The 144179-nt window shown below is 45.1% G+C and overlaps 1 protein-coding gene across 1 annotated transcript; it reads right to left on the reverse strand.

Moving 5' to 3' along the window:
• Positions 1 to 47288: 47288 nt before the first annotated feature.
• Positions 47289 to 47840, reverse strand: LOC136524197 (uncharacterized). Its single transcript, XM_066517653.1, has 2 exons — positions 47786 to 47840; positions 47289 to 47677 (listed from the first exon to the last, which is right to left on the reverse strand). Exons 1-2 carry the CDS (start codon positions 47838 to 47840, stop codon positions 47289 to 47291), a joined length of 444 nt encoding a protein of 147 aa, XP_066373750.1.
• Between the last annotated feature and the right edge of the window lie 96339 nt (positions 47841 to 144179).

Genomic DNA, 144179 nt, shown 5'->3' on the forward strand with positions numbered 1-144179 from the left:
CGTCCTCCTCCCTGTCTGCTCGTCGCTCACCCCACCTTCTCCACCTAGTCATCCGGTTCGGCTTTGATGCTTGCCCCCACCTCCTTCACCGAGTCATCCGCCTCGGCGCCGATGTCCCTGCGGCATGGCAAAACCCGTGCGCAACCCGTTGACCAACCCGACCCAGCGATTCCTTGAACCTGCTTTAAAACCGTCGGAAACCAACCCAGCCCGGCCCGTATACTACACCTGCGGTTTGGTTTACAAATTAACCAAAAACCGGGAAACCCGGACCATGAACAGGGTTAGTTAGTACGTCATGACAAATGATTTACTCAACACAAGCTCTGAAGCCTGAAGTCAGTTGAGCATGCATCCTCTTGCTAGAATCAATCATTAAGAGCTTTGAAGGCTTTGCAATATTGGCCCTATTCGGCTTACCCCATATTCGGCTTGTTCGGCTTCTTTTTTCAGCTGGAATAGTGTTTTTCTCTCACAACAATTCAGCTGGAACATTATTTTTCAGCCAGTTTCAACCAAGTTTTAGACCAGCGAACGGGGCCATTAGCATTTCGCCTGTACATTACTAAACGTACATGAGAAATACATTTATAATTTATAATGTCATTGTTGAGTGGTTTGATCAGTTTGGTTTGGTGGTGGTTCTGAGTTATGACACATATTTCACATTATTTATTGCACAAACAAATAAAATGACTTTTGTAATATGTACCCGTTGTAACGTCTTTCCACATGTTGATTTCAAAAAAAAGTACACATGTTCGGAGCCGAAGACTATGGCTCACTTGTCGGCAACCTGTCCCAACAATGCTCCAAGAGCCTGCTGGATTCAAACGTGTGATTCAAACGACCGGACCTTCCCCTGTTGCGACTGTCGCCTGCGTTTCGGCCACCGCACTACCTCTCTCATGCTCGCCGCCGTCGGGCGGCGATGGAAACCCTAATAGTGGACCGCGTCCACAACAACCTCCGCCTCTTCATGCACCACAATGCCATATTCCTCTACGAGCGCCTCTGCGCGCAATTCCCCTCTGAGGTAGCTCCTTGTCTCCCTGCTCCTCAACGAGGCTAGTGCGGCTTGATTCGGTGTGATTGCGTGTGGGAGTAGTTCGTTTGGGGGTCGGATGGGGCGTGGAGCGGTGATTTGAGTGTGGGGTCTCACCTATGCGGTTCAGTTCAATTTAATGGCCTTTTGTGATTTTATTGAAGTGGCTAAGGCTGCATTTGGAGCTATAGTGGTGAGGATTTGGGTCTGTGGCTTGTGGTGGCTTGAATTGGAACGGCTCCCTCTAGCTGTTGTAGGGAACTGGAGTATCTTGCGCGATTCATCTAGGGTTCATAGTGAATTTGACTGGAGAGGGTGATTTTCCGCCTAAATTTGAGGCAATTTCGCAGGTAGAGACTCTATTGATGCTAGTGCCTAATGTGCTAATGGTTACAGTGACATGCCTGTGGGTTCTTTTCCTTATCAAAATCTTGGTATGACAAGGCCATGTTTCTTTCGCTGAAATTTGGCTTATGCTAATGCTTATGCTGATTTGTTGTGACAGAAAAACACTATTCGTTCGTTGAAAAGTACTACTGAAGTAGTTTAAAGTATTCAGTTGCTTGACTTCTGTGTTCTTACAGGACATGCTCACCCCTTTTTCTTAACCTTATTATAAGTTGAGAGTGTAGGTTTTAATTTTTATTTGGGTTCTCGATGTGGTTCATCGGTCTTCATGTGGGATGAAGATCAACACAACTTGAATGTGCGGTGTTGGCTTTTAACTTTTATTTGGGTTCTCGATGTGGTTCATGGGCCTTCATGTGGGATGAAGATCAACGGAATTTGAATACGCGGTGTTTAGTGCTTCATGTGTATGTGTTCAATTTCTTAGCACCCGCTATCTTACTTAGTAACCAGAATCTTGTGCCTGCTTTACTATTATAAAGACTTCGTTTTCAATTAGTAACCCTTGCTCTAGAGAAATCTTATTTTAGTTTTTTACTTTAATCCCATTTGCAACATGGCAGTGTGCACTAAATGTTCTTGCTCTACTTCCTGTGCACAGACCAATGTGCAATTGCTAGCGACCTGCTACCTCCACAACAACCAGCCATATGCTGCATACCACATTTTGAAAGGTAATAGCATCTGCTCACCATGTAACAACTCAGCACAGACTATCTTACATATTACTATATTAAAGTAGCTTGGATGATTTATGGATTTTGTTTCTGATGTGACATGATGGGAGGAAGATGCCCTAGTCCCGTTACTTGTTTGCTACATCATGCTTTCGAATGAACCTCTTGCGTGAAGCATAAGAAACTCTATGTCCAGTTAATCAGTCTGTTCGTTTGTTGGTTTCAGCCAGCCCAAACCAGCCAGCCAACAGTATTTTTCTCTCACAATAAACCAGTACCAGCCAGTCCAAATCAGCTTAGAAACCAACCAGCGAACCAGCCGAATGAACCAAACATGGAGGTATACATCATATTTTAAAAGGATTTGTTTATGTAAATATCTCATCCATTGGCCTTGATGCTGTTACAAGTTGGTGTGTGAAAACTTGAGTGATTCTGTTTTTGTGTAGAAGGTAGTGCGGTGGTATTATAGCAGTGAGGTATTTTTTGTTCAGTAATAAACTATATTAACAGCACATTATTCACATGGGACCGGGCAGCGGTACATTAGTTTGAAAATAAAATATTGATAACAATAGTTAGTTTCCTTAGCTGGGGTTGTTTCCCATATTAACCCATGCCGTAGATGGAAAGTTTCGAAGTTTATAGAATATCATAGGGATGACTCAACTCCACTCCTAAGAAACAATCTGGCTGGTTTGAAACTTGGCTGAAACTGGCTGAAAACACTGTTCTGGCTAAATTGTTGTGAGAGAAAAACACTGTTTTAACTGAAAAAACAAGTCGAACAAGTCGAATATGGGGTAAGCCAAACAAGGCCAATCTTGTTGCCCACAATACATGTAGATAAGATACTACACCCAACTAGCAATAATATTAACTACTCTTGTCGACAATATCCACCTATGGTGGTTCCACAGAGTTCAGCACGAACTATTGATAGCTACTTTAATGCCATGCAAACATCACTTGCTGATACATAACCCTTTAGTACTGTCGCTACAATATTGGTAAAGGCCAAAGCCGTATGCATGTCCGTTGTTTTATCTTTCCTCAACAATAATGCTAGGCCTGGTTGATTTATCTTTCCTGCTGTGTTGTTCGTACCAATTTTGGCAAAGGCCAAAGCCGCATGCCTGTCCGTTCCCCATGGTTGTTGGAAATTCTAGATTTTTTATGTTATACCAGAGAGGCATTAGTATTACAAGATACATGCTTTGCACTCCATGGACTTGCTTGAAAGTTTCTGTAAGACATAATCTGCTGCTGATCTCTCTCTTTGTTTGCTGGACAGTAGATTTGGCAATAGGTCATTTTCTGTTGTCCTAGTTGCTGTAGCAGTAGGGCAATAGCCACCATTGGTACATTAGTTGGTAGTTAATACATAAGCCATGTCTTGGTAGTGAGCTGAGATAGGAATTATACTGCTAGTACTAGGAGTAGTTAGGGCTGTACTCAGCCATGCTCATGTGTACCTTATATTTGGTACATGAGCTGTATATACTCTACCACTATGCAATGAAAAAGGCAGTTCAGTTGCCACAACCAAAGGCAGAGCCTTGGCCAACGCTGGAGCTTCTGCAATGTGTGTGCTGTGCTCACCCCTTCTTCTACCTCTAACCATAGTGAGTGAGTGTGTGTGCTGATAAGCAAGTTGCTTACCAGTGCAGGGAGGCGAGGGACCAACAAATGGTATCGGAGCCGTATAAGTTTGCCTACGTCACTGGACTAATCGTCGGGATGGTACCAACTATGGCGAGTGGGCGGTGATCATGAAGGTCAAGCTTAGAGCCCGACGGCTCTAGAACACTATTGACAAGGACACTAACAACGAAGAAGACGACATGTCAGCATTAGAGGCAATCATCACTGCTGTGCCGACGGAATACAGGGAGTCGTTGGGGGCGATGAAGACTGCTAAGGATGTGTGGGAGGCCATTGCGGCGATGCGCGTCGGTTCCGACTGTGCAAAGAAGGCTACGGCCCAGCTGTTGAAGCAGGAGTACGCCAACCTCAAGTTCCACGACGATGAATCGGTGGAGGACTTCTGATGAGGACATCACTCCTTCGGATGTACCTGCTGATCCTCCAACCATCATGTAAGGTCCAATGACTCGGGTCGAATGCGTCAGCTCAATTTAGAGGTGAGCTCGTTCTTAAGCGATTCTTTTTATACTTTTGAGAATAGACTACTATCTAATGATGTTATCTTGCTTAGGAACATTGGAGAGGGTCATGAGGGACTTAGAGGAAGAGGTGGAGGTGTTGATGACCAGCAAGCTCGTTCAACAGAAACCGGAGGCCCAGTCCAACATGATTTCGAGTCTGCCTCGGCCTCTAGGACCAGTCTGCCTTAAACTGGTCACCCATGACACATCCAGACTCCGTTTTCGACGATCCACATATGGTTGGAAAGCTAATGTGATAAGGAAGCCAATCCAAGTGGTCTCACATCAAAAGTCCTTCAAAATCAACGGGAATCATCGAAAAAAGTCAGCGTCCAGAATCTACCAGGGTGCTGTGACACCGTCTTTTGGTCCGATGGACCGTGTATCGTGTTTGGGCCTATTAGGGGGCACGTCCAGGGGTCTTGCACGACCCCTAGAGTCTTCATAAATAGCCGCCACCCCTCCATTAGGGTTTGGGTTTTGCTTAGATTAATCTGTCAAGAATAGTTTCGTCGTTTATTGGTTTGTGAGTCCCTAACTTCATGATATTAATTATTCATCTGCAATTTAGTTGCTTTCTTTCTTGTTCTTGCTTGTGTTCTTCGTTGCATAGACAAGGATTAGCCTTCTTGGTGAGGTCAACTATATATGTGTCTCGGTTGATAACTAGAGGAGTTGTGGTGCTAAGATTGAAGGGTTCGATCTGAAGCCAGATCGGTGTGTCAATCTCCGCCACAATAATAGTTATCTATACCTGACAGAAGATCAGGATCTCCGTTCCCATTAAGTGGTAATAAGAGCTAAGGTATACCATCAGGTTCACATTTATGCCCTAGTTTTGAGTGTTTCGCATTCGTCCCATAGTCCAGTGTCATATTTTTTCCTGTCCTAGAACCTTCCGCGTTATAGTCTTTGCATATTTCAGTTTCAGAGTCTGTCGTATTGAGTTTGTGTCTTGGTCAAGGTCTTGTTGCTGGTTAGGTCATGCTAGAGTCTAGTTCATGTATTTTCCCCATCGTTTCCATCAAATCCTTGCTGCCGTGACCAATTTTGCGCGCATTGTTCCCATTTTGTCCTCTAATTTGGAGTCCGTTCTTAAAACTGGTCTAGCTTTCGCATACGAACTCGGATTTCGATGTTCCATATATCAAAATCGATCAGAATTTTTTTTGGATCCGTCCATCCCTGCTTATTCAGGGTCAGAAAATTTTAATTTGGTCAAAAACTGGTCACAAGATCCTCTTTTCGTGGTCAGAAGCTTTTTGTCAATTTTGAGCACGTCTTCTGAAATTTCCACAGGCCACACCTTTCACTTGTTTAAGCTCATATTTTCTGTGGTTACTTCTTTTGTGCTCCTAAGTGAATAAAAAATATCAAAAAAATAAAAAAGTTGAAATTTCTCAAAAAACAACGACATAAAAAAATAGAAAAAAGAGGAGCAAAAGAGGAACAATATCTAGAGGAGCACATAGAGAAGGCCAAAGTGAGTTATGTTAGCGTGTGCTGTCTGGTTCCTTATTTGTGTTGCTCTTGCTATCTGCCATACTTGTTTTTCACACCCTATCACCTTGCTATCCACCATACTTGTTTGTCACACACTTGTCACTTGGAACATTTTAGACCAGCAACGATAACAAGTACTTTGGACTATAATTTAGCATTACTTTCTGTTACTGACTTGTGTGCCAAATATATGTATTATTCTTTGTGTGCTTTCCAAGCTCCACAAACTCTTCAGATCAGTACAGAAAAAGGGCCTTGCAATCTCGATACCACTACCTCACAGGCATCACGAACCAGTCGCCAGTTGTACCACCCACTGCTTGCTTTGGTAAGAATATTGTAAGAGCTTGGTAAGACGCTTCCACTTGCTGTGAAAAGTGACACCACTGCAACTACGTAGTCATTTGGTAGGGATAACTTTCACCGTTTGTTCCTGTTTTTGTGTTTACAATGGCAAGAGGTGATCAGACTAGAGATAACAATCCTAAGGATTTCAACGAGTGTGTCAGCCAAGAGCAACTGCAAGCTGCTGTAGATAATGCCCAAAAAAGGATGAATGAGGCCATCGGAAGGCCGTCACTAACGCACTTATTGAACTCAACATTGGCAACAACATGGAGAGATTGGACAAACGAATTTCCACGCTAACTGATAAGGTTATTAAGTTGGAAACCTTGGTGGCGGTCAACAACGATGTCTCCAGCAGCAACACCGATGGTCTCTTGACAGAAGACATGGTGCATGATGCCACATGAAACATAGATCGAGCAGCCTTCTAACAAGCAAGATTACGACGACATCTTCGCTGCAACACGATAGGTATGGGTGGTGCCCACCACCATCAAGGTAATAATCATCATGTGCCTGATGATCCTTATGCTAAGATTAAGTTCACAATACCATCTTTTTTGGGTCATTATGATGCTGAGGGATATCTTGATTAGGAGATGACGGTAGAACAAAAGTTTAGTGCCCACCTTATGCCTGAGAATCATAGAGTTCGACAAGCTACTAGTGAGTTTAAGGACTTTACCATTATTTGGTGGAACGGGCTAGCTGCACAGGATGCTTTACCTGGTACGTGGGAAGAACTTAAAATAGCTATGTGTGATCGTTTTGTTCCTCCTTCTTATCATAGAGACTTACGTAAGAAATTGATGCATTTAGAACAAGTAGAGAAATCTGTATAGGATTACTATGGTGAGCTCCAAAAGGGATTGATGCGATGTAGTATTGTGGAGGGAAACAAAGATTCCATTTGTCGTTTTTATTCGGGTTTGAGGCGCGAGATTCAAGATATTGTTGATTATAAAGAATTTAACACTGTCAATCAGTTGTTTCAGTTTGCTATGCTTGCAGAAAAGGAATTATAGGGGCATGAACAGTAGAGCAAGAGCAAGGTCAACACCACATACACGCCATGCTCGGCACCATCTTTAGGGTTGACCAAGCCAACCACTTTTCGAGCACCTCCACCAGCGAGCAAGCGACCAGTAGCCTCTAGAGTTACCGCTACACCTAAGGCACCTCCCGCACGACCTTCAGATTCAGGTAAAAATTCTTTGCAGGTGCCTACCAAGAGTGCCTCGTTCATTGCATTGACGGGACACACTTCTGGCATTCAGTGCCACCGCTGCCATGGAATTGGCCATGTGGAGAAGGACTGCCCAAGTCAGCGGACATACATTGCTATAGAAGATGGCTACATCAGCACCTCTGACATTAAAGATGAAGAAGACGAAGACACAAATGAAGAGGGCGACGAAGTCCTTGGTGGCAAGGACACGATAGCCTATAGGAGCATCATTGTATAATGGGTGCTCAGCTCACAAGTCCAGCAACCTAAGAAGCTACAACGCCATAACTTATTCTAGATTTTCTTCGTCATCAGCAACCGTCGAGCACATGTCATTATTGATAGAGGTAGCTACAATAATTTGGTGAGTTCGGATTTGGTCAAGAAGCTTGGCTTGACCACATGCCCGCACCCACATCCATACCATATTCAGTGGCTAAATGATTCTAGAAAAGCAAAGGTAACACAAACTTGTAGAGTTTCATTTTCCATTGGTTCTTATGTTGATTCTGTTGATTCTGTTGATTGTGATGTGGTACCTATGCAAGCCTATTCACTCTTATTGGGTCATCCTTGGGAACATGATAATGATGCTACACACCATGGTAGAAGTAATAAATACACCTTTGTGCATAAAGGAAAGAAAATTACTTTGGTACCTTTGACTCCTGCTCAAATTGTACAAGCTGATAGAGAACGCGCTGCTAGTTTGAATGATGTTCAATCTGAAAATCAGCAAGTTGCTAATTCTATTCTCCCACCTAAAAAGGATAAGTCTACATCTATTTCTAAGGTTGAGGAGATTAAATTGAAGGGTGGTGTTATGCTTGCAACAAAATGTGACTTTGCTGAAATTTCTGATGATGATATTTGCTATGCTTTGGTATGCAGACGAGCTATGTTTTTGCTTGATGATATTGTTAGCTCGGCGCCTCCTGCTGTCACTAACCTTTTGCAGGAGTATGAGGACATTTTTCTAGCTAAGATACCCCCAGGGCTGCCACCTATGAGAGGGATAGAGCATCAAATCAACTTGATTTCGGGAGCAACCCTGCCCAACCGTGCTACCTATTGAACCAATCCTGAGGAGACTAAGGAAATTCAGTGGCAAGTCCAAGACCTTTTGGACCACGGGTATGTATGTGAAAGCCTTAGTCCTTGTGCTATTCCTATACTTTTGGTTCCTAAGAAAGATGGAACTTGGCGTACGTGTGTTGATTGTAGAGCCATCAATAATATTACTATTCGGTATCGTCATCCTATTCCTAGGCTAGATGACATGCTTGATGAGTTGTGTGGTTCTATAGTTTTCACCAAGATTGACTTGCGAAGTGGCTACCATCAAATTAGAATGAAACTTGGAGATAAATGGAAAACTGCGTTTAAAACCAAATTCGGGTTGTATGAATGGTTAGTAATGCCTTTTGGTTTGACAAATACACCTAGCACTTTCATGCATTTAATGAATGAGGTTTTAAGAGCTTTCATTGGTCGTTTTGTGGTAGTTTACTTTGATGATATATTAATTTACAGCAAGTCTTTTGTTGAACATATGGATCACTTACGTGTTGTTTTTAATGCTTTACGTGATGCACGTTTATTTGGTAACCTTGAGAAGTGCATCTTTTGCATGGATCAAGTTTCTTTTCTTGGCTATGTTGTAACTCCACAGGGAATTGAGGTGGATGAGATGAAAATTGAAGTCATAAAGAGCTGACCGGTTCCCTAAACCGTCACACAGGTGGGGAGTTTTCTTGGTCTTGTAGGATTCTACCATCGCTTTGTCAAAGATTTCAGCACCATTGCTGCCCCATTGCATGAGTTAACGATGAAAGGTGTGTAGTTCCATTGGGGAAAGGCACAAGAGGAGTCCTTTGACACTTTGAAGGACAAGCTCATATATGCACCATTGTTACAACTTCCAAACTTTGGTAAGACTTTTGAGCTAGAATGTGATGCTAGTGGAGTTGGCATTGGGGGTGTTTTGATGCAAGATGGTAAACCCATTGCTTACTTTAGTGAAAATTTGCATGGTCCTATTCTGAATTATTCCACGCATGATAAGGAATTGTATGCACTTGTCCGTTCTTTAGAGACGTGGCGTCATTATTTGTGGCCTAAAGAATTTGGTATTTATTCTGATCATGAATCACTTAAGTATCTTCGCTTTCAACATAATCTGAATCGTAGGCATGCTAAATGGGTTGAATTTATTGAATCTTTTCCTTATATTATCAAACATAAGAAATGGAAGGATTATGTGATTGCTGATGCTTTTTCTAGATGATATACATTGTTGTCCCAACTTGATTGTCGGATTTTTGGGCTTGAATCAATAAAAGAACAATATGCGCTTGATCCTAATTTTAAGGACGTGTTGCTAAATTGTAGAGAGGGACGTACATGGAATAAGTTTATGATCAATGATGGGTTTTTGTTTAGAGCTAACCATCTATGTATTACAATTGGCTCCATTCGTCTTTTGTTGTTGCAGGAGGCATATGGAGGCGGATTGATGGGACATTTTAGAGCCAAGAAGATAGAGGAGGTGCTGTCCACACATTTCTTTTGGCCTAGGATGAGGCGAGATGTAGAACGGTACGTGGCTCGGTGCACCATATGTTAAAAAGCTAAGTCACAGTTGAACCCACATGGTTTGTATATGCCTCTATCTGTTCCTTCTACTCCTTCGGTGATATATCTATGGATTTTGTGTTGGGTTTGCCAAGGACTAAGAGGGGGGAGGGATAGTATTTTTGTGGTGGTTGATTGTTTTTTTAAGATGTCACATTTTATTTCTTGTCATAAGAGCGACGATGCTGTTCATATTGCTGACCTTTTCTTTTAAGAAATCGTTCGCTTGCATGGTATGTCTTCTACTATTGTTTTAGATCGCGATGCAAAATTCTTGAGTCATTTTTGGCGCACTTTGTGGAATAAATTGGGGGACCAAGCTGTTATTTTCTACAACATGTCATCCCCAAACTAATGGCCAAACTGAGGTAGTGAATTGAATATTGTCCACCATGTTGAGAGCAATTTTGAAGTGCAATTTGAAGATATGGAAAGAATGTTTACCGCATGTGGAGTTTGCATATAACAAGGCGGAACATTCCACTACCAAGGTAAGTCCTTTTCAGGTAGTGTGTGGTTTTAACCCTCGTGCTCCTATTGATCTTTTGCCTTTACCTACCACTGAAAGAACATATAGTGATGCTAGAGAGCGTGCTGATTTCATTCGTAAGTTGCATGAAACAACTAAAGCAAATATTGAAAGAATGAATGAAAAGTATAGAATTGCTGGTAGTAAAGGTAGAAAAGAAATTAAACTTGAACCGGGTGATTTGGTTTGGTTACATTTGAGAAAAGATAGATTTCCTGAGCTGCATAAGTCTAAATTAATGCCAAGAGCAGCTGGTCCTTATAATATAATTGAGAAAATAAATGATAATGCCTACAAATTTGAGTTGCCACCCGAGTTCGGGGTTAGTCCTACCTTTAACATTACAGATTTGAAGCCTTATTTGGGAGAAGAAGATGAGCTGGAGTCAAGGACAACTTAGTTTCAAGAGGGGGAGGATGATGAGGACATCACTCCTTTGGATATACCCACTGATCCTCCAACCGTCATGCAAGGTCCAACGACCCGGGCTCGAATGCGTCAACTCAATTTAGAGGTGAGCTCGTTCTTAAGCGACCCTCTTCATACTTTTAAGAATAGACTACTACCTAATCATGTTATCTTGCTTAGGAAGATTGGAGAGGGCCGTGAGGGACTTAGAGGAAGAAGTGGAGGCATTGATGACCAGCAAGGACGTTCAACAGAAACCGGAGGCCCAGTCCAACTTGATTTCGAGTCTGCCTCGGCCTCTAGGACTAGTCTGCCTTAAACTGGTCACCCAAGATGCATCCTAACTCCATTTTTGACAATCTATATATGGTTGGAAAGCTAATTTGATAAGGAAGTGAATCCAAGTGGTCTCACATCAAAAGCCCTTTAGAATCAACAGGAATCGTTGAAAGAATTCAGCATCCAGAATCTACCACGGTGCTGCGACACCGTCTTTTGGTCCGATGGACCGTGTGTCGTGTTTGGGCGCATTAGGGGTGCATCCAGGGGTCTTGCATGACCCTAGAGTCTTCATAAATAGCCACCACCCCTCCATTAGAGTTTGGGTTTTGCTTAGATTAATCTGTCAAGAACAGTTTCGCCGTGCATCGGTTTGTGAGACCCCAACTTCGTGATATTAATCATTCATCTACAATTTGGTTGCTTTCTTTTTTGTTCTTGCTTATGTTCTTCATTGTGCAGGCAAGGATTATCCTTCTTGGCGAGGTCAACTGGATATGTGTCTCGGTTGACAACCAGATGAGTTGTGGTGCTAAGATTGCAGGGTTCGATCTTTCGATCTGAAGCCAGATCGGTGTGTCATTCTCCGCCACAACGATAGTTACCTGTACCTGATGGAAGATCAGGATCCCCATTCCCATTAACTTCTCTCTCCACCTATAGTCGCTCATCAGCAAGCTATGGAGCCATGACATTATCATCAATGAAGAATAAGCGGTCTCCAAGTACCTCCAGATCCCTCTCTCCATAGAGACGATGCTGGACCTATCCACCCTCACCATTGAGGATGTGACCGGCCGTCTGAGGGTGATGGACGAGTGCATGCAGTAGCTAGCAGACCACAACAACGATGAACAACGGTAAGCTACTGTTGACAGAGGAGTGGGCTATCCAAATGAAGGAAAAGAAGTCCAGAAAAGCCTCCTCCAGCCGCGGTGGCGATGGCAAGCGCCGTGACAAGGCTTCTTCAGAGAAGAAGAAGAAGATCAACCCTAATGCCTACTAGTGCTGTGGGAAGACAGGCCATTAGGTAAAGGAGTACCCAAACTGCAAGCAGAAGAAGAAAGCCGAGGCTCACTTGGCGCAAGCTGATGATGATGATGAGGCCACTCTCTTGATGGCGACATTCTGTGCACTGCATGACGTTGAGGCCAAGGAGAAGGGAGAGGTGATGGCGGTATAGGAGCATGGGAAGGCTCTGAAGGCTGTCAACCTTGATGAGCCATGCACCCAAGTCCACCTTAGATGTGTGGGCGGCAAGCAAGAGTAGCGGTGGTATCTAGACTATGGCGCCAGCAACCACATGACGGGTTCCAAGGCAGCCTTCTCTGAGCTCGATGGCAACATGACCAGGACAGTGAGGTTTGGTGACGGCTCAAGGGTGGCGATCCAAGGGCACGACACCATCATTTTTTGGTGCTAGAACATTGAGTACCATGCGCTGATGGACGTCTTCTACATCCCCTAGCTATGCTCGAGCATCATTAGCATCGGGCAGCTAGATGAGCATGACAGTGAGGTGCTAATCAAGGATGGCATCCTCAGGATTAGGGACCAGGAGCAGCGCCTTCTCACTAAGGTGAAGAGATCTTGGAACCAACTATACCTGCTCGACTTGAAGGTGGAGTAGCCCATTTGTTTGGCTACATGGTGCATGGAGGAGCCATGGCTATGGCATGCCCAATATGGCCATCTCAGCTTTGAGGCTATTGGTTGGCTGGAGAAGATGGTGACTAGGCTGCCTCATATTGAGCACGCCGATGAGCTATGTGATAGCTGCTTGGCTAGGAAGCAAAGGAGGTTGCCATTCTCGAAGACGACGAAGTATCACGCGGTGGAGGCCCTCGAGCTAATCCATGGTGATCTGTGTGGACCGATCACGCCAGCGATGCATGGAGGCCACAAGTACTTCATCTTGCTAGTGGATGACTATAGCCAATTCATGTGGCTGCAGCTTCTGACCAGCAAGAATGAGGCGATGGAGGCGGTCAAGAAGTTCAAGGCGTGCGGTAAGGCAGAAAGCTGCAAGAAGCTACGCGTGCTGCGGACTAATCATAGCGGTGAATTCACCTCTGTAGAGTTTGCAGCGTACTACACAGATCAAGGTGTGGTGCGACACTGCACTGCGTCGTACATGCCACAATAGAATGGCATGGTGGAGTAGCGGAACTAGATGGTGGTTGGGATGGCAAGGTCAATGATGAAAGTCAAGAAGATATCAATGGAGTTCTGGGGCGAGGCGGTGACCACAATGGTGTTCATCCTCAACCGCGTGCCCACTAAGGCCCTCAAGGGTATGACACCGTTTGAGGCTTGGCATGGACGCAAGCCGAATGTATCGTTCCTCAGGACATTTGGCTGCGTTGGCCATGTGAAGAACACCAATCCTCACCTCGGTGAGTTGGAGGACAGGAGCACACCCATGGTGCTCCTAGGCTACAAGGAAGGGCACAAGGCCTATCAGCTTTATGATCCCAAGAGAGGCAAGGTGGTGATCTCTAGGGATGTGGTGTTCGATGAGATGGTGGCTTGGGACTTGGAAGACTCATGTTTGGGGGAAGCTGTTGGTGTCAGCGGCATATTTGCCATCGAGCACTTGGTGATCCAAGGAGGTGGAGATGCTATTGCTGGAGAGTAGGCTACTGGTGCTAGAGAATAGGCTTCTAGTGCTAGAGAGCAGGCTGTGGATGGGCCAGCAGTAGTGGCGGCTGAGGAGAAGCAGCCAAGTCTGTCCATGGTGGGTGTGGGCGAGCAGTCTCCACCAGCAACAGCGCACTCACCTCCACCACAGTCCCATGCGATGGTAGGATAGGGGACACCTCCACTGGAGTTCACCTCTCCACCTACCAACATCAACGAGTATGTGGACGCCTTCCACGATGGTGAGGAGGTCCGGTTCAGGTGGGTGGATGTCGCACCCAATTTTGCAAAGCAAAACCAAGTACTCATATATGTGCGTCCAGGATGTCCAAACACACACATATATCACAAATTGCAATAGTATCAAAGTAAAGTACTTATTACATCGCATATCTCATCATAAAGTTAAATATAATGTTTGCTCGAAGGCAATATTATTACAAACACAGCGGAATAACTAGCCCAACTGCCACAGGGACTCCAACTGGTGAACGTCTCCCTAGTAGTCCTGGACATCCTCCGGAAACTCTTCATATCCATTATCTGTTACCCATCCGGGATTTTCATTGGATGTAAAGCAAGTGTAAGCTCACCATGCTTAGCAAGTATAACAAAGGGATCTATGAGGCTCAAATAGGCTTGATACTGTTTGACTGCGGTTCGCAATTTTAGTTGATCAATTTTTAGCAACATGAATTACTACTTTAATGAACAGTCCTAATTCCCCAAGTGGTATTAAAGTATCATCAAGCTTTATCTCAATTCCCAACCATCCATCATCCACAGTAACCACTAATCTCAAAGGATCCAGACCGCTCGTATCCATGAGCACGACTGTTATAACAGGTTAATTATTTCTGTAGAAATTGTACATCTTTATCCACCGAGCCGTGATTCCCAATGCCGGGGTTCGCGAGACCCACTACACCTCTTCCCAGGAAGTGTGGTAGAGTTTCACTATAAAACCCTTAGCTAGTTGCACTAACAGATCATAGCTACAAAGGAATGGCACACGTGGGCATCGCAGCACGGTGCACACCCTAACAGAAAAAGGAAAGATACCCTCTTACCCCTTACTGGAGCTACAGACGAGCTAGTACAAACTAGATAATAGGTTAAAGTCAGAGCCATTTGACACTCGGGGTTGTACGGTCCCTCCTGGGTTGCCGCTTTAGGATTAAGTCCTTATGGAGAGGCACTAGAGTACTCAACCCCGTACTCCAGCCCCCTATCTGTTGCTAAAAAGTTCCATTTTATCACATTGCATATAGTCTTTAAATATGTTTAACAATTACTTCATGTTAAGCGCTGCAGCATCTATCCAAAATGCCTACCCAATAAACCCAGTTATCAAGGATATGTGGTACAAAGAATCATCTAGGTAAAGTCCTTAAAGGCAATTCAAATTAAACTCATGCATGAATGTAAGTGGTAGTAGTTCATAGGTAACAAGGGGCCTTTGGTACACTTGCCTTCCTCAAAGTTGTCCTAGGAGTACTGCTGATCCTGCTAGGGGTCCTCAGTCACCTCGAATGGCTCACCCTCTAATCGTGATCCAATCATCAATCAAGCATCATTCCAATCATTACATGCATACAAGATAGAACTCTATTAGAACAGTACACCAAACAGGGAATACATATGTTGAAAAGCTTATAGATCTGTTCTACGCATTTCTACGAACACATGAGCGAAAGAATCACTCAAATCGGACTTAAAACGTGAAAGTTATGCATGAAATAAGATGTAATGGCAATTCTATAAATAAACTAACCTATTTTTGAATTAAAATAATTAAAAATCTGAATTTAAATGAAATTTGGACTGGGCGTACTATTTCTGGAAATGTCAGGGTTCTAAACGAATAAAAACAGGTCTAAATAAAAATTAATTTAAACTGGACTGGACCACGGGTTGATTACTGGAAAAAGCGGGGGCTTTTCTGCAAAACGCGCTCGGTTGACTGGGGTTTGACCCGACGATTGACCAAGGCTGCTGACTCATCGAGACGTGGTAGCTGTTCACTAGGCGCGGTGCACCACGCGGGCGTGGGCGCGCTGACGTGGCACGGTGCGCCGGGTCCACGAGTCTACAGTGGACCGGCCACTTAAAACCAACCGGTATCTAATCCAGGCCATCCACGCTAGATCCAACGGCGCAGGGGTGAAGGCCGGGTGGTGGCTCACCGGGAAGAAGGAGAGGTCGGCGGCGCCATGGCCGGTGCGACTGGACCTTGGGCTACGGCTTCCTCGGGCGCCAAAGCAAGGTCTGAGGGCACGGGAAGACGAAGGGGCTCACCGTGAGTTGTCTGGAGGGGAACGCGACGTCCGGGAAGGCTCCGAGGCTGGTCATCGACGGCGGCCATGAACTGGAGAGAGAAGAGGTGCGCGGGTGAGGATGTAGCCGGGCAAAACAACGCCAAAACGTGAATCGGGGAGTACCTACGGGCGCGGGGAAGTCCGGCGGTGCTTCGGGTGGCCTTGGCGTCGGCGTTCGCGCTCGGGAGGGGGGGTTTCACCGGTGGCGGTGGCTCAGGGTAGCGGGCAAGGATGGAGAAGGGCAGAGGGGAGGCTCGGCCTTTATAGGTGGGCGGCTACGGCATGAAAGGAAGGGAAGTAGGGCGGGTTCGGCACCTTCCAAACAGGCGCCGGTGGCTTTCCATTGGTGCCGCGCCATTGACGGGTAGAGAAGGGAAGGGGAGCGCCGGGGAAGGAAGGTGGACAACGCAGCTGACGAGTCGGTCTAGACGCGCAGCAAGAGAATGGCGCGTGTGACATAGGCCGAGCAGGCCGCAGCAGCGCGCCGTCGCGCAGAGCGGGCCGCAACGAAGCAGCAGCTGGGCCGCCGAGTTGGTGCGCGCGCACGGGTGGCAAGCTGGGCTGCGCGGGGTGTGGGCCAGTGCGTCAGCGCGGGGCAGCCGCCGGGTGGGCCGTGCCAGGCAGGGCAGGCCGAGAAAGGGGGAGGGAGAAGAAGGACGGGCTGGCTGGGTTGGGCCAGAAGGTGACTTTCTCTTTTTTTTTCAAAACAAATGTTTATCCAATTCTATTTTCTCCATTTTAATTTTTAAGCCAAATTCAAATAAGTTTTGAATGCAAATTTCAAATCATCTAGCCCTACACTCAAACAAAACCCATATGATTCGGCATGAATGCAACAAACAAGTTTCTAAACTTATAGTTTATTTTATTTATACAATATTTATTATTTGGCCTATGTTAGAAATACTTAGAAAATGTATAAATAGGGCAAGAATTTAATTGCTAATTGCAGTAGAATTTTGGGTGTTATAAACCTACCCCCCTTAGGATGAATCTCGTCCTCGAGATTCGGATGGTTCAAAGAGATTGGGATAGTCAGTTCTCAGATCTTCCTCTCTTTCCCACGTTGCCTCATCCACTGAGTGTCTGTTCCACTGAACCTTGCACATTCTTATTATTTTGCTCCTTGTGATTCTCTCCGCTGTTTCTAGGATTCTTACTGGATATTCTTTGTATGATAGATCCCCTTGGATATCCAGTTCTTCCAAAGGTTGTTGTTCCTCAGGTACTCTCAAACATTTCTTAAGTTGTGACACATGGAAAACATCATGAACACCTGAGAGCTGCTCCGGTAACTCTAACTGGTAAGCAACTTCTCCTTTCCTGTTGATGATCTTGAATGGTCCCACATACCTGGGTGACAACTTTCCCTTGGTATGGAATCTCTTTACTCCTTTCATAGGTGAAACTTTGAGATAGACAAAATCACCAATTTCAAATGCCAAATCTCTTCTTCTTGTGTCCACATAGCTTTTCTGTTGGGACTGTGCAACCTTTAGATTTTGCCTTATTGTTTGCACTTGTTTTTCTGCCAGTTGCAAAACATCTGGTCCAAAGACTTGGCTTTCCCCCGTTTGATTCCAAAACAATGGTGTTCTGCACTTCCCGCCATACAATGCCTCAAACGGTGCCATCTTAAGACTCTTTTGGTAGTTATTATTATAGGAGAATTTGGCATAAGGTAAACTCTTATCCCAACTTGTCCCGTACTGTAGAGCACAAGCTCTTAGCATATCCTCTAAGATCTGATTTGTTCTCTCGGTCTGTCCATCTGTTTGAGGATGGTAAGCTGAGCTAAAGTTCAACTTCGTATCCATTGACTCATGCAATTTCTGCCAAAAATGTGATGTGAACTGTGTACCCCTATCCGAAACAATCTTCTTTGGTACACTATGTAAACATACAATCCTTTCCATATATAACTCTGCTAACTTTGCACTCAAATAAGTTACCTTGACCAGAATGAAATGGGCCACTTTTGTCAGTCGATCAACAATCACCCAGATAGAGTCAAATCCTCTCTGTGTACGGGGTAATCCAACTATAAAGTCCATTCCAACTTCTTCCCATTTCCACTCGGGTATCTTCATAGGCTGTAGTAAACCCGCTGGACTCTGATGTTTTGCTTTCACTCTTTGGCACGTATCACATATAGCCACATGTTCAGCTACATCTCTCTTTAGTCCATACCACTAGTACCTCTCTTTAAGATCAAGATACATCTTAGTACTTCCTGGGTGTATGGAATAGGCTGAGTCATGAGCTTCCCTCAAGATAGACTCCCTAATAGATTTTACTTCTGGCACACAAATCCTTTTACCAAACCATACTATCCCTTGATCATCCATATGGAACCCTGGAGCTTTACTAATCACTATACGCTCTGCAATATCCTTGATCCTCTCATCACCTAGCTGTCCTTTACGAATCTCTTGTTCCAGAGTGGATTCCACCTATAACTCCATGGTGTTGGCCACAATACCCAAATTCAAGTATTTGAACTCCTCACACAACTCTTCAGGTAGTTGAGTTGTATAGGCCATGTTCACATAACTCCTTCTACTCAAGTCATCTGCTACAATGTTAGCCTTCCCCGGGTGGTAGTGGATATCCAAATCATAATCCTTGATTAACTCGAGCCATCTACGCTGCCTCAGATTTAGATCTGACTGCGTGAATATATACTTTAGACTCTTATGGTCCGTATAAATCTCACACTTATGACTAATCAGGTAGTGCCTCCATATCTTAAGAGCATGCACCACAGCTGCCAACTCCAGATCATGAGTCGGATAATTTAGCTCATGTTTTCTCAGCTGTCTAGATGCGTAGGCAACAACTCTGCCTTCTTGCATAAGAACACCTCCTAGACCTTGCTGTGAGGCATCACAATAGATAGAGAAACTTTTGGTGAGATCAGGTAAGATGAGCACTGGAGCAGAAGTCAGTCTCTTCTTCAACTCCTCAAAACTGTCCTGGCATTGTTTAGTGCATACAAATTTGGCATTCTTCTCTAACAATGCAGTCATGGGCTTGGCTAACTTAGAGAATCCCTCGATGAATCTCCTATAATACCCAGCCATACCCAGGAAACTCCGAATCTCACTAACATCCTTAGGTGGCTTCCAACTCAACACATCTCTAACCTTCTTAGGATCTACTGCTACTCCTCCATTAGAGATTATGTGACCAAGGAAAGATACTTCTTTTAGCCAGAACTTACATTTGCTGAACTTGGCATAAAGTTGATGTTCTCTAAGCTTTTGCAACACCAATCTCAAATGTCCTTCATGTTCTTCTTCATTCTTAGAATACACTAGTATGTCATCAATGAACACGATGACAAACTTATCAAGGTACTCCATGAATACTTTGTTCATCAGATACATGAAGTAGGTAGGTGCATTTATCAAACCAAAAGACATGACTGTGAACTCATATAGTCCATAGCGGGTCACAAAGGCGGTCTTGGGGATGTCAATATGCCTTATCCTCAACTGATGGTATCTAGATCGAAGATCAATCTTGGAAAACACACAAGCCCCTTTCAATTGGTCAAATAGGTCATCAATTCTAGGTAATGGGTACTTGTTCTTAATTGTGATCTCATTAAGTGACCTGTAGTCTATACACATCCTTTATGTACCATCCTTCTTTTCTACAAACAGTACTGGTGCACCCCATGGTGATGAACTAGGTTGAACATAACCCTTATCTAACAATTCCCTTAGTTGTTTCTTAAGTTCTGCTAATTCATTCACTCCCATTCTATAGGGTCTCTTAGCTATGGGTGCAGTTCCAGGTAAAAGTTCAATTATAAACTCGATGTCTCGGTCAGGTGGCATACCCAACAATTCCTCAGGGAAGACATCCAGGTACTCATTTGCTATCCTTATATCTTCTAAGGTTGTGCCCTCCAACTGATTAACCCGATAGATTTCTATAGCTGACTGAGTTGCCACATACACCACTTCTTCTCCAGTTGAAGTGATAAGATTCACAGAACTATTACCACAGTTAATAACTGCTTTCTGCAACCTTAGCCAATCCATACCCAAGATGACATTGATACTGGTGGAATTTATGACTACAAGATTTTCTTGAAATTCTACCCCCCTTATGCTGAGACTAGCAGCTAAGCATATCCACTCTGCTTTCATTACCGCACCAGGTGAGCTTACTAACATGTGTTTCTTCATAACACTTACTGGAATACCATGCTTCTTTATGAATGTATATGTTATGAAGGAATGCGAAGCACCAGAATCAAAAAGTATTGTAGCTGAGTTTGAGTTGACCGGAAACGTACCGATCACCACATCTAGTGCCTCCTGAGCTGTTTCAGCAGTAACATGGTTCACCTTTCCCCGAACGTAGTTCTGCTGTGAGTTAATCTTCTTGGGGCATCTATTGGAGTAATGTCCCGGCTCTCCACAATTGAAGCACTTGTTGTCGTTAACTGCATTTGGCGCTTTTGGTGCGCCATTCCTCTGCGGAGCATTGGGGGCATTATTCCTCACTGGTACATTGTTGGGTTGCTGCTAGCGCTGAGCTGGTGCCTTGTACTGCTGTTGCTGCTGTGCACGCTGCTGCTGCTGGTTGCGGTTGGGACCTATCTGACCTTGATAGCGCTGCTGAGGTTGAGTTTGTTGAGGGTTGGTACGGAAGCGAGAGTTGCTCCCAGATTGCTGTCCTTGAAATTTTCTCTCCTTGTCCTCCATCTGGCGGCGCTTGTTCTCAATCACTAAAGCTTTGTCCACCAGCTGCTGGAAGTTAGCAAAGGTATGGGACAACAGCTGGTACTAGAGACCATCATTCAAGCCCTCCATAAACAGCTCCTACCTCTTTTCATCCTCGTCTACCTCAGTAGGTGCATACCGCGACAATGGTATAAACTTGTCACGATATTCAGCAACAGTCATGCTCCCCTGCTTGAGAGCCAAGAACTCCTTCTTCTTTAGCTTCATCAGTCCTGTAGGCACGTGGTGAGTGCGAAAGGCACTGCAGAACTCATCCCAAGTGATGGGATTAGCTTTGGTGCGGCCGAAGCAGAATGAGTCCCACCAATCCTATGCAGCTCTCTGCAACTGTCTAGAAGCATATAAAACTTTCTTCCTATCATCACATTGGGCAATCTCCAGTTGCCTCTCAATGGCACGTAGCCAATCATCAGCTTGGAGTGGATCGGCAGAGTGCTTGAATACAGGTGGGTGTCCTTTCAGAAACTCTCCCCTCTTATCCCTGACATGAGGGGGTGCATTCCCATTCCCTTGCCCCATGTTCTGCATGTTCTGGGCCATCTGCTGAAGCAACTGGGTCTGCATCATCATCAGCTGCTCCATGGAGACTAGGGGTGGTGGTGGTAGTTCCTCGCCTCCCTGGTTGTTCCTCCTGGTGTTCACCATCTGTAGAGGCATCATATAAGTCTCACATGTCCAAGTATATAACTCTTACAAGATACTGGTGTAACAAGAGTAGGTGTAGACAAGAGATATATGTAGGGTATGCAAGAAGATATTTGTTCTGAACTTTTCCAGCGAGTTGGATAACAGCAGTGCTGTAAAACAAGCATATCTCACTCTCTGTTTATCATATGATTTCGTAGCATACCTTTCTGGAAATCTTATGAAATTCTCTACAACTTTCGTTTAGAACACTTTTTCAGATTCCAAAGTTTACTTAGTCAAATACAGATGATAAGAAGTACTGTTCCGGAATCCTGACAGCACAGAAACCTCAACTTACAACAGCTGTATCTCACAATTTATAATAGCTATTGAGGTGATTCCAGAGCCAGAAGAAAGATGTTGAAGTCTACTTATCTCCATAAAAATTTCATGACCTTTGAGTATCTATATTACGAGATATGTACTGATAAAGACAGACTATTCCGAAAGATGCAGAATGGACAGCATGATAAAACGAAACCCAACTATTTATTCATAATATCCTTAAACCTTAACCTTAACTAAATGACCGTGGACATGTCCACAAGTCATCACAATCATATCAAAGATCCAAATCAAACATTATTCATAATGATAAACATCCAACCATGCAACTAACACTTGTCCAACCATTAAAAGAAAGAAACTAAATACTCTCTCGCGTAGCTACGCGTGCTTATTACATATTTTTAAGACTCTCCTATGGGTACGGGTCGATGGCGGTGCTGGTGCTGGGGTCTCCAGACTCTCCTCTGGTTCTCGGGGGTGACTGAGCGGGTACTCTTGAATCTTCCACATCTGGACCTCCTAGCTGCTGCTTCAGTGTAGCGTTCTCACGAGCCAGCTGCATGTAGGCCCTCCCCATGACATCGAGCTCATCCAGGGCCTGATCCAAGTTAGTGTGGGTCTCGGCCAAGCACAACAGGGTAGGCCTCAGCCTTAGGTTCGCCTCTCCGAGTGGTGCAGCGATGTTGCACGTAGACTGTCCACTCCGACGGCGGGGAAGATAGCGGTCATCCTCCTAGGCGATGTTGTCGAAGTGACGGTCGCGGTTGACCATCAACGCCTGTCGAGCTGCATCCCTAATGACAGCCACATGTGTGAGCCGTGCAGTGGTGCGTGGTGGATGTAGCATACCCGAGTCCCCTCTCGGATGTACACTTCTGTCTCCCAGAAGCCGGTGTAGTCGGGGTGGGTCCAATGCTCCGTCCTGTACTGAACAGTGCCTCCGGGGTGGTAGCGATGCACAAGTGCGAGAAGCCTAGGGTGGTAGTAGCCATCACCCTCCAAGTCATAGTGGATCTCCGTAGTCCATCCCTGAGCCAACGGTGCATTATGATCATCATCATTGTCATCATCCCCATCGTCTCCACCGTCTCCATCGTCTCCACCATCTCCATCATCTCCACCATCTCCACCATCTCCACCATTACCATCATCACCTCCATCGGCATCAGAATCATCAGAACCATCTCCGTCATCAGGGTCACCAGCTCCCTCCTGGCCACCTTGTTCCTGTACTTCCTCGGGATCTTCCTTAGACTCCTCTATCTCAATGGGTCCCTCAAATATGGGTCCCTCCTCTGTTTCTTCATCCATCGGATCCTCCAACAAGTCCTCCAGAGGTTCCCCCATGGGCACCTCCATAGGTGGTTCCTCCTCTTGGTTCCTTAGAGCCTCCACAAGGTGTGCCGGGACACGCTTGCCCAAAGTGAACCTGGTCCTCCTAGTGGGCATCAGGATGGTCCTCTTGCGCGGGGTCTGCTTGGTACGAGCCATCTATAAGAATGAAAAGGTTGAGTATTAGAACAAAATAATTTTGGCAACAGATAAAGAACAGAATATAAGCAAAAATTTTATAGCAAAGTAAAAGTAGTAAAATAAAGATAATGAAATCCTAAAAATGTCCATTTCTTTCTAGGTTGTTCGTCCTATAGTCAGTTATAGCTCCGATACCAATTTGTCGCACCCAATTTTGCAAAGCAAAACCAAGTACTCATATATGTGCGCCCAGGATGTCCAAACACACACATATATCACAAATTGCAATAGTATCAAAGTAAAGTACTTATTACATCGCATATCTTATCATAAAGTTAAATACAATGTTTGCTCGAAGGCAATATTATTACAAACACAGCGGAATAACTAGCCCAACTGCCATAGGGACTCCAACTGGTGAAAGTCTCCCTAGTAGTCCTGGACATCCTCCGGAAACTCTTCATATCCATTATCTGTTACCCATCCAGGATTTTCATTGGATGTAAAGCAAGTGTAAGCTCACCATGCTTAGCAAGTATAACAAAGGGATCTATGAGGCTCAAATAGGCTTGATACTGTTTGACTACGGTTTGCAATTTTAGTTGATCAATTTTTAGCAACCTGAATTACTACTTTAATGAACAGTCCCAATTCCCCAAGTGGTATTAAAGTATCATCAAGCTTTATCTCAATTCCCAACCATCCATCATCCACAGTAACCACTAATCTCGAAGGATCTAGACCGCTCATATCCGTGAGCATGGCTGTTATAACAGGTTAATTATTTCTGCAGAAATTGTACATCTTTACCCACCGAGCCATGATTCCCAATGTTGGGGTTTGCGAGACCCACTACACCTCTTCCTAGGAAGTGTGGCAGAGTTTCACTATGAAACCCTTAGCTAGTTGCACTAACAGATCGTAGCTATAAAGGAATGGCACACGTGGGCATTGCAGCACGGTGTACACCCTAACAGAAAAAGGAAAGATACCCTCTTACCCCTTACTGGAGCTACAGACGAGCTAGTACAAACTAGATAATAGGTTAAAGTCAGAGCCATTTGACACTCGAGATTGTACGGTCCCTCCTGGGTTGCCGCTTCAGGATTAAGTCCATATGGAGAGGCACTAGAGTACTCAACCCCGTACTCCAGCCCCCTATCTGTTGCTAAAAAGTTCCATTTTATCACATTGCATATAGTCTTTAAATATGTTTAACAATTACTTCATGTTAAGCGCTGCAGCATCTATCCAAAATGCCTACCCAATAAACCCAGGTATCAAGGATATGTGGTACAAAGAATCATCTAGGTAAAGTCCTTAAAGGCAATTCAAATTAAACTCATGCATGAATGTAAGTCGTAGTAGTTCATAGGTAACAAGGGGCCTTTGGTACACTTACCTTCCTCAAAGTCATCCTAGGAGTACTGCTAATCCTGCTGGGGGTCCTCAGTCACCTCAAATGGCTCACCCTCTAATCGTGATCCAATCATCAATCAAGCATCATTCCAATCATTACATGCATACAAGATAGAACTTTATTTGAACAGTACACCAAACAGTGAATACATATGTTGAAAAGCTTATAGATCTGTTCTACGCATTTCTACGAACACATGAGCGAAAGAATCACTCAAATCGGACTTAAAACGTGAAAGTTATGCATGAAATAAGATGTAATGGCAATTCTGTAAATAAACTAACCTATTTTCGAATTAAAATAATTAAAAATCAGAATTTAAATGAAATTTGGACCGGGCGTACTATTTCTGGAAATGTTAGGGTTCTAAATGAATAAAAATAGGTCTAAATAAAAATTAATTTGAACTGGACTGGACCGCGGGTTGATTACTGGAAAAAGCGGGGGCTTTTCTGCAAAACATGGTCGGTTGACTAGGGTTTGACCCAACGATTGACCGGGGCTGCTGACTCATCGAGACGTGGTGGCTGTTCACTGGGCGCAGTGCACCACACGGGCGTGGGCACGCTGACGCGGCACGGTGCGCCGGGTCCACGAGTCTACGGTGGACCGGCCACTTAAAACCAACCGGTATCTAATTTAGGCCATCCACTCTAGATCCAACGGCACAGGGGTGAAGACCGGGTGGTGGCTCGCTGGGGAAGAAGGAGAGGCCGGCGGCGCCATGGCCGGTGCGACTGGACCTTGGGCTATGGCTTCCCCGGGCGCCAAAGCAAGGTCTGAGGGTACGGGAAGACGGAGGGGCTCACCGTGAGTCGTCTGGAGGGGAACGCGGCATCCAGGAAGGCTCCGAGGCTGGTCGTCGACGGCGGCCGCGAACTGGAGAGAGAAGAGGCGTGCGGGTGAGGATGTAGCCGGGCAAAACAACGCCAAAACGCGAATCGGGGAGTACCTACGGGCGCGGGGAAGTTTGGCGATGCTTCGGGTGGCCTTAGCGTCGGCGTTCACGCTCAGGAGGGGGGGTTTTCACCGGTGGCGGTGGCTCACGGTAGCGGGCAAGGATGGAGAAGGGGAGAGGGGAGGCTCGACCTTTATAGGTGGGCGGCTGCGGCATGAAAGGAAGGGAAGCAGGGTGGGTTTGGCACCTTCCAAATGGGCGCCAGTGGCTTTCCATCGGTGCCGCGCCATTGACGGGCAGAGAAGGGAAGGGGAGCACCGGGGAAGGAAGGTGGACGACGCGGCTGGCGAGTGGGTCCAGATGCGCAGCGAGAGAACAGCGCGTGCGGCGTAGGCTGAGCAGGCCGCAACAGCGCGCCGTCACGCAGAGCGGGCCGTAGCGAAGCAGCATCTAGGCCACCGAGTTGGTGCGCGCGCACGGGTGGCAAGCTGGGCCATGCGGGGTGCGGGCCAGTGCGTCAGCGCAGGGCAACCACCGGGTGGGCTGCGCCAGGCAGGGCAGGCCGGGAAAAGGGGAGGGAGAAGAAGGTCAGGCTAGCTGGGTTGGGCCAGAAGGTGACTTTCTCTTTTTTTTCAAATCAAATGTTTATCCAATTCTATTTTCTCCATTTTCATTTTAAGCCAAATTCAAATAAGTTTTGAATGCAAATTTCAAATCGTCTAGCCCTACACTCAAACAAAACCCATATGATTCGGCATGAATGCAACAAACAAGTTTCTAAACTTATAGTTTATTTTATTTATACAATATTTATTATTTGGCCTATGTTAGAAATACCTAGAAAATGTATAAATAGGGCAAGAATTTAATTGCTAATTGCAGTAGAATTTTGGGTGTTACAGTGGACAACATCATCATTGAAGGAGGAGGTCCTAGGTTGGCTTGTCATTTTCTCAATGACCCAGAGCTGCTCCTTGTTAGTGTAGAGGAGCCACCGATGTTTGCAGTGGCTGAACGCAACACCAATTGGCACCGAGCGATGTTGGAAGAGATGAAGGCCATCGAGGACAACCAAACCTGGGAGTTGGTTGAGCCAATGGCGGGCTGTAGACCAATTGGGCTAAAGTGGGTCTACAAGGTGAAGCAAGATGAGCGCAACGCCATTGTTAAGTACAAGGCTCGGCTTGTTGCCCGTGGCTTCATGCAGTGTGAGGGCATCGACTTTGAGGAAGTCTTTGCTCTAGTAGCACGAATGGAGTTCATTTGCTTGCTATTGGCCATGGAAGTAGTGAAGGATTGGCGCGTCCACCACCTTGATGTCAAGTTTGCGTTCCTCGACGGTGAGCTCGCAGAGATGGTCTTCGTCAAGCAAGCTCCGGGCTTCACCATCAAGGGCACTAAGCACAAGGTGCTCAAGCTGCGCAAGGCGCTCTACGGGCTTCGATAGGCCCCTCGAGCATGGAACGCTAAGCTTGACATCATGTTGGGTGAGCTTGGGTTCACTCGTCGTGCCATAGAACACGTGCTGTACACGTGGTGATGGAGGAAGGAGGAGCTCGTCATCGGCGTGTATGCAGATGACTTGATCATCACTAGAGCATAGGCGGGGGACATTAACGGTTTCAACCATGAGATGGCGGCTATTTCAAGATGAGTGATCTCAACATGCTCTCCTACTACCTTGGCATTGAGGTGAGGTAGGGGAAGGAGAACATCTCCCTAGGCTAGCGTGCCTATGTGGAGAAGATGTTAGAGCATAGCGGCATGGCGGAGTGCAAGCCATACACGACTCCGATGGAGGAGCGGCTGAAGCTGAGCAAGCACAGCACCACTACGAAGGTGGATGCGATGTGCTACTGGAGCATCGTCGGTGAGCTACGCTACCTCACTCATACCTGGTCGGACATTGCGTTTGCGGTTGGGTATGCTAGCTATTTCATGGAGGACCCGCATGAAGACCACTGGATGACAATGAAGAGGTTGTTGGGATACATCAAGGGGTTGCTCCATCAAGCGATCATCTTCCCCATGAGTGGCGACAAGGGTGGGTTGTGGCTTACGGTCTTTAGTGAGGCACCCCAAGGCAAAGTAAGGTGAGCCAGAGCTCACTGTCTTCAGTGATGCAGACATGATGGGCGACATTGATGGTCGATGGAGCACCTCAGGTGTGCTCATCTTCCTTGGAGCAGCCCCCATTGCTTGGCAATCACTGAAGCAAATGATTGTGGTGCTATCGACATGTGAGGTGAAGTATGTTGCAACGGCCATGGCAGTGTGCTAGGCTGTCTAGTTGTGCCGGCTGTTGGGTGAGCTAACTAGCGAGGAAGCTCACCCTCTAGCTCTGATGGTGGATAATTAGCCTACCATCACCCTCACCAAGAATCTTGTCCTCCACGACTAGAGCAAGCATAGAGACATCAAGTTCCACTTTCTCTAGGACTTCATCGATAGAGGGTAGATCGTCATCAATTTTGTCAAGATCGGCAGACAGCTCGCTGACATCCTCACCAAGTCACTCGAGCGCCTATGGTTCATGGAGCTAAGGAAGATGATTGGCATGGATAAGGTCAAGGCTTTGGGTTAGCAGCAGGATTAGGGGAAGAATTGTAAGACATAATCTACTGCTGATCTCTCTCTCTTTCTTTGCTGCACAACAGATTTGGCATAGGTCATTCTCTGCTATCCTAGTTGTTGTAGTAGTAGGGCAATAGGCCACCACTGGTACATTAGTTGGTAGCTAATACATCAGCCATGTCTTGGTAGTGGGCTGAGGTAGGAATTGTACTTCTACTACTAGGAGTAGTTGGGGCTATACTCAGCCATGCTCATGTGTACCTTATAGTTGGTACATGAGATGTATATACACTACCACTATGCAATGACAAAAGGCAGTTCGGTTGCCACAAACAAAGGCAGAGTCTTGGTCAACGCTAAAGCTTCTGCATTGTGTGTGTTCTATGCTCACCCCTTCTTCTACCTCTAGCCATAATGAGTGAGTGTGTGTGCCAGTAAGCAAGATGCTTACCTGTACAGGGAGGCGAGGGACCAACAATTTTTTGGTTTTTTCTTTCCATTTTTCTCTCCTAGGGCATGACATTCAGCTGAGGTTGCTCATTGATTCGATAGGGGTGAAGTAGTTAGGGAGAAAATAAAATCAATCACATGTTTGTTTGCTTTAATTCCTGTAAGGGTTAGCTTGTCTCTAATATTAGTTTCATCCTTCTGTAGGTTCCAAGTGGAGCAACAGGACACTACCTCCTTAGAGTGATTTACATGTTTATTATTCATGGTAACTGAATCCATGTTGCTGCATATTATATGTTTTTTAGAGTTTATATATTTATCTCAACCGCATGTAGGTGCACAGGCAGAATTTCAGCTAGCTGAATAATTTATGTAGCAGAACCAACCAATTTATAAGAGCACAAGTACAATGGTAGCCCATAAACGGTTGCTCTGTCATACTTGAGCCCATATAAACCCAGTAGTCCGTCGAGTACCATGAAAGGTCCTGACTAACCATCAACATACAACCAAGATCGTACATGATTCAACATATATGTCACACATTACATAAAGTTCACAAATACAGTTCATCCATCAGAGTACGAATTTAGGTTATTACAAACCAAGTTCAAGTAAAATAGTAGTGGAAGCAAATTAAAGTTTGAAACTAACATCTGCCATCATAGTTCAAATACAGTGCCAGCTTATGATCACACCCACAAAAGCATATGGGAAGGATTAATAAGAGATGCCTGCCCAGGGCTCACTCCTCGTCCACGGCGGGACAGAAGCAGTTCTTGAAATAGCCATGATACACTATACCATCTGCAACAATGAGAAATAAAACCCTGAGTATGAGAAGGTACTTAGCTAGACTTACCCATCATAAACCAAAAATAAAGTGACTCCAAGGATTATGCAAGGCTGTATAAGTGGAGCTAGCTTGACACATTTTGCATAAAAATCTTACCAATTCAAGTATATAGTTGTAATTCGGTCATCAAGTTAATTATAGTTATTCATCTTTAGATTAGCAACTAACCTGTGTCAAACATGAGGTATATCATTTAGTAGCGTACCATAGTAACCATAGCGGGTGTAGTAACTCAATGTTCATCATAACCATCATTTCATAACCTAGTTACAATGATGTTGGGACTAGCCAAGTTTCTCACTGTCCGGGAGAGACGGCGATTCGAATCGATTTCAACAAGCTAGGAATTTATTCCTAACACAAACCCAGGCAGACTAGATCAACAGTCACCTTAGGTTAGCTTTGGAACAACTTAGGTCCACATTTCGTGGGTTCATCTAGCGCCACACAATCAGGGATGACTAGTTGCCTAGACGTTCAGGCTCAACCTGCCCTTAGGCTCACGTCTAGCCCCCACACATCCTTACTTCCGTCTAGAGTGTGCACTTTTATAGAATAGGGCCCAACCTGAGTTGAGCTACTCGGCTTCACGATCAGAACAAGTTATCTAGCCAGCTAAGTGAGAGGCATGCGTTCAATCTTGTTAGAAACACCAACAACGGTATGGTCCTTAATCAGCGTAGATGGAATCACATGAGTCAATCTACACATAGACTCTACCTAGCCTCCATTTACATTACCCCATGGTTCTTTTCCATGATAGCAAATATAGCCAACCATGCTTGGGATTCACCTATATCTCACAGGTGATAGGAAATCACTCGACTTCTGCCAGTCTAAGCATATATTCGATACTGGACCTACATAGGACTAAAGGTATATGTAATTGGACAATGTAGTTCTATGCATCAAGTGTTTCTAATAAACTCTTATAACCTAATGCATCAAACATAAAGGATTCAAGTGATATTTTGTAAAACAAGGGATGCTTAAAATGCTCTGGGGCTTGCCTTTGAGGAAAGAGGTTGGCCGATGATCTAGGCACTTAGGGAGGTCCTCGAGACTTTGATACTCTTCTCCTAGAGATACGGCCTAAGGCGTCTCCTGCTAATCCTTCTCTTCTTCTTTGTTGAACTCTAGAAGAGTTATCCCTTCAGACGATCCTATATGTATGAGCATGAAATAAGATATCATGAATGCATATATGCTTATAGGTATAATATGATATGATGTGATGAATGCATCCTCATAAGTGCTTTCAACATAATTGCATTAAGGTGATAACAAGTTGCATCTTATTTTACTGAGTAGGTGCATATCTCTTCTCTAGTAACTTAAACAAACACTTATATAAATCATTTTCTGGACTACAAGATAGCAGCCATGTCTTTTAATCATAACTATAGTTATACACATCAAAATAATATGGTTATGGACATTCTGGAAAACTTAGGAAATTTCTTACAACTTTATTTTAATCATCTTAATGTTATTTAGTAGTTATCTAAGTCAATCAATTCAATCATTCAGATCTATCAAGAGAGCAAGTATTTCTAAACCAAGACTTCTAACAGCCATAATTCTTAAACATAAGGCCTATGACAATGAAAATTCAACACAAGGTATATCAGTAAGTTATCTACAACTTTGTTATTAACCATCTTTGTAGAAAAGATCATTATCATCATGAAATCATCACCACAACAGAAACTTTACATGCAGCCAACCTAGTTGAATTATAAGGCAGTAATTAACTAGTTGCATACAACCAATTACTTCTAAGCCTAACTAATAATATCAATATATCATATACATCACAAGCACCACAGAAAACATCATGGTTAAACATAACTAATTTATTTATATTTATTTAATAATTTCTTTAGATAATAAGGTGATTTCCCATGCTTAATAAAATTTGAGGAAATTACATTAGACTACAAATAACCTTAATAGTCCACTGTACAAATTTCATGCCATATGGATAAGTGTAGCCACCTCTACAAAAATGACAAGTTATATAGGCTTATTTTAGCAAAAATAGTTTAGCACAAAGAAAAGTGCCAAATAACGGATTTAATATTTTTCTTACTTTCCTCCTATCATAAGAATGTTGTGTAAAAATTTGTATGCTCATATGTTATATATTTTTACCCTAATTAATTTCACTAGAAACTAGCAATTAATTAAGATTAAATAGGAAGACCATATTTGAAGTATGCTTATTATAGGTTTAATATTTTTCCTAGTTAGAGCATGTCAACATAAGACCAACAAAATTAGAATCATAATTTTATCGCCTTCCTAGCTCAAGTTATGCATTTTACAATATATAAACTACTTTAAAAGCACTTCTCTTACTCAATTTAATTCTCCAAGAAAAATACCCTAAACAGTAGATTTCATATTTTTATCAAATAGTACACTTCAATATGAAACCAACAAAATTTGGTTCACCCCATTTGGACACTCCTAGCTCTAGATATGAATTTTTGAAGTTTGCATTCAAACCTATGAAAATAAATCCAGAAAACAATTCAAAAACTGACTGACAGCTGGGGCCCACAAGTCAACGTGACCCACATGTCAGCGACACAGAATAGAGGCATGGCTTGACTAGCAAAGAGCTCATTTACGATGAGGTCACCGTCGACGAGGTCAGCACCAACATGTTCCCCATCCTATTCCGCACCTACATATACCCTTGGTTTGCTCGAAGGATCACCAGAGCTAGCTCGCTAGTGAGGATGGCGGCTCACGGTGGTACTCTGGACATCCCCAGCAATGGCATGGCTAGGCGAGCGCGTGTATGGCATCTACGAACCCTAGCAGAGCTCTATGGTGCGGATCGAGCCATAGTGAAGCGACGGTGAGCTCCGACCACGTGCATGGCGGCATAGCAGCACACAGAGCACAGCGGTGGTGTCACCGTTCTAATGAGACGGTGGCCAAAGGTAGGTCTCCATCATCGGGGAAGGTGCAACACCTCTAGATGACATGGTGATAGGTACCAGAGCGAGCTAAGGGCAGCCGGTGAAGTGAGTGGCGACGAGCACGTGCTAGCAGCCATGGTAGATGTGCACGGCGGCGTCACGCGTTCTCGTGTGATGGTGGGGTTAGCGGTTAAACAACGATGATGTGTGCATCTATGGCTGAAGGCGATGATGGAACTAGGGAGAAGGAGGTAGGAGGAGCAGTGGAGAAGGTTGGCCACGATGAGCTCAGAGCTCGGCGGCACTCTGTGGCCATGGAGGCGATGGCGACGCGTAATGCGGCCCTACCCTTGCTCGAATGGTGGTGCTAGCAGGTCGGCAAGGTGGAGGAGGTGGTGGTAGAGCTATGTGCATGAGCCATTGCATAATGGCATAGTGGCGGTGGTGTGCAAGCTCAACGGCGGTGCGGCGGCGATGGCGATGGCGCTCAGTTCCGCCTGGGCGCGGCGAAGGCGAGGAAGAGGCAGAGCGAAGTGAGTGAGAGCGAGTGAGGAGGGGGGAGGGGCGTGTTGCTACTATTTTGATGCTTGTGTTGGCCTAACACATGGGCCCTATGCTGGTGGGTGGCTTCCATGCAGCGGTCGTAGCCTGTGGCCTGTCAGCCACGACGCGCGTGGCGTCGATTCAGTGCCAGTGATTCCGACTGACAGTGTGTCTTAGTGATTCTATAACTCCTAATCCATGACGAATTAGCAAAAACTTCCTTAATAACAATTGTAGAGATATATGAGATCTCCAACTTTGCTTTAGGAACCATCATCTAATTCTCATTGGTTTACAAACTACATTACTCCAAAGTGACGTACATTAAAACTAAAAATGGTTTCAACACTTAGAAAATTTCTTGTCACAAAAGAACATATTGTTGATACTTGTGAGCTCTATTTGACCATGTTAGACACTGAATTAGCTCATGACCCTTAGATAAAGTATGTTACCCATGACAAGAACTACATGTTTTATTTAGGTCACATAGTCATGCAAACAATCTAAGCTACTGTTCAACTTTGGTCAAACTAGTATCATGAAAATGACATTTCAAATGAAACCAACACTTAGAAGCAAAATTGGCCCATGTCATGAATACAAACATTGTTCCATTTACCATCCTAGATATGTCTAAGGTGTTTTCATGATCTCACAACCATTTCATACATTGGTCACATATGATTACACTACAAGGATTCACCTCTAATGCCACGCCATAATATTGCAACACCACTAATTTGGTTGCCATAGGTGGATCGTATTGCAACATGTCTATAAAATGGTTGCAATATATGCCTATAATGCAATGGACTAAATGTATTGCAATATGTGTGGTTTGTCGTTGCAACAGGCATGTGCTACTGCAACCATTTTAGAATTGTGTTGCAATTAGTTGGCATTATTGCCATGACACTTTTGAGTTGCAATTACTTGGTGTTATTGCAACTATATTGGATTTGGTTGCTTTTGCTTGTAACTATTGCCATGGTTGTTATGGGATGCAATAATGTTCCATGGTGTTGCAATTGCTAGGGTGATTATTGCAACAAGAATTCTGAATGGATGCAATAGCATGTTCCTATTGCCATGGTTTTCTAGGGTTATAATAATCTTTTGTGGCGTTGCAATTGTTAAGTACTTATTACAACTACAAACCTAAATGGATGCAATATCATGTTAATATTGCCATGATTTTTTTGTGTTGCTATAGACTACCCCTGATGCAATGGCCTAAAAGTATTGCAATATACCAAAAATGGTTGTAATAGACAAAATGCTCCACGCATTAGACTACGCCTGATGCAATGGCCTAAATGTGTTGTAATATACAAAAAAATAGTTGCAATAGATAAAATGCTCCATGTATTTTTGAATAATATACCAAAAAATGGGGGTGAGGAGGATTCAAACCCACGACCTGCCACTAAAGATGAGCATGTCTTACCACCACATCATGGTTGTGTTTGTGATTTTTTTCTGGCATGTTTCCTTATACATGTTTGGTCCAATCATTTGAAATTCAAAACCAAAAAAATATGGGCTTGGCTGCACGCTTGGGCCTAGTCCGAGCAGGCCTGCTGGTGCCAGCTGCAAGCTGGAGCCCATCTACCAAGGGAATTGTTGTGAAAAGGGCAAAAAAAGATGCTGGCCAAGGGAATTGAACCGAAGACCTTGCACTAAAGCCAAGCGCACTGTACCACCACACCACTTCATTGTTTATGACTTACTTCGGCATACATTGTTCTTAACATGTCAGTGAGAGAATAGAGAAATTAAATCAGAAAAAAAATTATTCCTTAGTTGAGACTTGAACCCAAGACCTCGACAAGGAATCAAGGAAGTCTAACCACTAGGCTACAAGTGTTTGTGCCAAGTTGGGGGAATTTTCCTCCAAGTACTAATTCCGTCCAGTTAGATGAACTGATTTGGAATGAAGAACACATGAATAGTTGGTATTTCTATTCTTAATAATTGGTATTTCTGAAACTTTTTTAACAAGCAATAGCCTACGTATATGTTGTTGTGTAGGAGTTTCAAAAAAATTGGACCTCATTGATATTTTCTATCTTTTAAATAAATTTCTACGTGCTTACCAAAAGTAATTCCAAATTGAACCGTGCATACCTCCAATAGGAGTAAAATTTTTTACAAAGAACATATTTATAGTCATACATTTCACTCTATCCCATATCCTAGAGTTGTTAGGGAAAAACATTTGTTTGCTAGGAATAATTCATCCTTCTATTCGTAAATTAAGATCAAATAATTGTAATAATTCTAAATTTTGTTAGAAAATTCTACAATTTTGCATGGTAACATGTTTTTGTTATATAATCATCATATAAAAAACTCAAATGATTTTAACAAGGTGGCAATAGACATTGTTCATAAATTGATACATCTCTCACTTAGTTATAAGTGATTAATATGAAAGATGTACCCAATTATGAACAATATATACTACCATTTTGTCGGATGGAGAAATTACCAATACAAGAGTTGTAGATCATGTTGGGTTGTACAACTTTGTTGTTGATGACTTTTTCATTTGAAATCATTAACTGTCCCAAAAATATGTTTGAAGCTCTCATATTTTGAAATTCAAATTTTGAATTATTCAAACAAAGTCGGATAAAGAAATGGCCAAAATAAAAGTTGTAGATCTTTATGATTTCTACAACTTTGTTGTTGATAACATTTTCATTTGAAATCATTTACTATCCCAAAATTATATTCGAATTCTTATATAATGTCTCCATATCTTCAACGCATGAACAACTGCTATGAGCTCTAAATCATAGGATAATTGACTTCATGCTTTCTCAACTGTCGAGAAGCATAGGCAATAACTCGACCTTCTTGCATGAGCACACACCCCAAACGTATACCCAATGCATCACAGAACACATCGAAAGGCTTTTCAATGTCGGGTTGTGCTAAAACAGGAGCTATAGTTAACAAGGTCCTTAGGGTATGAAAAGCAGCTTCACACACTAGCGTCCAACTAAACTTTTCATTCTTCTAGAGTAGTCTAGTCATGGGCTTAGCTATCTTGGAGAAATTTGGAATGAAACGATGATAGTAGCCTGCTAACCCTAAAAAACTCCAAACTTCATGAACCAAAGTCGGGGCTTTCTAATCCGTGACTTCCTGTACTTTTGATGGGTCTACAGAAATTCCATCTTTAGATAAGATGTGACCCAAGAATAGTACTTTGCTCAACCAAAATTCACACTTACTGAATTTGGCATATAACTTATGCTCCCTCAATCTGGACAAAACAACTCTCAGATGCTCTGCATGGTCTGCCTCATTCTCTGAGTAAATCAAGATATCATCGATAAACATAACCACAAACTTGTCAAGCTCGGATATGAATACCAAATTCATCAAGTACATGAAGTATGCACGAGCATTCGTCAGTCCAAAAGACATGACCAAATACTCGTACAAGCCATATCTAGTGGAGAAAGCTATTTTAGGTATATCCTCTGGCCTGATCTTAATATGATGATAGCCTATCCTCAAGTCAATCTTAGAGAATACCTTAGCTTTTACTAACTGATCGAATAAGATATCGATACGTGGCAAATGATACTTATTCTTAATGGTCACAGCATTAAGCGGCCTATAATCCACACACATCCTCAGGGATTTATCCTTCTTCTTTATAAATAAAAGCTAGACATCCCCATGGAGATAAACTAGGTTGAATGAGACCTTTGTCCAACAGTTCTTGTAACTAAATTTTAAGTTTAGCTAACTCATTTGGTGGCATCCTATAGGGTCTTCTTGAGATAGGTGTCGTACTTGGTACTAACTTAATCTTAAATTCCATATCACTATGAGATGGTAAACATGGCAACTCATTTGGAAATACATCAGGAAACTCACAAACCATTGGAATATCACAAAGGGTAGTGGCTTGGATAGCACAAGACAAGTTTTGGAGATCAAAACTTTAGGGAAGTGGTACTAGAAAAGCATTACCTCCCTTTGGTTCTCTCAACATAATTGTCCTAGTGCTAGTGTCAATGAGAACCCCATGATCGCTCATCCATTTCATGCCTAAGATCATATCTATGGCTAATTCAGGCAATACTATCAGATCCATCGTGTACTCCCTCTCTTGTATAGAGATGAGCACATTCCTGACTATCTAATTTGTAGAGATAGGAGCCCTAGCCAAACTTATACTATAACCACCCTTGTTTACCTCAATTATTTTCTGATCATTCTTAGATGCAAATGCTTGGATCATAAATGAATGAGAAGCTCCAGAATCAAATAAAATAATGGTGGAATGTTTATTAATAAGAAACATACTGGCGGTGACAACTTCTCCTGCAGGAACTTCTTCAATAGCTATGTAATGCACGTATCCAGGATGTGCTTTAGGATTTGCCTATTTCTGATTACCCTAGTTTTGATTGCCATTCTTCTTGGGATGGGGCACTCCTTGGCCCAATGACCCAACTAATTATAGTTAAAGCATGGTTGATTGCCCCTTGGTCCTACTGAGCTTCCTTGCCCTCCATTTCCATTAGGTAGGGCAATGGTGAATGCCCTATAGAATGTCTTCTAGGGGCAATTGGCTTGAGCTTTTGGCGGAGGAGGCCTAAACTTAGATGTTGGTGGATGAAACTGTGGCCTAGCCACCACTAAGATCTAGACTAGGAAGATCCTAAGGCGCTTGCCTCAGCTACTCTTTTACGGTCCTTCGCTGCTACATGCAAATTGTTCTGGTTCTCCTGGGTCAAGGCATCACTAATGAACTCATTGTATATAGTATACCTTGAGTTGGCCATAGTCTTCATTAGCTTAGTGCTAAGGCCTCTCTTGAAGCTATCAATCTTCTTTTCCTCGTATCGATGAACCCTGGGGCATAATAGGACAAATTATTGAAGGCATGCATGTACTCGGTAAGGGTCTTGGTCCCTTATGTGAGTCACATGAACTCGGCTGCTTTCATACGCATTAGCCCTGGGGGAATGTGATGTCCCCTAAAGGCTAATTTGAATTGCTCCCATGTGACCTATGAGTTGGTAGGTAGAGAGGATAGGAAATGGGTCCACCATATCCTAGCCAGTCCCTGTAGTTGATGGGACACATATTCTGCCTTTTGATGCTTAGTAACCCTCAATAGATGGAACTTTTGCTTGATTGTGTTAAGCCATTCATCTGCCTGGAGCGGTTCTTCGACCACCTTGAAGATAGGAGGCTTGGTGTCATGGAAATCCTTGAAAGCGCTATATTGATTTGGGTCAGGCCCTTGATGTTGCTGATGGGCATGAGCAGTGTTCTGCGCATTATATCCTCCATTGTTCTCTAACTACCCAAGAACTGTGCAAAGAATTTATTCATAGACGGTGACGGCGGTGGTTCTAAGTCACCATCATTGCCACCTTGGCTGGTGCCTGCTCTAGTGCGAGTGCGAGTCATCTGCAAAGTTGCAATAATAAGTGATTATTGGATGATGTCAAGAAATTGCAGATGAATTGTATAATCATGCCAAACTAAAATTACTAGAGAGAATCTTAAATTCATATAATAAAACAGAGGCATAATAATTCATTCTCGCAACATGACATCACCAATTTGATCATTTATCGTGCTCGCAGCGCATTAACATGCATGTCATAATCCACCAGTAAAAGAAAGCTAGAATTTCATTAAAGTTCAACTCATAGTGAAACAACATACAAAGTGCCAATATTACACGAAAGTCAAATCACGAATACCAAACTTCAAGCTACAAGTCCATTACATGAATAATAGGGATACATCTAGCGCTTTACTAGCCACTAGGTGATTCTAATCTTCTATGTGCTCGCCGTCAAGGTTGGAGATAGCATCGTCCTCATCCTCTAGCTCCACTTCTTCTTCCCAACCATCATCTTCCACTAACATCTCTGGATCTTCCTTTTCCTCATCAAGGATCAGGTGTAGTTGGTTGTTTAGAAAATGCACCTCATGCTGAAGATCAACTACCATGTTCTGGGTCTGTGCAAGCTACTGGCATAAGTCCCTCTTGACATGGTCCTGCTATACACTCAAGGCTTGGGTCCTGTCTCATTCTACTTCTGCCATAGCTGCATGGTTGTTTGCTAGGATCTGCTGGCACATAGCTATGAGCGCCTCAGCACGGGTGGCCTCCAGCTGCTCCCACAGTCCTACTAACACTGCCTGATCATTTGCTCTTGCCTCTTGGGCGGCATCTCTTTGCTGATCAACTTGCTCCATTTGGGTGTGGAGATTTCCTAATGCTACATAAGCTTGATCAGTTTCCCATCGAGCCTCACTTGCTGCCTTTTTATGATTGCACACACGCTTTTTAGCTTACTCTGTGTAGTTTTGACTCTCATGAGCTTATCCATGCAAGTGGTATAGGACTCCTACCAGAAGTCCTTGGTGTCCTAACGAGTATAGAATATCTTCATCACTACAAATATTGCACTCATAGTGGGATTAGAATTGTTTGTCTGCTCATCCCCGTCTTGGATCAACGCATTGCTGTTGCGCTATGCCCATACTATTATGGATGGATCCACCCGAGGAAAAGTACCAGTGGCATTGCCGGTAAGCTCATCCCCATGCTGCTCACAAATCTGACTCAGCACCTCAAAAGCCACTACTTGGGTAGCTTCCCAAGGAGTTCTTCCTTCAGATTCTGCCCTCCATTCCTGCTAGAAGGGTGCTTGGTTATGAGCTGGTATGGTCAGCTGTACTTCATACCATGGTTATCCCTCTAGGTATACTTCATTCCAGTAATAGAGGGGTGGTTTGTACTACCCCGCATAATGCAAGACTCTCCAAAGTAGGGCAGGGGTATCAAACATCAACAAGAAATTCTCACTTCCAGCCGGTGCTGCCATCTGTACCAACAACATGGTGCAACTCTCATGAGACAATGTCATAATGGATAAGAGTTACATACCTGAGTAAGAGATTTATAAGGGGAGAAACAATGCAAGTATGTAATAATAATTTATCATGATGCATGTACGTTTCATACATCCTCACAAACTTAGGAAAAATTAAAACTTCTAATGGCATACACGGTGGCATACATACATTCTCTCATATATAACATAGTTAGCCGGGCTATACATTTCACTGTTAGTGTACCTGCATAAGAATTTCATTTTAGCCCAACCCCATAATTATATATGCAGAATGTAAATCTGGGCTCTAGGTTGCAAGCTAAATACTTCCCTATATATATACTTCCGTATCAAAGCTATCCGAGAGTAAATACGTCCTATATATACATATAAATATGCATAAACAGTCGTATCAAAGCCAACCCAACATTAAATACTTCCGTATATATATGAGGCATATATACACTTCAATATCAAAGCTAACTCTCCCCATAGACCGCACGCTCACATCTTGTGGTCATGCCACTATGATGATGAGTGACATTTTACTTTGGGCATAGAGGCATTTGATCCTTACATTACCACTCAAGTGAATGGCATCCATACAATAGCACGCCGTATGGACAACGAAAATAACCCCATCAAGTTAGTACTTAATTAGCCACCTGAAGTCCTTAACTGGGCATAGAGAAAAGTGATTACTGACACAATTTAGATTCAAATTCTAGGTTTTAAACACCTATATATATGGCTATAAGTGGCTACAAACTGGTTTTAGAAAATAAAAACCTTTATTTTAAATACACATATGGCAATTAATGTTGAATCTTGCTTTAATGCCAGCTGTAGCAGAACCGACCAATTTATAAGAGCATAAGTACAATGGCAGCCCACAAGCGATCGCTCTATCATACTTGAGCCCATATAAACCCGGTAGTCTGTCGAGTACCATGAAGGGTCTTGATTAACCATCAACATACAACCAAGATCGTACATGATTCAACATATATGCCATACGTTACATAAAGTTCATAAATATAGTTCATCCATCAGAGTATGAATTTAGGTTATTACAAACCAAGTTCAAGTAAAATAGTAGTGAAAACAAATTAAAGTTTGAAACTAACATCTGCCATCATAGTTCAAATATAGTGCCAACTTATGATCACACCCACAAAAGCATATGAGAAGGATTAATAAGAGATGCTTGCCTAGGGCTCACTCCTCGTCCACGGCGAGACAGAAGAAGTTCTTGCAATAGCCATGATACACTATACCATCTGCAACAATGGGAAATAAAACCCTGAGTATGAGAAGGTACTCAGCTAGACTTACCCATCATAAACCAAAAATAAAGTTACTCCAAGGATTATGCAAGGCTATATAAGTGGAGCTAGCTTGACACATTTTGCATAAAAAGCTTACCAATTCAAGTATATAGTCATAATTTGGTCATCAAGTTAATTATAGCTATTTATCTTTAGATTAGCAACTAACCTGTGCCAAACATGAGGTATATCATTTAGTAGCATACTATAGTAACCATAGCGGGTGTAGTAATTCAATGTTCATCATAACCATCATTTCATAACATAGTTACTATGATGTTAGGACTAGCCAAGTTTCTCACTGTTTGGGAGAGACGAACATCCAAATCGATTTCAACCAGCTAGGAATTTATTCTTAACATAAACCCAGGCAGACCAGATCAACGATCACATTAGGTCACCTTTGGTACAACTTAGGTTGACATTTTGCGGGTTTGCCCAGCACCGCATAATTAGGGATGACTAGTTGCTAGGATATTCAGGCTCAGCCTACCCTTGGGCTCACATCTGGCTCCCCGCACATTTACCATCTAGAGTGCACACTTTTACAGAACGAGGCCCGACCTAAGTTGAGCTACTCGGCTTCGTGGTCGGAATGAGTTATCTAGACAGCTAAGTGAGAGGCATGCGTTCAATCTTATTAGAAGCGCCAACAATGGTACGGTTCTTAATCGGCACAAATAAAATCACATGAGTCAACCTACACATAGACTCCACCCGACCTCCATTTATATTACCCCATGGTTCTTTTTCACGCTAGCAAATATAGCCAACCATGCTTTGGTATTCAACTATATCTCATAGGTGATAGGAAATATTGGATCCTAGACCTACATAGGGCTAAAGGTATATGTAACTAGACAAGGTAGTTCTATGCATCAAGTGTTTCCAATCAACTCTTATAACCTAATGCATCAAACATAAAGGACTCAAATGATATTTTATAAAACATGGGAGGCCTAAAATGCTTCGAGGCTTGCCTTTGAGAAAAGAGGTTGGCCGATGATCCGAGCACTTAGGGAGGTCCTTGATAGTTTGCTCCTCTTCTCCTAGAGCTATGGCCTAATGGAGTCTCCTACTAATCCTCCTCTTCTTGTCCGTTGAACTCTAGAAGAGTTATCCCTTCGGACGATCTTATATGCATGAGCATGGAATAAGATATCACGAATGCATATATGCTGATAGGTATAATATGATATGATATGATGAATGCATCCTCATATGTTCTTTGAACAATATTGCATTAAGGTGATAACAAGTTGCATCTTATTTTGAGTAGGTGCATATCTCTTCTCTAGTAACTTAAACAAACACTTATGTAAATTATTTTCTGGACTATAAGACAACAACCACTTGTTTTGATCATAACTAGAGTTATACACATCAAAATAATATGGTTCTAGACATTCTGGAAATCTTAGGAAATTGTCTACAACTTTATTTTAATCATCTTAATGTGATTTCACAATTATTTAAGTCAAACAATTCAATCATTCAGATCTATCTAGAGAGCAAGAATTTCTAATAGTAGATTTCTATCAGCCATAATTCTTAATCCATAAGGCCTATGACTATAAAAAATTAACACAAGGTATATCAGTAAGTTATCTATAACTTTGTTATTAACCATCTTTATAGAAAAGATCATTATCATCATGAAATCATTACCACAATAGAAACTATACATGAAGCCAACCTTGTTGAATTATAAGGCAATAATTAACTAGTTGCATACAACCAATTATTTCTAAGCCTCACTAATAACATCAACAGATCATATACATCACAAGCACCGCAGAAAACACTATGGTTAAACATAACTAATTTATTTATATTTATTTATTAATTTCCTTAGATAATAAGGTGATTTAAAGGATAAATATTTCTCATACTTAATAAATTTTGAGAAAATTACAGTAGTCTAAAAATGACCATAGTAGTCCACTGTATAAATTTCATGCCATTTGGATAAGTGTAGATACCTCTACAAAGATGATAAGTTATATAGGCTTATCTTAGCAAAAATAGTTTAGCATAGTGAAAAGTGCCAAATAACAAATTTAATATTTTTCTTACATTCCTCCTAGCATAATAATTCTGTGTAAAAAATTTTATGCTCATATGTTATATGTTTTTACCCCAATTAATTTCACTAGAAACTAGCAATTAATTAGGATTAAATAGGAAGATCATATTTCAAGTATAATTATTGTAGGTTTAATATTTTTCCTAGTTAGACCATGTCAACACAAGACCAGAAAAATTAGAATCACAATTTTATCACCTTTCTACCTCAAGTTATGCATTTTTCAAAATATAAAATACTTTAAAAGCACTTATCTTGCTCAATTTAATTCTCCTAGAAAAATACCATAAAAAATAGATTTCATATTTTTATCAAATAGTACACTTCAATATGAAACCAACAAAATTTGGTTCACCCCATTTGAACACTCCTAGCTCTAGATATGAATTTTTGAAGTTTGCATTCAAATTTGTGAAAATAAATTCAGAAAACAATTCAAAAACCGACTTACAGCTAGAGCCCGCGAGTCAATGGGACCCACATGTCAGCAACATAGAACAGAGGCATGGCTTGACCGACGAAGAGCTTGTCGACGGCAAGGTCGACACCAGCATGTTCCCCATCCTATTCCGCACCTACAGATACCCTTGGTTTGCTTGGAGGATCACCGAAACTAGCTCGCTGGCGAGCATGGCAGCTCGACGGTGGCGCACGGTGGTGCTCCGGCCATCCCTAGCAGTGACATGGCTAGGCGAGCGCATCTACAACATCTATGAACCTTAGCGGAGCTCTACGGTGCGGATCGAGCCACGGTGAAGCGGCAATGAGCTCCAGTCACATGCATGGCGGCACGACGGCGCACAAAGCATGGCGATGGTGTCACCATTTCGAGGAGATGGCGGCCGAAGGTAGGTCTCCATCATTGAGGAAGGTGCTACACCTCTAGGTGACATGGTGATGGGTACCAAAGCAGGCTAAGGGCGGCGATGAAGTCAGCAGCGGCGAGCGCGTGCTAGCAGCCATGGCGGACGCTCACAGCGACGTCACACGTTCCCGCGTGACGGCGGCGGTAGCAGTTAAACAATGATGATGTGTGCATCTATGGCCTAAGGCGATGACACAACTAGGGAGAAGGAGGTAGGAGGAGTAGTGGAGAAGGTGGGCCATGGTGAGCTCGGAGCTCGGCGGCGCTCCATGGCCATGGCGGCGACGACAACGCTTAATGCGGCCCTACCCTTGCTCGAATGGTGGTGCTAGTGCATCGGCAAGGTAGAGGAGGTGGTGGCAGAGCTATGTGCATGAGCTATTGCACAATGGCACGGGGGCGGTGGCGTGCGAGCTCAGCGGCGATGGCGACGATGCTCAGTTCCGCCTGGGCGCGGCGAATGCGAGGAAGAGGCAGAGCGAAGCGAGTGAGAGCGAGTGAGGAGGGGGGGGGGGCGTGTTGCTGCTGTTTTGATGCCCGCGTTGGCCTAACGCGTGGGCCCGATGTCGGTGGGTGGCCTCCATGCGGCGGCCGTGGCCTGTGGCCGGTCGACCACGACACGTGCGTGCGGCGCCGATTCGGTGTCGGTGAATCCGACTGATAGCATGTCTTAGTTATTCTATAAATCCTAATATATGGTGAATTACCAAAAACTTCCTTAATAACAATTGTAGAGCTACGTGAGATCTCCAACTTTGCTTTAGCAACCATCATCTAATTCTTACTAGTTTACAAACTACATTACTCCAAAGTGAGGTACTTTGAAATTAAAAATGGTTTCAACACAGAAAATTTCTTGTCACAAAACAACATTTTGTTTATAATTGTGAGCTCTATTTAACCATGTTAGACACTGAATTAGCTCATGACCCTTGAATAAAGTTTGTTACCGATGACAAGAACTACAACTTTTATTTAGGTTACACAGCCATGTAAACATTCTAAGCTACTGTTCAACTTTGGTCAAACACTAGTATCATGAAAATGGTATTTCAGATGAAACCAACACTTAGAAGCAAAATTGGCCCATGTCATGAATACAAACATTGTTCCATTTACCATCCTAAATGTGTCTAAGGTGTTTTCATGACCTCACAACCATTTCATACATTGATCACATATGATTACAAGCATAAGCATATATATAAAATCAACATTTCATGTGATAATGTATAAGAATGAGATGAAATTTCATATGCAGGTGCCAATTGCAAAGCTTAACACTAGGGTGTTACAATTTACACAAGCATTGTCTCTAGATCCTCTTTTATGGTCGGCATATGAGGAATTGTGTATATAGGTTGGTTCATTTTACACCCATATCTGAAGTTCTGTGGTAGGTCTATACTGATTGTGATATATTAGTAGTTGCATGAAGTATTGCCTCATATCTTAACTTTTGAAAGGTTTAGAAATAGAAATGAAATGATGATTTTGTAGGATGTGCATCATGGATTTGAATATGTCCTTCATGGACTTTTCTCATAGATTGCTGTCTTCTATGTTAACATGTATAAATATGTTTGTTCCTGTAAAATCAGAACACTTGAGGATCACTGCAGTAATTCTCTATCCAGATGGATTTCAATTATCATCAATTAGCTTGGTGTTCATTGTTACTAGCTCATTCCTGGTGTGCAGTATTTTCCATTTGCCTTTCTGTAGAAGTTACACTATGGTTCGTTAATCCTTTGGTTTCTTGCTTGCAAGGACTCATCCTCACTTAAATTTTGATGCCATAAACATACATTAAAAACGTGTCTTCATCTTGTAGGTGTTGTTGAAGATACTGATGAGTGTTTTATTGAATCAACTGCTCTACGTCTCCAGCAGGAACACACATCCATGTCGACTCTGGTGAAGTCAAACTCTGCCAATGAAAATCGAGTTCTGCCATCCAGTGTCTCTGCGAGTCTTGGGGATATTAGTCCTAAGCAAATCAAACAGCTTCATGCGAACAACATAGCAGAAGTACCTGGCTATCCTCATGTAAGAGCAATTGCATTGCATGTGCAGAACAGTGCAACCTCTAACGTAGCACACTTTGACGCCCCATCACCAACTGCAGCACAGGTCAGTATAACCTTTTTGATTCTTGACTTAAGTTCTGCCAATGTGCACCTAATAGGGGACTAAAATGTAATCAACAGTTGGTACAACCTTGTTAAAAAGGCAGTACTATCTTGGTGTCTCTTATGTTACCAATTATTTGATGCTGAATCAGATGGCTCATTTTAGACCTTCAAGAACTTTCCAGACTCCAGAATTTTCTTGTTTCATCTATCCTGATCCATCTACCTTTCCGAAAAAAAACATTTTTCCTTGCAATGAAGTAGAAGGGTGGGTCTGGCATGCAGTGGTCAAGTCTCTCCACCTGTTCTGGATGTCCTGGGTCCCAATGAGCCTCCTTGCAAACTACTCCCTCTGTCAAAAGAAAATGCAATTCTAGCTCTAAATTTGGACACACGTCGTGTCCAGGTTCAAAGCTAGAATTGCATTTTTTTCTAGACGGAGGGGCAAAGTAATGGCTGCCTAGAATTCCCTTCCCCTATGGCTCAAAAAAAAAAGAATTCCCTTCGCTAGACCCACCTTATGTGGGAGCTTTCAGCACCGAGTGTTGGAGCTAGGGTTGTTGTGTAGAGGGTAGGAGTGCGACGTCGGAGGGTGAGGCTTGATACCCCGGCAGCGAGGCTGCGACGTTGTTTTCGGCGTCGGGGAGATATAAACGAGAGTGATCTAGGGCACCAAAGAGCGAGAGAGACTTAACTCAATCTCTGGCTAAACTTCATTAAGCACAAGTGTTCAATACTTGTACACCAATCCTAACAAACCTCAGCTAACATTAAGGGAAAATAATCAAAGGGACTCACACTCCTAAACCATTGGATCCTGATAACTAACACGCATGCGCTGAAGAGCGTCCAGGTGCATCGAGCTGCGCGCCATGCCACGGCTCTTCTTGCGGCATTGGTAGAAGTTCCCCACCATAACATCACTCCCCCTCAACAAACAGCTCGTCCTTGAGCTGGAAGGAGGGGAAGCGAGTCTTGAACTCGTCAACGGGCTCCCAGCTCGCTTCGGCGTCGTTCATGTCCTCCCACTGAATAAGCACGTGCCAAATGCCGCGGCACAACTGGGCGTGCAGTGCACGCACGGGACGATGGAGTAGGCGCCTGTGGTGGAGCGGCACAAGAACCGGTGTCGCAGCTGGCGGAGTCTCACAGAATGGCTTCAGGATGCCAACATGGAACACGTCGTGGATGCGGGCACCGTTCGGTAGACGTAGACGATAGGTGACCGGGCCGATGCGCTCCACCACCTGGAACGGACCAGCGAAGCATGGACCGAGCTTGCCACGTGGCCCCGGCACCAAGGACTGAGCTGGGCGATGGAGAATACGAAGCCACACCTAGTCGTTGACGGCGAACTCCAATTGTAGATGATGAACGTCATAGTTCTTCTTAGCGTACTCCTAGGCCTGCAGCAGACAATCGCACACGTCTGCAAGGAACGAGTCACGCTCGCGCACAAGTGCATCAACCATGTCCGTGCATGCTGACCATGCAGTATAAGGCAGAAGGACGGGCGGTGACTGGCCATAAACTGCCTCGAATGGCGTAGTCTAGAGCGCAAAATGATAGGAAGTGTTGTAGCAATATTCAGCCCAAGGGAGCCAATCTAGCCACACGCGCGGCTGGTCACCGGTGATGCACCATAGATACATGGCAATGGTCTTGTTCACCACCTTGGAATGACCGTCTGTTTGTGGGTGAAACAGGTGCTCATCCGTAGCTTGACATCAGCGAGGTTGAAGATATCTAGCTAGACATTCCCCGTGAACATGAGGTTGTGGTCGCTGACAATCGAGGTGGGGAAGCCATGGAGCTTGATGATGCCGTCGAAGAAGGCCTTGGCGACCGATGCGGTGGTGTAAGGGTGGCTTAGGGCGATGAAATGCACGTGCTTGGAGAATCAATCAACCACCGTCAAGATGACGCTCTTGTCATGGATGCGCGGTAGCCCTTTGATGAAATCAAGCACGTACGACCAGACCTAGGAGGGCACGTTGAGGTGTTGGAGCAGGCCAGGCAGTTAGAGGCTCTCTGTCTTGTTGCGCTGATAAGTGAGGTAGTTGCTGACAAACTCGCACACAAGCTGACAATCATGCTCGATGAAGAAGTCTTGGCGAAGGCGCTACAAGGTCTTCTGCATGCCCTCATGGCCCACTGAGTGCGCCAACTAGAGGACCACCGGTAGGGTGGTGGACACAGCTATTGACGAAGACCTCACAGCCATGCTCATCCAATTGGCCGATGCTGACGATGCTCGAGCGATGCTAAGGGATGTAGTAGACGTTCATTAGCGCGTGGTGCTCCCCATTCTGGCATCGGAAGATGACAGTGCCATGGCCATGGATCTCCACCTTCAAGCCATTGCCAACTTCACGGAGCCTGTCATGCCACCATCTAACTCTGAGAATGCCTCCCTAGAATTGGTCATGTGTTTACTGGCACCGAAGTCTAGGTACCACCTCTGCTCCATGCCGCCGCCCAAGCGTCCGAGGTGGACTTGGGCATGCAACTTGTCGAGGAGGATGCTATACTTCCTTTGCTTGGTAGTCGTCAGCTCCTTCCTCAATACCGGTTGCTCCTTGACATTGTTCAGTGCATAGAACTCCGCCTACACAAGGTGTGCCTCCTCCTCCTCCTTCTTGGGATTCTTACAATCCCGAGTGCAATGCCTATCTTCTCATAGTGTTGGCAAGTATCCTTGTTGATCGGACATGATGCATCATCATCATCCTTCTTCTGGGGGGCCCGTCTTCATGTGATCTTCCTTCACCTTCAAGCGCTCTATCACGTCCTCGAGTGAGAGCATGGCCAGGTCAATTAACGTCTCGATTCAGAGTGTGATCTACACGTACATGGCGGGCATGACTCGCAAGTACATGACAACTGCCTCCTTGTCAGTGATGGTGATGTCGACGTTGCTAGCTAACTAATGAGAACTTGTAGCCAGAGCGTGAAGTCCTCCACTGCCTCCCTATCACAGAATGTTAGCACCTTGTATTCCCGCCTCAGCTGCTGCACCTTCACCTTCTTCATTCAATTAGAGCTGATGCACATGGCCTTGAGGGCATCCCAGGAGGCCTTGGTAGAGTCCTTGGTCCCCAGCGACTCCACGTACTTGTGAGGCACGACAGAGAGGATTGCCTCCATCATCGAGCAATCTTCTTCCTCATCCATAGCGCCCTCCTCGATGGCCTGCCATAGCTTCCTTGTGCTCTGAGCTTGACCTTCATCAGCACTACCCACTCGCTGTAGTTGGTGCGGGTGAGGACTAGCTAGTTGGCCTTGCCAACTTCCCACACTATCCTCTGCATGACGATCTCCTAGCACGCAGGCGAATGCAACCACTGTGGCAGAGTCCTAGCTTCACCACCCTATGCTGTCGCCATCTCATCATCTTGCCCTGCCGCTAGTGATCACCGGACTCTGATACCACTTCTTGACCCCTGGACTCACTGCATGGATGAGCAATTAGCTCACCAGCACACACACACTCACACTCATGGTTAGAGGTAGAAGAAGAGGTGAGAACAGAGCACTACACAACACACACGCATGAAAGTGCAGCAACTAAACTGCCATTTTCATTGCATTGTCCTAGCTATACATAGAACTAGTACCTCTACTAGCTACACTAGTACACCAACTACATGCACTACTAATACATGGCTGAGATCAGCCTCAACTACTAAGTATGGCTAATGTATGCCACTACTATCTAGTGTACTAGCTTGTACAAGGAGGTGATGTCCTATTGCAATACCTCAACAGGAGTCAGTAGAGCTGACCAAGTGCCAACTCTGCAGCAGCAACAAAGGAGAGAATGGGGCTAGCAGTAGATTATCTAACATACAGTAGTCTAAACCAAAACTCTCTAGCAAAAATATAGGATAGTAGCAAATGGCCAATGGTTTCTTTGTCTTGGTCACAATTGGGACTGATAGATAAGCCTAGTGCTAAAGCGTGGTTCATCGGCTACTGCAACAGCGACCTCATCGACGATGTGGACACTAGCAAGAGCACAACCAGGATGATGTTTTTCCTCGGTGATTGCTTGGTCAGTTGGCAGTCCCTCTAGCAGAAGGTGGTGGCTCTCTCAAGCTATGAAGTGGAGTACATCGCCACCATCACTACATCAACTTAGGCGCTATGGCTATCAAGGATGTTGGTAGAGCTCCTTGGTAGGAAGGTGGATGTGGTTGAGCTGAAGGTGGACATCAAGTCTGCTCTAGCTCTGGCCAAGCACCCTGTCTTCCACAAAAGTAGCAAGCACATTCGCATCAAGTATCACTTCATTAGGGATTGCTTGGAGGATGGGAGCATTAAGGCCAACCACATTGCCACTACTGATTAGCTGGCTAACATTCTCACCAAGTCGCCAGGGAAGTCCAAGTTCTAGGAGATGAGGGAGAGGATTGGGCTATAGCAGATCACCTCTAGTGCTCAGCACAGGGCTTAGGGGGAGAATTGATAGATAAGCCTAGTGCTAAAGCACTTGTATCTTACTTTTCCTACACTTTTACTTTCCTTGGCTTCCAAGCCTAGTGTTAGGAATATACTCAGCATCCACTTTAGTGGTTAGAATATGTTGTAGCAAGTGGGAGTCCCCTTTGCTTATAAAGGGCAAGCAGGAGTCCCCTTTGCTTATAAAGGGCAAGTGGGAGTCTCCTTTGCTTATAAAGCCATTGCATTTCCTTTCAATCCAAGTGGCCAAGGGCTAAGTTGCCCTCTGGTAGTTCCCAATCTAAATCTAAGATCTATTTGGGCCAACAATTGGTATCAGAGCCTTTGGGTTCTTGGGTGAGCGAGCATCATGTCCATCAAGAGCCAGATCACGAGAGCACGTGCCGCCACCGGTGCGGTGACTAACCTCGACAGTGACACAGCAGGAGCCAGAGCCAGAGACAGTGCAGCACACCTTGCTACCATAGAGGCAGCAGCTATGGCGCTGGCCGTGGTGGCTGCCACTACAGCGCTACAAGCCGAGATGGAGCAGGAGCCAGAGCCTATTGGAGGATCGCGTAGCCTAGATAGGCACCGCCACCAGATGCCATCAGCAGAGCGGTGTCATGGTCACCATGGGCGTTCCTCAGTGCTGCACATGGTCTATCATGACTTTAGAGAGGGAACACCATGGCCGATGCTTACCAAGTCAAACTACCATGAGTAGAGCCTACTGATGAAGGTCAAACTGTAGGCCCAACGGCTGTGGGAGGCGGTACACATCAGCGGTGTCAACTGTGATGATGATCGCCGAGCACTGGAGGCCCTATGTGCCACCATCTCCACTGAGCTCGACGCCTCCCTCTCCAACAAGGCCACGGTGAAGCTAGCGTGGGAATTGATCACCGCATTGTGCGTTAGCGGAGATCACGTGCATCGAGCGATGTTGCAGCGCCTCCAAGGGGAGTGGGAAGGCCTCACCTTTTAGCCAGGTGAGCAAGTCAAGGACTTTGCCCTTTGCCTGACCAACCTGATGGAGCAGATGGCGTGTAATGGTGACACTGACATCACAAAGGAGCATGCGGTGAAGAAATTCCTCCGGTGCATGCCAAAGAAGTACGCGTAGATCATCATATCGATTGAGACGCTCCTTGACTTCAAGCAGTTCATTGTCGAGGATGTGATCGAGAGGCTCAAGGCGGTGCAGGACCAGGAAGAGGGGGCTCATGCCAAGCCGGGCACCGCCAGAGGCAAGCTGTTGTACACGATGGAGCAGTGGTGTGCCTTCGAGAAGGTGGAACAATCTAGACCATCTAGCTCCTCCAAGGGGCATCGCCAGTGATCATACAACTGCAAGAATAAGGAGGAAAAGGAGCCCCGGGGCTAGGCAGGCACTGATGGTGGCACCGCCGATGAGCGCAAGGCGACCCGGGATGACACCTACAACAACTTCGGTAGGTCTGGTCACTGGGTCAAGGACTGCCGCCTTCCTCCACACCGTAGTTGGGTAGGCTCATGTTGCACAAGCAGGGGAGGAGGATGCTGCTCTGTTCCTGGTGCATGGGTGCATCGAGCCACAGCGAGAACCAGGGGAGGGGGTGAAAGGTCCAAGCTTTCCACTTTCCATATCGGCTGGCTCTACACACCTCCATCTCAATGAATCGCATGCCCATGCCTTCCTCAGCAAAGGCGCTGATGATGACAAGATCAACGACTGGTACCTTGACACCGGTGCCATGCACCACGTCAGGTAGCTGGATGAGAATGGCCCATAGGTGGAGATCAAGGATGGCGTGTTGCGCATCTAGCATAGAAGCCATCGCTTTCTCATCAAGGCGGACCGAGGAAGCAACTGCCTTTATGTACTTCGTGTGCAGGTGGCGCACCCCCTTTGCCTTACCATGCGTTGAGATGATGAGGCATGGCATTGGCACGAGCACTTTGGGCATCTTCACTTTGAGGCCTTGAAGCAGCTTGGCAAGGAGGAGATGGTCCATGGCATGCCCTGCATCGACCACGTTGAACAACTCTATGACACCTGTGTGGTGACCAAGCTAAAGTGTCAGCCCTTCTCGCATCAAGCCTCCTACCACACCACCGAGCAGCTCAACTTGTGCATGGCGACCTTTGCGGTCTAGTGTCACTAGCCACTCCTAGAGGGTGACGCTACTTCCTACTGCTCGTCGACGACACCACCCGCTACATGTGAGCCGTGCTGCTCAATTCCAAGGTGGTAGCTACAGATGCCATCAAGCGCCATTAGGTAGCCGTGGAGGAGTGCAGTCGCAAGCTCTGGGTGCTCTGCATGGACAATGGTGGTGAGTTCACGGCGACTGAGTTCACGGCGTACTGTGCTGACAAGGGGATTTAGCGCCACTACTCTGCACCCTACTCATTGCAACAGAACAACATGGTCGAGCACCGCAATCAGATGGTGGTGGCAGCAGCACGCGCTCTCCTCAAGCAGCGTGTCATGCCGGCGATCTACTGGGGTGAAGTCATAATGACCACCGTACACCTACTCAACCGCTTGTTGACCAGTGTAATCAATGGCAAGATGCCATATGAGGCCTGGCATGGGTGTAAGCCGGCGGGTAGCTACCTATGCGTCTTTGGCTGCCTTGCCTTCATCAAGGAGCTGAACCACATCGGCAAGCTTGATGATCATAGCTCGCCTAGGGTCTTCATTGGCTATGTAGAGGGGGCTAAGGCCTACCGCATGCTTGACTCGGTGACACGGCATGTGCGTGTGGCACATGATGTCGTGTTCGATAAGGGACATAGATGGGCATGGGACAAGGCAGTGGACGATGAGTCGGCGGCCATGCTCCGTGACTTCACCATCGAGTATGCTTGGGCGGGAGGTGCTGAGGGAGCACAAGGTGCATCCTCATCGATGACTGGGTCTTCATCACCAGCGCCGACCTCTTCACTAGCTCTACCGCGGTCTCTAGCACCAAATCTCGGGGAGCTCGTTAGCCCATTGGCGGTGGTTGGTAGTCCATCAGTGGTAGTTGGGAGCTCATTGGTAGTAGTGTTGACCTCTCCATCACCGCATCCAAACTCTCTGGTGCACCAGCCAACATCCTCGGCATCTTCTACCTCGCCCGCCGCGACACCAGCGCATGCAGGGAAGCCAGAGGTCGAGTATGTGACGCCACCAAAGGATGATGAAGACCGCCTAGACGCCGACTATGACGATGAGCCCCTCTGGTTCAGTGGTGAACATCCCCAGAAAGCAGTCTCCACTAGGCTAGTTCGAGCGTCTCTTCACCTAGCTACATCTAACGCACGATGGTGAGCTGACCACTTATGCTGAAGCACAGGGTGATCCGGCATGGTGGGCAGTGATGGAGCAGGAGATCAACTCTGTCGAGCAGAATCGCACCTAGGAGCTGGTGCCACTACCGTACTCCCACTGCCCCATCACCCTAAAGTGGGTGTTCAAGCTCAAAAAGGATGAGCTAGGCACGGTGATCAAGCACAAGGTGCGGCAGATAGCACGCAACTTCGTCTAGCAAGAGGAGATCGACTATAACGACGCGTTTGCCCCCGTGGTGTGCATGGAGTTAGTCCGTGTCATCCTCGCGCTGGTGGTACAAGAGGGGTGGCAAGTCCACCACATGGACATGAAGTCCGCTTTCCTCAATAGCTATCTCAAGGAGAAGGTCTATGTGTGCCAACCACCTAGCTATGCCATCGCCGAAGAAGAGGGGAAGGTGTACCGCCTGCGCAAGGCTCTCTATGGCCTGCATCAGGCACTATGCATCTAGAATGCAAAGCTCGACACTATGCTCAAGAAAATGGGTTTCAAGCAGAGCGCGTACGAGGTGGCGATGTACTGGCGGGGCAGTGGACGCAACATTCTACTGGTCGGTGTCTATGTCGACGACCTCATCATCACTAGCATTGAAGAGCAGAAGGTGGAGGTGTTCAAGGCGCAGATGAAGAAGTCATTCAACATGAGCGACCTTAGCCTCCTCTGTTTCGACCTCGGCATCGAAGTGCGCTAGGACGCTAGTGGGATCGCTCTCCACCAAACCCACTACATCAAGCACATCCTCGAGCTCGGTGGCATGATAGACTGCAATCCGGCCTACACCTCGTTGGAGGAGAAGCTCAAGCTGAGTTGAGAGAGCATGGTGGAGGAGGTCGATCCAACCTAATATCGGTAGCTGATCAGGAGCTTATGTTACCAGGTCCATACCCGGCTGGACATCACGTTCGCCATCAGGTACATGAGCCGGTTCATGGAGCGGCTGATGATGGAGCATCAGCAGGCCACCAAGCAAATCCTGCGCTACGTTGCGAGCACCCTCGACTATGGTCTTCACTACGGAAGGGCCCCCGACACGACACGGTTCATCGGCTACTGCAACAGCGACCTCGTCGGCGATGTGGACACCAACAAGAGCATAACTAGGACAATGTTTTTCCTCGGTGATTGCTTGGTTAGCTAGCAGTCCCTCAAGCAGAAGGTGGTGGCTCTCTCAAGCTATGAAGCATAGTACATCGCCACCACCACTACAGCAACTCAGGCGCTATGACTGTCAAGGATGCTAGTAGAGCTCCTTGGCAGAAAAGTGGATGTCATTGAGCTAAAGGTGGATAGTAAGTCTACTCTAGCTCTGGCCAAGAACCTTGTCTTCCATGAAAGAAGCAAGCACATTCATATCAAGTATCACTTCATCAGGGATTGCTTGGAGGATGGAAGCATCCAGCTCGCTGACATTCTCACTAAGTCGCTGGGGAAGTCCAAGTTCTAGGATATGAGGGAGAGGATTGGGCTATAGCAGATCACCTCTAGGGCTCCGCACAAGGCTTAGGGGGAGAATTAATAGATAAGCCTAGTGTTAAAGCACTTGTATCTTACTTTCATTGCACTTTTACTTTCCTTGGCTTCGAAGCCTAGTGTTAGGAATATGCTCAGCATCCACTTTAGTGGCTAGAATATGTTGTAGCAAGTAGGAGTCCCCTTTGCCTATAAAGGGTAAGGGAGTGTCATTGTAAAAACTAAGCCATTGCATTTTCTTTCAATCTAAGCGGCCAAGGGCCAAGCTACCCTCTAGTAGTTTCTAAATCTGAATCTGTGATCTATTTGGACCAATAGAGACATCTTTCTGGATGAGACAGTCCTGTCTTAGCAAGACGATCAGCTGTCCAGCACCTGTCATGTGCTACCAGCCACATGAAAAACTTGCATTTACATGGAGCCCAATGTAACACCCTAGGTGTTTGTCACTAGTTAAGCAATGGGTTTAAGCTCAACCTTGACATATTAAGTGGTGATGGAGATGTTAGGTCAAACATATGAAAATGAGCCACCACTTAAACTTGGACCATGCACCATTGCTTACATGTTGCCTTTTCTAAAAAGTATGCTTGAGTAATGCTGGATGTACTTGTTTCATGTGTCTCGCATCAATATCCATCTATATTGATCCATGGAAAAGTTTCATGAAGTTTGGAATCAAAAAGTCACATGAAATGATAAGTCATATCTTTGCATGAATTGCTTTATCAAGTGGATGGAAACCTATGAAGTCAACCAAACCTTGGTACCTTGCTCAAACAACTCTACTTGCACTCATGAACAAAAGTTATGAAGGGTTCATGTTGAGCAGGTGGCCAGAAAATGCTCCAATAGATCAAAAAGGGTGATTTAAGCTTTATAGTGATGCTACTTTGACTTGGTTTGAACTGCAGCTTAGAGTGTTTGCATGGTAGTGGAACCTAAATAAAAGTTGGAGTCCATGTTATGTACAACAAACTTTATGTTTGGACCAAGAGCTAGATCAGCTTGTAAGCAAGTCAAACCGAGGCTCAAACTTTGAATCAGCAGCTGTTTTCAACACTTGAAATTTTTCTGTCTGGGAACGGGAATTTCAGTTTCAGGTTAGCTTATTTGGTGCTCTGTATATCCCAAACTAGGCCAAACCAGTTCATGAACTTTTAATAGAAGTTGTAGTACTCCCTTAGATCTACAACTTGTATTATTGAGGTTTTTGAAGGGTTCATGTTGAGCAGGTGGCCAGAAAATGCTCCAATAGATCACAAAGGGTGATTTAAGCTTTATAGTGATGCTACTTTGACTTGGTTTGAACTGCAGCTTAGAGTGTTTGCATGATAGTGGAACCTAAATAAAAGTTGGAGTCCATGTTATGTACAACAAACTTTATGTTTGGACCAAGAGCTAGATCAGCTTGTAAGCAAGTCAAACCGAGGCTCAAACTTTGAATCAGCAGCTGTTTTCAGCACTTGAAATTTTTCTGTCTAGGAACAGGAATTTTAGTTTTATGTTAGCTTATTTGGTGCTCTGTATATCCCAAACCAGGATGAACCAGTTCATGAACTTTTAATAGAAGTTGTAGTACTCCCTTAGATCTACAACTTGTATTACTAAGGTTTTTGCTTAAACTGCTTGGATTATGGAGTATAAGGGGGCAAAGAATGCAGTTTCAGTCAATCGGTAACTGAACTGCAGAATTTGGTTTTGAGGTACCTTCCTTTGAAGATCCATATCTCTGAATCTAGACTGAGTTAGCTCTTGATCCTTAAAGCAATGTTGTTCAACTCAGAAGGATATACAACTTTGACTCTTGCGCCGTGATCATAGGACCACCAGATCGATAGTTAGAAGATGCGAAATTAGGAGCTTCGGTCATATTTTCGCGGTGGTATTTCTAAATCAGCCGAAGCAGCAACAGCAATGTGCGATCGCATAGGGTATCGACGCCGCGTGGCTCCCTCGGCTCGCTTCGCTCGACACCTCACTCACTGCATGCATGCCAACTCGCACTCGCTCGTGTTTTGGAGGCCGAGCCCGAGCCCTTGCTCCCTGCGTTCTCCATTCTCCCCCTCCCTCTCGTTCTATCTCTGTCTCTCACCTGCCATGTCTGCCGTGGCTGAGCCGCTTCCACCGAATGCATCGTCGCTGCTCCCTACTCTAAGCCTTCTCTGCTCCTATGGAACGCGTCACTGCTTTCCTCTGTTCGTGTCGTGCCACCTTAGCCTTTGCCTGGCTGCCTCCACTACCATGGCTGCTATCCTAGAGCAGCATCCAAGTTTTGGTAATCTCAGGGTTGTCGTCTACAATTAAGTTCTCTCTTAGGAACCTGAGCCTATACACGTGGTTGCTAGCCTTGAACGTTGTGCTACGAAGAGTTTATCTATGCCTTTGCTTGACCTTAGGTCCAAGCTTAGTTCCCTTGAATGCTTGTATGTTTCGTGGTTGTCGCGCTCCTGTGTGGGAGGACCCTGCTCAAAAATCCTTGTTGGACCTTATTGCTCTTTCTCCTATGGATGAGCTAGTGCAACGCTAATCGCTATCTGCCCTGGCTTTGGAACCTTTTCCGCGCAGATCATGTTATTGCTTTATCAACTGAATCCCTAGTTAGTGCATTGGCTCTGACCCTCGAATCTCATTTATTTTCCTCCAACCCGTTCAAGTCCCTGGATATTTATCAGTCTTGATCTCATGTTGCTGCTCGACAAGATCAAATCTCATGTTAATCTTTATCTGGTAATCACTTTGGTGGACACGAGGCGTTTATGGAAATTAAGCAAGAGTCTCCTGCTTAGTTGCCTTCGACAATTAGGCTATGTTCTTTTGCGCTGTGTTTTGATCTTCTGATCGCCTCCTTGTTGATTCCTAACCTTGTGACTATCCTTGTTTGCTATCCCTCTTTTGCACAATGCTTGTTCTTACAACTAATTGGTGCCACTAGAAGTTTCACTTTGGTTGTATGTTCAATAATGGTGCCACGATTAGCGATCTACTGTGCTGCGATGGAACCTAGGGCCTCCTTGTGGGTGGCCGACGCATGGTTGTGCTGCTGTGTGCGCGCTGGTATCGAGGTTTCTAGTCATGATCCATTGCCAAACTGCACCGATGTGTTATTTTCACGTGAGCTCATCCTTGGTTATCTCTCTATATCTTATCAAAGATCCATATATCAGACCAAAAGTAGTAGAGCTTCCTTTTGAAGTCACAAAAAGGATATCCTTTGAAGAACTAGTCACTGACATAAACAATAATAGACTGCAAGAGGTGGTAAACAAGCAACTCTACCTAACTGTCCCTGTAATGACGTCGATCGTCTGATGAGCAACTTATGGCATCCATGTTGGATCAGAAAGGTATCCAACACTTAATGTTGGATAAGTTATCAATCTAATGATAATGGATGGCGATATCATGTGGTGTAATAGGTCACCGGGTGCTCATGAACCTCCCATTCAATTCTTGATCTATAGGTGCACAATGGTCATACAGTTGAAATCAACCATCTCTAGTGTGACTCATTAGCTACAGACTTCGATGGCGACCGTCTGTTTGTGCCTCGATTGCAATAATTGTTGTGGTCAAGAGTAAGAAATTGGAACTTTGAGTGTTGAGAGACAACTGATTAGTTATTAGTTGGAAGCTTAACCTCTAGCTAGGTGACAATTTTTTGCTAATTACAAAGGTAGATCTCACAGAACAATGTTAGACGAAGAAATAGCAAAGCCAGTCAGCGATGCCAGTACTGCTTTCTTCTCCAAGCCCTGCGTTGTCAAGTCAATTCCATCTTGGACAATCACATGGGTGGTGCAAGATAATGTATTGGCTAAGTAAAGAGATAGAGAAAGCACGTCCCTAGTCTCGGTTAGTATCGTTATGTATATGGGGTTGCCAAAGGATTTGTTCAAGACTCTATTGAATGAAGCACAGCCAGGTAATCAGAGATGTTTCCTTATCATGTAGCACTGCCCCTTCATGAGAGTATGCATTGTGCCCTATAAAAATAGCCCACCAGTCCAATGCTTGTGCATCGTCAAGTTGGTGTCTAGATCAACGGCGGAAATTGTTACCTAAGTAACATGTTAGGAAGACTATAGCCTCCATCCTCAGCTCGAGAAAGGCTGCTGCTACTATGAGAAAGATTGGAGAGTGCAAAACACACACCTCAATGTGTGAAGCAAAGAAAATGAAGAACCAGAAATCGGTCCAGCTTTTGCAACACTAAAATGTTATCTTCAAGCCGGCGATTAGTGACTCAAACGTGGTTGGAATGGCCTCAAACTTTGGTGACCTCATTCCTCACTTAGGACAGGTTGGTACCTCAAGTTTGTTTGAGTAAAACATCAGATTTGAGAGATATCTTGTTGGCTCGGTTTGCTGCCATTTTAGAACAGAGCAGTTTGGTAGATGAATTGTTTGAATGGTCAAACGGTGTCCAGTTGAGTTGAATTTTGGTGAGTAGTTAGAAGACCCATGGATCTACATGCCCACCAAAATTTGTGCATATTGGAGCAGTAGTGTGTGAGATATGAATAGAAAATAAAAAGGGTACATAATCTGCAATTTCGCTGTGACTACGATCATCCTTTGCATTAGACGGTTGTGTTGTAATTCATGCCAAGAAATTACAACTTGTAGGTGTATTGCTGTTAGACAACCCTCCATACCCTTGAGAAGATTAATTGCACCCCTATGTGCCTTGCTTTTGCCCTCTTAGATCAGCAATGCGTGAGTAGTCAAGGTGTTCTAGAAGTCAAATTGTGCCCTTGCAATTCGAAAGTAATTGGAAAGGTGTCAAACCATAGATTTTTGGATTTTGTTTTTTGAGATATTGATTGGCCGAAGAATGGAAGCCTCAACGTCAAATATAGTTTAAGAAAGCTGGTTTTGCTATGATGCAAGTAAACCCAACTTGCTGTGCAACTGCACCACGAAGGTAAATTGTACTTAACCTGCTTGGTAGTGAACTAGCCCCTAGTTTTGTGATTACTTGCAACTTGTGTTGCCCTCCAAGCCTCGCTAACATCCTTCTACATCAATGGTTCTCCAATACTGACATGCCTAAGGTGTCTTCCATGTGTTTTACCCAAGGGGTTGCCTCAGATACAACTTAGATAACTGTTGCCGTTTGGATACGAGAATTCCCTTAAATAATGGTCATTGAAAACGCTGAGTCAATAGAGTCAGCTATCACATTCACCGCTCACTTAACTGACTCAGGTAATATAGTATTGTTATTAGAGAAAGAGCACTGCACACATGGAACATTATGTAGCTTTCCATCAGTTGACATATGAGTGAGTGCACCGCTACAACCAGTTTGGATATTGGTTAACTAGCTTCTCATGCCCTCAAAGGATGTTTACCCCGTCTATGATCACATCCTTTACGAGAAGTTGTGCTCAAGCCACTTTAGTAGAGAACTGCTTTTCAGACCTTAGGAGCCAATATAATACCGTTGTAAGGAATATCCGTCAACCGACTACAATCTAGTGCAATGCCCATAAGTTCTGTGCTTTATCCACTAGGGAAGTAGATGTTACAAGTATTTAGTCTATGCTTGTATCACTCTTCGTACATCAAGGATGAAGTATGTAGAACAGTGCTATCTTGGATTCCTTCCAATGTAATAATGCTTTATGGACGCCAACGAAGGAAATTCTTCAGACAACAGCTTACGACGAAGAGCAAGTATCAGAAAGTGTCATGACCAAATTAGCCTCTCTGATACTTCGAAGTTAAGTAGCCTAATGCTATCACTAATGTTGGAAACTGGATGACAAGTTTCTCTTCCCTTAAAAGTCTTTCGCACTGAATCTCAGGACGCGATTCCTTTAAGGGGGGAGGGCTATAACACCCCAGGTGTTTGTCACCAGTTAAGCAATGGGTTTAAGCTCAACCTTGACATGTTAAGTGGTGATGGAGATGTTAGGTCAAACATATGAAAATGAGCCACCACTTAAACTTGGACCATGCACCATTGCTTACATGTTGCCTTTTCTAAAAAGTATGCTTGAGTAATGCTGGATGTACTTGTTTCATGTGTCTCGCATCAATATCCATCTATATTGATCCATGGAAAAGTTTCATGAAGTTTGGAATCAAAAAGTCACATGAAATGATAAGTCATATCTTTGCATGAATTGCTTTATCAAGTGGATGGAAACCTATGAAGTCAACCAAACCTTGGTACCTTGCTCAAACAACTCTACTTGCACTCATGAACAAAAGTTATGAAGGGTTCATGTTGAGCAGGTGGCCAGAAAATGCTCCAATAGATCAAAAAGGGTGATTTAAGCTTTATAGTGATGCTACTTTGACTTGGTTTGAACTACAGCTTAGAGTGTTTGCATGGTAGTGGAACCTAAATAAAAGTTGGAGTCCATGTTATGTACAACAAACTTTATGTTTGGACCAAGAGCTAGATCAGCTTGTAAGTAAGTCAAACCGAGGCTCAAACTTTGAATCAGCAGCTGTTTTCAGCACTTGAAATTTTTCTGTCTGGGAACGGGAATTTCAGTTTCAGGTTAGCTTATTTGGTGCTCTGTATATCCCAAACCAGGACGAACCAGTTCATGAACTTTTAATAGAAGTTGTAGTACTCCCTTAGATCTACAACTTGTATTACTGAGGTTTTTGCTTAAACTGCTTGGATTATGGAGTATAAGGGGGCGAAGAATGCAGTTTCAGTCAACCGGTAACTGAACTGCAGAATTTGGTTTTGAGGTACCTTCCTTTGAAGATCCATATCTCCGAATCTAGACTGAGTTAGCTCTTGATCCTTAAAGCAATGTTGTTCAACTCAGAAGGATATACAACTTTGACTCTTGCGCCGTGATCACAGGACCACCAGATCGGTAGTTAGAAGATGCAAAATTAGGAGCTTCGGTCGTATTTTCGTGGTGGTATTTCTAAATCAGCCGAAGCAGCAGTAGCAATGTCCGATTGCATAGGGTATCGACGCCGCGTGGCTCCCTCGGCTCGCTTCGCTCGACACCTCGCTCGCTGCATGCGCGCCAACTCGCACTCGCTCGTGTTTTGGAGGCTGAGCCCGAGCCCTTGCTCCCTGCGTTCTCCATTCTCCCCCTCCCTCTCATTCTATCTCTATCTCTCGCCCGCCATGTCCGCCGCGGCTGAGCCGCTTCCACCGAATGCATCGTCGCTGCTCCCTACTCTAAGCCTTCTCCACTCCTATGGAACGCGTCGCCGCTTTCCTCCGTTCGCGCCGCGCCACCTTAGCCTTTGCCCGGTTGCCTCCACTACCATGGCTGCTGGCACCGGCAAGGTGGCCATGACTGCCGCTGGCACGCATGGCCAGGAAGGCTGCGGGTTGCCGCTGCCTGGGTGGAGCCAGGCGCAGGTGCGTCTGTCGTCGCCCCCGCGCGCCTCTCCGTTCATCGAGTCGCCGCTGGCAAGCCTCTGGCCGGCCGGTCCCGACATCCTCCCTGCCTGTTCTGTTTTTGGAAAGAGACGAAGGATTTTGCGCAACAATTAGGAGAAAGGGAGGGTCCTATCTGCAATGTTATAGACTCATATGAATAGTGCTCCTTGGACCTATTTGTGTTAAATCGGCTGAAAGTTTGGAAAATCATAATAAATCATAGGAAATTCGTAAAATAGCAAATGAGGACTTTTTGGAATCCTTGTGAAATTGTCTATGCAGTAGATCTATAATATTACATGTTTTAGTTTAAAGTTTTAGCTGTGAAAATAGATTTATGCATCTAGGTTTTCAATTCTAGTTGTATTTGTCTTTTTCATAACTGCAGTTGTAGGGCTCCAAATGAAGTGAAATTTTTGTGGCATGCTACTCATATGATGTTTGATGTGTGGTAAAAATTTCATGGTCATTGGTTGCTGCATGAGTGAGTTATTGGTTTATCTCGCTCTCACATGATTTCTTGCAATAGCAAATTGTCTTTTTCGTAGAGGCAGCTATACTTATGCAAATGGTATGAAATTTGTACAGTAGACTATTGAGAGGATATGTGAGCTACTGTAATTTTTGTAGAATTTATTGTGCAATTTTGGTATATGTTCATAAATACACCTTGATGTCTAAATAAATTAAGAAATGCTTTAAGAAAATTTATTTAGAGGTGAGCACCATGCTTTTTGATGTTCTTTAGTCATGTGTGAAATGTTGGTAAAGTTGGTTTTGCCCAACTATGAATTTGCAACATAAGTTAATAATTATTTTGTTGCCGATGTGGCTTATGGACAGATCTGGAAACTTAGCAAAGTTCTTCATGACAATGTGCTTTGTTGTGAAACTTGTTTATACAAAAGTTGTAGATAATTTATGTATCTAGCTGCTGTTAAAATTTGGTATCATTTGGCTGAGTAGTGTTGTAGTTACAACTGTTTAAAGTTAGAATACAGGATTTGTTGCTCTCTGTTTTGTATGAACCAGTTTCTGTAAAGTTATAATTTCGACCTACTTAACTTAGGAATCATGCTGTGATGGTTATAGATGAAATGTAGATAATTTCATAAGCTTTCCAAAATATCTTCTTGCAAGTCATTTGGATTTGTGTAACTCCAGTTATAGCTAAATCTTGTAGCTGCTGTTTGCATGTCCAGAAATTGGCAGATTCCAATTATAGTGTTTGCTTCTATATTGTTAAGTGTGACTTATGCCTTGAATGATGACTGAGTTAGAGCACCTGAGATCTTGGGAAACTTATGTCATGCTTGGTGTTGTCGTCTTCTTTGCCATCTTAGCATGATAGATTGTGTGATGTTTAAGTTAAGCATCGCAAAGTACTTAAGTGTGTTAGTGTAAACTATGCTTGTCTTGCTTGCTATTTTGTGATGCATCTCATGGTACTATTCTTCATATTCATGCACTTGCATCTTGCATCTCATCTAGGTGCGCTAGAGGAACCACGTGAAGGACGTGATGTTGAAGCCGAACCCGAAGACGGTGTATGGTGGACCTATCCCGAAGGTGGAAGGACTGGACAAGTGCTAGGACGGGAGATGCTCACTTAGCGAGTGTCGTCTAACTAACACTGACTCAGTGTGGGATCCCAGGCAAGCCCCAGAGCATATTAAGCCTCCTAATTTCTGAAATGCAATTAAAGTATTATTGTTACATATATATTGTTGCATTAAGTTTAGGTGTTGGATGCAAACGCTTGCTGCATTGGTTATCCAATCCTTGTCTAGATATTGATACCCTGAATGCTATGTAGCTCAGGCTCGTGTAGTGCTTAGCCTTGCCTAAACGCGGTAGAAGTCAGGTGATTTCCTGTCACCTGCGAGATATAGGGATATACATATGGTACGGTTGGCTATATTTGCTATCGTGGAAAAGAACCTGTCTTAATTTGAAATAAAGACTGGGCGGAGGCTTGTCGGTTTGTAGTGACTCCGTCTGTGTCGCTTAAGGACTAAATCTTGGAGCCTTTCCTATTCATGTTGAACGCATGCCTCTCTCTTAGTTGGCCGTGTCCGAAGACCGACCACGAAGCCGAGTAGCTCACCTCAGGCCGTGAGTCGATAAGTATAAAGTACGCCTCGAAAGGGAGCCGTAGGCGTGAGTCCAAGGGCAGGTGATTTAAAAGTCCTGATCATCCTGGCAGAAGGGTAATCCCTGAGAGCGCTGGTGCTGATCGAACCTGCGAATTTGGTTCCTGAGTTGTACCAAAGGTGACCCACGGCTACCCTTGCAAAGTATGCTAGGGTGAGAGTTAGGAATACCCCCTCAGCTGAGTTGTAATTCGATTCGAGTCGCCGTCTCTCCCGGTTAGTGAGAACTTGACGGGCTTATCTCCAAAGTAGATACACTAAATAACATAATGGTTCAGGAATGATGATATGATGATGACAGCCTTATTATACCTGCTATGGTTAATATTAATTGCTCATAATAAGTGAGTGCTCTAGTACAAGTGCAAATCTAGTGGACAGGTAAATGATGATAAACTTGATGCGAAGTTTAAATTGGTCACTATATTCATAAGCTCTTTTATGCAACTGTGTCCAGCTAGCCCACCTTATAAGCCTTGCATGACCCTTGGTGTCATTTATTCTAGTTTTGACGGGTAAGTCTAGCTGAGTACCTTCTCATACTCAGGGTTTATCCCACCATGTTGCAGGTGAAGTTCTCGGCCTGTGAAGATGGTGGCTAACCGCCGGTGGCTCGGTGATTCTATAGTTATTTCTCATCTATATGCTTTTGTCGGATGATGTCACTTATGCTAGCAATGTATTTGGAACATATATTAATGTAATCTTTTGAAAGCTATGTTGTTTTCACTAATCGATTTTGAAACCCAAATTTGTACTTTTAATTGTGAACCCATTTGTAATATTATTTCCGCTGCAACCCTGTGTATGTGATGTGTATTTGCTTAATCACACGATCTTGGTTGTGATGTTGATTTACCGAGGTCTTTCGGGACACTCGGCGGACTACCGGGTTTATATGAGTGAAAGTATGTGTATGTCAACGTGTTAGCGGGGACAGCCGTACTTGATCTTGTATAAATTGGGCGGTTCTGTTACACCCAAGATTTCCATATTCTTTCCCAAGGCTGAAAAATGACAGTGCCCTGAAGGAGGCCAGTATAAGCTGATTGCGCTGAATACAGAGAATACAGACCATTCGAGGAGAGTCTCAAAATATGGGAATCCTCAACTACAGGTTGCAAGCATACTTCTCTGAATATATCCCAAAGGCCAAGGAACTCAGAAATGACACCCACGGTGATAGCCCCTTGGATATCAGAGACCCAAGCATTACTAGTGAGGGCTTCAAAAACTGTCCTCCTGTTAGCTTTCCTTTTAGATACCAAGGCAAAAACTTGGGGTGCAAGATCAGCAACCCTCTGTCCATGAATCCAGCGATCTGTCCAAAACAAGGTTTTGTGACCATCCCCAACCTCAGATACAACAACTATGGAGGAAAAGGCCTAGACACACATGGATGGACTTGAACATGAAAGTTTGTCCATGGACGAATAGGATTCGTTTTTTTTTCAGCCATAGCCACCTTGCTCGAAGCGTCCATCCAAGGATCTGAAGGTTAGAGATGCCAAAGCCACTGAGCTCACGAGGAAGACACACTTTGGTCCAGGCTACAAGGCAGTGACCTCCCTTCGCATCCTTTCTTCCTCTCCACAAGAATCCTCTTCTGATCCTGTCAATAGCCTTAAAACTTTTAGCATGCTGCATTGCTAATAAGTAATAACCAAGCATGAAACTGCCTAAAAAAATGTATTGTTAATCTATGGTTCTGTTATAGGGATTTCTCCTTATACTGATTTAGAAATCATATGCAGCTTGCATAATACTACTAGAACATTACCTGCTATGTCTTCAACCGAAATCATGTATTTATATTCTCAGTTTTTTTGGATAATATATAAGCTGCAGGATTGGTTATCAATTCCCTTTGATTTGGCATGATACTTTGTATGTTTGTTACAGAAAAAATGATTGTGTTTTAAAATAATGGATTAAGTCCACTTTTGGCCCCTCAACTATAGGATTCGTCTAATTTTAACCCTCAACTATAAAACCGTCTAGTGATGATACCCCAACTGTCAAAACCGTTCACTTTTAATAACTAGGCACGTGCAGGGCTGTTTTATCCTACGTGGAGCGGTTTTGACCATTCCCCACTGACATTGACCGCTACGCAGGCCCTCTTTCCTCCCGTTCCTTCACGTGTGAAGGAGGCAACTGAGGACGCAGTGCGGGAGCAGGGCGGCGGCGCGAGCAGGCTGCGGCGGCGTCGCACGAGCAGCACAACAACGCGACGCTCGAGCAGGCTGCCGAGGTGCGTGAGCCGGCGGCAGCAACGGCTCGCGAGCAGGGCGGTGGCGCTCGAGCAAGTTGCGGCGGCGTTGCCCGAGCAACACGGCAGCGCGCAAGCAAGTTACGGCGGCCACCTCCTCCCTGCGCCCCAGCCGAGCTCGCCACGACAGAGCAGCCGTCTGGTCTCTGCCGCTACGACTGCGCCCACCGTGGATAGAGCAGCCGCATGCGCCGCGGCAATAATGCCACCCGCGCTGAGCCTCCTCTATGCGGCTTTGCTGCCCCTGCACCTCTCCCTCACCCTCCGGTCACTTCAGCCGCCGCAACAGTAGAAATTGGGGGTTGAGGTCCACCGAACGGTAGAGTCTAATAAAATACCACTAATAGACTCGCCGAGACTTGATATAGCTCGTGTTCACCTCGCTTGAACCTCTACCGCAGCCGTTCGGCCAGTGATGCGGCCGTGTCCGCCGTGGAGCGCCGCCGACCTCACTGCCCGCATGTGGCCAACCATTAACCAACACCCTCCGCCTCAACCATAGGCACTGCTACCACCAGAGTAAGACGTGGATGTTCCCACTCAATCTCTACCACTCCCTCACTGTCTAGGCTTGTCGGAACAGTCGCGCCGCTGTAGCAGTTCGGTGTCAGCGTGGTCAGAGCGCTAGAGTTCGTCGTTTAACTTCTAATCGCCGCCCAGGGTTTCGCTTTGGTCCATATATGCTCATAGAGTCGTTAGCTTGGCCGGCGCATCGCTATTTTGCCCGGCGTAACCGCGCCGTGCCAGTGGGCGCTGCACCGGCGAGCGCTGGGGCCCAGGGGTCTTCTCAGCTCCTCCTTGCCGCGATCATGGCCACCAGGCTGCCAGCACGCGTGGTCAGCAGGCCACGCCCTACCTCTGGCCGAGCCGCGGCCGGCCCCGGGACCGCGCGGGCCCGGCGCTGCTCACTGACAGGCCTCCTCCACCGCCATGGTTGTGCGTGCACGTGTAACAGCGGCTTGGCCGCGCCACTTGGCTGCCCATGTCGGCGCTCTCCTCCTTCTCAAAATCTGTGGTGGCCTTCAAGCCTGAGGCTGGCTGCCCCCGCCCGCAACCAGATCTTCCTAGCTGAGGCGCCTGCGTCCTGCAGCCCTGTGCGGCTTCGTTGGGAAGGGAGGTGACGAGTGGGCCCCATATGTCACTGAGATGGAGGTTGGCATCCTACGTGGTGGTCAACACCAATGTGACGTGGTCAAACCCGCTCCACTTAGGACAAAATAGCCCTGCTCGTGCTCAGGTGCTAAAAGTGAACGGTTTTGACAGTTAGGATATCGTCAGACGATTTTGTAGTTGAGGGTTAAAATTAGACGAACCCTATAGTTAAAGGGCTAAAAGTGAACTTAATCTTAAAATAAATAATGTGACTGCCAAATTCATCTGTTTTCTCATTCTATATCATTTCTCATTCTTTAAAATACTACCGTGTCATTATTAGGATGAATACCGAAGCAAGTTTTTTTTCAGCATTAAATCCTATTTTGGCAACCCTGGCATTTAGGCCACTAAATGTATCCATTACCCTGTGAGCAGATCATCTCGGAGCATTGCTGTACCATAAACCATCCAGTTTTGTAGATTTAGTTTTAGCCTGTAATCAGAGGGCATGCACAGAAGCTGCTGTAGTTTAGGACTCTGTACAGGTTGCGTGTTGACAAAATGACGCTTGTGCCATTGTACAATGTCGGATTAACAAAAGAAATCGTTGTCAAATAACGGAAATTATCAGAGGATGACGATCCTGCTGATTCAATCAGATTGTGTGTCGCATTCAATTCAATCCAACCTTTTAAAGGTGTCACATTTAAAGGTTAAAAGCATTACGCGCGAGTAAATCGATTCTGAGATCAAGGGCGGAAGGAAAGAGGATGCTTCCGTGAGTCGATCAGCCACTCACACTGTAAGTGGCGTGGAGGGGTGATAAAGCTAGGCCTGGTGTGCAAGCAAAGTGTAACCTTCCGTCTTCTTGCTAGTAGCCTGTATGCATTGCTGCATGTCCTGGCTCCACAACGGCCACGTGGTGAGCTGGCACAGGGTCAGGTCGCTGAGACAGCGTGCTGGAAATCATATATTTGACAGAACCTGCATGGTGCAATAATTAGTGGGAGCAATAACGATCCCGACAACGACGTCGGCTTGGCCTCTTTTGTGCTGGTATATGACGCCCGTCCCAGCCAGACCGTGTTTTTTCCTCTCTTTTTTTTGTGCGAAATTCTCTCTCTCTCTCTTCTTTTTTGCAAAATTTATTGCGTATGCTCATATGTAAGCATATATCCATTTTTTTTATACAAGATCTTGGTTTAGGCTGCTGGGTATTGATTGGTCACAAGAAGTGTCTTCTTATCGATGGGCATATGTCGACGAATTTAGGCTGGTTTCATTGGCCAGGTCATTGCAGGTGTCAGATATCTTTTAGTTGTCCCCGCAGCGGCCCAAACGGGTAGCGGCAGATACAAGCTGTGGCATCGGACGGCTCAAAGAAAGAGGCAACCTGGCCAAAGGAGGGAATGAATTTTGGTGTACAAAAACAAAGACAATGGTAGACGGTAGATTCCATGCTGGCTGTAATTCCCCCACCTCCTCCATGAGCATATAAATTGCCCGTCCTGCACAGGCCACCTTCAACATGCATAGCGACCTCAACCTTGCACACATACCGTGAGTTTGTGTGGGGTTAAGATGGTGACGTTAGTGAGGAAGAGAACCCCATGGCTCTCCCTCTTCGTTGTCGGCATGCTGCTCCTACAACAGCACAGTGCTTTGGGATGTTGGGGCGGAGGTGGAGGCGGAGGCGGCAGCAATGGTGGAGGGGGAGGAGGAGGGGGAGGGTTTTTGGGAGGATGGTTTTGGAGAGGAGGTGGTGGCGCTGGAGGAGGCGGAGAGGATGGTGATGGAGGCGGAGACAACGGCCAAAGAGTGTTGCCCTAATAAATCAATATGTGTTGTTATCATGATGTCTTGTTGTGCTTGTTAGTTGCGTCATCATGTCGTGTATGAATAATAGTTGTACTCAGCCATTTGGCTGCATGAAGCAATAAGCTACTGCTACAGCCAACTGGTACAGTCGCTACAATAAATTGAGACAAAGAAATAAGCTGCAACTGTTAGTTGCGTCATCATATCATGTACGGATAATAATCGTGCTTCATGTTTAATGCCTGATCGACTTGTTTCATATTGCTTACAATATATATTCACAAAGGGGCAAAAAAGTAGCATATTGTTGTTCTATATGTATATATACATTATAGGGTGTGACTGGTTGGCGGACGAACCCAGCCTGGCTCACATCTAGGGGGCTAGCCTCTCTCTAGCAAAGCACATGCTCTGGTGTTTGGTTGTTTGCACAAAGTCAGGCTGCCCCAAGAAGTTGTTTGGTTGCTTGCACTAGGACTGTGTCGAGTAAGATGAAAAATATATAAACAATTACCATAACATTTACAATGTGCAACTATTATTTTGTAGCACTTAGTTTATCTTATTACTCTTAATATTAATAAAAAAATATGTCAACAACATTTAATATGTGCTAGTAATGCATGAATAACATCATTAGATGGCTAATTACTCGCATCCCACGAGCCTAGCGTGGGAGATTCGACTACTATCCTTATATCCCCAGAGTGAGTCCAGAGAACACCTTTTGCCCAAGTGCTAGTACAACGTCCCGTGGGCCTAGCCAAGGAAAATCAAAGCAACCAATCATGCCCTATTTTCTTTTTTAAGATGAAAAAACTTCCATTCAACATGATGTCCATGCAAATCACTGGACACAAGAACAGATACATGATCTGGTACCCTGGTCCATCCAGGACAAAGGACCAGCATTACAGTTCATACCCAGGGCTACTAAAAAGTATGCTATTGAATTACATTCCCATTGCTCCTGAGGCAATCACACCCTATTTTGATGTTGATTGAAACCGACATATACTTCTGGCTCTGCAGAACAGAACTGAACATTACAGTAGACAATGTACGGATCTAGATAACCCTCTACAGTGCAAGCATCATAACATAGATTAGGGTCATCTGAACAGAAACATTGCTACATACCAGTGGCGGATCCAGCCAAAAATTTTAGGCAGGGCGGACTGCTACATACATATATCAAGCTTCACCGATAGTTCGGTCTATTTTTATGTATGTATAGTTGTATACCACATATATATTAATGTACATCACATATCAATTATCAATTATATTCTAATTGGTAATTAATTCAGCAAACGAATTGTATAGACGAAGAACGAAGATGATTTACCTCTGACATAAAAAGCATTTAAAGAGAATTTTTGTTCCATATTTGTCCAGATAATTTACCATTCATTAATTGATCAAAACAAAGAAAAAAGTAGACAACCTGCAATGAAAATAAATTTAGTAAGTGTTAACTAAGTGAATACGTAACAGAAAAATACCAAACATATAGTAGAGAAACGTACCAATCCTAAGCCCACAAATCCAAAAAATCACCACCCAGCTCTCTCCCATTCACCACAATTCACCAAAATCCAAAAATCACCGCAACGGTGGCAGTGCGGCACAAGCCCACAAGGGCAGTCCGAGGCTCCGAGCGCATGAGCCACTGGCCAAGTCCGGCACCAGCTGCCAGGGGCAGGCCGCAGCCCTGACCCCTGAGGCCGTGGCTGCTTGTTGCTGCCTTTTGCGGTCTGCCGACCAGCTATGCAGCGGCGCAGGGCCTCCGTCTGTCGGCTGGCGTAGGAGGTTGCCACCTTTTGTTGCGTTTGGTTGGGAATGGACGGTGCTATCTTTGTTTTCTAGGATGCAACAGGGACGGATGATTTTATTTTGTATTTTGTTGGGGAGGGATGTGATCAACCCATTTTCTATTTGATCTATAGAGATAAAAAGTGGGATCAACTATCGACATACGGGCCTATTTGTCATTTTTATTTTATTTTTTCCTTCTCATCTCCTTATCTCTTTCCCCTATCATCTCCTGCTCGTGCACCGCGTCTCTCCTCGCGCGTGCTGCCCCACACCTCCTCCTTTGCCGCGAGCTGCCCCGCACCTCCTCCTCCCCATGGCCCTAGAGCTCGAGCTACGGTGGCCGCCCGAGGTCTCGCGTGGAGGCACTTGCCAGCGATAGAGCAGAGTGATACATTTTATTGTTCAAAAGAAAACATTAATTAGATTCTCAAGAATTACTTTCTCATGAATAAATACCTTCCAACTTTATCTGGTAACTTACCTGTTCAATTGAACTGACACTGTCGTCTCTAGGCTGTGAAACATGAACCTAATAGAAAAGAAATCTAATATCAACATGTTGCATTCGTTTCTTTTTCTGAACCTGTAAACCAAGATGTTCTTGCATTGGTCCTGTATATATATAATCATGAAGCACAAAATGATCTGCAAGTGTAAAAACACAGATGCGCCCCAGCAGGCTCATTCGGGTTGCTGGTCACTATGTCAGAATACCCCATCACTGCCGGTTCAAAATACCCCATCATTGCCGGATTTTGAATCGGCACAACCATACCGACAGTGATGAGGGTAAGCTATCACTATCGGTTCCTACAAATCGGTAGTGTTCTTCAACTTCACTGCCGGTTCTTTACACAACCGGCAGTGTTCATTTCAACCAACACTGTCGGTTCATAAGACCACCCGGTAGAGCTCAGTTCCAACAACACTGTCGGTTTGTGTTTCAACCGGCAGTGTTGTAGTAAGAATCCCTGCCAGTTTGTGACAAGAACCGGCAGTGATGGCTAAGCCAACACTGCCGGTTTGTGGCTCGAGCCGGCAGTGCCATCACTACCGGTTTTGTTGCTAACCGACAGTGATGTTTACAACAACACTACCGGTTTTCTGATAACCGGCAGTGATGTCACGTTCGCAATTTATTGTTTTATAATTGATTTTAATTTATATTTTTTATGGAATCGGGTTTCGCTTTATATACGCTAAGTAGACGACAGGTACATCAATATTAAACATTACAAATGTTACGGTTACAATTCAAATGTTCTTATCCACATCTCGATCCCTCAAAATAAAAAAGAAATGTTCTTGGACTTCACACATGCTTCTCGGACTTCTTACAACAATCTGGCGAGCCGCTCTGGGCCATACTGGTCCTTGTACTTCACGGATTGTGCAATGGAAAATACTCTATCTTTTTCTAATACCTCAGCTAAGATGAATTTTATCGGCTCCGATTGCAGTGTGATGATCTCCATGTCTAACAGCCTTTCGTGTTTATATTTCTTGCGCTGTCGTTCAAAAAAGATGATATCCAAAGAGGAACAGTAAATCATTTTGTTGAATTATTAACAGACATAAATGAAATGGGGATTATACACACCAACTTATCGGCTTCGTCTGATTTCCCGCCGATGTAGCGAAGCATTGCCCACATTACATAAAACCCGCATTCATTGTTTCCGCCGGCTGTGATAGGTACTTCCCCTCCATTTCGACAACCTTGAATGGGACCGGTGTCCCACGGATATGTCTTCTTCGGACACTGAGCAATATTAAAAGGAGAAACATTAGAAAGCGTATGTGTGATTAGAAAATAATATGTTATCAGGATCGCTTACTAATTCAGCACCACCACTAGTGCATCCAGATGATGAAATGGTTTTTTCTTTGAGTCCCACACCTCGGGCAGATTTTTGGCAAGACTAACACAAATGAAGACGAAATGATTGTTACAATCACAGAATCCTAATTATCGAATAATCTTAACGAAAAAAGAAGCATAAAATTAAAAGCCGAGAACACATACTCGTAGTTGTAGGCTAGAAGTATGTGGGTTTTCTTCTTCATCATGAATTCATCGAAAACAGCAATCAATCTCTGTTTCAGGTCTTCCACATCACATCCATAGAGGCCTAGACATGTCAGCTCATTGACTCGCATGGGGTCCAAGAAGCCTATGTAATCCCATTTGCTTTTTAGAATGCAAAATTTTGCTATACACCTACATAAGATCATGGAAAGTGCTCAAAAGTTAACAATTTATGTCTCGAGAGAGTAGTTAATTGTAAAATCGTGCGTGTAGGGTACTTACATAGTCCACAGCGTCAACATTTGAACATCGAGAGAGCGTTTCTGGTATAGCTAGAACAAGTACTCCCACTCGACATCGAACTTCTCTTCTTCAGGATAATGGAAAACATGTGGCAAATGGATAATAACCTCAAAACCAAAGTCGTCCGTCTCTATTGCTTGAGCCATGTAATATTCATGTAACTGGCGCATATATGTTGTCAAATTTTTATACTCATGACCGGGAACCAAAAGATTGCCCCTTTCATACTTCATTGCCGGTGTTGCCGTCCCTTGTACATCATAATAGATGGTCATGGGCTCTTCCATGCTTAATCCTGGGTTGTCTTCGACGTACTTTTGTATGTTCCTTAAATCTTTATTATATATTTCTTTGTCTCTTGTTGTAGCGTATTTATTCTGTGTTTGCCTTTCGAATTTAGACTTCAAAAAACAAAGGCAGTGAGGTACAGAGATTGAAGAAACTAACACAATCTTCCTTCGAGATGTGTGCTGTAAATTTTTCTTTCATCAAGGTGGTAACGCTGTCACTGAACGACCTTTTTCTTTTCTATTGGTCCACTTTGGGAGCATTAGCGAACGAATCCAAGGACCTTTTCTGCGACTGTGAGGATGTCCTTAATCTTGTTTTGGGCTAAGGTGGAGGAGGAGGATGACGATGAGAATTCTATTTTCCCGACACTGATGAAGATGGAGGAGGAGTCTCTTTTCTCGGGGCTAATTGAGATGGAGTCAGACGAGGAGGAATAGAAGGAGACCTCTATCTTCTTAGTGGTGATGGCTCCAGATGAGGAGGAGAGTGATCTCTGTTGGGAGATGGTGAGTGATCATCGTGGGTGGGCCAAGACTCACAGTCGTCCTCATCATCAGAGGACAATTAATGGTCAAGCTTAATGAAGTGCTTACGCCAGGCCACTTGAGAGCCCTTGTTTTGACCATGTTTCGACTTGTCTTTTGCTACGGGGTAATCAATGGGTATCTTGTTATACTTCTTATCAATTATTTTGTCAATGGTGACGCGAGCGTACCCCAGTGGAATTGGGCGGCCATTAATTGTCCCATCTCCCACGGGCCAGGCCTGGCCGAGTGTCACCTTGTCCTTTGTCCATTCCTAACGGATGTACAACCTGACATTGACGGGTTCAGTGATGTCATCCACCGGATGAGGCACATTCGCCTCTTCTTCATCGAGCGGGGTTGATCCACAGCTACTGCGACCCCTAAACTATGTGCTAAAGGCAGTAGGAGTAGGGTTTTGTGGTACTACTGACCCCTTGGACAACAAAATTTGCTCAACTCAGGCTTCAACGGTCACCTCAATCCGTGCTTCCATTCTGTCTTCCATCTCTTTTAGTCTCCTCAAATACTCTGCCTCCTGTTCCGCTCTACCCCTCAAGCGGCTCCGGTAAGTGTTAGATTCTTGGGGGAATGCTAGTTTCCAAGGAACAACACCGGTTCCTCTAGTGCGACTAGGGTGCTCCTTGGTTCCAAGTGCTTGGGTGAGCATGTCTTTCTCCCTATTAGAAGTGCGAGTCCCTTGCCTCACCTCCTCAGTTACCTGGGAGATCCTCTGGATGAGTTCGCTCATGGGTTATTTGAGGAGCTAAAGCTCCCGTCCTCGGTGTGCCATACATTTCTCCCCATACAGTATAATACCGATCTGGGCTCCCAATCGGTAGTCTCAACCTGAACACCTTCCTTAGCAAGGCGATCCATCTTTTGAAGTTCTGCTTCAAATTCTAGCATCTTTTTGGCGTAGCCATGAGAGCCGAGATGATGAGGATTGATCGCTTTCTACGAATTCTCCTTATTCTTCCTGCTCAGTTCTAAGTACTCCTCGGATAACCTGTATTCCTTAAAATCCTGCCAGAAGGCCTTCTGCTTACTAAACTATCCACCATCGAAATCTAGCTCTTTATTTTGGAGGACAAAATTCTTGTACAATGTCCCCTTGAAATTCTTGAAGCATGTCCCCATGATTTCTTTTGCTTTTTTCTTGACTAACTCCCTGTCATACTAGGCTGGGAAAGTGAAATACTCTGGTATCTTGACATCCCATATGTAATCCTTCTCGCTTTCGGGAATCCTCCACCAGTTATCATCTTTCCCAATCCACTTCCTGTACTTAATCAGGATGAAGTCCCTAACAAGTAACCCGAGGATAGTCTTGTATTTGGTCAAAGCTATAGGCAGTGAGAGTGGATCCCCGAATTCATCGAACTCAGTAATGTGGCAGTTTGCATTCCTACCAACAGAAATCTTTGACACACCTCACTTGGATTTGGCCTTCCTACTACCCGAACCCTCTGGCTCCTCGGGCGATGAAGGCTCCTACTAGAGGCACCAAGTAAGCTATGACCCTCTCAATTGATTAGCGTGTGTGGCTACATAGTCATATGATACCAAAGTTACCTGGCCAACTTGGTCATTTTGACCCAGATCGAGCAGGCCAGACGGGGTCCATGACTGCTCGTTCTCACCAACCTGATTGACACCATCACTATTTGTCAGATCATGCGGCTCTCCTATCCCAGCGATATCAGCCGCTTCTTGTCGCCGATCTGTTCTTCAGCAACGGGGTAACAGGCGACGATGAATCATGGTTGTGACACGATCGTGGTTAGTTTTGGCCGTGGACAACTACTAATAGCTTATGTTCATATATATATATATAATATGTTTAATGCAAAGTCTAATAATAAGTCCACATACAACAAAGTCAAATAATAGCATATATTCACCTAGAACAAATTTATTGTTTGATTGACCACATACAACAAAGTCCACCTACTATTCTACCAAACTATGCCTACATCAACTTCCAAATAAGAAAAGCGATGACCATAGCCATAAATAAAAGCATGACATCTTTCCAAGACCACGGAGCAATTCTCCTAATCTTCACATCTCCGGTGGGTGGCTTCTCTTCGATCTCCAGTGCCAGCGGATGGCCATAGTTTGCATTCATTGGACCATAGTAGGCCGGTTGCCCATGGTTTGCAAGGTAGGCCGGATGACTATAGTAGGCCCTCAAAGCTTCAGCTTCTGTGTTGTATTTTTTATGCAAATTACCAGGGTAGCGATTGACTTGAGCATAGCAATCTTCCTAGGTTCGATAAATCCCAGGCATGTGACCAACATGCACTACATACCATGTCATGGTTGCCTATACATTTAAGTAAATTAGGCATGTGATAAGTGGTAATGGTAACTCACTGAACAAGAGTTATTATTCAAGTTATATGGCCAAACTAAATCTATTTAATGTTCTTTATCCTTGACATGATAAAACATTACCTCAATAATTGGACTATTTATTATTCGGAGATCAATGTGGTTTAGTAATCATACTTGCAGTTGCTGCCGAGCCAATTTTAAAAGTTGTTTTTAACTTTTTTTCTGGAACAAACATCTATAGATGCCTTTTTAAGCATGCTATACATTCCATCAAAATCAATTGACACTCTACCTATAGCGATTATACCTGTACACATTTGACAAGAATCCATCATTGCTTAAGCAAGAGCAGAAATTATTATCTAACTCTTACACAAACAGAACACTCCCTACCGTCACAAATAAGACATCCACAGTCATTAATGTGTACCTTTGACTGCTAGTTTCCATTGCTTGCAATAATTACAAAGTATAGAGATATCATAACATTATGCAACTACTATTCGAGACAGATATCCTCATATCATTGTTACATATTCAATCTAACTATGTCAAGAGGTGTTGATGATCAATGTTTAAATACTTAGACTGCACACAGCGCAAAAGGTCACTTAGCTGTGACTCGAGGGAATAACTTGTTGCGACAACATGCAAATAACACCAATGGTTCTTAAACAGTAGGTAGCATAATCTCTTTAGGGAAAAACTAACTGGTTTATGTAACAGCATGTACATACAAGGATAGCTAAACCAAGGAGTAACAACATGTAACTCAATCGAATAGGAATCGGCTGCTATTGGGAAGACAACAACCGTGGGGCATTTCATCAAACACTTAGCGGGCAGTGAGCCACGCACTCACCATGGGGGTGGGAAAGCAGCTATCCGCGCGCTCCTGAAGGCCTCGGTGGTGCTTCGGCGTGGGGCGGTGGACGGCGTGGGGAGTGCTCTGGCATGGGGCGGTGCATGGGTATCGGTGTCGAAGAAGAGGAGCGCGGGGCTTGGAACGGCGGCACGGGGGGCGGTGGATGGGTGCTCCAGCGTGGGGCGGTGCATGGGCGTCGGCATCGAAGAAGAGGAGCGCAGGGCTAGGAACGGCAGCGTGGGGGGCGGTGGACGGGTGCTCCGGCGTGGGGCGGTGCATGGGCGTCGGCGTCGAAGAAGAGGAGCGCGGGGCTGGGAACGGTTGGCGTGGGGTTGAAATTTGGATAATTTCAACCCGCGCTGAGCTTTTATACCAGACCTCATCACTGCCGGTTCTAATTATAAACCGATAATGATGGGGGTACCTCACTGCCGACTATAAGTATAAACCGACAGTGATGTAGAAATATCACTACCGGGCCATTCTTTAAACTGGCAGTGATTGCCGTGTAGCGGTTATAGCATAAGTACGTTATCTTTTCCACTTCTTTCGAATACCTCCTACTAGCTCAACGGTTAAGACCCCGCAACTTAGCCTCCGATACCCGTGTTCGAATCCCGAGCGGCATAATTTTTTTAGTTTAATTTTATAATTTATTAAGCGGTCTAAAGGTCAAAAATAAATAATAAATAAACCTTGGCACGGATCCTATACTAGCATCACTGTCAGTTTTCAAAATAAACTGACAGTGATAACCAACATCAGTGTCGGTTTCTTCTCATCACTGCCAGTTTTTTGAAACCGATAGTGATGTTTATATATATTTTATATATATTAAAAAAATTCTTTTATATACTGAATAAATAGAAGCATATGTATTCCTATGTCGAAATGGCTTGAAATTTTTTTGGTAAGCTTGTACACCCAAATTAAGACCCCACAGAGGATATGAGGTTTTTTTGATCATTTTTTATTTATTATATTTTTCTCTGTGCCAAATGAGACAAAAGAGGATGAATTTCATCTTGGACCCAATAGATTTTTTCATCCACCTCCACAAAATTCTTATCCCTAGGGCACATTAGAGCCTGTGTAAAGGTTTGGTAGCATTCTAGATCTTTTCATGGGTAGACTCAGTTCAACCTATAATTAATAGGTGTCGTCGCGCGGAAATTCAATTAAACCTAAGAAAGTAGCAAACCATCTCCGAAAAATCCCAAACTTAGTGTTACCTTCACACGTGGCACATGCAAGCCTGAGAATAATTTTAAGACCAATATGGCACCGGAATGCCTATGAACCACAAAAACCTTTATAACCTATGTGTATAGTCATGGTTCGATGAAAAGGCAAATGTACCTATGTGAAGCATGTATACTCCGCCTATATCGAAATAGCTTGAATTTTTTTTGGCAACCATGTACACGCAAATTAAGACCCCACACAGGATCTGAGTTTTTCTGATCATTTTTTTATTTATTATATTTTTCTCTATGCCAAATGAGACAAAAGAGGGTGAATTTCATCTTGGACTCAATAGATTTTTTTCATCCATCTCTACAAAATTCTTATCCCTAGGGCACATTAGAGCTTGTGTAAAGGTTTGGCACCATTCTGGATCTTTTCGTGGGTAGACTCAGTTCAACCTATAATTAATAGGTGTTGTCACGTGGAAATTCAATTAAACCTCAGAAAGTAGCAAACCATCTCCGAAAAATCCCAAACTTGGTGTTTCCTTCACACATGGCACATGCAAGCTTGAGAATAATTTTGAGGCCAATACGACACCAGAATGTATATTTCTAGTTGTCCAACAAAAGTTACACGAATTACATGCATGACAATAATTAACACACACAAAGTCATACATATTAAAATTAGAACCCAATTAAACTATGACCCTGAAAACATAGCTAAATAAATATTAATTACTATCAGAATCACTATTGGGATCGATCGGGCCACGCACACTAACACGCCTCTGTAGCCATATATGGTAATTGATGTCACAGATTATGTATCCGCTTGTATCGATGAAGTTCAATGCCCGTATGAGTGCACTCTCTCGCGCCTCACAATACCGAAAGAATGGTCGGCCATAGATATAATCTACCAAACGACCACTGCCCCTGTTAGTAATCCTTATACAGTACTGACGTCCTTCTATAGTGAGCTGGCCGAGGTTTCCATTGTAGAAGTCCCAATCGTACCCGAGTTGCTCCATAGCTTGGTCTACAATGGCCCACAAGCCACATGCAGCATAGGTAAGGTCCTATAGCGCAATCTGCAACCGAAGAAAAATAAAAAAAATTAGAGAATGTTATTACAATAATGAACAACAAATAACCACGACTCAGGTATAAGTGATCATTTTACCACATCCGCATGGTTGTAGCTCGCAAACTATTCGCTTGCTTGCGGGACGGGGATATCACCAGCATTCAAAGCAAGTGCCTTGAAGTGCGAGAAATTAGGCATATCATAGCAAATACGTCGAAGTGCCTCTAAACAGATGCACACGACACTTAATTAGGCGCTTATCACATCCGTGCTCTGTATTCTCGTCCCATGGATATGGTTCCGATGATTTGAACCCCTCACAGGGATGAAAAAACTAAGTTCACACGTCCATAGCCGACCACTTGCATTAGATGTCGTGTTCTCGACGATGTCCGCGATAAAGAACCAGCTAAGTGCTGTTCGCAGCCAATCTATTGAGGATATAGTCTACGACGTATATGCATGCAACAATGATATTAAACTAATTACACTTATTTGTTAGCATTAAAAAATAAAAGATGTTGGAAAATATTTCATACAATAGCTGAAACAGAGAACCATGGAATGGCCACATTAGGAGCAAATGGCTCATCGCCAGGGTGGAAACCTGGTTCTTATGGTGAAGGAGGTCCGTTGTTAATACCACCTGATCGATAAAATACAAAAAAATGAACATAAAATATATGCACAAAAAAATTCTTCCAAGTAAAATGTGGCAACATAATTAAATATAGATCGAATGCAAGGAATAAGAATATATATAAATGTAGAATACAAACAGACATGAATATAAATATAGATCAAATGAATATAGATAGAATATTAGAGAAGATGACATATCAATACCATTGAAAAATACAGGAGCCATGACCAAATCACGTAGAGAGAGAGTGAATGTCTTGAGAAGTGAGAGTGAAACGTGAGAAATGAGACTGAGAGAGTTCATGGGTGGGTAGGATCGATGTATGTGGCTATCAGTTTGTTTTATATAGGGGGGCATGGACATCACTATCGGTTTTTAAATAGAACTGACTGTGAAGGTGGCCTCATGTGTGCACCATTTTGGTGGACTACGATGCATAACGATATCTGTGGTTTGTTGTGAGAGGAAAACATTGTATCATAGCTGATAAGGCTTGGCTAAAACCAACATGCATGAAGAGGCTAGCTCCTGGCCGAGGACCATTTTATAGGGGCTAGCAGTCGTAGTATATTTTTATTTCTGAACTGTCGGGGTAGACGGAAGCAGTGTTCTAACTGTTGTGGTCATGGGAGTACTGTTGGCATGTGAGGAGCATTTACACATCACTGTCGATTTATTTTAAAAACCAATAGTAAATTGGGTCTTATGTGTCCGTTTGAGCAATCGACTATGATAGAAGCTATCACTATCGGTTTTAAAACCAAAATCGGTAGTGAAGGGCCCTGCCGCCATCGCAGCCTTTTAGTAAAAAAAATATAAAAAATGACTATCAGTTTTGAGCCTGCCATTGCAGCGCTATCACTGCCGGTTTTAAAACCAAACCCGACAGTGAAGGGTCATGCCGCCATTGCAGTCTTTTAGTAAAAAAATATAAAAAAATCACAGTCTCGTAGCTTTTTTATAAAAAATATAAAAAAAATTCCGAGCCTAGGATTTGATCCTAGGTCTCGGGGTTCTTAGTTTGGAGCCTTAACCACTACGCTAGAATAGGGATTACGTTAGAATTAGTTGTTCTTTTTCTTTTATCCTATCGTAATGCACTACTAAATAATAAATGCAAAATCAAAAAAGTTTGGCCCGCCTTGGATTCGAGCGCGGGTCTCAGAGTACAGAGTGCACGGCCTTAACCGCTGAGCTAGGATAGGGAGTTCGGTTAGTTTGTTTTTCTTTATTTATTTATTAATAGAAATAATACAGTTAGTTTATATTCTAAAATAACACAAAAATTTATGTCTTGATTATTTAATTCTATGATAATTAATTAATGGTCTATAATTATCATATAATAGTGTTTGTAAACATCATCTTAATATTTGATTACATAGTCAATAATTAAATTATAGAGATGCACACAAAATATAAATTAAATATTCAGTGCGAATTACTGATACAGCATCTGCATAATGATTACAAAGTTAACAATAATCTAACTATCTTTAGGTGCATTAACACTGAGGGCCTCATTGTGATCAATTCGTACGTAAGCAGGTTCGTCACTCTCTTGAAGGATAGGTAGGGGTACGTTCGCCCCGAATGGAGGCATTTCCTGATAGCCCCTGTAGTCTTCTTCGTCCATTACTCCATCGACACCGACAATCTTCTTTTTTCCCTTCTAGGACTACTTTTAGCCTTCCTTTTGTCTTGTTGTCCCTTGCATAGAAGACTTGCATAACATCTCTTGCAAGGATGAAGGGGTCGTCTCTGTATGCGGTCTTAGTGAGATCAACGGTAGTGAATCCTTCGCTGTCAGTGTTGATTTTCTCGAGCCGGACCCACTGGTAGTGAAAAAGAGCTGCCTTCAACGGACCATAGGCTAGCTCCCATATCTCCTCTATGAAACCATAGTATGTCTCCTGCACGTTGCCGTTTTTGTCATGAGCATCAAAACGAACACCACAATTTTAGTATGTGCTCTTTCCATCTTGCTTTTTTGTGTAAAATATGAATCCATTGATCTCATACCCTTGGTACTTAAGATATGTACTCGAAGGTCCCTTGGCTAAGGCATCTAGTTGATTACCCATCTTTATTCCAAGCAAACAATGTCGCAACCAGTTGACAAATTCCTCCTTATGTTTTTTATCCAGCCAAGCCTGTGACCTGCTCGGATATAGAGTTTGCAGTGATTGCCTATGCTCATCATTGTATGGCATCACACCTTTGGCTTGCTAGAGAACAATGAACAGTGCCTGTCTAAAAGAAACAGGGTTGTCTACTATAACAGATTTCTCCCTGATCGTTCCTTTGCCACGTAGTCTTCCCTCGTGACGAGATTCTAGAACTCCGACCCTTTTGATGTCTAGATAATATGTGCAGAACTCAATGGCCTCCTCCGTTGACCATCCTTCAACCATGCCCCCTTCTGGCCTGAATCTATTCCTAACATACCTCCTAAAAACTTTCATCAATCTTTCGAAAGGGAACATCTGATGCAGGTACATTGGGCCAAAGGCTCTAATTTAGTCAACAAGATGAATGAGTAGATGCAATGAGATATCAAAGTAAGTCGGCGAGAAATGCATCTCAAGCCTAATGAGAGTTTCGGCTATGTCCCGCTACAACTGCTCTAGCATGGACACATCAATGACCTTTTTTGAGATCGCGTTGAAGAACAAGCAAAGCTTTATGATTGAGGAGCGGACCTGTGGGGGGTATGACCCCGGATACCCACAGTAGACCACATGGGCTACGCTCTTAGGGGCGGCCCAGCCCACAAGACGAAGCCTTGCAGGGCACGACTCTGGTTGGCGCCTTCTGCAAGACATCTGGAAGATATCCCTAAGATACTATGAGATCTGTTAGGATATGTATGATCCCAAGATTCCTGTAATCAGTTATTACTTTTTGGTTATCTCTCAGATCTAACCGACTTATAACCCTACTCCCTGGACTATATAAGGTGGGCAAGGACCCCTCCAAACACATGCAATATCAGACAATAGCTAATACAAACCAACAGACCACAGGAGTAGGGTATTATGTCATACTAATGGCCTAAACCTATCTAACTTGTGTGTCTCTATTGCCTTATTGTTCTTGATCTCACGCTCTTCTGCCGATCAATCTACCTTCATGGGATACCCCTCGGTGGACTGCCGACGATATTCTATCGACAGTTGGCATGCTAGGTAGGGGCTGTGCGTGCTATTTCCTTGTCGAACAAGATGGCTTTTTCCATAGGCTCTTCGTTCCTTCTATAGCCTGGCCAGATCTTCATGGTTAGATCCATCTCATGGGTCATCAACGCTGATAGAGTCGGAGAGCTCCTCGAGCTGATGCAGATCGTTTCTGTGTCGACCACCCCCGCGCTTGCAACTGCAGATCCGATCTTGGAATCACTTCCGAGGTTGCCTTCATCAACAACCCGCCGTTCACTTCCTCGCTACCAAAGGAGACAGATCAACAATGATGATCAATAGAATCCATCGATCGGGTCGGTCTGAAGCTCGCCGATTGCCTCTCCGTCACTGAATTGGCCCTAGATACTTTGGTTCAGCACCGACCACTCTCCGATCTAGATCTATCGAAGGCTGCTCAAAAAACTCCAGGAATTGTGGCTATGCCCTTTAGGCTCATCAACGTCGCCGTTACTTACCAAGACGCCCTGAGGGGGAAATTCACCGAGATGGTGGGAGATGCCCATCCACTCACTAACCAGCTCGCCGTTTAGCCTTTGTCAGCCGTCAACATGCTACACATAGGCCGATGCCCCGGAGCGTCCCTCTAGATCATCCCAGAGGAAAATCCAGTGGAGACCCTCGCTGAGACCTTCACCGAGCAGCTCCTTTTCCCACCCTTCCGGGGTGGCACGATCTTCAACGTCAGCGTCGACAGCCCTCCTTGGAATGGCAAAATCGAGGAGGAACACGTTGCTCATGAGAACCGGAACGTCAACCACGCGCAGCGCCGTGAAAACGAGGCAGCTATCACACGGGCTGAGGCTAGGTGGCTACAATAAAGCTTGCCGCTACCAATTCGTTGTTGGTTCTTATGCCCCTTATTAAGGCAAGAAGCTCTCTCACTTGCTCCATGTCAGCGTTGTTCGGCATCTCCGACCAGCTCCTCCGACTCTCCGGGATGTGGTCGGCGTCGCAGCGGACGGCTGGGTGGCTCTATTTTATGTAGAACCACCTGGCATTCCACCCCTTCAATGATGTGTTCAGCGACACAGTAAGGTACTCGCCCGCCATCCCATCGCACAGCTGAAGGTACACCCCGCCGACCACTTTGGAACCACCACCGCCTCTCTTTTTCAACCAGAACAGGTAGCGGAAGAGGTTGAAATGGGGGAGGATTCCGAGATATGCCTCACAAAAATGGATGAAGATTGAGATGTACAGAATGGTATTGGGATGGAGGTTGCATAGACTAACTACCGAAAGCTCCAACAGATCCCTCAGGAACGGATGAACAGGAAATCCCAACCCGCGCCAGAAATAAATCTCGAATACCACCACTTCATCGGTATGAGGTGTTGGGAAGGACTCACCGAGGGCTGGCCGCCATCCAGCGGTAGCACGGTTAGGAAGAATGCTAGCCTCCACCAATCTGTTAAGCTCTGCCTCTCCCGTTCGCGACCGCACCCACTCTTCGTCCCGCTGGGCACCGGCGCTCGCCTTCTTAGGGCTTGTTTTCTTTGATTTGGTAGCTCCTTTCTTCGGCGCCATATCTACGATGTGATTGGGGTTAGGCGGCAGAAGCAAATGTGGAACCAAATCTGGAAACACGAGGATTGAGGATGAAGACGGAATGGCAGAGTGGCAAAGGTATGAACGTGGGATGCGGCGGCGTAGTTATAAAGCACTTTCCCCATCCTCTCACATTCGAGGTTTTTTGGGGAAAGTGCGAGAGGTATGAACGTGGGATGAAGATGGAATAGCCATTACTCTAGTTTTTTCTCCATGGTGGAGTTTTTAGATATCTCTGTACACGCCTCGGGGACTGGCTGCTTGCTCAGTCGGTCTTTTTAATATTTTTCTGTTTCTGACCCTGGCACCACGTGACTGCGTCACCTACTGTTAGGCTCAGGGACTAAGTGGGCACACTTCACCTTGTGGTGAATGTGCTTGCTTTATTCTGGAAAACTCCGCACCTCTCGAAGATGAGGAAAATTATCTCCTTTTCTCGTTGACGGACTCTACGTGGGCACACTTCATCCACTACGAAGAAATTTTCGATTCTGAACTTGAGCTCTTTACACCCTTATGGCAAGCTGTGCTTGGGTTATGCTGCTTGGCTATAGTTCGTGCTACTCAAAAACAATACACGCTGCTTGGCAATTGCTCACAACTGCTCGACAACTCATCACGGTGCTCGGACCATGAGTTTGACTGCTCGGCTTTGTTCGCACCTGCTCGGACAAGCTCAAGATGGTGTTGCACAATGGGTACAAGGTGCTCGAGGACTAGCTGTGGGGGGTATGACCCCAGATACCCATGGCAGACCACATGGGCTACGCCCTCAGGGGCGGCCCAGCCCACAAGACAAAGCCTTGCAGGGCATGACTCTAGTTGGTGCCTTCCGCAAGACATCTGGAAGATATCTCAAAGATACTACGAGATATGTTAGGATATGTATGATTCTAAGATTCCTGTAATCAGTTATTACTTTCCGATTATCTCTCAGATCTAACCGACTTGTAACCCTGCTCCCCGAACTATATAAGGCGGGCATGGACCCCCTCTAAACACATGCAATATCAGATGATAGCTAATACAAACCAACAGACCATAGGAGTAGGGTATTACGTCATACTAACGGTCTAAACCTGTCTAACTCGTGTGTCTCTGTTGCCTTCTTGTTCTTGATCTCACGCTCCTCTGCCGATCAATCTACCTTCATGGGATACCCCTCAGAGGACTACCGATGATATTTTATCGACAGGACCTTTGGGGGGAGGATACCACACAGAGCAACAAGGAGCAACTGAGTCATAATGATATGACAATCATGGGCCTTCATAGGGCCATAGTTGAACTTGAGTTCTCTCATGTTTACTAGCCTCTTCGGGTTCACACAGTAGCCCGTCGGGACTTTGAGTTCATTGAAGAAAGAAATAAGCGCACGCTTTTCTTCCTTCTTCAATGTTCATGACACAACTGGAAGTTCGAACTGGCCATTCTCTAGCTCCATGGGATGCAGCTCCTTCCTGATTCCCAAGTGTTGCATGTCCAGGCGTGTGGCTAGTGAATCCTTCGATGTCCCCCGGTGTCCATCAAGGTGTTAAGAGTGTTAGCGCACACATTTTTAGTGATGTGCATGGGATCAAGACAGTGGCATACACTCAGAAATGGCCAGTAATGTAGTTTCCAGAAAACTAATTTTTTCTTCCAAACGCTCCCATCAGACGCTGCTACTGCATTGTCCCCCTTCCCAAGGACAACCTCTAGTTTGTTGAGTTCTCGAAGTATCGCATGCCCATCTCGATATTTTGGAGCTAAGCGTTTCTCAATAGTACCATTAAAATCTTTTCTATTCCTGCGGTAAGGGTGATCCTTAGGTAGGAACCTATGGTGTCCCATATAAACTATCTTTGAGTTATTTGGCAGATTTACCGCATCGGTGTCGTCCAAGCACTCGACACATCCAGTATAGCCTTTTGTTTTCTCTCTGGACAACGAATCTTGACCTGGCAGGTCGGTGATTATAGCGATAAGTACTCTCTTGATCGTGACATGTTCCTTTTTGTACTCGTCCCAAACATCCAGCACACCCTTTTCAAACATCTCCACTAGTTCATCGATCACTGGTTTCAGAAACACATCGATGTCATTCCCAGGTTGTCTTGGCCCTTGGATCAGTAGTGGCATCTGGATGTACGACCGCTTCATACAGACCCAAGGTGGAAGGTTGTATATATAGAGCATCACTGGCCAGGTGCCATGATTGCTTCTAACCTGGTCGAAAGGATTCATCCCATCTGTGCTCAAAGCAAACCAAAGGTGCCTTACCTCTCCACCGATGTCCTTATAGAACATAGTATTGACAATCCTCTAGTCATGACCATCGGCGGGGTACATCATCATTGTATCTTTCTTACACTCTTCGCCATGCTAGCGCAACAGCTTGGCTGACTTTGCACATGCAAACAGCCTATGCACCTGGGGAGCTATAGGGAAATACCAAACAACCTTTACGGGACCTCCTCTAGTCTTGGTACCCTCATCTGATGGCCCTTCCTTGTACCGTGGAGCTTCACACTTAGAGCACTTGTCCAAGTCTTTGTATTTTTCTCCATGGTACAATACGCAATCATTGGAGCATGAGTGGATTTTTTCAACCTCAAGGCCGATGGGACAGATCATTTGCTTGGCCAAGTATGTCTTTTCTGGCAACTCGTTTTTTTCTAGGAGCATTTTCCTTATTATACCTAACAACTGATCGAAGCCTTTATCACTCAATCCGTTTGTCGATTTGAACTCTAATAGCATGATGTCGGCTTATAGTTTGCTCATTGGACAATTCCTATACAATGGTGTTTTGCCATCTTGTCTCATTTTCTCTAGCTTTCTCAGCTGTCTTTCACTAAGACATCCGGTCTCTACATTACGTAGCAGCTGAGAAATGCCATTGTTATCCTCGGTGTCGTCAGCTAGCGTGGTCCTAAACACATTATTAACTGTGGCCATAGGTTCCGTGTTGACACCAGGTTTCTCGTCAGCATCATGGATGGTTACGTCAGGCATGTCCACATCATCATAGTTTCCCTGCAGAACATTCACACCAACCTCGCCATGCATAGTCCACATTCACCCTGGTAATCAAGTGTGATCGTATGGACTCAATTTGACGAAAGTTCATATGATTCTTGCAATCTTTGCATGGGCAGAAGACAGGGTTCCCATTCCTAGCATGGGCTTTGGCATCGGTGATAAACTGGCTGACGCCATGCATGTACTGCTTGTCCATTCGGGACAGATGCATCCACTCTCGATCCATCTGTGCACAAAAAAATACTAAGACAGTAATTACAAAGAATTAATAAGAAATTGAGCTTTATGAACAACAATTGTAGCTCGAAAGTACCATTTTTGGAAAACATTATTGTACACTAATTATTGAAAAATTAAAATTGGTAGCCCCGACCCTGTAAATTGAAAATCATAGTAAAAAATAATTATTGCACAATATTGAAGAACAACTATTCTACTCTACTTCTAAGAACTAATTATAGCATCACATACTAACAATGATGATCTTGACCACCATAGAATAATTAGCTAGGAATTTAAATATGTTCATAGACACCAACCTTTTGGATGATGAATTCACCATAATTGGAGCCTTGCACAAATGTCTAATTGGAAAAGTGCTCTCTAGAATGGAGAAAGAACTAGAATGAAAATCAAGCAATGTAGCCATCAAAACAAAGCTAATTAAGCAACAAAATCAAATGAGTGAATGTTTGTTACTAACCTTAAAGCAAAAAGATCAAGTCATTCTTCAAAATCCAAGCACTAGCTTCATGGTGAAGAGCAGCCGCAACAATGGAGGAAAGGGTCCAAACATGAGCCTCTGTTCTCGGGATGGAAGAGAGGAGGAAGGAGAGGACGGCTGCAGCCTTTTTGTGTTGTAGGCTTATCACCGTCGGTTCTTGGCTAGAACCGACAGTGATAGTGCCCAATCACTGTCGGCTCTTGGCTTAAACCGGTAGTGATGAGTGTCCGCCAAAACACTGCTGGTTCAAGCTAAAAACCAGCAGTGATATGGTCCTTCACTGCCGGTTTTAGCCCAGCACCAATCATTTTTTTATTTTCAAGCTTATAACCGGTAGTGAAGGTACATCACTGCCAGTTCTCACAAATCCAGCAATGATGAGACCGGTAGTGATGTGCAAATCTGACGTAGTGGGTGGAACAAACTTGTCAGACAAATCTGCAGGAAAACCATGAACACATAAATGGCTGTAGTTAGGATGACCACTTAAATTTTGGGAAAGAAGGGAGGGCACAGGAAGGATTTCAATCCATTTTTTTTTTAAGAATTAGCAGGCGCTCGGCTATTTCATATAAGAAGAAGAGCAAGCAAATGTTTTACAGAGTCTTATTACATTGAAAACCAGACAACACAAACACTGAAAACATAGAAAAGGGAAGATGTAGGAAACTACTGGACGCCTGCAAGCCTAACTCTTCCTTGATTAATCCTAGCACCTGAATGGGAGTCCTCTCCGCTTCCTAAAAGGTCCTTCCATTACGTTCTTTTCAAATATTCCAAGTTGTGTACTCCCTCCGTATAGCTTTTAGATGTCGTTTAGTACATGATTGTGCATACCAAGAAATGATTAATTAGGGTGAAGTTTTTCCTGTTTGCCCTTATTAAATAGGGCTACGGGTGTATTGTAGACACAAAAAGAATTCGCCTCAATTGGTTGTTGCAGCTGAGACTAGAGGTCTTAGGTTCGAGTCCTTGCGAGCGGTTTTTTTTTTGCTGCGTTCCCAATTTTGCATGGCGATGCTAGTACTTGAACGGTGACAAAATGCGCGCGGTGATTAAATGAGCACTTGAACGGTTGGCGTGGCGTGCATTGCAGTCCAAAACAACGCATGCAAGTCAGCGACGACTTCCTTTGCCCAACTAATGGATTTGCGCAGGACGCATGCAAGCCAGCGACGACTTCCTTTGCCCAACTAACGGATTTGCGCAGGACGACATCTAAAAGCTATACGGAAAGAGTACATAAAGATTGCCGCTGCTGTTCGTTGTTGAGTAGAGGATTGTCCTTGGAGAGCGCTTTCCCACCATTGCTGCGCTGTCTGCACGTCCGGAGAAGGTAGCGAAATGCAATCACCTGCCCAAGTTTTAACAAGGGACCAAACCTCTAATACAAATCGACAGAGGAGGTCACCCAACTAACAGAACGGGTTGCACGGCCAGTTCCTTTTTGCAAATTGCAAGAGCTTATCTGCCGTCAAGGATTTCAAGCTTGTACGTACCTAGACGTGCCACAGGTCGTATCTCAGAAGGTTCACCGTACCATCTGAGAGACCTAAACATGGCTCAACAGGCTACAATCCTCCAACAGGTTGTACCACGCTGGGCCATGCAGTCTGCTGTGGTTTTAATGTTTTATTGGGCTAGACTAGAAGGAGCCCTCTCCAGTCTGCGGCCGGCGATTTGGTCGCACCTGTCTCGCCGGCTCTGTGCCTCCGTCCGCGTAAGCAGAGGCTTAGGGCAGGCCGCGAACGCCAAACTGGCTAAACCCGTCGTCACTAGCAAGAACGTGACCGGCACTGAGCAGTCCACAACGGCCACGTGGTGAGCAGGCACAGGCGCAGATCGCTAAGAGGCTCTCAGCGTGGCGGAAAATCATATATTTGACAGAACCTGCAAGGTGCAATAATTAGTGAGAGCAATAACGATCACGACAACGATTGTGGAACGGGGACCACGTCGGCTTAAGAATTTAGCCTGGTTTGATTCGCCGGGTCATACGCCACTATGTCCCCAGCTTGTCGATCAAGCTTAGGTAGCTTAGCAACAATAATTAACTACAGTGATCCCCTTTCATTATGAATTCCATGGCTGAAATCCTCCCCACCTCCTCCATCAACCTATAAATAGCCCGTCCTGTAGGCCACCTTCAACATGCATTGCGACCTCAAGCTTGCAGTGATAGACAACACATACTGTGAGTTTGTGTGATGTGAAAATAACGGTATCAGTGAGAAAGAGAACCCCATGGCTCGGCCTCCCCTTCTTCGTTCTCGGCATGCTGTTCCTGCAGCTTACTTTGACGGAGGAGCGGGAGGGAGCTTTCTTGGTGCCCCTTGGGCATGATGTTGGGGAGGAACACGATGCCATGGTGTTTAGGGACAAGAGCATGATGCATGGTAGCGTGGTTGCTAATAAGGACGGCGGAGGCAGCTGTGGAGGAGGAGGAGGAGGGTGCGGCGGTGGGGGAGGAGGAGGGGGAGGGGGAGGGGGAGGAGAAGGAGGCAGCGGCAGTGGAGGAGGTGCAGAGGATGGTGATGGAGGTAGAGACAATGGTCAAAGAGGACTCAGTCGTGGCAATGGTCATGGACGAGGTCGAGGTACTGATGGTGGAGGTGATGGTGACAAATGGAGAGGTAACTATGGTGGGCATGTCAATGTTGTGATAAGAGGGGGTGGTGTTGGTGTTGGTTTTTGCGGCTGCAGCGGCCCCCTCTGTGGCCCCGGAGGCCAAGGAGGCCTCGGTGGCCCCGGTGGCTCCGGCGGTCCAGGCGGCGGCACCCCTGGTACTCCCGGCGCCGCTGGCGCCCCCGGCCCCCCTGGCTGCCCAGGTGGCGGAGGCGGAGGAGGAGGAGGAGGAAGCAATGGTGATGGTAATGAATCACCACCACCATCACAACCACCATCACCATCACCATCACCATCACCATCACCATCATCATGGTGATAGCGGCGACGGCGGTGAAGAGGATGGCGATGGAGGTAGACAATGATCAAAGAGGACTTGGTCGTGGCAATGGCCATGGAGGAGGTCAAGGTACTGATAGTAGAGGTGATGGTGACAAAAGCGAGAGGTAACTATGGTGAGCATGGCAATGTTGTGATAGGAGGAGGAGGAAGTGGTGGTGGTTTTGGCGGCGGCAGCGGCCCTAGCAGCCCCGGCCATGGTGGCCGCGGAGTAGTAGTAGTAGTAGTAGGAGGAGGAGGAGGAGGAGGAGGAGGAGGAGGAGGAGTTGATGGTGGTACAAATGGTGGAGGGGGAGGCGGTGGTGACAGTGGTGGTGGCAAAGGACGTGTAAGTGGAGGTGGAGGTGGCAACAGTGGACATAATGTCGAAGGTGGTGGTGACAATGGCAGCGATGTGGTGGTAGTCATAATGTTGATCATCTCTATGGGTATCACCAGAAAAGCAATAACAAAGGAAATCTTGGCCAAGGGGATGATATGGCAGGCAGGCGTAATAGCCATAGCATCCCAAAAGAAAAGCCTTGAGCATAACTTTTTTGGTTCTTGTCACATGGTAAGCAGTCATGTGAATAAGGTGCGCTCAACCAAAGAGTGTTACCCTAGTAAACCAATATATGTTTATCATGATGTCTTCTTGTGCCTGTTAGTTGCGCCATCATGTCGTTTATGAATAATAATCGTACTCCTGTTAGTTGCGTCATCATGTCATGTATGAATAATAATCATGTTTCATGGGCCGAAACTAGCACATTGTTGTTATATATGTATATATACATTATAGGGCATGACTGGTTCGTGGACGAACCTAGCCTGGCTCGCATCTAGGGGCTAGGCTCTTAGTAGCAAGGCTTAGTGCATGCTCTGGTGTTTGGTTGTTTGCACGAAGTCAGGCTACCCCAAGAAGTTGTTTGGTTGCATAATCTAGGACGTGCCAAGTGAGATAAAAGAAAAATTATATACAATTATCATCATAACATTTACTATGTGCAACTATTACTTTGTAGCTCTTAATTTATCTTATTACTCTTAATATTAATAAAAATATATGTTAATATCATTTAATATGTGCTAATAATGCATGAATAACATAGTTAGATGGCTAATTACTCGCATCCCACAAGCCTAGCATGGGAGAAATGGCTACTATCCTCATATCCACGGAGTCAGGCTAGAGGACCCCTTTTGCAGTTGACGAACCAAGCCCAAGTACTAGTGCAGAAAACCAAACAAGCAGAAGTCACACCCTATAGGCCTAGCCAAGGAAAATCCAAACAACTAATCATAACCTATTTTCTTTTTTAGAGATGAAAAAAGACTTCCATTCAACACGGTGTCCATGCAAATCGCTGGACACAAGAACAGCTACACGATCTGGTACCTAGTCCATCTAGGACAAAGGGCCAGTGTTGTATATATGGACCTAGGGCACCCGCACCGCCCATATATTTGACTACGTCCGTCTATCGGGCCAGAGGCCATGGTGAAGGAGGCCCACGAAGGCCAGGCGAATTCACCAACTTGGAGATCAAGGCATATCAAGAATATCCGAAGCCGCCATATCTGGATGATAGCGTAGGATCAATCTAGTATGCATTCCATGTAACAAACTAGGAATCCAAAGTTTTAGTCGATCGCCCTCATTGTAACCTACTCCCTCAGGCTATATAAGGGGGAGTAGGGGCCACGTGATCAGGATCCAATTCATTCTCTTTCATCCCATATCTACTACGTAGCTAGGAGCAGAAGCCCCTGCAACCGAGCATACGAATACAAGAAGAGCAGCATCACCCCGAACTGGACTAGGGCACCCTACGTGCATGAACCAGTATAAATCTTGTGTCTGGTGTGCTACCATCTGATTCATCTTACGCAAGTAGCTATTAGGTATTGCTGGAGTTAATTTTTCTGATAGTTGGCTTGCCAGGTAGGGGCCTTTCGTGTATACATTCATATTGTGTTTCAGATGGGTGTCATCTTCAACTTTGGCAATGACACAGAGAAGATGCAGCCAGGTGAAAAGATCTACTTCGGCAAGCTCGACTTCATCGCTAACCAACTTGAGAACCTACACTTGCAAGAACTCGAGACACCCGAGCAGGAGGAGGAACAGTGTCCCCATCGGTCTATGCTTTCACCACTGTACTGGAGGAGGAGGAACAATCCCCTTGCCCACCACCTGACCCGCCATTCTCACATGCTCACTGAAGCCAGTTGAGAGCATGAGCTTGATGTCACTTTCCAAATCTAGAAGGATAAGGATCCTACCCTTGAAGTAGATCCGACATCACTACCCAATCATGCTCCCTCTTGATCAACAATTAGGTTAAGGAACACGACGGTGATCTACTCAACTCAGCATCCACAAGATGTAGTGGTACCCACCAAACCTCATACCGGGGAATCTGAGGGTCACAACTTAGGTCAATCTGTCTGGGAATGCAGTGACGATGACTTCAACCTGTGTTTCATCTGAGTCATCATCCACAACCTCAGTCAGGGAGGCACCATCTAGGAAGAACCGGACGCCTCTAATGGTAGCGCTAACTGGCGCAACATAGATATCTCTGGACTTGCCAACCCTACTAGCCTCCTTTAGTTCCTCGATAGCTGTGACCTATTGCTTGAGAACACCGATTCAAAGGATGACAAAGATGACATCATCTCTCATATGTGCGAGTGCTATGTCGGCACTCCTAAACATTAGAATGGCTGCGGTGAGAATGGGTGGTGCACCCCTGATCAATCCCCTTGCAACCACTTTTAATTCAACAATGATGTCCCTTATGAGACCAGCCAGGAGGCTCAGGATCACCTCCTCAACAACAACGATGTGTTAGCGAAAGAGAATAGGCGGCTCTGACAATAGCTCTAGGAGAAGAACATGGCGCAGCGCTGCCAAGTCTACAACGACATCCTATGGGCTACCCCACTGCTCTCGGGAGCTAAGTAGTACCTGGCTGAGGTTATGTAGGAGGTGGTTGGCATGCCATAGCCATCAACCAAACAAGGACATCAGGCGCTCCAAAGGATTCAAGAGCTAATGGTAGCTGCAGTGGATCAGATCCTAGCACCATATTGTTTGTCCGCCTCACGTTGCCAGGCACCGTGGCACTTGGGGGCTTGATAGCTACCCTGATGTGGTAGAACCACCTGAAATAGCATGCTTTTAGAGGTGCTCATCTTCCACCAGACACTGAGCACCCCGAAAGCTGGCTACATCGGACGGTTCCATCGAGCACACCCCAAGGGAGAACTCGAATAATCCATGTTTTTCCTCCAGGATTCAATAATGAGAACAAGTTTACAATACTTAGTCTATTTCATACAACCAGAGTTCTTAGAAATACACTATTACAATACTAAGTTTAGAGTGCAGAATTTAAACAGCGGAATTACAATAAACATCTAACGGTAAAATACAAGGATCCCTCTGTGCCCATCAGAAGAATCCTCCACATAACAGCTACTCTTCAAGCTGCACCTACAATAGGGGTGAATAAACCCTGAGTACATAATGTACTCACAAGACTTACCCGACTAGTAGGAATAATTTCCCAACTCCGAAGGATATGATATGCTTTATGGTTTGCTGGGTTTTCTTTTTGCAAAAAGCAATACTAGTAGTGAATCCTTATGTATGTTTCTTATTAGCAGTCATGATTAGTTCATTATCTAGTCATTCTATGTAAGCACCTATTCTATTTTTAAGCAAGAGTTGAGCAAACAGATCCATTTCACCATCTTTCATCTTCCAGTTCTTACTACGGTGCTAGGCTGTAGACAAGTCGTACCGGATTACCCGGCGATTCATGAATCAATATGCCTAGCTGGGTACCCCAAAACACATGCCCCGCTTGTACCCTAGGCACAAGCAGGACCAACCCACCACTCTCCTATCAAGGGGTTTAGGTCCCCGTCCAAGCTTGGACTCCAAGCCCCCACACCTGAGTCCTAAACTTAGTATAGTGCTTAGACCTCCACCATCCCCACCTCTAATCAGTCGGTCCGAAAAGAGCCGGAACCCACAACAAGAGAGCAACGAGCCTTCCCTGCTCCCATAAACAAGTATGTGCTTAGGATAACAAGTCTATGACTTGACTATAACCCAATACAACGGCCGGTCCTTAACCGACATGGATAGGGAAAACAATGTAACCAAGCTAGGCCCTGTTGGCCACAGGACACAACGGAAGGGACCATGATGCCTAAGAGGGGGGGGGGTGAATTAGGCAACATAAAAAACTTAACTCTAAATTATGGCCTCTTTTTGTAACTCTAGTAAAACCTATGCAATAGATAAACTATCTAAATGTGCAACTATGGTTTTACTAGTGTGTTGCTATCTCTACCGTAAAAGGAGTAATACAAATAATGTAAATGTACAAGCTAAAGAGCAAGGTAGAGATATGCAAACTCTTGTCGACGACTCTAGTATTTTTACCGAGGTATCGAGAAGCGCGTAGGCTTCCCCCTAGTCCTCATTGGAGCCCCTCACAATGAATCCCTCACAAGGGCCAAGTTCCCGGTTGGGTAACTCTATGGATAGCCTCGGGCCTTACCCATGCGCAAGTGGGTCTCCGACGTGCCTTCCAGCAAGCCTCTCCTAGATGCTCCCCGTCGTCTTCACTATCAAGCTTCTAGCCGAAACGTCACGGGCCTTATTCCCTCTAGTACATGATGGCGGCCACACCACAAATGCGGTTGGTGTGATCTCGTAAGACTACAAGCCCCTCCGATATACAACAATGGTGCACGCAAGCACCGAGTGGTAAGAGGTATGCAAACTTCACTAAACACTAGGCCTAAACCTAGAGCAAGCGCATAAGCGGTGGTCTAATCATCCTAAGCACTTTGCAAAGCACCTACGCTAATCACCTAATAAAACACTAAGCATTATGCAAGTGGAGATCACTAAAATGGTGTATCAACACCCTTGATATGTTTCCTCAGCTCCACACCCCTCATTTGGCCAGTTGGGGTTGTATTTATAAGCCCCGCTAAGAAAGTAACCGTTGGGAACGAAGTCCCGCTTTTCTGCTACTGATCGGACGCTAATCATGTCCTGACCGGACACGTCCGGTCATCTCGACCGTTAGAGCTACGATCAACTGATTAGACGCTGCTAGCGTCCGGTCACTTGCCACCGGACATGTCTGGTCGCAAGTTCGCCGCTCTAGAACCTTTCTGTACTCGATCGGACGCTGCTGTCCTGAGTCCGGTCGATTTGCCGCCAGTGTCCGGTCAACGCTGAGTGAGTTGCCAGGCTGATGAATAGTGCCACCGATGCATCCAGTCGATTCACTTGTTCAGTGTCCGATCGCTATTGCTGACGCCTGCTGTTGTCGAGTCACTGATCGGAGCATCTGGTCACTTTCCTCCAGCGTCCGGTTACCTCTGTGAGCTCGTTTCTTCGTGATCTTGTATACGGCTCGGTTCCTATCTTCGTGCTTGGACTTTGCTTGATATCTTAGGTCTTTTCTTATGCTCCTAAGGTCTTGCTTGTGGTGTTGATCATCGGATCATCACGTCGTCTTCGTCCAAGTCACGTCTTGCACCCTATTGAACTACAAAATAATCACTTGCAAATTCATTAGTCCAATTTGGTTGTGTTGGTCATCAAACACCAAAATCCAAAGTAAATGGGCCTAGGATCTATTTTCCTTATAATCTCCCCCTTTTTGGTGATTGATGACAACATGACCAAAACAAGCAAATAATAAAAATTTGAAATTTAAAAACTATCTACTTGTTAGGATGCAATGCAAGGGGCAAGGTTATATGATGCTAAAAGATACTACTTGTAAGACTCCATAAAAACTTATCTTGCCCTTGCAAATGTCCCCATGTGGTATTATGGATTTAAGCCTTGCTTCCTACAAATTCTCCCTATTCCATAGGCTAATCCATAATCCACTATCCCCCCTTTCTAGGACCATTAGACACCACTTGTAGACCATTACTACTTGTAAATGATCTAGCTTTTGGTCCTACAAATTAATGCTTGCTTTTGGTCCTCTAAATTCTCCCCATTTGGAATCAAACACCAAAAAGAAGGACATTGGTAGCACAAGAGAGGGTCAAACTTTGTGATCCTTTGTGTGTAAAGTGAAATAGATCACAAAATTTGACTCTCACATTATATAGACTAAGCTCCCCCTAAATATATGCATACATATGGTGGAAGGCAAAGCATATGCATAATTGGCAAAATATTGCTCAAAGGAATTTAATCTATATAATGTATGGAGAAAGCATATAAATATCAAAATGAAATCAACATGATGATATTGGTTTAGAAATACCACATGTGGAAACCAATTTGATTTCTATCACTTGCAATAGGTGGTGGATATTTGAAGTATGATGCTTAACTCCGGGGACTCCATTTTCCTTGCAATGAGACTACTACACACATGATAAGCTCGAAAAGTTGTTAGTCTCAAAGCATCCAACTTGTAGAGTAACCTCCCCCTAAATTTGTGCACACAAGTGTGGAATACTTGTAGGAAATATGCCCATTGATTCTAGAATCGAAAATACCACTTGAAAGATGACATCACATGAATGTGAGAATCATTTTAGAAGATGATATTTGGGAGAAATTATCTACAATTTGGACTTTGGCACATATTAGATGAACAATCAAAAGACAAGCTATGTGTCGTGCTCCTAAACAATTTTAAACCATGTAGGTTTGCTCCAAGGGTTAAGAATGAAACCAAGCAAGCCTACCATAAGATATACCTAGTGTATGCATGACAAAAGATGTAAGCATGCAAATGCAAACCTAGGCATGAAGAGTAACTAGATGCTTAAAGATACCAATTTGTAAGAAAGTTAAATCTAATACCAATTGAAGCAAATATAATCTAGTTACCTAACATGGGAAGGGAAATTTGGGTCCATAGTATTTACTAACCCACTTGGTAATGATTTTTTCCATCATGATGCACCCCATGAAATGCACCCATACTTTGCCATGTCTCCAAATTCTCTAAAGTCCATTGGACTTCTCACTTCCCTTTCGGGATCCAAACCTTCTTGGTGCTCTTCATGTTGGAGATGATTTCCTTTGGCACACAAAAGCGTTTGACCCAATTGTTGGCTTGCTTGTTCACCTTGATGGCCACCACCTTGTTATTTTTCTTTTTCTTCAAGAGATAAGGTGTGGAGGCCTTCTTGTCTACCTTGTTGGTGTAGGTGTTGGAGAGCTTGCTTGTTTGCTTCGTCTCTTTCTTCTTTGCTCCTTCCCCATTCTTCACCTTGCACTCATAGGACTTGTGACCTTCCTTGTGGCACACGTAGCAAACCACGGTTTGTCCTTCATCAAGCTTTTTCACTCCCTTGACGGTGTTATCTTGATGAAGTTGGGCTTGCTTTGCCTTGCCTTTCACTTGTGTCAAGTCCTTGGTGAGGCGAGCTACTTCTTGCTTGAGTTGATCATTCTCCTTTGCAACCTCTTGTGCGCATATATCTACAATAACTTTCTCAACACAAACTTGGTTGCACAAAGGTGAGTCTAAACATAAATCATTACAAGAAGTAGAGGCATCCTTTTTAGTTATGTTAATGGTAGAACTTTTCTTTTTAGATGCCTTGGTGGAGGTTGTACTAATGGCTTCAAGATTAGCAACTTTATTAGTTAGCTCATCACAATGTTTGCACATGGTTTCCATTTTAGCAAGCAAACTTTTATAAGCATCTTGTGAGCTAGCTAACTTTTCTTTTAATTTTTCATTTTTCTTTACAAGTTGCTCATTATTGATTGTGCATGCATTTGTTGTTGCACTAGCCTCAAGTTGCTCAATTTTAGTAGATAGTTCAACATTGAGATTAGCAAAGTTCTCATATTGTTCAAGCAAAGTTTTATATGCTTCTTGTGAACTATCTAGCTTTTCTTTTATTTTTTCGAGCTTCTTTTGTTGACTAGTGCAAACTTTAGCATAATTAAGATTTTGTTGCACAATTTCATCATAAGAAGGTATTTGATTGTCACTATCACTCTCACTAGAGGATGAGCTTTTGTTACCTCGTGCCATAAGGCACACACGAGAAGAGCTTGTTGATGAGTGCTTGCGCCCTCGCCTCTTGTGATGGTCTTCTTCTTTACTTAAAGAATCATCCCATGTCCTTATTGATGTGAGGGCTTGGTTCTTGCATGCCTTCTTTTTTGTCTTGGGTGTGGGCTTATTTGGACAAACTTCCACAAAGTGCCCCAACTCGTCGCATCCATAGCATCCTCTCTTTCTTTGCTCATTTCTTTGATTGGTGAAAATGAGATCTTGAATTTGGAAGGGCACACCCTTGACATTGAGCCTTTGGATCATCTTCTCCACCTTGTTGATTAGTTTGATTGATTCTTCATCAAGGTCGGAGGTGGAGGAGGAAGATTGATCATCATCACTTGAATCTTCATCATCCTCATCTTCTTCTTCATCTTCACTTGAGGAGCTTGAGCTTGAGCTTGTCTCAACTTGCTTGCCCTTCATCTTTTTTTCTTGCTACATGCGAGAGCTTTGCCTTTGCTTGATGAATAGGCTTCTTCTTGACCCATCTTGCGAGACATTTCAAATGCCACTATCTTGCCAATGACTATGGCCGGGGTCATGGTGCTCAAGTCCTCCATATTGTGAAGGATGGTGATGATGCTTGCATATTTCTTTTGTGGTAGCATGGAGATGATCTTCCTCATGATGTCCGCATCATCTAGCTTTGTTAATCCTATAGAATGGAGCTCATTGATAATTAGATTCAAACGAGAATACATATCACAAACAAGCTCATCATCATTCATTTTGAAGGAATCATAATTTTGTTTATCTAGACAATGTTTTTGCTCACGGACATTACTTGTGCCGTCATGGAGCTCTTGAAGTTTTAACCAAATTTCATGTGCCGTATTTAAAGTGAACACTTGGTTAAAGACATCCATGCTAAAAGATTCAAACAAGCAATTCTTAGCTCTAGCATTGAAATATATTTTCTTTTCTTCATTCTCTGTGGGTTTATCGAGATTCTTTATGGGTTTTATCCCGTCACGAGTGACTCTCCAAACTCCCAAATTAACTGCGTCAAGGTAGCAAGCCATTCTAGCTCTATAGTATAGGAAGTTAGTGCCGTCAAAGTGCGGAGGCCTAGAGGTATCCATCCCAACCACTCTAAATAGCGTCGGCTCAACGACGGTTAAGCCAAAGGTCCAAATTGAGCCAACCAGCTCTGATACCAATTGAAGGGACTGTGACACCTAAGAGGGGGGGGTGAATTAGGCAACTTAAAAAACTTAACTCTTAATTATGGTCTCTTTTTCTAACTCTAGTAAAACCTATGCAATAGATAAACTATCTAAATATGCAACTATGGTTTTGCTAGTGTGTTGCTATCTCTATTGCAAAAAGGAGTAATACAAATAATGTAAATACAAAAGCTAAAGAGCAAGGTAGAGATATGCAAACTCCCGTCAACAACTCTAGTATTTTAATCGAGGTATCGAGAAGCGTGCAAGCTTCCCCCTAGTCCTCGTTGGAGCCCCTCACAAGGAATCCCTCGCAAGGGCCAAGCTCCTGGTCAGGTAACTCTATGGATAGCCTCGGGCCTTCCCCATGCGCAAGTGGGTCTCCGATGTGCCTTCCGGCAAGCCTCTCCTGAATGCTCTTTGCCGTCTTCACTATCAAGCTTCCCATCAAAATGCCGCAGGCCTTGTTCCCTCCATTACACGATGGCGGCCACACCACAAATGCGGTTGGTGTGATCTCGCAAGACTACATGCCCCTCCGATGTACAACAATGGTAGGCGCAAGCACCGAGTGGTAAGAGGTATACAAACCTCACTAAACACTAGGCCTAAACCTAGAGCAAGCGCATAAGCGGTGGTCTAATCAACCTAAGCACTTCGCAAAGCACCTACGCTAATCACCTAATAAAACACTAAGCACTATGCAAGTGGATATCACTAAAATGGTGTATCAACACCCTTGATATGTTTCCTCAGCTCCACACACCTCATTTGGCTGGTTGGGGGTTGTATTTATAAGCCCCACTGAGAAAGTAGCCGTTGGGGACGAAGTCCCGCTTTTCTGCTACTGACCGGACGCTGATCATGTCCTAACCGGACGCGTTCGGTTGTCCCGACCGTTAGAGCTGCGATCAACTAATCAGACGCTGCCAGCGTCCGGTCACTTGCCACCGGATGAGTCCAGTCGCAAGTTCGCCGCTCTGGAACCTCTCTATACTCGATCGGATGCTTCTGTCCTATGTCTGGTCGATTTACCACCAGCGTCTGGTCAATGCTGAGTGAGTTGCCGTGCTGATGAACAGTGCCATCAGTGCGTCCGGTCGATTCACTTGTTCAACGTCTAGTCGCTGCTGCTGATGCCTACTATTGCCGAGTCACTGATTGGAGCGTCCGATCACTTTCCTCCAGCGTCCGGTCCAGCATCCGGTCACCTCTGTGAGCTCATTTCTTCATAATCTTGCGTATGGCTTGGTTCCTATCTTCATCCTTGGACTTTGCTTGATATCTTGGGTCTTTTCTTGTGGTCCTAAGGTCTTGCTTGTGGTGTTGATCATCGGATCATCACGTCGCCTTTGTCCAAGTCACGTCTTGCACCCTATTGAACTACAAAATACTCACTTGCAAATTCATTAGTCTAATTTGGTTGTGTTGGTCATCAAACACCAAAATCCAAAGTAAATGGGCCTAGGGTCCATTTTCCTTACAACAACCTCTTACACCCACCAATACCCATACCATATCCCTGCTCGGTCTCCATTTTCCTTTTACCATTTTATTATAAGAGTGATAATAATAATCTCCTATTGTGAGTAATGGCAGGTTATGCATGCTACCGAAAATTCTAAGCATAGCGCTACTCGCACCTATACTAGTAGGACTCATAGGACAGATATATTTATGTAGGTGGTTTCCATAAAATGCCTGTAACATAAATGAACATCATAGATATATATTCAGTGCTTATTCAAAATATGGGTTATGCACCAGGACTTGCCTTGGGCAGGCGGGGTGTCAGCTCAGTCAGTCCATGGCAGCTTCGGGACCTCCTCCTGCATGAGGATCTCCTCCTTGTACTCTTCAATCACCTCCTTGTACTCCTACTCACCCTTGGTCATGAACTCCACCAATTTGTTCTCTACATGCATGCAATGACGATGCAACACCCAATATTAAGGCAATAGTAATTCTTAAAATAAGAATACATCTACTAAGCCACTAAGCTAGCTCGAATGACTAAGATACCAATCTAATCATCATCCCCATCAAACCAGCAGGGTTTCACCTACAAGTGCTACTTAGCAACTAAAATATATTCTTACTCTTATTAATGATTTCCTATATACTACAAAAAGGAGTACTTAGCTATCATATTTCTCAACTGATTCTAAGGCTACAAAAATTATAATAAGCACATAATAATACAATGAATCTACTATAAAAATTTTATGGTCGAAGCTATTACCAATTTGCCACAAAAATTCCTACAAATACTAACCTAAATAATACTAAACACTCACAAATGATTTAATAGCCGCTGGTATCAACAAATATATATATGAACTAAATACACTAATAGATAGAGCACAATTTTAGGAACCTAACAAAATTGGTTTCACAATTTTTGGATATCTATATGATTTTATATGATTTACCAAAGTTCAGCTCAGAATTACAAATGAAAAGCTATTTCTATTTTCCATGAAAAATCTAAACTAATTTTGGCCCACGCGGCCCACGTGGCGTAACGCATGAGTGCGCAAGCACACGACGGCCCACAGGCGAGGCGTGGCCCACATGTGGAGGTGGCCTACGGCGAGGAGGCCTGCACACGCTGGCACATATGCAAAAATGCCCCTAGACTACGAGCAAAACAACTCACAGTCCATGTTACTATTCCTAGAGACAACACTTATGCAAAAAAACCCTTGGACCTTTCTCCTCTTTATAACCATGAGGCCCTCGGCCATCCCCACGCGCTCCGGCGTGGCGATCAGTGGCACAGGCACCTACACCGGCCACACAGGACGCCGCTGACCTAGCTATGAGGCCGAAGCTCACCTAGGGTTCGGCGTGAGACGATGGGTGGTGGTTGCATGAGCTGGGACGCCATAGAAAGACCTCTCCACAATGACGGACACCCTACGGTAATGTCGACAGCATTTAGATGAGCTGCAGCAACAATCAAGGTAGTAGGGCAGCGGGTGAGCAACAACAACTCACCGGTGACCTTACCAAGAAGCAGGCACGGCCAGAGACGACCCTAGCGAGGGTGGCCTCGTGCATGCGGCGAGGTGAACGGTGGACCACAATGGCACAACCACGTCAGTGGTGAGGAGGCATCACAAAAGCTATGACTAGCATGCTCACAATGAAGAGGCAGCCAAGGCAAGCTAATGGTGCAAAGGAATTGTCGTGGGGTAAAGTGGTGGAGGCTGGCCATGATGCGGTGGCGACAGGCCTTAACGGCACGGCAGCGGCAAGATTCCAAAATTGGAGCTCGGCGTGATGCGAGTCATGGCAGGGTGGGGTTGGATGGAGAAGGGGCATGAAGGCGGAGACATGAGCATGAGGAATAGATGAGAGGTGCTTGCTCTCTAGATTCACCATGATATGACACGACGATGATGGAAAGCAGAGGGAGGGTGAGACAGGCGTGGTAGTGGGCTCGGCTCGTCCATGCCTTGGCAGGACGCGATCGACAAGACTTAAGGCAGCGTCTGTGCACCTACTACGCTACACTATGGCCAGACCATTTGTGCGCATGCAGAGATAGATGGGGATACGGCATGCATGGCCATAGCGCCAATAAGGTAGGACGACAGCGTGGGGCAGCCCACGTGTGAACTAGGACAAGGCAAGCGGCAACAGTACAACATCGCAATGGTGTCGGTAGCGGCAGCATCATGGCACAAGGTAGGCGGTAGTGTAGACATGATGGTGAGTGAGTGGCGCCGTCAGCAACTCCGATGCGGCACGTGCTGGGCAGTTGGCAGTAGCTGCAGTGGTTCTATGCGGCAAGGCTAGCGGTAGCCGAGACCTAGCCAAGCCAGAGGCGGCCATGGCTAGCCTTGACCAAGCCTAGGTGGCATGACTGCAGTGGCTGCAGCGCGTCATAGCTGACCATGTGGGACGACGATGGGGCAGGTGAACGACGAGTGTGGTGGCACCGCACGACAAAGCCAGATGGCAAGTGGTGGCCGACCAAGACAAGGCAGTCACGGTCGACCTCGCACGGTAGTGTGCAAGTATGCATCCAAGCCCAGCGACCTGAGGCACCACGCGATGGTGACCGCGCACACTCGGCTAGGCAACCGAAGCAAGTGTCGTGCACAAATTTTAAAGCATTGACCACGACTAAACCGTTGATCCAATACCCAAACCACTTTTGCTATACCAAAGAGGGTATATTAGACTACAAAAACAAGTCATAATACTACCCTACTACTTAACCTAATCTCACCCAATAAATTGCCAAACATAGCAGTGTCTAACTATCGGCAGACTTAAAAATTTCTAAGTGTTAGAGCTGAAATTGATTTCCAATCGCAATTTTTAATCTAGTGGAAATATTAGCTAGCCATATCATTTTTCGATTGCGAGTATTACATTGTCATCTACAAAGTGTGCACTTCGAACCCTATTTAAGTATCACAAACATGTTCTATAGCATTTTTGCTTAATAAAAAATATTTTTAAACCTTAAGTGATATAACATGACTATTGATTTAACTTTCATTTCGCATTTCCGTTGATCATTTTGAGTTACGGAAATTGACTTACACTCTTTATTACATGCATTAACACATAAACATGATGCTCATGACATGTTTTAGTAAATGATTTATAGTGTAACACCGAGGGTGTTACAAATCTACCCCCCTTAAACAAAATCTTGTCCCGAGATTTGATGTGCCTAGTGTGGGAAAAGAGATAAGAAATAAATTCTGACTTAAACAATTACCTCGGTTAACTAGAAAGAAGGTGGGGATAATGCTTCAAGATATAACTTTTTTGCTCCCACGTTGCTTCGTCCTCCGAGTGATTTTGCCATTGAACTTTGTAAAACTTCACCACATTGTTTCTAGTCACTCTTTCTTTTTCGTCCAAGATCTTGACAGGATGCTCAATATACGACAAGTTAGGCTGGAGGGGAAGTCCTTCCATTTCCACTGCTTCATCAGGGACTCTCAAATATTTCTTCAACTAAGAAACATGGAAAATATTATGCACTGCTGACAAAATATCCAGGAACTGGAGATGATAAGCAATTGGGCCACATCGCTCCAAAACCTTATAAGGCCCAACATAGCGAGGGGCTAGTTTCCCATGGACACCAAATCGATGCACCACTCTCATGGGTGACACTTTGAGATACACATGATCACCAACTTCAAATTGCAAGGGCCTTCTTCGCTCCACATAAGTCTTCTGACGGCTTTGAGCTGCCTTCAAATGGCTCTAAATAATACTGACTTGCTCTCGAGCTTCTTTGATAAAATCAGGCCCAAAATATCCACAATCACCCACCTCAACCCAGTTAAGAGGTGTTCTACATTTCTTACCATATAGGGCCTCAAAAGGTGCCATACGAATGCTTTCTTGATATCTATTGTTATAAGAAAACTTAGCTAGAGTCAAGCATTTGTCTCACTTTTCAGGAAAAGAAATAGCACAAGCCCTCAACATATCCTCAAGTACCTGATTGACTCTTTCTGTCTGGCCATCAGTTTGTGGATGATAAGCTGAACTTCTGAGGAGACTAGTACCAAGACATTCCTAGAGTTGCTCCCAAAAACGAGAGAGAAAGACTGACCCTCTATCAGAGATGATAGTAAGAGGAACTCCATGCAGGGTCACAATCTAGTCAAAATACAACTTTGCATACTTCTTGGCTGAATATCTAGTATCCACTAGGAGAAAATGAGCGGACTTAGTGAGACGATCCACAATGACCCAAATAGAGTCATACCCCTTTGCCATGCGTGGCAAACCCACAACAAAGTCCATGGAAATAACCTCCCATTTCCAAATAGGGATAGGCAAGGGCTACAAAAATCCTAGGGTACACATATGGTCTGTCTTAACTCTACCACAAGTATCGCAATCCGTGACATACTTGGTGATATCCTGCTTCATATTGGACCACCAATACAAGTGCCACAAATCATAGTACATCTTATTACTTCCCGGATGGATGGACAACTTGGAATGATGAGCTTCATCCAAAATCTTTCTCCTAAGCTCCTCACTTGATGGAACCACCAATCTATTTTTGAACATCACCACACCTTGGTCATCAATACTAAAATGAGGACCATGCCCTTTGGCAATTAACTTCTTGATATGCGGGATTTCTGAAACATCTTGCCTTTGCTCTATAATAATTTGCTCAAGCAAATCTGAGACTAGAGCAATATGGGCTAGCACCTCAGCATGGTTGAGAGACAAGGGTGCTTCTTCAACTTTATACGACTTCTGGCTCAAAGCATTAGCTACCACATTAGCTTTTCTAGGATGATAATGAACTTCTAAATTGTAATCCTTGATTAGCTCTAGCCATCTTTGTTGCCTCATGTTCAGCTCGGACTGGGTGAAAATATATTTGAGGCTCTTGTGATCCGTAGAAATATGCACTTTATTTCCCAACAAATAATGCCTCCAAATTTTTAGAGCGTACACCACATCAGCTAGCTCTAAATCATGGGTGGGATAATTCACCTCGTGCTTTTTAGCTAGCGTGAAGCATAAGCTATCACACGTCCATCCTGCACCAGCATGCATCCCAATCCAATCCTTGAGGCATCACAATACACATCAAATGGCCTGTCAATATCTGGTTGAGCAAGAACAGGAGCAGAGGTAAGAAATTTCTTCAAAGCTTTGAAAGCTTCTTCACAAGCCAGACTCCATACAAACTTGACATCCTTCTAGGGCAACTTGGTCATTGGCTGAGCTATTTTGGAGAAGTTAGGAATGAAGCGCCGATAATAACCATCGAGACCAAGGAACTAACGGATCTGATGCATTGACTTGGGAGATTTCCAATTTATCACATCATGTACCTTGCTTTGGTCTATAGAGATACCTTCGGGTGTCAGAACATGTCCCAAGAACTACACTTGATCTAACCAAAACTCACACTTGCTGAATTTGGCATACAACTTGTGTTCCCTTAATCGAGTCAGTACTATCTAAAGATGTTGTGCATGCTCTTCCTGGTTCTTGGAGTATATCAAAATATCATCAATGAACACCACTACAAACTTATCCAACTCCGACATAAAGACTAAATTCATGAGACATATGAAGAATGCAGGAGCATTGGTGAGACCAAAAGACATGACTAAGTATTCATACAACCCATACCTAGTAGAGAAAGTTGTCTTTGGTATATCTTGTGGCTAGATCTTAATTTCATGATACCCAGAACAAAGATCAACTTTTGAAAACACTTTGGCATCAGCCAACTAATCGAACAAAGTATCAATACGAGGTAAAGGATACTTGTTCTTAATAGTTACCACATTGAGAGGACGGTAATCCACACACATCCCCAGAGTACTATCCTTCTTCTTCATAAAAATAGCTAGACAACCCCATGGTGAAGAACTAGGATGGATAAATCCCATATCCAATAATTCCTCTAACTGCTTCTTCATTTTAGCTAGTTCTTTAGGAGCCATACGGTAGAGACGTAGGGAAATAGGAGCAGTGCTAAGTTCTAACTCAATGGAAAACTCTACATCTCTATTCGGTGGCAACCCAGGTAGATCTTCAGGAAAAACATCCAGAAACTCATAGACCATGGGAATAGAGGCAAGATTAGGAGAAGCTTCAACATGAGCAGCAACTGGTAAGGCTAGATCTGAGGGCATAAGAAGAGACATCCTATCCTCGGAAGAAGGAAGACATAACTCAACAACTCTCTACTTAAGGTCGAAGACTACCCCATAAACTCGCAACCAGTTCATGCCTAGAATTGCATCTATGCCTTGCCCAGGCAGCACCATAAACTGGAGGTGGTAAGTGTGAGTGGCTAGCACTAATCCAACTGTCCATCCAAGTATTAACGCACAACTACGCACCCAGAGTATTGATTCTATTGGCAATAGGTATAGCCATAAGATATATACTGTGCCATTGTGCAAACCCCATGCTCATGAATGAATGTGATGCACTAGAATCAAATAACACATATGCTAGGTGGGAATCAATGGTAAACATACCAGCCATCACCAGTTCATTCTACAAGATTTTCTTAGCCTTAGTGAAGTTGACTTGCCAAGAGTGGCTTACGGGCACCTTCTTCTTAATGATCGTTCGCTTGATCAGATGGGACTTAGCTAAGGGCTGAGTAGACTATGCAGGATAGTTCTATGGACACTCCCAAGCATAGTGGCCTTCCTTGCCACACTTGAAACAAGCACCAGGCTTGTTCCTTTGCCCCTGATGAGGTGGAACCTGCTGTCCCTAGGGTCATTGTTGTTGCACCAGCTGAGTAGGTGCATGGTACTAAGTGGGAGGTGCTTGGTAGGTCTGCTAAGGCTGACGAAATGACTGCCCACCTGAAGACTGATAGGGCACCCGCCTGACAACCTACACCTTCTGAGCCTGGGGTGTCTGGAAGACCCAGTAATCACCCACTTGCGCTTCCACTTAGCCTGACAGTCACGCTGAAGTCCCTCCATGGCAATATCAGCATCATCATAGCACCAAAAGTCTGATAGTTCCTTGTGTACAGCTCCTTCTATAGACTGCAAGAGAGACCACGATAGAAATGGTCCCTCTTCTTCTCATCAGTATCGAAGTGGATCCTAGCATACTATGCTAGATGGTTAAACTTGTTCACATAATCCATCACAAACATGCTGCCTTGCCTCAGGTCTAGGAACTCCATCAACTTCTAGTTCAGCACACCAATAGGAATGTAGTACTCTCTGAAAGCGGCAGAAAACTTCTACCAAGTCACATGGTGATCCACTAGCTGCATGGCATTGAACGTGTCCCACCATGCACTAGCAAAACCCAACAGCTGTTGTGCTACAAAGCGCGCCTTCTATTCTTTAGTTAAGTGAGCATCTAAAACTTTTGCTCTAGAATACGAAGTCAATGCTACGCATCTAGAGGCTTAGCAGTCAATGTGAACATGGGTGGGTGCGTCTTCAGGAAATCCTAGTAAGAACAGGGCCCCTCAGGACCATGGGCACCACCCCCGTTCCCACCATTGCCTCCGTGGCCCCCATGGGCGAAGCCACCAATCACCTAGGGTAGCATCTCCAAGGCCCAAGCTGACTCACGCTGAGCAGCTAGCATCTCCGCCATCATCTCTGCATGGGTCATCGGAGGTGGTGGTGGCGGAGGAGGAGGAGCTAGAAGTGGGGCCTCAGGACTTTCCCGATTGGTGTTGCCAATGCCCTCACCACGATAATTATCTCCCTGGTTCGCCCCAACGCTGGTACTCCCATGACCAGACCTCAGGTTCATCCGTTCACTCAAGCCGGAACATAGCGGCATTCGTAAAAAATTTTTGACACATCGCACACTCACTTTCTGCTTGCTAAATGATTCTTATGCAACGTAAGTTAGTGTACCTATAGAAACTTGATTAGATAAAACTAGTGTCGCTATCCTAGATATACCATATTGCTAGGGCTTATACTTATTTACATAATTATATCGCATCCTACTTTTCGCAAAACTTTTGTTGGTCAAATTTTAGGTTTTGAAAAGAGTTATGAAACTAGTAAGTCATTATTGGCTCTAGTACCACCTGTGGCAAAACTACCTAAAATAGCACACTTCTGGAGGCGCTCGTCTTCCACCAGACACTGAGCACCCTAAAAGCTAGCTACATCAGATGGTTCCATCAAGCACACCCCAAGGGAGAACTTGAATAATCCATATTTTTCCTCTAGGATCCAATAATGAGAACGAGTTTACAATACTTATTCCATTTCATACAACCAGAGTTCTTAGAAATACACTATTACAATACTAAGTTTAGAGTACAAAATTTAAACAGCAGAATTACAATAAATATCTAACGGTAGAATATAAAGATCCATCTATGCCCACCAGAAGAATTCTCCACACAACAGCTACTCTTCAAGCTGCACCTGCAATAGGGGTGAATAAACCCTGAGTACACAATGTACTCGCAAGAGTTACCCAACTATTGGGAATAATTTCCTGACTCCGAAGGATATGATAAGCTTTATGGTTTGTTGGGTTTCCTTTTTGCAAAAAACAATACTAGTAGTGAATCCTTATGTATGTTTCTTATTAGTAGTCAAGATTAGTTCATTATCTAGCCATTCTATGTAAGCACCTATTCTATTTTCAAGCAAGAGTTGAGCAAATAGATCCATTTCACCATCTTTCATCTTCCTATTTTTACTACGGTGCTATATTGTAGACAAGTTGTACTAGATTACTCGGTGATTTATGAATCAATGTGCCCAACTGGGTACCCCGAAACACATGCCCTGCTTGTACCCTAGGCATAACCAGGACCAACCCACCACTCTCCTGACAAGGGGTCTAGGTCCCCATCCAAACTTGGACACCAAGCCCGCACACCTGAGTCCCGGACTTAGTATGGTGCTTAGACCTCCACCATCCCCACCTCCAATCAATTGGTCCAGAAAGAGTCGGAACCCATGACAAGAGAGCAACAAGCCTTCCTTGCTCCCATAAACTAGTATGTGCTTAGGATAGTAAGTCTATGACTTGACTAGAACCCAATGCAATGGTCGGTCCTTAACCGACATGGATAGGGAAAATAGTGTAACCAAGCAGCAATGGCGACAACATTTAGATGAGCCGCATCAACAATCAAGGTAGTAGGGCAGCGGGTGAGCAACAACAACTCATCGGTGACCTTACCAAGAAGATGGCCTGGCCAGAGATGACCCGAGCGAGGTTGGCCATGTGCGCATGGCGAGGTGAATGGCGGACCGCAAAGGCATGGCCGCGTCCGCAGCGAGGAGGCAGCACAAAAGCTATGACTAGCATGTGCATGATGAAGAGGAAGCCAAGGCAAACTAACGGTGCAAAGGAATTGGCATGTGGTAAAGTGGTGGAGACTGGCCATGACGCGGGTGGCGATGGGCCTTAACGGCACGGTGGCAGCAAGATTCCTAAATCAGAGCTTGGCATGATGCGAGTCAAGGCGGCGTGGGGTCGGATGGAGAAGGGGTGTGAAGGTGAAGACATGAGCACGAGGAATTGATGAGAGGTGCTCGCTCTCTAGCTTCACCATGATGCAACACGACAATGGCAGGCGACGTCTGCGCACCCGCTACATTACATTACGGCCAGACCATGTGCGCGCGCGGAGACATGTGGGGACGTGACTTGCACGGCCACATCGCCATTAAGGCAGGACAACGGTGTTGGACCGCCCACATGTGAACTAGGACAAGGCAAGCGGCTGCAATACATCATAGCAGTGGCATCAATAGCGGCAACATCGCGATGCAAGGTGGGCGGCAGTGCGGACGTGACAACGAGTGAATGACGCTAGCAGCGACTCCAACGCGGCATGTGCGGGGCAGTTGGCAGCATCTATAGCGGTTCCATGCGACAGGGCCAGCGACAGTTGAGACCTGGCCAAGCTAGAGGTGGCCATGGCTAGCCTCGACGAAGCCCCGGTGGTATGACTACAGCGGCAGTAGCATGGCATGGCTGACCATGTGGGACGATGATGGGGCAGGTGAGCGACGGGCGTGGTGGCACCGCACGACAAGGCCTGACGGCCAGCGGTGGTTGGCTAGGATAGGGCAGTCATAGTTGACCTCTCATGGTAGTGTGCAAGCGTGCATCTGAGCCCAGCGACCTAAGGCACCACGCGATGGTGACCGCACACACTCGGACCGGCAACCGAAGCAAGTGTTGTGCATGAATTTTAAAGCATTGACCATGACTAAACCGTTGATCCAATACCCAAACCACTTTTGCTATACCAAAGAGGGTATATTAGACTTCAAAAGCAAGCCATAGTACTACCCTACTGCTTAACCCAATCTCACCCAATAAATTGCCAAACATAGCAGTGTCTAACTGTCGACAGACTTGAAAATTACTAAGTGTTAGAGCTGAATTTGATTTCCAATTGTGATTTCTAAGCTAGTGGAAATATTAGCTAGCCATATCATTTTTCGACCGCGAGTATTACATTGTCATCTACGAAGTTTGCACTTTGAACCCTATTTAAGTATCACATACATGTTCTATAGCATTTTTGCTTAATAAAAATTGGTTTTAAACCTTAAGTGATATAACATGACTATTGAATTAACTTTCATTTCGCATTTCCGTTGATCATTTTGAGTTACGGAAATTGACCTACACTCTTTATTACATGCATTAACACATAAACATGATGCTCATGACATGTTTTAGTAAATGATTTATAGTGTAACACCGAGGGTGTTACACTTGAAAGGATAGATTCATGCATCAACCTCCTAAACATCACCAAAACCCCTCTCACCAGGCAGATAGGGGCAACGGTGGTGGATGTGAAGGCAACGGTGGAAGCCGCAGAGGCGGCGTCGGTGATACCAAAAATGGGGTGATACCAAAAATGGTTACCTCTCGGATGACGATAGCGATGCCTCGCAAGATGGCAGCCCGAGGAACCTTTGGGAGCCTGCACTACTCGCAGAGGACAACTTCTACAGTTTAATTGGACCTCCTGTATTCAAACATTGGATTTGATCAGCACCGACGCCCCAAAAATTGCACGCACGAAATTCAACAAGTACACAATTGCAAAATAGATCCAAAGATCTGGCTAGTCAACTACCGCCTCACCATGAAGGCCCATCCGCGCCAAACCCTAACTTCATGATCCACTACCTGTCCCTCTACCTCACCGATTTGGCCAGAACATGGCTAAACCATCTGTGGGAGGGCACTATCAAGTGTTGGGCTGACCTCGAATGTGAGTTTTGCAACCACTTCGAGGGTGCTTACACTAAGCCCGGCACCTCTAGGGATCTCTTAGGATGCAAACGCAAGGCCGATGAAAGCCTACGTGACTACATCAGACACTTCACTTAGCACAAGATCCAGCTGCAAGAGGTTCCTGACTCCAATGTCATCAACACTTTCATAACAATCTTGAAGAATGAGACTCTTGTCCGCGACATAGGTATTGGTATTTGTTAACGCAAATAGAAATATCCGCAAGCGCACAGATACCATTGTAGCTTTCACCCAGGAGTATTCTAGGGTATCGTATTTATCTTTAGGGAAGCAATGGTTAAAGAAGTGATAGTAAAACATCATGTATCTACTAGCTAGTATACCAACTAGACTAATATGGTGATAAGATTGGAGTTTTATATAATGACACACATAGGATAACCCTATGGTAAGATAAAAGAGCAGACACGCTAATAAGTTGGGAGGACAACGCGGAGCATAAGGTTCATTTATACTTCTTTATTACTATGGTTCTATTCTAGAATAGACCAAAGTGATTAACTAAGCAGTGGATAAAGCATAGCGATCACACCATAGCACTTTTGAGTAGCAATTCCTTTTCGATCCTCGAAAAAGACTAGGAAGGGGTGATCATGGTCAGGCTGCCAAAAGCTCTACGAAAACACCAAACCGAATGTGGTGGATTACAAAGGCCTGTTCAGATTTGTCACCTTTGGGGCTACCACAACTATCTGTGGGTTTGAACGCAATACTCAGGTAACCTATAGTCTAGACACCATGTCTATACTATCGATTACTACTCTAGTCTCACATAAAAACTAGAGAGCGGAGATCCCATGCCAAGGTGTGACATGGCTATACTTAACCATGTCTCAGTGCAGAAAGTGACCAACACGTAAATATTTGTAGTTTTGTCGTACGCTGTGATCGGAGGTGGCCTAGCACTCAATGACACAGGGTTTATACTGGTTCAGGCAACGTGGCTTATGTCCAGTTTGAGTTGGTCGGTGACTTTATTCCTTAGCCCAGGTGCTCGAAGTTTGTAGTGGGGTTACAAACGAGAAGGAGAAAGATGGGGGGTACAAGAGGTCCAGTCGGACTCTGGTTAGAGGGACCGAGAGTGACAGGAACTCCACTATACACTATGTGTTTGAGCGTGTGCTCGAGGTTTGAACCTAGTGGTTCTATTGTTGTGTACTAATGAACTGGTCGATCTGAATGAACTTATTTGTTGGAAGAGAGTGCATCCCCTTTTATAGATGAAGGGGATGGCCTTACAAGTGAGAGGGAGGGAGTATGTTCGCTACTAAGTCTTGCTGCCCACGCCGGCTAGTACGAGATGATGGTAGGCGCCCACAATACTGTTGAATGTTAGATGCACGTGGGAGGTTGCATTGTCTTCATTAGGTATGGCAGATGTCGGCACCTGTTAGACTATTGATGCCGAGAGGCATATAGGGGCTTTTACCATGTTCGGCTGGTATGGTTAATGTCGGTGCCCACAACACTATTGATGCCTTAGAGGAATGTGGGGGAGCTATGGGGGTATGGCCCCCGGTATCCACAAGACAAGATATGGGCTACACCATCGGAGGTGGCCCAACCCACAAGATCAAGGCGTGCATGGCGCTGCTCGGTGTGCACCACAAGATATTGTATAGTACCAAATAGGCTACTTTCCTTGTAACCCTACCCCTCTAGAGTATATAAGGAGAGGCAGGGGTCCCCTAGTGGACACAATGATACATCTCATACTCAATACAATACACCAAAGACATAGGACGTAGGGTATTACATCGATCAGACATCCTGAACCTGTCTAAATCGTTGTCTCTGTATCTTGTGTCACCATCTGGTTTCTGATCACGCACACCTCCACCGATCAATCTACCATCACGGGATACCCCTTGGTGGACTACCGAGCATGTTTTGTCGATAGTTGGCCCACCAGGTAGGGGTGTGCGCTTGATCCATGGTGAGCCAGATGGACCTCAAATGAACAGCGCATTCTCATCATCAATCTCGTGGAGATCCATGCCGGCCCACGACGATGATTCATCGCTGGCTACATTAGCACCTATGGCTGCAGATCCGATCTCAGAATCACCTCCGAGGTCACCTTCATCAACAACTCACTGCCCGCTTCCTCGCTACTAGAGGAGGCAGATCAACAATGATGATCTGATTGCATCAATCGATCAGATCTATCGGAGGTTGCTCGGGAAACTCCAAGGGCCATGGCCCTACCCTTCAGGTTCACCAATGCCACCGCCGCTTACCAACATGCCCAGAGGGGCAGATTCACCGACCAAGTTAAAGACGTCCATCCTCTCACCGACCAGATAACGCCATACGTCGCCGACCAGACTTTCTGCCTAAAGCTAAGTCACGTTTTAATATTCTTATAAATATTCTCCAATCTCCGTATATCGCCATAATGTTTCTCCGAGCTATTTTCACCATGTTTGCTCTCAAAACAATTTTCCGAACCCTCGAACAGTCATGTTGATGCTTGGACACCTCTAGAGATGGCCCTATCTCTAGCTCCTCCCTACACATGCTACGGGCTCCGCACTCTGCGTTATGGGTGGTCGGTAGTGGCTCCTTGGTCATGCCTATTCCTCCTACACGTGCATGGGCTCTGTGCTCCATGTTATGGTTTATGGGCTAGCTAGGGCTGGAGACTCAGCTACACACTAACTGGTTGGACGGTTTATATTAAATATAAATACATCTTCGCTCCAACTGATCGCTGAGCTACATATGCTATTTTTTTCTTCGGAGTTCATATATTTTTACATCATGTACTACCCACTCTACATGTTTGTATTGCAGGGTCATCGTCCAGCTGATCGGACCACCTGGTGCTCGGACTTCTCCACCGATCAATTGGTCGGACCGCTAGGTTCATGGACTTCATCGCCGACCAGTTGATCGGACTATTCGCCGGTCGCTTCTAGTCAATGCTCACTTCGCCGTCGACCAGTTGACTAGACTATTCATTGCTCGTGCTTCAACATTAGCTACGCCGGGTACTCCTCGACGCTTGGTTTCTTCATGCTCGAGGACTAAGTGGGCACACTTCACCGCACGGACGTCGCTAGCTATGCCGGTGCTCGGACCTCGCCAGATTCGCCGGGAACTCCTCGGTGCTCGGACATCACCAGCTACGCTGGGGACTCCTCGATGCTAGAACATCGCCAGCGATGCCAGGGACTCCTCGCTCCTCGGTGCTCGGTCATCGCCAGCGACGCCGGTGGCTCCTCGCTCCTCGGTGCTCGGACATCACCAGCGACACCGGGGACTCCTCACTCCTCGTTGCTCAGACATCGCTAGCGACGTCGGGGACTCCTCGCTCCTTGGTGCTTAGACATCACCAGTGACGTCGGGGACTCCTCGCTACTCGGTGCTCGATCATCGCCAGTGACGCCGGGGACTCCTCGCTCCTTGGTGCTCGGTCATCGCCAGCAGTGCCGGGGGCTCCTCGCTCCTCGGTGCTCGGTCGTCGCCAGCGACGTCGAGGGCTCCTCGCTCCTCGGTGCTCGAACATCGCCAGCGACGCCGGGGACTCCTCAGTGCTCGAACATCGCCAGCGACGCTGGGGACTCCTCACTCCTTGGTGCTTGGACATCGCCAGCGATGTCGGGGACTCCTCGCTCCTCAGTGCTCGGTCATCGCCAGTGACACTGGGGACTCTTCGCTCCTCGGTGCTCGGTCATCGCCAGCGATGTCAGGGACTCCTCGCTCCTTGATGCTTGGTCATCGCCAGTGACGCCGGTGACTCCTCGCTCCTTGGTGCTCGGTCGTCGCCAGCGACGCTGGGGACTCCTCGCTCCTCGATGCTCGGTCGTCGCCAGCAATGTTGGGGACTCCTCGCTCCTCAGTGCTCGAACATTGCCAGCTACGCCGGGGACTCCTCGGTGCTCGGATCTTGCAATGTCTCATCGGTGTGCTATCAAGCTGCTCCATACTGTTTGGATCAGGGTGCTGATCTTGAGCAGCACATCTAGGGTCTTGATACGCGCATGTCAGATGACGTCGGCAAGCTTTTAGACTTCTTTTTCTTTGACCCTGCTACAAGAATCATTCTTCATCTTCCAACAGGCTCAGGGACTAAGTGGGCACACTTCACCTTATGGTGAATGTGTGCTTTTCTCATCTCATGGCTACGCCCAGGGACTGGCTGCCTACTCGGCTGGTCTTCTACTTTCTGACCCTAGCACCATGTGACTACATCACCTACTATCAGGCTCAGGGACTAGCTATGGGGGTATGGCCCCCGGTATCCACAAGATAAGACATGGGCCACTCCATCGAAGGTGGCCCAACCCACAAGATCAAGGCATGCACGGCGCTACTCGGCGTGCACCACAAGATATTGTATAGTACCTAATAGGCTACTTTCCTTGTAACCCTGTCCCTCCAGAGTATATAAGGAGAGGCAGGGGTCCCCTAGTGGACACAACGATACATCTCATACTCAATACAATACACCAAAGACATAGGACGTAGGGTATTACGTCGATCAGACGGCCCGAACCTATCTAAATTGCTATCTCTGCGTCTTGTGTCACCATCTGGTTCCTGATCACGCGCACCTCCACCGATCAATCTACCATCGTGGGATACCCCTCGGTGGACTGCCGAGCATCTTTTGTCGATAGGAGCCTTACCGTATTTGTCTGGTATGGGAGTTGATGGCTGTCGACATAGAATTTCCGTCCCATGCCGAGGACACACGCAGCAAGTCGAAAGGGTCTGCTCGATGGAGCTGTAGATCTGCCTAGCTTCAGCGCAGGGATGGTCGATCCTACGCACTCCTCCCAAGATGTGCCAATCAATTTGACCCTCTAATTGACAAGGAGAGAAAGCTTATCAGTAATTAAGGGCGGAACTTGCCGGTGTTGCTAGACAGTCCTGAATGTGCGGCTCTAAGAGCCGATATAAAAGGAGATCGACTAAACAGTCAATTCCAGCATATTCATGAGAATAAATCGGTTAAAGCTCATTGGGTTGTATAAAAAGATTCGGTTATCATTCAAGATAAATGTCGTTATTTGAGCAGATATTAATCAATGGCAATAAGATATCAACGATGATTGGTTTATGCTGAGCCAATGATTACAAGCAACCGAACCCCTTTTTATATAAAGAAATAATTCAACACCGTTTAACCGTTTAATAAAGATAAATCTAATGAACATGTTAGATCTCATCTATCGCTATGACCAATGGGGCATGAGGCAGAATCATGTAGGCCATAGATATAACAATAGACTCGACGACCCTAACTCATTACTAATATTAGTGGGGCATAAGGCAGAATCATGCAGGCCGTAATACAATAATAAGATCATGGGGGCTAACACATCTTTCAACCTATTTTTACTTCAACGGTCTCATGATGCGAACTGCTCGTGAAAGCACTCGATATCGGCTAAAACAGCCGATTCAGGCATAATGCACAGTTAAAGTCATGCCTTATCTGAAAATAGACCTACCGAATAACGATCCCCACTCCATGGTGTTAACAGTGGGGTGTGACGCAGAATTACACAGGCCGTGATAACGGGCCATGGAACAGTTTTTGCTAGCCAATAAATCTACTCAAGACGCAACATGCTTTAACCGCACGCTATGCACGATCAAGATTGATGTAAAACAACCGATAAAACGTAACTCATCAGTTAATGTACATATTAGATCAGTTTTAGATTAACAAACGATGGGCTAAACATGATATAAGGCTGATCTAGATTAATCCCAATCGGACAGAGTGACATTGCTGTAATTTAGGTGAATAATGAAAGCAATAAGCAATATCGGTAACTTAATGAATCTATCAAAGACTGCCATTCTAAGGTAGAGCCGATAACTTGACCTTGATCTAGTTCATGCAGTGGGGGTCGACCGGATCGATACAGCCATACTTGAACTAGGCAAGAATCGATAACTAACTTATACCAGAGTCGCAGTGGAGGTCGACCAGATCGATGCAGCCGTACGAACAGAGGTATAAGCCAAGACAGTACTTACAACAAGCAGTGGAGGTTGACCGGATCGATGCAGTCGTACTTGCTGAAGAACTCGTCGAGATCTAATCTACTCCTATTCATAAGGGGTGGCCGGAGCCAAAAAAGTAAATGACTTGTATATTGGATTGATTGTTGTCCTTTACAATAGCTGGGGTTTGCTATTTATACCCAGAGTCTATACATGAATCCTACTCGAGCACGATTCGTTACCATTTTCCGGCATACAAGAAAACATTCTTAATTTTAAGATAACTTGGACCCTAATCTTTCCCCTTTTGTAGAGTCCATCATGTTTCGTTCTGGCGCCGATCGTAGCCTTTGTCATTATCTGCCAGCGCTGCCTGAAGAAAGCCGATTCCAGTGCTGCATTCGAATCAGCTAATTCCAATCTACACGCAATTGCTTCCTTGATGACATGATCTTAGGAGCTTTGAAGTCTCTGCGAGACTCCTTCCAAATTTTGGTGTAAACAATGCCCCCACAACACTGTAGAGGAAAATGTCAGCGCCTACAACACTATTTGGGTTCTGTCATGCCAGGGAGGTTGTAGGGTACTGTCCTGCAGGTGTACAGGGTACGGTCCTTGGTATTGCGGTTGACTTGAGTGTGCTGCCTTACTTTCTCCTTCCGTTTTCTGGTCCTTACCGAGCGGGCGTCCCCGGTCGGTTGGTCCCAGTCGGCTCTGATTGCGCCAGTTGGAGAGGAGTTGTAAGCAGGGGTTCAGTGCATCCCTGGTCGGAGAAGCGGATCGGAGTTGGAAGTGGTGTTTGGCTAGATATTTCGGTCGGAGAGGCTGTCCGGAGACGGGCTGGAGACTGAAGCGAGCGCTCCGGTCGGAGAGGTGGGTCGGCGTCGGAAGCGGGCGCCGTTCCTCCTCGGCCAGGCCTTCCGATCAGAGATTGGATCATGCTTCTGGCCTATCGTCTAGGTTTTTGGGCCAGCCCACGAGTTACGCGTTGCTTGCAACGTTGTCTGTTGGACCGAGCCTTTGTCGGGAAGCTGATCCACGAGGGACCCCGGGTTTATGAACCCGACACCATGCTTAGCTTAACTACTAAGACATGAACTAGATAACCATGAAGGACATTTTAGTAATTAGAGAAGATAAATATATGAAATAATACTCGAGTCTGACCTCCCAGGACTCGTCCGAAGCTTTAACATGTCTCTCTAACTCCCAACGAGCTAGTACTACTACATGTTGAAATGGTGTGAAGCGTTCATCCTTGAGGGTACGTGCAACTAAGGATATACCTCTTTGTTTATAGCATGCTACAGTCTAGAACCAACACTGACTAAACAGAATGGGACTAAAACTAGTGTGCATTGCTGCACGTAGACGCCTCCAGACCGGCCTGCGTGATTGCACTCTTGACTTGCTATCCTGGGCTGCCTGCACGCAGCTTGGCTGGGCCGAGGCTCCACCACTTCCGCGCGTGGACGCAATTGCTGCTGCTCATGCCTGCAAGGGTGGGCCAGCCTGGGCCAGCTGCTGCTGCCATTGTCCTGTTGCACATTTTGTGGAGGTCGCTGCACCGTGGGATCGTGGCCCTGCTGTTGCCTATGTGGATGTTGGAAATTAGAACTCATGCATGCTGATTTTGTGAAGCCTGTGGGCGTGATTCTTGCATAGGGTCAAGTGGGGCCGTCCTGCCCCCTCTCTTGGCCGTGAGGGGCTGCTGCTGTGCTGCAGCTGCTCCTGCACGTCGACTTTGGTGGAGATTAACCCTCGGCAAAAATAATCGAGAACCAAAAACTGAACCGAAAGAACCAGAACCGAGACCGAATTATTCGGTCAGCATTTCGGTTCTCAGTTCTTAGGAACCAAAATTTATTAGATTAATTCGGTTCTGACACTCAGTTAACCGAAAGAACCGAATTTTGTATAAAGGCCCAAGAAGCAAAAGCCCAGTGTATGTTACTGACCATGTTTGTAACCCTAGGTATATAACAAGAAGAGAACGACACAGGTTCCCCACTCGCGACGGCCTCCTAGGCTCCCAGCCGCATTGCGCCTCGTGTGGTCACGCGGCGCTCCTGCTGCTTCTCCACCCCGGTAGTCGGCGCGCGGTCTGCCCCTGCCTCCTTCCCCACCTCGGCGACCGGCGCGTGGCCCCTGCTTCCTTCTCCACCCCGGCGACCGGCGTGGCGTCACACGGCCCCTGCTTTCCCACCCCCACGCTGCTACGAGCAGGGCGAGGCGAGGCGAGGCGCGGTGGTGAGCAGTGCGAGGCACGGCGACGCGTGGAACCGCAAGCAAGGTGGCGCACACCGCGCAGGGCTGCACCGCCGTAGGCGTGGGATGAGGCAAGGAGACGTGCGAGCCGCGGGCAAGTCACGGTGACGAGATGTTTTTGGATCTGTTACCCAGAACAGATGATTTGTCCTTCTAGCTGCTAGAATGAGTGATTTGTGTTGCTCTTGCAACTTGGATGTGCGATTCTGTGTGTTTTGGATGTGCGATTCTGTGTGTTTTTTTTTCTTGTTCGTAGCACCTTGGTTAGTTCGGTCGTATCCAGAACCGAACCGAATTAACCAAAACCAAATTTAGTCGGTTCCTAGATTTCAAAACAACCGATTAGTTACCATTTCTCAAGGAACCGAATTTGTTAAGAAACCGAAGAACCGAACTGATCGATTTCGGTTAACCAAATGCCCAGGCTGAGTGGAGACGGTGTGAGCAATGACCTGAGTGCCCTTTTTAATTTTCGAATATTGTATCTCTTCCATCGGGAGTCCAAAAATAGCAAATAACATGTCTGAACGAGGTCTTCACAATGGAATACTCCAATTGATCATTTGAAAATATTGGCGATGATGACATATTTAATTTATTCCCCATCCTGTTTGCGCCAATCTTTGCATATAACTCATATAGAATTGATTCCTGCATATTTTAGACATATCCTGCAAAATACTTGGAAGCATCAAAACTTGTGGAATTTATTAGATAAAATAATATTTTGCTATGACGTAGCATGAAATGTTGTCATTTTAGATTAATTTGGCGGTTAAAAATAGGAGTTAAGGACCGTCAGCAATTGGGCCAAAGAAGAATATCATGAGCACGCTGACAGTGAAGATGGCGTCAATACCAGCAATGGCAAATGCAAGCCGCGCCCCGCCGACAAAGCGAACCCTTCTTTGTCTAGAAAAAGGACCACAAGCGCAGAGAGTTCGTCGCCAACATCAAAATGTGCGGTGGCAACAAGCAAGGACAGGGCCAAAACAACCATGGCAAGTTCTACAAGATCATAAACAACCCATGCCAGAACCACGGTTTTCTGGTCATGCATCTCGCCAAGGAGTGCAACACCTACAAGCAACACATCGCCCTGGAGGGCAGTAAGGAGGCTGCAAAGGGCAACCCCCTGAACAAGGGCAAGCGAGGTGAAGGCGACGAGGATCAAGGCGGATACCCTCGTTCGAGGACACGATGCTCATTTTTGGTGGCCCAAAAGCTTATGAAGATCGCTGTCACTAGAAGCTAACGCATCGCTAGATCTACGCCACTGTCCCTACGGTCCCAGTCTACCTGCGTTGGTCGGAGCGACCGATTATACCTTTTATAGAGATGACCAACCTGACCATATCATGGAGGTGGGCCAATTTCCTCTGGTGGTCAGTGCGGTAGTGGAAGGCGTGAGGATGACAAGGGTCCTGATGGATGCAGGCAGTGACATAAACATCCTTTACAAGGATGCTTTCGAGAGGCTCAACATCGACATGAGTAAACTATGCCCCTCGAACTCTCCATTCCACGGGATCGTCCTGGGATGCCAGGTTATGCCTCTAGGCACCATTGTCCTCTCAGTTACATTCGGTGACTAGGTGCACTACCACAAGGAGACACTCTCCTTTGAATTCATTGACTTTGAGGGTCCCTACCATGCCATCTTCAGGAGGCCGTGCTATGCCAAGTTTGTGGCAGTCCGTAGCTACACCTACCTCAACCTGAAGATGCCAGGTTTGCGCAGTGTCATCACCATAACCAGTAGCTTTTGGGACATCTACGAGTGTGAGAGGGAGGCTATCGATCAAGCCAACCACGCACTTAGTCCCAAGGCAAGGCTCGACATCGAGATAAGGCAGAGAATGAGCTCGGGGACCACCCGATGCCCACTCTCATCACTGGAGCACCAAACCATGCCAATCATGCCGACAGGTATATCACCCACCCTCCTGCTGTCAGCTCACCAGTGACTCCGATGCTCGAAGACCAACTTCAGGAAACGCGACCGAAGGAACAAGGGGATGATTCGGCCAAGGACGACAACGTCTGGGTCAAGATCTGAAGCATTAGAAGCACCTTCCGCAATAAAGCTCGTCATGACCTCCGAGCAAGTCATCGGCGCATGACAATAGATGAATCTCAGCTACGTTGTTATCACGCCTATTTTTATTTCGCATTTTTCCTTTCTAAAAAAACTAGATATGTCTCATTTTGCAAAGAATAAAGTCTTCTCTCCCCGAAATTCCAAAGATCACCTCTTCTAAGTCACTCGGGGGTTAAGTTATCATTCTATGCAGTGTTGTTTTATATCTTCTCCCAATGTCTTAAAATGTTATACTAACACATCAGGCCATTCGGGGGCTACATACTGATACTAAGACCTCCTTTTTTTGAACTTGACCTCCTTTCTTGATTTTGAGTTGTTTCTTAACATGGTTATACTAATCAGCCGAATTGCTTCTCAAAGCGGTATACTAGCCTGCTAATACGCATAAAGCTTTAGTTCCCCAGAAGCTAAGATACGCGATTTCAGTTAAAACGCTCGGGGGCTATGCGCTCATTACAAAACTTGTAACCTATTGAAGGATGACATCGCAACACTCATGATCTACCCTACTCGGGTACCTACCGGCTGTGAACAAGTCGATGCAATGGGATTTTTTTGGCCTTAACACTAAGGTACGTTACAATAACCTATCTAAGTCTTCAGGGGCTAGAATCCCATTAGTCCACATCGGCATCACAAGAAGTTTGTAGGGATAAAAAATTTGCAAAAATCAAATTTTATTAACATTTTACAAGCAGGTCGGCTCTACCTGAGAGTCATCTTTGGCGAGGGGCATCTCAAATAACCTGCTCTACGCTCACCACTATCGCGATGGCATGGGCAATGGCGTTGAAGTCGGAGATTAGGTCCCCAATGTTCACTCTCTCCGGCACCTCTAGCGGAAACCCTGGGTCCACCCCGTGTAGATCCACCTCAGGTTGGAGGCAAAGGCGGGCAGCGGCTAGGGCTGCCGTGGCTCCGTGTCAAATGTCGTCCGTCGCCACCTCCATAATCCACGTCAGAAGTGTGTGGACCTACTCTAGGAAGTTTGGCCCCGCCGACAACACTGCCCGAACGGCAGTACCTACCACCTGCTCCAATGCCGCATAGCAGTTGTTGTTAACCAACGACATTCGAGCGGTGCCATGTGCCTAGTCCTTGGACTCAATGCGAAGGCGCATCGCCTCTACCACCTACTAGGACAAATCTTCATTGGACCAACATAGGTCTGCCACCTCAGCTAGTGCGGTGGCTTGTTGCTCTTGAACGGCTAGGATGACAAGAATAAGAAAAACCCTACTCATTAGGGGTGAAACCGCATGGAGTAGAGGATAAGGGTAATGTAACCACCTTACCAGCAAGCTCGCCTGGGCCTCCATCACTGTGGCTTCGGCCATGACCGTCTTCTGGTCCGCGACACCAAGCGATGTCTCCATGGCCGAGAGGGACAATCACAGCTGCTTCGTCTCTCGGCTCTCCTTATGAAGAGACTGGTTAGTCACGTCAAGATCTCGCACAATGGTGCCAATATCTCCCCCCTCCTCCTCGTCGCTTGATGAGTCAGATGAAGAAGGGGAGCCTGACAAGGGTGAGGACTAGGCCACCATCGGCCATGATGATGAGGGAGAATCCCCACCGATAGGAGGCCATGGCAACGAACGCGCCATCGAGATGGCACTACATCAAGGAAAAATCAAAATCCTCCAAATGAGATCAAATGATAGATTCACACTCATCCGAACCTCATCAGCTCCACACGGCGAAGTAGGGGGCCCTAGAACGCCCTCTCCTTAGTGGGTCCCTCTGTCGGCTCCTCCCTCGGGTGCTTCTCCCTTGCTATCGGATTGTTTTGCTCTAGCAATATCTAGCAACGTGATCGCGTAGATGGAATCAGATGGTAGCACACGAGACATGGAGATTTATATTTGTTCGGGGCATAGTGTGCGCTAATCCCTACTCCAGTGGTGTGGCTTCTCTTGTATTCGTATGCTCAAATATAGGGGTTGTTGCTCCTTGCTACGTATAGATGGAATAGGTGGAAGATGGATCTCGAGCCTGAGGTCCCTACCCACATTTATATAGGTAGGAGAGGTAGGGTTACAGAGAGGGCGATCAGGCTAATAGATTATTTCCTAGTTTGTTACATGATATGCGCAATAGAAAGATCCTAGCTATCGTCTAGATACATCCGCCTTGGTTTGCCTTGATCTCCACATCGGTCAATGGCATCAGCCCTCGTGGGTCTCTCCCTTGATGGCTGCTCGGCCGATAGCTTGGCAATGGTCACATATACGGGTGGTGTTGGTACCCCTAGCCCATATCTTTGATAGTAGCCCCCGTAGTTCTTAGTGATAAGCTAGCATATTGCTCTAGCCCTCGGGACATCACAATTTCCCCTGCAAGTTCTGCGTACTATAAGTACCAGTGAGCATCTTCGGGTGCCAAAGTTTTGAGCAGTGCGCTTAGATATTCCCAAGTATTGGGGAGCCAATATATTGCCGTTCGAGTACCAAGAGTTGTTTACACCAAAATTTGGAGAGAAAAATGCGAGAACTCAAAGCTTCTAAAATTGTGTCGATCAAGGACTCAGTTGCATGAAGATTGATATCGGCTTATTCGAAGGAAACACTAGAATCAGCTCTCTTTGAATGACGTCAACAAGTAACGATAGTGGGCTACGATCGGCGTCAGGAGATGCAGATCGGACTGTACAAAAAAGGGAAAGATTAGGGTCCAAGTTATCTTAAGATTAGGAATATTCTCTTTTATACCAAAGATTGTAATGAGTTGTACTCGAATAGGATTCATGTTTAGGCAACGGAGATAAATTTCAGGCCCCGACTATTGTAAAAGACAATCAATCAAATACAAGTTACTTACTTTTTTTTGGCTTCAGCCACCCCTTATGAGTAGGAGTAGTGTAGATCTCAGCGAGTTCTTCAGCAAGCAGGGCTGCATCAGTTCGGCTGACCTCCGGCTTGTATGTAAGTATCATCATGGCTTATACTTCTATACGTATGGCTACATCAATCTGGTCGACCTCCACTGCGACTCTGGTATAAGCTAGCTATCGACTCTTGTTTAGTTCAAGTAAGGCTGCATTGATCTAGTTGACCTTCACTGCTCGAACTAGATTAAGATCAAGTTATCAGCTCTATCTAAGGGTGGCATCCTTCGGATAGATTCATTAAGTTACCGATATTGCTTATTGCTTTCATTGTTTATTTAATTACAACAATATCAAACAATGAAAGCAATAAGCAATATCGGTAACTTAATGAATCTATTCGAAGGACGCCACCCTTAGAGCCGATAACTTGACCTTAATCTAGTTCGAGCAGTGAAGGTCGATCGGATTAATGCAGCCTTACTTGAGCTAAACAAGAGTCGATAACTAGCTTATACCAGAGTCGTTGTGGAGGTCGACTAGATCAATGCACCCGTACAAACAACTGTATAAGCCATGACGGTACTTATAGACAAGCCAGAGGTCAGCCAGACCAATGCAGCCCTGCTCACTGAAGAACTCACTGAGATCTACTCTACTCCTACTCCTAAGGGGTGGCTAGAGCCAAAAAAAGTAAGTAACTTGTATTTGATTGATTGTGTGTCCTTTACAATAGCCGGGGTCCAATATTTATACCCGAAACCTATGCATGAATCCTACTTAAGCATGACTCATTACAATTTTTTGGCCTAAGAGAAAACATTCCTAATTTAAGATAACTTGGACCCTAATCTTTCCCTTTTTGTAGAGTCCAACATGATTTTCCCGGCACCGATCGTAGCTTTTGTCATTATCTGCTGGCGCTATCTGAAGAAAGCCAATTTCAGTGCTACATTTGAATCCTCTAATACCAACCTTTGTGCAATCGATTCCTTGATGACATCATCTTGGGAGCTTTTGAGTCCCTACAATTCTTCTTCCAAATTTTGGTGTAAACACATGCCCCCCAAATTTGGGATAAAAGTAACTTTATTCCAAAATTATCACGTCTATATCCCCGATAGGTCCATAGTCATGGGTATAGAATCTTGATCTAGGGTCTACTGTTTGTCACTGTCTATGTCAGCTCATGAGCCCATGCTTTAAAATTTTTACGAGAGCATTATTGCTTCACGGGCGCTTGGATCCATCTTTCTAGGCTAACTAAAAATGCCTATCCGACTTTGGCAAGAGTAATTCAACAATTCAGCTATGTTTCTCCTCTATCTACTTCCTCGAGTGCCTCTGACTCCGCCTGACCCTCCATGGTCTATCCTTTTGCCATGAAGATCTTTAGTGGTTAGAAGAATTCTTATGCATAGGGTGATTGTGTCACTCATTTTAGCACCTTGTTGAGCAAGAGGATCAGCTACTGCGGTTAGAAGAATTCTTGTGATATCACTTGAGTCTTCTCTCCATGCTCACAGAGCTGTTCTAGTGTTTGCTTGTCGCGACGTCTTCTAATTTCTCTGCATTCGCCAGCCGATATTTGCATCTCGGGATCGACTGTTCCAGCTTCTCTTGATTTGGTTGATGTTAGGGCCTTAGTCTTCCTTTTGAGCAGCCTAGCATCAACCATGTATTGATCTCCTAGGAAAGGATTATCATCAACTTTCATTTTCTGAGGTGTATCAAATTTGAGTCTTCCTTGCTGAATAGCCCTTTGTATATGCTGCCAGAAAATCCTGCATTCATTAGTGGAATGAGAAGTAGCATTATGGAACTTGCAAAACTTCTTATTCTTTAACTGATCAGGGGGCAACATAACATGATTATTGGGGCAACTTGATCTATCCCTTCTTAAGCAAGAAATCGAAGAGCTTGTCTGATTTTGTGACATCAAAGTTATAGCTCTCCTCAACTCCTCTTCCCCAAGCATTTGGTATCATTACTGTCTTTTTGCCCCAATTACATTCAGCCACGACAACCTCTTCTTCTTCATCTTCATAGCCATCATCGACTGAGTACGGATTATAAGCTTCGGCCACTATGGTACTCTTCTGGAATCGGGTATCTCTGCGCATACTCTGGAATTAGTGATTGAGCGCCGCCACTCATTGAGCCAATTGACCTAGGTTGTCAAATTCTTGTCCCAACAACTTTTCTTTCCATGTTGGCAGCATTCCTTAAACAGCCAAAGTAACTAGCTGATCATCAGCCAAGTTTAATGAGAAGCACAAATTTCTAGTCTCTCGGAACCTCTAAAGAAACTCAGTGCCTGATTCATTAGTTTTATGTCTTATAGTTGTCAAATCAGTAATCTTCTTTTCTCCAGTCCCAGTATAAAACATGTATGAAATTTCTTTTCTAGGTCAGCCTAATTGGCAATGGAGTTGACTGGCAGTGATGAAAACCAAGTGAAGGTTGGCCCTGACAGTGACTGGGAGAAGTAACGAACTCGATGGGCCTCCTCAACTGATGCCTCGCCCAATTGTGTAAGATACCGACTAGCATGTGAATTTGGATTTCTCTGCACCTATTGACCCATCTGTGGATTGAAATCCCATGTGCCTTGATATCCTGGATTCAGAATCATGTGAAGGGTGTTATAATCTATGCCATAATGATATCCTTGTAAAATTTCTATCTACTGAATACTTTGCTGGTTTGCTGCTTGAAGTCTCTAATTATAGACAAGAGGATCTATATCTCTACGGATCCTTTGAATTGATGGTGCTATTTTTCTGAGCCGACGACGGTATGTGGCCCGATGTGCCAAAATTAATCACCTTGTTTTGACCTTGCCCTGCTGACTGTTGCACATGCTACAATGACGATCTAGGATTATACTATATCTGATTCTGTCAGGGACCTAATACCAGGGTACCCCAGAAGGTGGAACCAATAACCATCGAATGTTAAAAACTTCTGGATGCATAAGAGCGCCATTTCATCTCTTGTTCGAATGACAGGAGTTTGGTTCCGCCTCGCCCGATGCCTTTTGAGATAGCTCTACCTCGCCCGAGGGCTCAGGATTAGTCTCCGTCTCGCCCGACACCTTTAGGGTAGGCTCGGTCTCGCCCGAGGGCCGAGGGATAGACTCCGTCTCGCCCGACGCCTTTGAAGTGGCTCTGCCTCACCCGAGGGCTTAGGGCTAATCTCCGTCTTGCCCGACGCCTTTAGGGCGGGCTCGGTCTCGCCCGACGCCTTTAGGGCGGGCTCGGTCTCGCCAGAGAGCTGAGGGATAGATTCCGCCTCGCCCGACCCTAGAGGGGCAGGGTCAGTCTCACCCAAGAGATAGGGATTGGTCTCCGTTTCGCCCGACGGCAAGGAACGAGCCTCACCCTGCTCCATATCTAAAAGACTGGATTCATCTTACCTGACAACTTCTCCCTGTTCCCTCAGGATGATAGGTACAGGGCAAGACAAGACATTCGGGTCAACCATGGCTCCAAGGACCATACCCTGCGCCCTGGTAGGAAAAGTACTGCCAGGGGATGACGGGACAGGTGCTTTAGACCCTTCCGAGCGCCGTAGAGCCCGAAAGGTTGTACAGGTGCATGCTCCTCACCCTGTAGAGTTGTAGGCACCGCCTTCAGCCCTGGGACACGGAACCCAACAAAGATATACGACAATCGCTACGCTCTAGAAAAGGATTTGCTATCTCCACAAATGACGAATATTCTGTCACCATGCTATGGACCCGAGGGAACGGCGCTCGCTTCCCGACCCCTCAGGTCCGCCAAGTCAGAAGGCCTTGACCACGGCGTTACACTAGACCCCAACCCCTCATCCCTCCGATGAGGACTCATAGGAACCAGAAGGCGTGCGGAGCAAGGCTAGGAGAGGCTAATAAGTCAAAACCACTATACTACAGCCCATACCCTACGCAGGGCAGCATTCTGTAATCAACCTGACATTCTACAGAGACATCGACAGTATTGTAGGCACTTATCTTCCTTCGCACTCATTAGGATGAAGAACAAGGCCGGGTAGACGTGAGCCACAAGATTAGGTAAAGCCCTCATCCTTGTAAAGCCAGCCCCTTTATCTATAAAAGGGGAGGCGCTTCTCCCATCAAAGGGACAAAACTTTGAACCGAACAAGAACGCACACATACACATAGTCAAGCTGCTACGAAGCTCTTGACCTCCTTTCAACCCTTCCATTAGAGACTTGGGACCAGTCCCTCTCTCGATCATTTGTACCCCTTACTATAGACCGATCATGGTGCTAATAACATGAGCAGCAACAAACTGGACGTAGGGACATTTGGCCCGAACCAGTATAAATCTTGTGTCCTTTAGCGCACCATCCGAGCCTAACGTGCATTACTATAAATTTACTTGCCGGTGCTCGTACGAAACATCAATAGTTGGTGCGCCAGGTAGGGGACTTTGCGCGTTCCAGAAAAGGCCTCGGATGGCCACCCACGCAATTAGCTAGGCCCCGGGCGCACACGTGCATTTCGGCGACCTAGATTTCATCATCACACTAGAAGGAGAGCTGTCGCTAACTCACACAGCCGCCCAGTCTCTCTCTTCCATCGACCTCAGCTGTCTTAGGCTTGAGGCCCCGCCGGGCAACTCCCTTGGACCCCAGTCATCAAGGGAGGCCTCGCACAACATCACCCTGTGTCTGGAAGGTCCCGTACGGAGTGCCCCGACAATGTTTCCGTTCGGTCTCCGCAACGCTGCAGCGACCACTGGCCACCTTCTGGCACTACGTGCAGTTCAGTCACCCACGGACATCAAGTTCGTGGGGGCGATTGAGCATGATACGGAGACCCTCTATGGGCTCCTCAATGAGGAGCCAGGATCGTTCTCCAGCTCGGATTCCAGTAGGGGGAGCCACCACCCTTCCTGGGAATGCTTCATGACATAGACCCCCGAGGGTCACATCGAAAGTGTCTCCAGGGAAGAGGTCACCCCTATGAACAACCCTAACGGTAGATCTAGGGAGGAGACGACAGCCCCATCTCGCCTAAGGATGGAGCAGCTGAGGGCCCGTCAGCAAGAGATCGATGAGGCTGGGCAAGGGCTTGTCCGAGAGTATGCGGACATCAATCGCGAGATTGAATGCCGCAAAGACAGGGGGCGCGCGCGCCATGGCCCGCACCATACACCAAAGGATCCTCACCGATGATGGGACCCTTCCTCACTTTGCCCGAGCCAGCTAGAACATCGCTGCAGCAACCGCCTTGCTGCATGGCCTTCCAGAGGCTACGACAGCCGAAGTTCGTCGGGCCCACAGGGAGATTCGCATGTTGCTTAAGCGTGCGGCGGTGCAGCAGGCGAAAAGTTCATTATCTCGGTGACGCGAACCCAACACCAGCCAGCGCATGCCCTCAGTGCATCCCACCAGGGATGTGTCCATTCACCAAACACTGCCAGCCGGCAGGCAGCCCTCCGCCATCCTAGTACATCAACGCCTCGGCCATGGCCACAACGTACGCAACATCATCGACGCTTAGAAATGTGCCCATGGTGACGATGGAGAAGCAGCATGCCGCGGCTACCATCCCCGACGTGGTGGGCGTTACGACAACAATGAAGACCGAAGCCCGAGCCTCGGCCTGCCAGGTCCTAAGGCCTTCGGTCGGCACATCCTCAACGCCACGTTCCCCCTAAGGTATCGACCGCCTACCAACATCCCTAAATATTCTGGTGAAACAAATCCCGGGCTTTGGCTCAAAGACTATCGGCTTGCATGTCAGGTCGGTGGTGCGAGTGATGACAATTTCATTATTCACAATCTCCCGCTGTTCTTGGCCGATTCGGCACGAGCATGGCTGGAGCACCTACCATCCAATGCTATTCAGAGTTGGGCGGATCTAACGAAGATCTTCGTGGGCAACTTCTAGGGCACGTACAAATGCCCTGGAAACCCATGGGACCTCAAGAACTACCGCCAAAAGGCCGATGAAACCCTTCGCGGGTACATTCGGTGCTTCTCTTGGTAGTGCAATGAGCTCCCTAATGTCGCCAACGCCGATGTGATAGGAGCCTTTCTGTCTGGAACAACCTGCAAATCCCTAGTCCACAAGCTAGGACGTAGGGGCCCGCAGACTACCATAGAACTCCTAGACATCGCCACCAGTCATGCCTCTGGAGAGGAGGCGGTCGGAGCCATCTTTGATCACTCCAACGGAAAGATGAGGCGGGACGAGGACGTCGGCGAAGGCGCCTCCAACCATCCCGCCAAAAGGAAAAATAAGAAGCAATGGCGCGACAACTTGCTCGTGGCTGCTGCCAACCGCAAAGGTGGCCGGAAGCCCATGGAGGGCACTCCGAACCACCTCGAGAAAATGCTCGAGGGGCCATGCCCAAACCATGCCTTCCCGGCCAAGCATCTATACAAGGATTGCGGCCTCATGCACAAATACTTGGCCGAGGGCCTTAACAAAGGGGAGCAGGGGAAGGAACCTGTTCCCACCATAGACGACGCAAAGGAGAAGGACGATGCCTTCCCAATGCCGACCGGTGCCCTCATGATCTTCGGAGGATCAATGGTCTACGACTCCAAGCATCGCCAGAAGCTCGCGCGCCGCGAGGTCTATACAGCCGGACCGGCCGCGCCAGCCTTCCTCTAGTGATCAGAATCCACCATAACCTTCGACCGGACCGACCATCTAGATGCCGTCCCACATCTAGGAAGGTACCCGCTTGTCGTCGATCCGATCGTCGGACCAAAGCGGCTCACGAAAGTACTGATGGACGGAGGCAGCGACCTCAACATCATGTACGCCAAGACGCTCGACGAGATGGGCGTCGATCGAACAAACCTCCACCCCATCTGAGCGCCTTTCCATTGCGTCATGCCTAGTAGGCAAGCCATGCCACTAGGGCAGATCGACCTGCCTATCACTTTTAGGGATCGGTCCAATTACCGGATGGAGACCCTCACCTTTGACATAGTGGGGTTCCCAGGGACTTTCCATGCCATTCTAGGATGACCATACTACACAAAGTTCATGGCCGTCCCTAATTATACGTACCTTAAGCTGAAAATGACGGGCCCCCGTGGGGTCATCACCATCGGCACCTCCTTCCAGCGCACTTATGAGTGCGAGGTTGAATGCTGCGGACACGCATCCACAGTCATCGCCTCCGAAGAGCTAGCCACCCTTAGGGAGAAGGTCGTCGAAGAGGCACCCGACGTGAAGAAATCAACCGGGTCGTTCGAATCGGCAGAAGGCTCTAGGGAGGTCCTCTTGGACCCTAGTAGCTCCGAGGGCAAAAAAGTCCGTATCGGGACCATGCTCTCCTCTGAATAGGAAAGCACGCTCGTCGACTTCCTCTGCGACAACAAAGACGTCTTTGCGTGGAAACCCTCGGATATGCCAGGCATCCCGAGGGAGGTCGCCAAGCATACTCTCCATATCCTCCCGGGCTCCAAGCCGGTAAAGCAACGCTTACGCCGCTTCGACGAGGAGAAATGCAGGGCCATCGGTGAGGAGATAGCCAAACTGCTAGCCGCAGGATTCATTAAGGAAGTATACCACCCATAGTGGTTAGCAAATCCTGTTCTTGTGCAAAAAAAGAGTGGGAAATGGAGAATGTGTGTCGATTATACCAGCCTCAACAAAGCGTGTCCAAAGGATCCATTTCCTTTGCCACGAATAGACCAAATAGTCGATTCCACCTTAAGGTGCGAAACCCTCTGCTTCCTTGACGCATACTCCGGTTACTACCAAATCGCGATGAAAGAGTCCGACCAGCTTGCGACATCTTTTATCACCCCCTTCGGATCATTTTGCTACATTTCGATGCCTTTCGGTCTGAAGAATGCTGGGGCAACGTACCAGTGCTGTATGCTCAGTTGCTTTGGGGACCTCATCGGGCAAACTGTTGAGGCCTATGTCAATGACATCGTGGTCAAATCCAAACGAGCTGACCACCTTGTTGCCGACCTTGAGCAAACCTTTGTGAAACTCCAGGCAAACGACATCAAACTCAATCCCAAAAAATCGATTACGCCAGGGCACCTAAAGGTCATCACAACCCACTCGAATAAACCGATTACGCCAGGGCACCTAAAGGCGGTCTTTGCTATGTCTTCCTCAGCCATAAAAATTTGGTTATATCCTGCATTGCCGTCCATGAAGCTAATAACCTTGTGCCCGGCTGCTGCATCTACTAACATATCAGCTATCGGCACCGGATAACCATCCATGGGTGTGGCTTTGTTCAGATCCCTGAAATCGAAGTAAACTCTTAATTTTTCATTCTTCTTATACATAGGGACAACATTCGATATCCACTCTGCATATCAGCATGGTTGGATAAACTTTGCTTCCAGTAACCTTTTAGTCTCCTTTTTAATATCATCAAGCATGTTCGGGTTGAATCTCCTTTGGAGCTTATTTAAACGACCAATATCCAAGATTGATTGGCAACCGATGTTCAACAATTGATCGGTCTAGACCAGGCATCTCATAGTATTCCCAAGAAAAATAGTCTTTAAACTCCTTTAATAAATTAACTAACTCTTGCTTATACTCAGGATCCAACTTGGCACTTACATACGTCGGCCTAGGTCTATCTCTAGAACCAATATCCACTTCTTCTAATTCATCGACCCACGTGAAGCCATGTCCTAGCTTGCCATCTGTACCATCTATTGGATTATCCATTAAAACAAATTTTCACAGCCAACTGTCTGGATCGGCTATTGGCTTTCATTATTGACCTTAATGAAGCCTCCTTCCCATAACTTGCTAGAAAAGCATTCGAAGTCTCCTAGTTCCCAAAAGACTAGATCGGCTGTTGTGATACTCATAGACTCATCAGCGCGAACCAGCTCGACATCATCTCCATGCCATTGAATCAAACACTGATGCATGGTCGATGGTACACAACAGTTCACATGAATCCAATCACAACCAAGGAGCAAACTATAGTACCCTTTTCCATCAATGATGAAGAACATGGTGAGCAGAGTCTTATTCCTGATTGTTAGTTGGACATTCATTGCCCCTTGGGTCTTAGACGCATTACCTCCAAAGTCCTTAAGCATCATGTCAGTCTCAATCAGATCTCCTAGTCCCTTGCTAAGTTTACAAAAAGTGGTGTAAGACATGAGATTGACAGAAGCACCTCCGTCCACCAACATCTTGTTCATCGGCTTCCCATCAACCAAACGTTTTACATATAAAGCCTTTAAGTGCCGATGCTTGACTAGTTTATCAAACATTGCTTACTGTATAACCATCAACTTGGCAACTATCTCCACATACTCTGATTCATCAAAATTTGAATAAACTTCTTGATTTGCTAGAGATCTAAACTCTGATGGTAATAGAAAAGCCATTTGAATATTAGCCGATGGTTGTCGTCTATCGGTTGTTTGCTTAGCACGCCATACTTGAGGTTTACCGGAGGCCTGAGCCTGTTCCATCTCTCTATTCCTTAGGCATTGCACCCTTCTCTTATGGCTTCTTGTTAAACCTCCTGGACACCATTGGCCTTCCTGCCAAACATATTCTCCTTCATTATTTTCTTCTTCATAATCAGACCAGTTTTGATCAACAACTCTTTTTTTCAAGCCGATTATGAACACTTCCATTTTTAAGCATTAATCCATGTTATCATGATGATATGCATCTTGAGCAAGGATAGACCAACGGTTGGCTTGAGATTACCTAAACTCTCAATACTGATCACTACACTCTGGATAGCTATTCCTGGTAGGCAACTTCAAACCTTCGTTCCAGCAATGTCTAAAAAGGACAATTCCAATGTAATTTAGCTTGCTTTCTTTCATGCCTCTCTTTTTCTTGTTGACGCTGGTATTCTCGCTTTTCTAACCAACACTGATAATCCTTTTCCTTTTGCCACTACCATTTATTCAATAGAGTTCGAGACATAACTCGCGGCTTTGTTGTGCCTTCTTTTAACGTTCCTCCTTGCTCATATCGGCTCTTTTGCTTGTCGCGACGTCTTCTAATTTCTCTACATTCGTCAGCCGATATTTGCATCTCAGGATCAACTATTCTAGCTTCTCTTGATTTGGTTGATGTTAGGACCTTAGTCTTCCTTTTGAGCAGCCTAGCATCAACCATGTTTTGATCTCCTGGGAAAGGATTATCATCAACTTTCATTTTCTGAGGTGTATCAAATTTGAGTCTTCCTTGCTGAATAGCCCTCTGTATTTGCTGCTAGAAAATCCTACATTCATTAGTGGAATGATAAGTAGCATTATAGAACTTGTAAAACTTCTTATTCTTCAACTGATCAGGGGGCAACATAACATGATTATCGGGGGCAACTTGATATGTCTCTTAAGCAAGAAATCGAAGAGCTTGTCTGATTTTGTGATGTCAAAGTCATAGCTCTCCTCGACTCCTCTTCCCCAAGGATTTAGTACCATTACTGTCTTTTTGCCCCAATTCCATTCAGCCATGATAACCTCTTCTTCTTCATCTTCATAGCCGTCATCGACTGAGTATGGATTATAAGCTTTGGCCACTGTGGTACACTTCTAGAATTAGGTATCTCTGCGCATACTCTAGAATTGGCTATTGAGCGCCGCCACTCGTGCCAATTGACCCAGGTTGTCAAATTCTTGTCTCAATAGCTTTTCTTTCCATGTTGGCAGCATTCCTTGAATGGCCAAAGCAGCTAGCTGTGGCAGAACCTCCTAAATTATAGGGCCCACATGCAACTGTCATTGTCCAATGACCTCTAACGACTATGCATATGTTCCTAGTAACTTAAGAAGACTGTCGGGTGTCCACGGAGAACCCCGAATCATCCACAATTTCTGAGCAGGATTCCATTACAGAGTCATTGCAGTATTACAACATTTATTCAATTATCTACATCAGAGTAAATTAGCGAAAGTCTTATAATAACTTAGTTTACAAACCAGTTGTTTCAAAACTTACAAACTAAGTTCGATAAATATTATAAACCATAGTAGTGGAGTGGCATTAGTAACATAATACAAAACACACAATTAAAGTGCCCTTCCCAAGGACCACACAATTACTTGTCGTCATCAGATCGAATAACAGTCAAGCAGCATGGTCCAAAACAGACCTGCTCATGAGGCTCACCTGCAACAAGGGTCAATGAACCCTGAGTACAAAAGTACTCAACAAGTCTTAACCAAAATAAAATAGATAAGACTCAGGAATGTAGGCTCAGGGATTCAAGGTATAGCTTTAGCAATAATCAAAGTTCTTTTGCGTAAAAGCTCTCTAACAAGATTCTTTATATCAACATTTTTATCATAAAAAAGATCATATACAAAGCTGACATGATCCGTGTTGAGATCATGAAACTTTGTATCCAACACTTTTCAAACCTTAGTCAAGTTCCAGTTATTAAACTACGATGATGAACAGTGAGTTGAGTCTCCATAACTGAGGAGCAACGACGATTCAAACCGATTAAACCCAGCTGGGAATTCTAGACCACATAACATATGCAGGTCCCTGACCTACATATACCAACCTACCCTCAAGTCCTCTAAAATAAGAACGGATCCGCGCCACCCGAGAATACAGTAATCCACCAATCTAGCCCATTGCCACGTGGGTACATGCTATTCCTGCCATCTCTCCACTCCTAGTGCGCGAGTAGCCATTCTCGTAATAGAATCACCAAGTTAAGGCTTACCAGAGTATGTGGTTAGTACTACAAAGTCTCACCTCATGCAGTTCAACAACGGACGGGCCTCAATCGACATAGGCGGAAAGAACCCGCTCATAAGACATCCATGTCTTGTGGCTCTCATACACCGAGTTCACCCGGTCTAGATTTATTATTCCACATGCTCATATCTCATGATAACATAAGTAACCAAACGTAACCAAAGATCCATTTAAAACTCACAGGTGATAGGTAATCACCCGACTTTTATCTGTCTAAGCATGACTAAGCATAACTAGGCATTTACGAAGTAAAACTGGTAACAAGGTAGATATAGAAAAACAAGGTTGGTAATGCACCAATTAGGTTTTCACTCACTCCTAATCACTTAATGCAGTATTGAAAAGCAAAAGAGATATAAATTTGTAAAACACAAGGTAGGTTTAAATGCATTCGGGGCTTGCCTTGATTGGCGGAAAAGTCATGTTTTGGAGTCGTTCCACAGATATCAAATCTGACCTCAACAGACGGATTAACCTCCTCCTCAACTTGATTAACTACCATGTGCTCACTTTCGTTCACTACATGTAGTAAAAATGCCATGTTTAACATGATGCGAGATACAAAACATGATGCTTGATAATGGATGCGAAAGTTAAAAACTTGAATACAACTTTCCTTCGCGGTATAGTTACAAGTCAAAACTAACTAAACCTTTTTCATAACACTTATTTCAATTGCCAAGGATCATTACCAACTAATGACCCAAGGTCATCACTCAATCCAAAAATTCAAACAAAACCTAAATCATTAAAGGTTACTATTTGCTTTTATGAATTAATTATTTAATTCAAAATTATGAAATAAATCAACTTGTCCCAATTGAGCTCAAAATTTTTGTAAAGGTTCATCACATGATAACTAAGTGGCAAAACAATTTTCATAATTTTTGGATAATTATTTAAGCCTAGACAAATCATGCAAACACATTTATTAATTAATTGAGCAATTTTTATCACATTCAAAAAGTACTGAAAAGCAACATTTCATATTTTTCCTAAATATTATACATCACAGAGAGGTCACACAAAAATTATTATAATTTTTTGAGCTCTAAATAATTCTGCACAAAAATAACAAAAACTCATACTATTCATCCATTTCTGAAAAAGAAAATTTTCCATTTTTAAACCAAACCGCCACTGACAGATCTACCCCACCTGTCAGCACCGATCCCCATGTTGACCACGGCGACGACGCACGCTGACCGGCGATTCCTTGCCGCCAGTGAGATCAACGGCGACGGCGAAGGCACCAACATGATCACCAAGACAAGGCGCACCTAGGGGTAGCACTAATTGTGTCGATCGCTGCACAAACAGAGCTTGACGCTGGCCATGGCGGACACGACCGAGCGGCTGCACTACTCCAGCGAAACAAGGCTGGTAGAGCTTAAACAAATAGCATGGGAAGGTTCAGCAGCTCACCCCGAACGCGATTGAGCAAAAAGCGGGACCGGAGGAGCAGCGGAGAGTTGGGTCGACGGTCACAGCAGCCATGGCGGCGCGAGCAACGTCGACGGCGGTGTTCCGGTGACTATGGTGGAGAAAAGGATCAATCAACCGGTCATAGAGCATCACAGGAACAAGGTGAAGCTGGAACAATACTTCGCAAGGACAAAGGCTCACTGCAGAGCGCTGGCCACGACGGCGCTCACTCGATTATGGTGCTACTGGCCACGAGGAAGAAAGGCGACGAGCGGCGTTTCTCGGCGAAGTCAAGCAACCAGAGCTGGTTGGCTGGGTGCAAAAGGAACAAGTGGAGCTATGAAGGGCTACGACTGGAACGGCGCTACGGCATCGGTGCGAGCTCGTCGGAGTTGGGCGGTGGCGACGGGAAAAGCAGAGGAAGGAGAAAGAACGGCGACGATGGCGTCCCGGCCTTTATAGTGCGGCAAAGAAGTAAGGAGACAACACACAGCAGCCTGCTCGTGCTAGTGCGAAGCTAGAGAAGGCCATGGGCGTGCCTGGAAGCCAGAGGAAGCTCGTCAGCGGTGACAGCTGCCCGATGGTACTGTTCCACCTAATTACATAATTGCCACTCATCTAATTTCATAAATTACTCCCAAATTTATGTAGTAACTCAAAAATCTCCAAAAATAAAAGTTGTTCGAAATTCAAAGTTCTACAACTTTCCTTTAATAACCATACTCTAATTCGGTCTACATTTTGAAATGCAAGTTTAAATTCAAACGGGGACACTTTAAGTATATTTCGCCTTTTCAAATTACTTCAATTTTTATATAACAACTTTGAAAATTCCAAAAACAAACTTTGTACAACTTGACAAGCTCTACACTTTTGCTTTTAGGATCAACCCCAAAATGTTCTTAGATTTTGAATTGGGTTTTCAGGGTAGAATTAAATACTGAAAATCAGGGTTTTCGGAAATTCCAAAGCAATACAAAGATTTTGAACTTGATTCAAAACATACAAGTCAACACATATACATAAAAGTAAACTTGTTTTAGTGTATGCATAACAAAGTTTTCACTAAGACCAAATGATCAGCAATGCATATGATGACATGACCTGTTTTAGTATTTAAACACCCGAGGTGTTACACTAGCTGATCATCAGCCAAGTTTAATGAGAAGTACAAATTTCTAGTCTCTCGGAACCTCTGAAGAAACTCGCTGCCTGATTCATTAGTTTTTAGTCTTATAGTTATCAAATCGGTAATCTTCTTTTCTCCAGTCCCAATATAAAAATATGTATGAAATTTCTTTTCTAGGTCTGCCCAATTGGCAATAGAGTTGACTGACAGTGATGAAAACCAGGTGAAGGCTGGCCCTGACAGTAATTGGGAGAAGAAACAAACTCAATGGGCCTCCTCAACTAATGCCTCGCTCAATTGTGTAAGATACCGATTGGCATGTGAATGTGGATTTCTCTGCACCTGTTGACCCATCTGTGGATTGAAATCTTGTGTGCCTTGATATCTTGGATTCAAAATCATGTGAAGGGTGTTATAATATGTGCCATAATGATATCCTTCTAAATTTTCTATCTGCTGGGTCCTTTGCTGGTTTGCTGCTTGAAGTCTCTGATTATAGACATGAGGATCTATATCTCTACGGATCCTTTGAATTGATGGTCCTATTTTTTGAGCCGATGATGGTATGTGGCCGGATGTGCCAAAATTAATCACCTGGTTTTGATGTTGCCCCATTGACTATTGCACATGCTGCAATGACGATCTAGAATTATACTGTATCTGATTCATAGTAGTACTTTGAGCTTGTTTAGATGAACTCTGAACTGCTTGGACATCATCATTACCAGCTGGTGCTACTTTTTGGCGGCTGGTACCGACTTGATTAGTCCCTTGGGTAGACGGATGTGGAATATTGTAATAAGCCGGCCCAACCTGACTAACTGGAAACCCATAAAACACCTCTTTCATGGCATTGTAGAATGTGTCCAAGAAAGCTTCATTATGGCTTGATATGGCATCACAAATAGATTTGTTTATAGCTTTCGTGAAGAAACACCTATCTTCATCTTCATCTGCATCTGTCTGCCCATGCAATAGAACTCTTGGTAGTGGATATTTCTGAACAGTTGTATTGTCACATGTTTTGGTGTAGGACAACAAACACTTGTTATAAAAATCTTCTATAGCTTTGCTGATGACACCTTTATCTGCATTAGGTATGTCTTCATAATGTACCATAAGGATGTCGTTGTTGTCGTAAATCGCCATGACAATTATGGGGTCCCACCAGGCGTGCCAGAACGTGTGTCGGCACGGAATTTCATCTCGTGCCGAGGGCACATGAGCAAGCCGGAAGGGTCTGCTCGATGAGCTATAGATCCGCCTGGCTTCAACACAGGGGTGGTCGATCCTGCGTACTTCTCCTGAGACGTGCCAGTCAATTTGACCCTGCAATTGATAAGGAGAGAAATCTAATCAATAATTTAAGGTGGAATATGCCGGTGTTGCCAAACAGTCTCGAATGTGCGGCCCTAAGAGCTGATGTGGAAGGAAATTGACTAAATAGTCGATTCCAGCATACTTATAAGAATAAATCAGTTAAAGCTCATGGGGCTGTGGAAGGAAAATCGGTTATCACTCAGGATGAATATCGTTATTCAGACAAATATTAGTCAATAGCAATAGGATGTCAACAATAATCAGTTTATGCTAAGCCAATGACTACAAGTAACTAAATCCCTTTTTATTTAAAATAAGTAGCTCATCATCATTTAACCATTTAATAAAGATAAATCAAATGAACATATTAGATCTCATCTATCGTTATGACTAGTGGGGCATGAGGCAGAATCATGTAGGCCGTAGAAACGGTAATAAATTCGATGACCCTAACTTATTACTAATATCAGTGGAGCATGAGGCAGAATCATGCAGGCCATAATACAATAATAATATCATAGGGCTAACACATCTTTCAACCTATCAGTGGGGCATGAGGCCATGCTGCTAAGCTGGTC

This window comes from Miscanthus floridulus, chromosome 18 (assembly GCF_019320115.1).
Source record: "Miscanthus floridulus cultivar M001 chromosome 18, ASM1932011v1, whole genome shotgun sequence".
Lineage (NCBI taxonomy): Eukaryota > Viridiplantae > Streptophyta > Magnoliopsida > Poales > Poaceae > Miscanthus > Miscanthus floridulus.

Coding starts and splice junctions, on each gene's coding strand:
- LOC136524197 (XM_066517653.1), bottom strand. CDS start 47,840: ATGGTTGATGCACTTGTGCGCGAGCGTGACTCGTTCCTTGCAGACGTG. Junction 47,678..47,785: donor CCTTGCAGACGTGTGCGATT/GTCTGCTGCAGG, acceptor TCCATCGCCCAG/CTCAGTCCTTGGTGCCGGGG.